Source organism: Talpa occidentalis, unplaced genomic scaffold, assembly GCF_014898055.3.
Source record: "Talpa occidentalis isolate TD23 unplaced genomic scaffold, MPIMG_talOcc4v2.1 talOcc4.2, whole genome shotgun sequence".
NCBI classification, from domain to species: Eukaryota; Metazoa; Chordata; class Mammalia; order Eulipotyphla; family Talpidae; genus Talpa; species Talpa occidentalis.
The window spans coordinates 89,391,193-89,513,742 of record NW_023602073.1 but is presented as its reverse complement, the minus strand read 5'-3'; the positions used below and the strand labels follow the sequence as shown (position 1 = coordinate 89,513,742).

Below are 122,550 nucleotides of genomic sequence, written 5' to 3'. Positions count from 1 at the left end.
TAAACATAGGAATACCTTATCTAGGACCACGTGATGCCTCTGTTGAGAGAAATTTCCTACCCTGTGTGTCAAGGCAGCTCTTTGTTGGAGTCTGGGAACTTCCCACTATTGCCTGAATAATAAGAGTGGCTCCTTGTGCTTGAGAGGTGCAATGTGGTTTTATAAAACATCTGCTTTCCTCCCAGGAATCTAAAATTTTAATATATGCTAGGAAAAGAGTAAGTGCATAGCTAGCCCCCAATAAAAACCCAGGGTGCTGGGTTTTCTAACTTAGCTGATAGGATTGCAAAATGGAAGCCTCATTGGCAGAGAGTCTGGCAGTTTCTTACAAAAGTAAAAATACTCTTCCCATATGATTCAGCATTAATACTCCTTAGCATTTACCCAAAGGAGTTGAAAACTTAACATCCACACAAAAACCTGTATACAAATGTTTATAGCTGCTTTTTTCATAATTGCCAAATTTGGAAGCAACCAAAGTGATCTTCAGTTGGAAAAACTGTGGTATATCCACACAATGGAATATTATTAGATATAAAAATATTAGACTATAGATAAATGAGCTGTCAAGCTATGAAAATACACTGAGGAACCCTGAATGCCAATACTAAGTGAAAGAAGCCAATGTGAAAGGTGACAAACTGTTTAATTTCAGCTATGTGACATGGAAAAGGCAAAACTAGGGAGATAACAAAAAGATCAATGGTTGCCTATAGGCGGGGAATAAAGAAAGGATAAATAGGCAGAGCAGAGAATTTTTAGGGCAGTGAAAACACTCTTTAATAGTATAATGATGCATATATCTCATTGTACATTTGTCCAAACAATGTACACAACCAAGAGTAATTACGATGATGCCTAAGTGCAGCGTTCATTAATTGTAACAAACATACTACTCTGGTGAGGATGTTGATAATAGGGAGGTTATGCATGTGTGGTGGCAATGTTTGCACTTTCCCTCAATTTTGATGTGACTAGAACTTCTAAAAAAAAATCTTAATTTTTATAAGTTTATTAAAATCTTGAAAAAAACTGGGGAAAAGTATAATTATATGATATCTTTGATTAACTTATTAGATTCAGTTCTAAAGATGCTGAGGCTACATTTGTAGTTACCCATTATGAAGTCATACAAGGAGGGCCAGTACTACACAAATTACGCCACAGAATCCAGCATGATACTTTCAATACAAAGAATAATAGATACTACTAAAATTAAAGGGAGAATTAAGAGAGCCAAGTGCAGCCCTAAACTCTGGAATATTTCAGTGCTATAAAGCAATAGGAAATCTATTTTAGCAATCAAATCCTTTAGATTTCTTTTCTCCAATATTCATTCAATAAGTTCTATTTTTATAACCTCCTCTAATACAATTTTTATTAAAAATTTTGCTCCCATATTAACAACACATTTATTTCCTTGAAGAAAATAATTTTACAACACTTTAATGTCATTTTATGCTTTATTTACATAGTTCTTAAGAATATATTTCAGTTGTCCACCCACTATTCCAACTGTGAAATATTAAATAGATTAGATTTGCAGGAAAGCACAAAAAAGAGAAAATAAATCTACAAAGTAATATATACAGTGTCATTAGTGGTTATTATTTTTACAGTTTTCTTTGACGATAATCCACTGAATGTTTCTGAAAATGACATTTCAGAATTAAGTTGTCTTCAAGAGAAGATTTCCATAAGAAGTCAAGAGTGTAATAATCCAATATATTTTACAGGTGGTATTTGACAGTTTATAAGATGATGAAATCATTTTTTTCCCCATTTTTTTTCAAAAGTCTTGGATAATGAGGAGGAATCATGACTTTCACCACTACTATAGTGTTCATATAAAGTCTGAAATTGAAAACATACATGTTTTGTAATTTTTAAACTCTATGTATTAGCAGATTAATATAACTCCAAATATGCTAATGCAATAAGCTGTTCTTTTGTTCTTATAATTAGGAAATATTTTATAAACTATTAGAGATAATAAAGAATATTAAACACCTAACTTAATATTAAATATCTCAGTTATCATGAATGAGGTACAACTCAATTTTTCTGTAAAGAAATGTAACAGAGCTAATAAATGTGCATTTATCTGTACCTTCAAGGTTTTGTGACCTTATCTTAATTTTTCTTAAATAAAGCTGGCCTTAGATAAATGACTAAAAGTAAAATACACTTATCTGGAAATACACATTCAGATGTTATTTAAACTAATGAAAAGAAGACATTTAAAAATCAAATTGTTATATGAATAAGTATAATTAGCTATAATTCACATATTTAAAAAAATTTAAGACTAAGTCAATACCTAAATTATGAATGACATCTTTGCCATCAAGGAACACCTAACTTTAGTGATAAGTATGTAATCCACCTCAATTTTTTAAAAGATTATTTTGTCCAATTTTAATTGCCAAAGCCATTGATTTAGTAACCTTCACTTGAGAAAATTTAAATGACTATATATAGAAAATTCCTCCAGAAATGTAACCAACATCTTAGATTGGCTTAACCACACTCAGAAAATTAACAGTTTTTAGTTTAATTATATTGTAACGTTTCAACTGAAATAAATTATTAACTGCTTGGTACTAAACAAATAGGTCACTAAGTATACTCAGGTTTCTAGAAATGACCAGGTGTTTGATGGCTGTGTGATACAAAAGTAATGGTACAGACATAAATGGGCACTGGGAAGCTGAAAGGTTTAAAACATTTGCTTCGAGAAATGTACTGACTGTTACATACAGCTTCACAGAAGTCAGTACAGTGATAAACGCTATGATTTCTCTAGGCTGGTTAAGAGAAAAATTGGCTAGAAGAAATGAGTTCAAAAACTGTGTTAAGAATGGTGTTAATTGGGGCTTCCCCGGTGGCGCAGCGGTTGAGCGCTGGGCTGCGAAGCTGCCTGCAGCCTCTGCAGCGCCAGTTCAATCCCCGGCCGCCGGGCAAGGGTCCCACATGGCGTGCAGACCTCTCCTGCCGCCCACTGCTCCCCTCAGCAGTGTCTGCCTGCTCTGCTCTCCGCTCTGGCTCTGGTGAATTCTCTCACCCTCCCGCGCTTCTGAATGTACCCAGTGCTTGTATAAATAAATAAATAAATCTTTAAAAAAAAAAAAAAGAATGGTGTTAAGAGATTCCTAATAAAACTTACAATCAAGATCTAACAGCATTCAGATCTTCTGAATGCACTTCATAATTTAATTTTAAATTGTTAATAATAATTTAATTTTAAATATAATTTTAAATTTAATTTAATTTTAATTTTCATTGATCTAATGAGTGAACAACTTTTCTTTAGATTACCTGTTTAAGTGTCTTAACTCACTTAACTATACAAAACAATTAAAATTCATGTCAACGGACAATAGACATACTTACTTTAGCAGCTTTCAAAATGGAGTTAGGAGAATTCAGACCAACAAGTTGGCCCAGAACATGTTTCATTTCTTCAGTGGTTCCCTTAGCCATCTGGTTACCTATAAAATATGAATAAATATACACTCAGTAACACATGGGTAGCAATAAGAAAAATATAGGTGCTTCCGTTTAACAGCACTATAACTGCCATTCTTGTATTCACTGATCATAGCCCTTATTTAGGATAAGAAACAATAACTGCCAACAAGTTTAAAAAAAGATGATTTAATTTATTTTAGTATTTGGCATAAAAGGATTTCCTTAAGGAAGGAGACAAGCTGGAAAAGAGTAGCCAATACAAATTGTTTTTTTTGGTAACAGTTTAGACTTTATTAGTAACCTGGTAATAAACTGATTTTAAAGAAGTACCTGGATGAGCTTGAATTTGAACATATGGATGTGCCAGAAGCTCAGGAATGGATATCCTCTGTTTAGGGTCCCTTATTAAACAGCACTATAAAAATAAATATTATTTTTTTTTAAAGACAAAGCAAATATTCTTATGCAATATTGGTATTTTTCCAGATTGCATCAGATTGCACAAGTTATCTCGATATTCCACTCAGAAATGAAAAGATCATTTCACAAATCATTTTTGCAATACCTGAAACTATCCATAAGCTTTAAAATTTCTTCAGCGTCAACTTCACATGCCTTAAAAAGTTAACTCAGGGGCCTCCTTGGTGGTGCAAGGGTTTAAGATGCAACCTATGAAGCTATCCGCAGCCCCGCAGCACAAGTTCGATCCCTGGCTGGCCAGGGAGCAACCCACATGGTGCAGCAGACCTCTCCTGACTCGCCCGCTGCTCCCCTCAGCAGTGCATTTCAGTCAATGTGCCTGTTCTGTTCCCCACCTTGTCTATGGTGAATCCTCTCACCCCCCACACCTCTGGCTGTACCCTGGCTCTTGTATGCATAAATAAATAAATCTTTAAAAAAAAAAAGTTAACTCAAATAAGGCAGATGGAAAGAGACAAATACTGATGGCATCACTTACATGTGGAATATAACATGGGAAACATAACAAGGGCCAGTCAGAAGCAAATCACTAACAAAATTTTGATATCTGAATGCAAAACTGGGGCAACCAGAGGGAAGGGTAGCGGGGTGGGAATAGGGGAAAGGAGGGGAGGGGCCCAATGGAACAGAGTAGAGGATTACTGGGGCATTGGTGGTGGGCATGGTGTGAAAATATATATTTGTAGACGTTTAAACCTATAACCACCAAAGCAGATACAATGATGTAAAACACTTTACGTCAATAAACATTATCTGGAAAAATAAAAAAGGTAATTCAGTCAGCAATTCCTTTCAATATACAATTGAAAATGACCCTTTTGACTTTAAAAAGAATAAGTCATATATATGTATCCCAGTTACATTTCTAGTTTCAGCTTTCTTTTGAGCAAACAAGTATATGAAATCCTGTTCTATATTCATATGTTATTAATATTACCTTTAATACATCTTGAAGATCTTTCTCTGGAATATCAGGAAATTCGATTTCATGATTAGGATCAATTATGGCATGTAATTTAGAAATCTGATTAATTATATGCTGAAATGGTGTTTTCCCATAAGTCATATAGTACAAAATGCATCCTAAAGACCAGACATCACTTTTGGGGCTGATCTAAAATAAATGAATAAATCACACTTAATTTTTCAACAAATTCATAATTAAAATACTTCAACTGAAACAAATTAATACATTTTGTCAGCTTATGAAAATACAAAACTAAAAATATTAAATTTACCTGTTTTCACCCAAATTACTGGATAATAATATTTTATAAGTTAATAAGTATGTATCAAATTTTAAAAGGTTTTCTGAGCTATCCTTAACCCAAGAAAACAAAGTATAGAGCCAGGCTAGGAGGCTAAATCTTAAGAGAAGACAGAAAGTCACATTGTAGTGATAAAAGATACAATCAAGCAAGAAATGACAGACACGAACTTCTATGCAATGAAACTACATTACATTTGATTATACTAAGCAAACACTATATTAAATTCTTTTGGGGGAATAGATCTTAGCATGCCTTTTAGGAAATGACATAAAATAGATACTAATATCTGAACACAAAGAAAACTGAAAATTGGTAATAATCTTAAAAAATCCATACCATCTACCAGTTTAAACATCTGGAAAGTCAGTCAATTTCTAAATAAATCATGGATTAAAAAGGGTTTGAGATTCTGGGGAAATGGCAGTGGTTGTAGAAGTATAACTTTTCAAACTTTCCATATCGCCAGATAAGGTAAGTAATGTGGTAGCAAAACCATAAACATATGGAAAATATTACAACAAAACCAGGTGAAAAACTATACCCATGAACTCAGAATGCAAGTGGAGTCACACCACCAATAGCCACAAGTCTTCTGTAGAGGCATTTGAAGGATACAGCAGAGGGAAGTAAAGAAGGTGTCTAACAGATCTCACAAAAGAAATCCAAAAAGTCGGAAGAGTCAACAAATAGTGTTCACTAGGTGAAAACAATTTGAGGCTAGATTGAGAGGGGATTTGAGCTCTGTAATAGTGGAGGTATTACCTCACATGGCAGGATAAAAATGCCTTCTATTCAGAATTACCAAGGCCATTCGATAGCTGGAGATTTATCAATACATACTAAATCACTAAGTTGACAATTGAACAACTTTGAGCTCCACATATAATTAAAAATAAGTATCTTAAAGTAAGAGAAAACAAAAAAATTTTAAAACTGAAATTACAAATATTAAGCATTAATAAAAATAAAAAACACTACAGTAAACCTATAAGCTAAAGTAAGCTAAATGCAATTTAAATTATAAGAATACTAAAATTAAATTAGCAATTATTTAAATCCAGAAAATAGAGGAAAAAAATAAAGATAAAGGAAATACAAATAGCAAAAATTAGAGAATAGAAAATATAATTAAGAAATGAAATCAAGGTCTGGTTCTTTAAAATTAATGAAGCCATGCAAGTCTAATGAAGAAAAAGAAAAAAAAAGAGGACAAATCTAAGTATTAGAAATGGGGACGTTAAACCGATAACTATTTGGCATAATTTTAAGCCAGTCATTTGAAATAGAAGTCATATTTTTCTAGGAAGAAATATATAATTTAGTAAATAAAAGCACATTTATCAAGCAATTATTTTGAGCTAGATAAGGTATTATGGGTTTCATATTTTCTCATTTAATGTTCAATTACTTTTAAAATAGGTACTATTTGTTAGCCTAATTTACAGATATAGAAACCGGGCAAGTTAAGTCACAAATGGACAAGATGTTCTCACACCTGCTTGGTTACATTGCCTGGGAGCTGGAAGCAGGCGACATGGCAGGCAAAGTAGACCTAACAAATGGCACCAATGAGGCTAACACAAAGGTCACTTTGAGGTGGTGAAATAAGACAAGTCGCCAGTGGCAGGCCAGGAAAAATTACACATTAAGTTGTGTTTGGAAATACTGAATTCACAACTGAATAAATGTTAAGAAATAAAATGTAAGAGTCAGAGAGAGAACAAAAATAGATTTGAAAAATAGAGAACAAAAATAGATTTATAATCAATAGATTATAAATTCTGTTATTTAAAGGTGTGCAAATCAGAGTCGTTAGATCTTAATTTTTTTAATTTTAAAACTCAAAAAACATCACAGTTGCATTTCTAACACAAATGCTGCCCTGAAAGTCCATTATAGTCCAATTCCTACTGATATCAGATAAATGGAATGTAAATAACTTATAGAGTACCTTTGATTTGGATTTCCCATTTTCTCTTGAGGAAGACATATCTTTGATTGCTTCTGGTGGCATATAATTAACTGTACCAACCTATTTGTCAAGTCACAGAAAACACAAATTAGTGAAAATATTTCATTCAGCATTAGTATTTTTATTTTTTTTTTAATAGAGGCATGCTTATTTATTGTTTGCTGGTTTGTTTGATACATGCACTGGTACAGTCAGAAGCATGAGAGAATTCAACAGAGCCAGAGCGGGGAGCAGACAGGCAGGACAAGTACACTGCTGAAGCAGAGAGGTCTGCGCATGTGGGATCCTCCTTGGCAAGCATCGAACAAATCGCAACATCAATAACCAGCATTAGGTATTTTTTAAACACAAATGCCAGATTCTTGGAAACATGGATAAATTCAATTTCAATAGCCAATTTGAAAAACTCAAATAACTGACAATATTAAGACATAAATTTCTCCACAACTTAAGAGAAATTTGGTTCAAAATCACGAACTTGGACTATTCTAAGAATGCTGAGTTTGGATTATCATGGGCAACCATCATAAAACTGTCCAGGTTAAAATTAATTAAAGCCCGGCCTCCCTGGTGGTGCAAGGGATTAAGCCACAGAACTATAAAGCTGTCCGCAGGCAGCCACTGCAGTACGAGTTCGATCCGTGGCCGGGGAGCTACCCACATGGCGCAGCAGACCTCTCCTGACTTGACCACTGTTCCCCTTAGCAGTGTATTTTAGTCAATCTGCCTGTTCTGTTCCCCACTGTGTCTCTGGTGAATCCTCTCACCCACCACGCCCCACACAACTCTGGCCTGTACCCCAGTTCTTGCATGCATAAATAAATAAATCTTTAAAAAAAATTAATTAATGGCCATAAACTTTGAAGGAATTGATCAAGCACTCATTTCTGTGTTGAAACAGATTCAGAATGCTTTTTAAAAATAAACCAATCATCTAACTTTGTTTCCAAGTATTCCCTGGTGCCCAAAGTGATGGGATGGGTATCTAACTCATGAAAGAGTTTCAACAGAAGGGTTATGCCAACCTTACAATGCATTCATTTTATTCTAAAATAAATAGTTTTGCTTTCAAACACAGAACACATGTACTTAAAGATATTGCCACAGAAGTTATCTTCAAGCTGATTTACAACTAAATTTAAGTTATATTTTTTGACATAAAGAAAAGGGAATGTCAAGGAGAATTGTTAGAAGGGCCCACTTTTCACCAACTCCTCAAAAGTCTAGTTTTATTCCCAGGATAAAGGCAGACTTACATAAGGTATCTGTATACATGGATTACATCATTTTGGTTACTAGCAGGACTTTTAGTTATTTTTTGGTGTCATTACCTCAGATTTTAGGGGACAACTTCATTCAGTTTGCTATCCATATTCTATCATAAAAATGCAAAGATTAAAATCTTTATTATGTGGGCCTACAATATAAAGGGCCAATTAAAAATCTTTTTTTCCAATTTAAGTGGTAGAAAAAGATTTATTTCTCTAAAAGAATGAAATAATATTGCCTCAGAGACAATGAAAAACAATAGCTGCAATTCCCTCTTTACTTGCTATCAGGGAATTATGAGACAAAGTTGCAGGTGAATTTTAGATCATGACCAAGATGATTTCCAAGGCAGGTACTACTGTCTCACTACCTAAGCTATAGGAAAATCACTGAAAATTGTTGGGTATATTTCTACCTAATCTTGGCTTTCTACACTAAATTATTCTAAGTATACTTTGCTGTTTTTGTAATTATAGTAACTATTCTTATAAAAAGGCACTAAATCCTTTAAAAACGTGGTAAGTAAAAATGAAATTCCCAATAGCAAAAAAAGAAAAGGAATTGAACTCTGTGGAAAGAAACCATTCATTAAGTCTTACCTGGGAGTCTTTAACAATACTGGTTGTATCTGGTTGCATTTGGTTTGCAATCCCAAAATCAATTAGCTTTAGCATTCCATCAACTATCAGAAAGTTGGCAGGTTTCAGATCACTGTGAACAATGCCTTCAAAATAAAAGTCCATCATAATATTAACAACATGAAACTGTCTAATTACAAAAAATTTCACAATCTACTGCCAAGTTGATTCCTGTTAATTAGTTGATAAAATTACTCATTTTTAATATATTCTACAAACATAAAGGACTTGCTGTGTGTCAGGCACTATTCTAAATGCCTGTTGTTTGTATTGAATCATTTAATCTTCATACTAGTGCCAAGGTATTATTATTCCCATTTAATGTGAGGATATGAAGGCAAAGAACTTAAGCAATTTATTCAAGTTCATATGGTGTAAGCAACAGTGCCATGAATTCAACCCAGGCAGTCTGGTTGCAGAGCTTATACTCATAACCACTGAGATTCAATACCCACTAAAGTGCACTGTAAATTATACTACCAGATGGTAAGACCCTAATGCTTCTGACACCTACAATCCTACAGCTATGATCTTGGGAGGAAGACATTACAAGACAAATCACAACGATAGAGGTTAAGTTAGTTAAGAATAAGATAAAGGCAGAGAAGTCCTAAAAAGAACACTCCCCACCCCATGTTTAAGTAAAAAACCCACCCAGAAGATAGGGTTCATAGTTAAAAATGTATACCAAACTCCCATACAAGGCACATAATACAAAATAACTAGCAGAATGAATGAAATCAACATCTCAGATTTTAGGATTTGTGAAATACAAAGTCAGATCTGCTATAATGATAAGTATTTGGAGACCCAGGATTAAGGAATATATGTTAATAATGAGAAAGATAAAGTTTGCATTATGGATGTATTATGGATGTGGGGACTTGAGTTCATACCCTATATCCTTGGTTAACAGTGTTATAAAGAAATGGTTTTGTTCCTTCATCTTAAAATAAGCTTCCAAGTATTTAGTTTATTTAGCCTAAAGGTACCAATAACTATTACCTTAAAATTATAAGTGTATTTCTCTAAGATGACACTTAATAAATATTGTAACTTTCATATAAAGACTTTAAAATACCATGCTGATGAATTGTGTAAACTGCCTCCAACATGTTTTTCCAGTAACTCTTACGTTCCCATGGATTGATGGATTTTTTCTTTTTAAGCCAACTATTAAGATCAATATTTCCACACTCCATTACCATGTAGATGTACTGGTCTGTGATTTCACTGCCATTAAAAACAAGTAAAACCAATGGAACAATAAATGGTTAGGTTACTGTTGAGATTTACTAACTATCTAATTAATTATAACAAAAGAAAGGTTTTGTAAATTAAAGAAAAATACTTACTAATCATAAAGTCGGATGATCTTATCACTATGTTGTTGTAGTTTATTCAAATAAGCAATTTCATTTCGGTAACTGTCAATTGTTTGATTATCTGCTTCTTCTAAGTTCACATACTTTATAGCATGTATCTGTTTCTTTTCATTCAAGACCTGATACACCTATAATGGTAAAACAAAGGACAAAGTTTAGAATGCTATATATATTTTCTCTCCCTCTCTCTCTCCACACACACACACACACACACACACAGATTATCACAATACTTCTAATTTATTAGACAAGAGTATTAGGCTAAGGAATACTGTTTTGAATAGTTAAGTATCTGAGTATAGAAGAAAAAAACATACTTTAGAGTATATAGTTCATTTTCAACTACCTATGACAACAGGCATTCAATAACTCAAGGGCATTAAATTTAAAATGTTTCTATGTCAATATATAAGAAAGGTAATTTAAATTTCATGCGCATTCACAGCACTCTGTTGGATGCCTTAACCCGAGAAATACCTAAAGAAAAAGATACTAAAAAGAGTTAAGGAAGACTAAGGGCTGTTAAAAAAAAAAAAAAAAAAAAAAAAGAATTCATTTTACAGATATGTGTTTTTCATATTGCCTGATTCATGTGGTGAAAAATATTTAAAAAAAATGTTCTAATTATAAGCTACCAGTATATTCAGTTGTATCAAGTAGACTAGGTCCAATTTTCAAAGTCAAGTTGATAGCAAGATGTTCCTATAAGCATATTGTCAGGATCTCTATGGTCCAGGTCAAATTATGATAGTTAACTTCTAAGCAATGATAGGGAAAATAATACATACAAAAAAGTGGAAAACACGGCTAATGTATCTAACTTTTAGCAAACATGCAATAGGATAGGGCTTCAAAAATGCAAGATTTCAAAGCCAAATTATATGCACTTATTTTTTTTGACACACTGAAATAAAACACCATTTATTTAAAAGCCATTTGGTCTTGACTACCCAGCAGATACTGGCAAGGAATAAGAAAGAGCCAAGGAGAATGAAAGGTTTATGCATTGCAAATGATCTAAGGAGAATCTATCAGGTTGTTAGGTACAGTATTAGTTACTTTAAAAATTTTATTTTATTTTATTTTATTTTTAAAGATTTATTTATTTATGTATACAAGAGCTGGAGTACAGGCCAGAGGTGTGGGGGGATGAGAAGATTTACCAGAGACAGAGTACAGACAGGCAGACTGACCAAAGTATGCTGCTGTGGGGAGCAGCAGGCGAGTCAGGAAAGGTCTGCTGCGCCATGTGGGTTGCTCCCTGGCCAGGGATCGAACTCATGCTGCAGTGGCTGTGGATAGCCTCATAGGTTGCGTCTTAATTCCTTGCACAACCAGGGAGGCCCTACTTTAAAAATTTTAAATACAAAGCTCTAACAAGGAATTATTGCATTTACTTGTACACACAGCAAATTGGAGGAGGAAGGGTGTAAAATAGTGATAGGGCAGGAGGCAGCAGAAAATATCAAGGAAAGAGACGAAATTTTAATATAGCATAAAACCATTTTATATAAGTGAAAAATACCTTACCAATTTTAGAGAACTGAAAGGATCCACTATTTCATTTTAATACAATTAAAATGTTGTTAGTAGTACCTACCACACAGGGTTGGAAAGATGACTGAGATTGTTTGGAATGCTGAAAACGCTAGCTACTATGCTTAAAGACAATTGGGACAGAATAAGGTATATATCTTCAAACATATTAAAATTCTCAGGCATTTCAGAAAAACGATTTACAGCATATTTAAACAAAATAATACAAACTCAAAACTTCTGAGCAAATGAAAACTTTTAAATCAACTTTTTGCATGTATCTATTTTTACTTCTTATTGTCTCTGCTCTGGGTAATACTCTTGCAGCACATGATGAGCTGCATTAGGCAGCCCTTATTTCCATTTCACACAGTAAGTGTCAGATTCATAATCTCTCAGTTTTAGCATGTTAGTGAAAGAACTAAGAAGATCAGTTTCTTCACCATATCTATTAGCCCCATGACTCTTCTAAATGCTCGAAAAACAGTGTAAGTTAATCATTGTTTAAACACTAGAATAGACAGAATGTAGTGTTAGTTTCATAAAGCATATTACCCTCTGCATTAAGAAAATATAGGTTAGTTCCAGCTTTATCACTTGGCCCTTGACTTAAGTAAGCTTACACCTTCATTACACTCCAAAGAAAAATTGTGTAATTTTTACTCTGTAAGATTTTTCTACATTCAGAGAAAAAGGAACCCTTCTACACTGCTGGTGGGAAGAAAGCAAGCTGGTCTGACCGTTGTGGAAAGCAGTACAAAGATATTTCAAAACATTAAATACGGACCTGCCATTTGACCCAGTAATTCCAATTCTAGGCATCTACCAAAAAAGTTCAAAAACACTAATTTGAAAGGAAACTTGCACTTCCACTATTGTGGCACTACATATTCTATAGCTAAACTATGGAAACAACCTAAGTGCTCCAGTACAAATGAGTGAATGAAGATGATGTGGTTATATACACAGTGGAATACTACTCAGCAAACAAAAAAGATAAACTCGTGCCATTTGCAGCAACATGGATGGAGCTTGAAAGGATAATGCTAAACAAAATAAGTCCAAAATAGAAAGATAAATACTAGATGGTAGAACTAATACGTGGACTATAAAGTAAATTAATAGTCAGTTGATAGCTGACTATAGAACTGAAACATCAAGGGAGGAGGGAGAAAGGAGAGGGAAGAACAAAGAGGGAAGAAAGCACAATAATCTATATTTGGGGAGTATGGTTTTGTTAGTGATGGTGCACTATGATAATCCCTGATAGGGTTACCCCAATATTACCTCAGTTAAAAATAAAGGGAAAAAAAAAAGATTATTTTATATCCACTGAAAATATGCCACTAAATATCTCACCTTAAACTAAATAACTAATAAGCAATACATTTACCAAAAAATTTCTTTTAAGCAATAAAATCAGGTAATTCTTCTAATATATTGATAAAAAATAAATTTATTTTGTCCCCTTATTTCCATGTCTGAAATTTGAAGCAAGAAAAAGAACAAAAATGCATGCAGAAAACAAATTAATAGTATTGAACAACTGCTACACATGGTAAGGTACATAACATATTTATAATAAGTTAACAAGCTAGTCTTAAGAAAGTCTAGTATTTGTTAACTGGTTAAGAAATTGTAATAAAACTTAAAATGAGTCCATCAAGCTTTGCTTCATGTATCACCCTTGACAATATATAATATAGCAAAACAGCTGAGAAGGGACAGTTCATTAATTAACATATATTTCAGTCTTTGTCATGTCCTAGGCACCATTCTAGATAATGCAGCAAAAATCCTGATGGAACTACATTCAGCTGCAGGGGGACACAAACAAGAAATCAAGTAAGTCAATTATAGAACATACTAGAAGGTGAGCAAAGGAGAAAAACAAAGCATGTAAGGTAGACTGGAGTGCATCAGCAAGCAAAAGTGGGAGTTGCAGTTTTAAAGAGTGGTCAAGAAAAAGGCTTGGGCAAAGATGTGAGGCTATCTGGTTGAAAACTAAATATTATGTTAAAGCAGACCAGGAGAGCAAAGATTGAGTCAATGAGACTACTTAGAAGGCTACTGTAATAATCTAGGTGAAAAGAAAATAATGTTTTAACCAAAGTGGTAATAGTGGAGGTGGAGAAATAGTTAAGATTCTGGACAAACTCTGAAGTAGAACCAACAAGATTTGCTGATTAGCTGAATGTGTAGGAGTAAATTGCATCAATGATGACTCCAGGGTTTTTGGGCTAACAACTGGAGAATGGAGCTGCCATTTACTGAAATGGGAAAGACTATAGAGCAAAAAGACACATTTGGCATATAATAAATTTTAAGTATCTGGTAGACACCCAAGAAGAGATGCTGAGCAGTCAAATATGCAAGCCTAAGTATACAAGCCTAAAATTCAAGGAAGAGTTCTGAGCTGGAGCATATGCTTGAACACTGTCAGCATATACATGGTATTTAAAATCATGAGACTGAAAAAAACACTAAGAGTAAGTTCAGAGAGAAAAGGTCAAGTATGAGCCCTGTGGTCTTAAAACAGTGAGGTCAGGGACATATTAGAATACTGAAAAGACAGTTGGATAGTAAAAAATTGAGAAAAGCTAAATGGGGGGGGGGGGGAATTTTTCAATGAAAAAAGGATAATTAAGTGTCCTAAATGCTAAATAACCCAAAATTGAAGCTAAGAATTAGATATTACAAAAACACGGAGGTCACTGGTAATCTTGATAACAATGTTTTGTTGAACAATAAAGGTAAAAATCTGATTTAAGTGGATTAAGAAAACAGAATAGGATTTCTTTTGAGGTATCTTCCATGCAGAAAACGACAACCATTTAAAACTAGACCTTTGCACTCCGCTGTCCCCTCTCAGGGGACATTGCAATTTATTAGTGATTACAGGGAATTGAGTTATTTCAACGCAACTTTTTGAGACATGCATGTTTTCCTGAAGTTTTATCTTGAAATGGCACAAGAAATTAAATCAAAGTATCGTAAAATTACTAAGATATATACAAGAAATGTCAGCGGGTTTTGTGTCGGACGAGAACGTGAGATGCGTGCTCACGACGGTCCGAGCACTTCGCGAGGCCACTTGAAAAGAGCGATAAGGGGAGTTTGTAGAAGAAAGGTCGGTTTTCGAACATAGTGTGCACTGTATAGTGTGATATGTAATTACAAATAAACAAGTCTACATCTGGAGGAAAAGATTTTCAAAGCTGAGCTCATTTTGGTTTGAAGCTTCGAGCAGTGCACATAGATCTAACGAGGAGAAAATCAGGTAAGTGATTCTTTTCTTAGTGAATAAATTGTTTGGTGAAAGCTATTTTGGTAAATATCATCTTGTCAGTCAGTTAGTAATAACAATTAGAAATTTTCAACCCATGCATTTATTCATATTTTTTATTAGAACAATGGCAAAGCGTCCAACAACGAATGAGTCTCATGACACAAGTAGTAGTGAAGATGAGCTCCAGATAGACCTCTATACAGCCATGTCAAACATGCACTAATCAGCCTGCAATGCATATTGGGGAGTGTTACAAAACTTATCATACTGTACAAAATTATAAATAATAAAATATTGGTTTTTTTTTGCAAATATACATTCCTCAATGTCACCCAATTCATTTAAGTCCAATATCATTATAATACGTTACTTGGTTCCAAAATTATACTAACCCTTTGCACTCCGAACCATTTTACGATATTTTGATTTAATTTCTTGTGCCATTTCAAGATAAAACTTCAGGGAAACATGCATGTTTCAAAAAGTTGCGTTGAAATAACCTCAATTCCCCGTAATCACTAATAAATTGCAATGTCCCCTGAGAGGGGACATCCGAGTGATATGCTAGAATTCCAATGTCCTCTGAGAGGGGACAGCAGAGTGCAAAGGGCTAAATAATACGAGGGTCTGTAAATGCACGTTTCCGCCACAAAGTAGCGTCGAGTACCTGGTAGCCAATGTCCAGAATGGTTCGGAGTGCAAAGGGCTAGAATTAGACAAATTTAGGAAATGATTTATTCCAATTCCAAAAATTAACTTATTACTAGGTTTTGAAAAATGCAAACCAAAATCCACTATTCAAAAATTTTGTTGAATCATCCAAAGCATATTAGTTATATTATTTGCATCAGGGTATGACTTTTAGTAACATTCATTTATGGTAATACATGGCTATTATTTGCCACCCTCAAGTCAATGTTAATGTTAGAGAAGAAATCTGGAAAAATAGGAATTTGGAGGGAAGAGGAAGAAACTGGAATTAAGAGACTGGTCTAAAGAGATATGTCCTGGGGCCGTCACCGGTGGCGCAAGGGGTTAAGATGCAGCATTGTGAAACTATCTGCAGCCACTGCAGCATGAGTTCAATTCCTGGCCAGGGAACGACCCACATGGCCCAGCAGACCTCTCCTGACTCGCCCACTGCTCCCCTCAGCAGTGTGTTTCAGTCAATCCTCCTGTTCTGTTCCCTACTGTGTCTCTGGCGAATCCTCTCACCCCTATACCTCTGGCATGTACCCCAGTTGTTGTATGCATTAAAAAAGAGAGAGAGAGAGAGAGAGAGAGAGAGAGAGAGAGAAAGAGAGATGTCATTAGGTGGGAAGAGATGGGAGCAGGGAATGAGAAGGATTTTTCCCTTTACACCCAGTATGGGTCCCTAGAAGTTAAGAAAAAGGACCCTGAAAAGGTAAAAAAACAAAGAGAGAAAAGAGAAAAATATTTCTTTCATATTTTATACACTTACCTTACTTGAACCTCCACTTCCTATCTGCTTCAGTATGGAGTAAATTCTTCCTTTAACTGAAATGCACTCATTTGTTGAAGATGTTGAAATCTAAAATATATAGAAATTCAAAGATTAAAAGAACGTGCCTGAGAAACTAGTATAGTGAAACATTTCTAATTTTGAAATTATCTTAAATCTTTAAATTGTATGCTTTGGTCAAAGAAATAAATTTAATAAATAGATAACCCTTGCAACTCACCTTTACTTAACATATAAATAGAAAATTTAAGGCAAAAAAACCCACTTATGTATACAAACTCATAAGCTATCACTTTTCTCCTTTCTTATTCTTTTTTCTTACACAAACCTCTTTACTTACATACATTAATATATAAACACACAACTATATCTATATTCTTTTTTCTCATTTAGTATTACACTACAAAGAAAAAAGTGTGCTAATGTGCTATGAGCTCCAGAGCCAATTAGACAAATGCTGGATGATGGTCAACAAGTTACTTCAGCATCTTTCATAGCCAATTTTCAAGTGATATACTATGATCCCTTCTTCCTTTCTCTTATGCTGGAGTTTTCTCTAGACTTATAACTCCTTTGAAGATGGAATGCTGTAAGAGGGCTTATCCTGAACTATGAAAGAACCTGAAGACACAAAGAGCACCTGATTACCTAATTAATACCAGGCTGAAACAAGGTCTAACTAAACATCAATTTAAGATCCCAAATGATAGAATCTCTTATGCAATCTTCTACCTTATATAAAAAGGTAAGGATTCTAATTCCTTTAATCTCTAGGTTGAAAGATACTGTTGAGTCATGAAATATATTTTCTGTAAGAAATCACCAGAATTTAAGAACTAACCTCTTAAAATCACAAGGCATCCTTACGATGACATTGAAACAAGAGTTTTGCTTAATAGGACTAAGAATGTACAAGTCCTTAAAATCTTTCCTAGAAAAATAAAATCTTTAAAACTGATAACATATATCATTATAAATATTACAAACCTGTAAATTTTGAAGTGGAGTAGTGAATATTTGCTGCTGCTGCTGGAAATAGGCAAGTTGGCTATAAGGTGTAGATAACTGACAAGCAGGTGGAAACTCATTCTTTACAACAGGAGTTCTAAAACTAGGAAAAGATTATTTTTAACTTAAAACATTAAAATTTAAGAAACAGGAATCTAATTCAGTTTTTATGTGATTTTAAAAGGAGAATAAAAAATGTGTCAAACAGAATCAAAGTTAGTTTTAAGAATATACTGAATTATTTATTCTAGATACGCTATCACAAGAAATTTCATGTGGGGAAAGTGGGGGAATTTTTTCTGAAAATAAACTTTTGTCTCTAGACAATAAGTCCTTAATAAATAAGATGACATTTAATATATGAAGATGGGGTTATTTTATAAGAATTTAGCCAAAGTCAGCTTACAGCTGATTATAATAGATTTTATTAGTACTTTGTACAAATAATGTTCTATGTCAGCATGCTAACAGTATCTGAAAGAAAATTAAATCAGAGGAGTTTGGTTTTTGACCTAAAAGCTATTTAGTCCACATCTGTGCATTGCTTTGTTTATTTCCTATTTTATTCTCAATACCTATCAAGGAGTTTCACAACTGCTTACTGACAATAAATAACCTAATTTCAGAAGAAATAATTACATCACTATTCAGTTAGCAGTCACCCTTTAAACTTTTCTAACTTGGTGGTGCAGGGGTTAAAGTCTCAGCGCTATCAAGCTACCGCTACTGCCAGCCACTGCTGCATAAGTTAGATCCCCAGCCAAACAGCACAGCAGACCTCTCCTGACTTGCCCGTTGCTTCCCTCAGCAGTGCATTTCAGTAAATCCGCCTGTTCTGCTTGCTACCCACTCTGTCTCTAGTGAATTCTCTCATCTCCCCCACCTCCCAACCTCTGGCCCTACATCCCAGTTCTTGTATGCAGAAGTAAAAAAAAATTTTTTTTTTAAACTTTTCTAAGTATAATGAAATGGGATAATATATAGCAAAATTCCATTAATTAGTGGTGAGACTAGATTATACAACCTCTACAGCCAGTTTTAATTAAGATTAAGGCTTACAATTGGGAAAATAAAAAAGCAAAAAATATTATCAACTAAAGTTATCCTGTAAGACAAGAATATACTGAAAATAAATCACTAGCTAAAGAATATGATGTGCCACATCCCTTTATTTCCTTTCTTTGAAATGTCACTAATTTGCTTTTGCAATATCTCCTTTGTTTCCTATCAATCAGCATCAATTAAACAATTTCTTCACTCATCCACTCAAGTCTTAAAAATTCACAGAACTTTGTGACAAGCAATCTTTTTGAAAAATTCTCACTTTCCAATTAACAGCAACTTTGCTATAAAAAGTATCTACACTACATTTGCTCTAAGAATGCTAACCTTTAAAATATCTCTCAATTTCAGAGGTATCCACGTGGCAATGCAAGTTTTACATGCTTACAGTATTTACAGATTATAGGTAGAGATTATAATATGACAGACTTTTACAGTGAGAATATATCGTTGCCTCCTTCTGTTCCTCTTCTACAGATTTAAAAAAAAAAAAGCTTATGCTAAGGAAAATAGTAAGAATTTGGAAAATCTTTAAAGTGACAGAGGCGGATTCATCTTCAGATTTATATAATCCATCACCCCTCCCACCAAAATCCATGTGAACAACTAAAAGTAATTACCAGCTCATGTAATCATCTAAGGCACTGCTGCTGGGTGTCTTACAAATAGATTTTGGGTCAATCCATTTAGGTGCTGTTACTGGTGGTGACTGCTTTGACACTGAAAAGGCAGGTTGCTCAAAAGTGGTTTGTTTTTGCTAAATCAAAATAAAAAACAGCAGTTGCCACTTGATCAATGGTTTACAACAATATAAATTCACCAGACAATAAAGATATGAAATACAAAAACATGTGACAATAAGGCAGAGTATTGCAGACTTTCAATTAACTTATAAGCATAGGTCTTTTACTCTAAATTCTGAAGAGCATTATACTTTGCTCAAAGGATTACAACTAGAGAGAAGGTACACAGGATCTAATGTCCTCTCCCATCAGGGATATTATTACTAATATTGAACTTTTACAATCTAAAGAAGTAATCTGTACTTCTGAAAACTAGTCTTTCTTTAATTAGTAAAATCACATTTCCCATTTTTAAGTTGGGGGAAATGGCTAACTACAAATTATTTAGCAAAATTTAAAATGGCAAATACCTATCCAGTGTTCTCCTTAATGAGAGACACAGAACTCGTAGAATTTATCTCATACAAATGCTAACGAATGATGAAGGAACAGTCTCCTACAGATTATAGCCTGCTGAATGAATCCTGCCTGCTACTTGTTTTTACCTGTAAATAAAGTTTTAATGGAACAAAGCCATGTCCATTTATTTACCTACTGTCTACAGGTGCTTCTATAAATATTGGTAGAGGTGAGTAGTTGCAACAGGGACCATCTGACCTGCAAAGTCCACTAATCTTTTACAGAAAGTTTGCCAACACTTGCTGTGCAGCATCTCAACCAAATAGAGAATCACATTTTGCTTTTTAATTCTGTTAGTTACTGAGCACTCACTATTGTCTAAGGAGGCTTATTTCAATTTGGGGGTAGCTTAAGTCATTAGGAAATATTTGCAGGCTTTCAGGTTTTATCAGTTTCTCTGTTGTAATTTCAACCCACTGGCTCACATTATGCTCTCAAGAACCACAGTGGACAAATCTAATTTCTACATTTCAGTGTTGTAAGTTTTTGAAGACCACTAAGTATTACATCTTGTTTCCTAGATAAATTTTTCATCTTTAAAGATTTCTTCATGTCTAATTTTGGATTAGTGGTCAGGATGGCACTGACAAACTATTGTAGTATGATTATTTTTAAGCAAGAAGAGGGGAAATGGCATGCTTGTATGTGAAATTTGAGAGATCACAACTGACATTGTAGGAATGAGTGGCTAAGGTAAAAAGAAGGAAATAAAGGAGGAAGAAGTTAGGAATTTGGAGAACAGATATAGGACTACTGATATATAGGGGTGTAGAAGTCAACAAAAAAACAGTTGTTGGGTTAAAGTAAAAAGAAGTGATCCAGAGCCTATTATCTTTAAGGAATGATGGGAAATCACTAGGATCTTCTGAGATGATAGCAATGCGCAAGGAACAGAATGATCTATCCATAAAGAATATGTCTTCTCTTTTGTAAGAGAAGAATGGTCTGATTATAGCAATGGGGCCCTTGCAGCTTTAAGGAGAGATATGAGACAAAAACAACCTCCACTTGAGAGAGCTGCTGGAGAAGCAGGGACTTCAGGAAACCACCTAGTTTATTCCTCATTCTGTTTTTCTTAAGCATACTATTCATGGTTTTGGTATATTCCCAAGAGTGCACTACCACTGCCACCAATTAATTACAGAACATTTTCACCATTCTAAAAAGAAATTCTGTGTTCACTCCCTATTCCCCAGTACTTCTAGCTCTGGTAACCACTAAATTACTTTCTGTCTCTGTGTATTTGCTTATTCTGTCATTTCTTAAGAACAGATCACTTTAATACATGGCCTTTTGTGACAGGCTTTTTTTAACTTAACATATTTTCAAGGTTCATTCACATTGTAGCATTCATTAGTACTTTATATTGTTGAGTAATAAAATGAAATAATGAAATTAGTCTACATTTTGTTCACCCAACAGCTGATGGTTATTTGGGTTACGTCTATACTTTGGCAATTATTAATACTTTCCTATGAATATTCTTGTACAAGTTTTTGTGTGGATATATAATTTTCTTTTTTTTCTTTTCTTTTTTTTTTTTTAATAGAGGCATGCTTTATTTATTTGTTTGCTGGTTTGTTTTGTTTGTTTTGTTTATACATGCACTGGGTACAGTCAGAAGCGCGGGAGGGTGAGAGAATTCACCAGAGTCAGAGCGGGGAGCAGAGCAGGCAGAAGGACCGAAGTACACTGCTGAGGGGAGCAGCGGGCTGCAGGAGAGGTCTGCGCGCCATGTGGGACCCTCCTCCGGTGGCCGGGGAGCAGCTGGGGATCGAACCGGCGCCGCAGAGGCCGCGGGCAGCTTCGCAACCTAGCGCTCAACCACTGCGCCACCGGGGAGGCCCTGGATATATAATTTTCTTAAGTATATACCTGGGAAAAGTATTGTTGGATCAGACATTAACTCTATGTTAACTCATGTTCCTTTTAAGGAATTGTCATACATTTTCCAAATGACAGCACCGTTTATGTTCTCACCAAGAGTGTGTTAAAGACTGCAATTTATCCACACCCACACCAACACTTGCTATTGTCTCTTTTTAATTAGGGCCACCTTAGTCGATTTGAAGTGATAGCTCATTACGGTTTGATTTGCATTTTTCCTAATGAAAAAAATACTGAGTCTCCTTATTATCCTATTGGTTTACAGGTTTCAAGAGATGTTGCTTAGTGTGATCCACTATTCAATCTGTCAGGAAATATTCTTCTAACATTTGTTTATCTATTTTACTACTTAGATCAGTGGTTCGCAAAGAAAAATCCAGGAAGAGCAGGGAGACAAGGCTCCCCAAGATACTTTCAGGGAGTCTGAGTGGTCAAAACTATTCATAGACTGAAAAACATTGCCTTTTTTGTTTTCTTTCATGAGTATATAATGGAGTTTCCCTAAGACGTGAAGACACAATGAAATAGACTAAACATAAAAGCAGACCAAAAACAGGGCCTCCCCGGTTGCGCAGGCAGTTGACCGCCGCAATGTGAAGCTGTCCGCAGCCTCTGCAGCACAGGTTCGATTCCTGGCCAGCGGGCAAGGAGCCCACATGGCGCAGCAGCCCCCTCCTGTCTTGCCTGCTGCTCCCCTCAGCAGTGTATTTCATCATTCTGCCTGTTCACCAGCTCTGTCTCTGGTGAATCCTCTCACCCTCCCGTGTATCTGGCCTGTGCCCTGGTTCTTGTATAAATAAATAAATAAATCTTTAACAACAACAGCAAAAAAAAAAAAAAGCAGACCAAAAATAAAATAAAGCACACTTTTCAGTTAAGCCAACCATTAAAGATTTGTAAAATTAAAAATCAATGACAATCTTCTTACTGAAATTATTTTTTTGCAACTTTTTATTCATAGAGAATGCCACTCTCACCACTCTCATTCAACACAGTATTAGAAGTTGTAGCCAGAGCAATCAGCCACAAGAAAAAAATATTAGGCACGCAAAATTGGAAAATAAGAAATAAAACTGTCACTACATGGATTTAACATGATAATATACATGGGAAATCCTAAAGACTTCACTAAATACAAGTTAAAACTAGTAAACAGATTTAGTAATTGCAGGAAACAAAATCAATATACAAAAATTTGGTGTACTTACACACCAAGAATAAACTGCCAAAAAGAAAAATTAAGAAAACATTTATAGTAACAATCACATCAAAAAGAATAGCATACCTAGGAATAAGTTAAGTAAGGTAGTAAAAGAGGTATATACTCACTATAAGACACTGAAAAAGTGAAGACACAAATAGTAGACACAAATGTTTATATACTAGAAAAATGTTGTTAAAATGTCAACAGTACAGAAGAATTTTATAGAAGTAGAAAAAACCTTAAAATTTGCATGGAACATGTAAAAGATAAGAAACAGTTAAACCTGGGGCAGCAGGTTTCATGATTTCAAATTGTATTACAAAAACAACAGTAGTCAAAACAAAATGGTACCAGGAGAAAAACAAAAACATCGCTCAAGAAAACAGAATAGATAAGCCTAGACATATATATTCAATTAATTTAATGACAAAGGAACCAAGAACGGAGGACAGCATCTTCAATAAATGGAATTAATCATTAGCCACATACAAAGTAACCAAATTAGACTACCTTACAATATACACAAAAATAGACTCAAAATGGTTTAAAGAGTTAAAGACTGAAACTACAAATCTCATAGAAGAAAACAGAGGTTTAACTTCTTGATATTTAACTTCGTGAATTTTTTGGATCTGATATCAAAAAATTGATATCAATAGAATCAATTAGCAATGGCAGCAAAAATAAAGGGGGGCTACATCAAACTGAAAAAGATACTGCACATAAGAGACTCACAAAATGAAAAGGCAACCTACTGAATGAAAGATAAATGTACATCCGTACAGAAGACAAAGGGTTAATATTAAAAATTTTATAAAACTTACATAACATTAAAAAGAAAAGTAGATTAAACAATGGGACAAAGGAGAAAAACAAATACTAGATGGTGTCACTTATATGTGGAATATAGAGACACCAAACAAAGGGCCAGACAAAGACAAACATTAAAATCAACCCTTGAAAGCAGGCCACACATCTGAGATATTCAGAGGAGGAGGAAGAGGCAGTTGAGGAGGAGGAGGAGGCCAGGGAACTAGCACAGTGAGCTATGATGGAGGACTATGGGTGCTTTGGTGGTAGGAGTGCTACAGTGACTGCACCTGAGGGTGTACATACTGTCAAAACACTAACAAGAATGTAAAACAATGGTATATTGAAAAGAAATAACTGACAGAAGACCTGAATAAACATTCTTCTAAAGACATACAGATGGCCACCTGGCACATGTAAAGATGCTCTGGGCAATGCAAATCAAAACCACCTGAGATATCACCTCACACCTGTTAGAACTATTATTAAAAAGAAGTGTTGGCAATAATGTAGAGAAAAAAGAACCCTTATGTACCATTGGTGTGTAAATCAGGCAGCCACCATGAAAAACAGTATAGATTTTGCTCAAAAGATTAAAAAATAGAACTACCATATGATCCAGTCTTTCTACTTCCTACCTAAAGAAAACAAAAACACTAACTTAAAAAGACGTATTTACCCCATGTTCAGCATTATTTACAACAGCTGCCATTATTTACAAGAGTTAAAATATAGAAACAACTTGAGTATCCAATGATGTAGAAAATATACATAAATACACAATGGGATAGTATTCAGCCATAAAAAACAAAAATTTTGCCATTTGTTGAATGGATGGACATGAGGAAATAAACCAGATACTGAAAGACAAATACTGCATATTTTCACTTATTTGTGGAATCTTACCAAAAAATCCAGTAAGCTCATAGATACAGAGAATAGACTGGTGGTTACCAAAGACAGGTATGGCAAAATGGATTAAGGGGATATAAACTCCCAGTTACAAAATAAGTAAGTCATGTGGATGAGATGGATAGCATGGTGATTATAGTTAATAATACTATTTTGCATATTTTAAAATTACTAAAAGAGTAGATGTTAAAAGTTCTCACTACAAGAAAATCTTACAGCTATATACACAGATGAATGTTAAGTAGACTTATTGTAGTTATCATTTCACAATATACAGATATTAAATCATGTTGCACACCTGAAACTAATAAAACATGTCAATTACACATCAATTAAACAAAAAATATTTATTTTTATAAGTGTATCTATGTTCATGTTTTAGGTTTATTATTTTTAATAAATTAGTATTTTAAAACATTTCTTGGATTTACTTTCTAATACAGTAAATAGTGATATACTTAACCTACACTGGGGCCTTGGAAATTAAGAATGTAAAAGGTGGGTGGGGTTCCAAGGGGTTAAGACGCAACCTACGAAGCTATCCACAGCCACTGCAGCACAAGTTCCATCCCCGGCCAGGGAGCTACCCACATGGCACAGCAGACCTCTCCTATCTCGCCCGCTGCTCCCCTCAGCAGTGTATTTCAGTCAGTCTGCCTGTTCCGTTCCCCTCTCTGTCTCTGCTGAATCCTCTCATCCCCCACACCTCTGGCCTGTACCCCGGTTCTAGTATGCATAAATAAATAAATCTTTAAAAGTAAAAAAAAAAAAAAAAAAAAGAGAGAGAGAAGAGCTCGGCTATGGACTACACATATATACATATAGGTATGCCGCTTTAGTAGTCTACCAGATTCATTCCTTCTGAAATGGTCCTTAGTCGCAAGGAATAATCATTCAACCAATTATAAATTCATAGCCATGTCTAGCCTACATTTCTTTATTTTATCCATAAGGATGTGAATAGGAAATTATTAAATGATTTGGTACAACATTGCAGTAGCTCAGAGGTGAGCATATTGTTTTCTGTAAAAAGCAAGACAGCAAACATTTAGGGTTTTTAGGCCAGACAGTCTCTGTTGCAACTACTCAACTTTGTTGTTAAACTTAGAAAACGGCCATTGATAATCAATCTAGAAACACAACTGAAAACAGAAAAAAATTCAGCTTGACATTTATTCTTCTGAAGCTATGACACCACTGATCAGTGTTTTGTGAATATTAAAAAACATCACTTAGGTAAACTATTTTAGCACATTATAAACAATGACAGTGTTACATTTGTTACCTCTGAATCAAGTTTTCGGGTTGCCTCTGGAATCTGCCACTGATTTAAAGACGCAGCAGGATTCTGGTTTACACATTCTGACTTCTTCTTAGACTGCCAATGCTTCTGGTTACTTTCTAGAACCTTTGGTTCTTCGTTTTCTTTAGTCTCTGAAATTTTATTTGTTGCTATTACCAAAAGGTAAGGATATTTATTTTATTTATATGGCTCTTGTGACACTCTTTACCTTCTAGCCAGCAATGTATTTATCTGTATATCTCCCATACTGTAAAATCAAATGTTTGATAAAAGAGAATTGTCCATTCTAGAAAGTACTTACCAAGCAAACTAAAAAAAAAAAAAAAAAAAAAAAACCCACAACAACAACAACAAAACTCAGCTTCACTTCACTACAGATTCAATACTTTGCATACATTATGTAATTCAACTGGAATACAAAATAAAGAGGCATAGACAATCTTAATGCAATTCTTAGGTGGCTAGTCGGCTTCACAAGCAACAAAGTGGTATTCAAAATTAAAGAAGTAAATCTCTTTTGTCACTCTTACCTTCTAATTTTGTCATAATTCTTGACTCAGTTTTATTCTTCAGGGTTACTGAATCAGTAATTAATTCAGAACTCTTCTCATCTGACATGAGAGGTTCCTTGGAATGGATATTTTGAACAGTCTACAGGAAAGGAAAAAGAGATCAAGTAAAATAAAATCCCATAAACAGTAAAAGAAATAATTTATTTAGTGTTCAATATGCCAAAGTGTCATCTATGTGAAAAGACTGCTGGGAAAATTATCTGCTATATTATATGTAGACTCACAAACTTCAAGCAAAGATTAACTTCTTGCATTATTGACTGGAACAATGGAAATGGTTAATTTGGCTGATTTGTTTTCAGAGGCCATATTATTCAATTGCTAGAATATTCACTTAAAAAGAGAGGTTAGAAAATTTGAACCCAACATAAAACATGCCTCTACATTTTGTTACTGTGATTGTATTTATCACCAGAAATAACAGCATTAGCCAAAATTAAAATTTTTACAGGTCTAAGACAGCTGTTATTCTAAATCCAGAAAGTGAAAGTAAACTTTTGAAACAACTAAGTGCTATTCTCTTAGTTGAGATTAGTGAAAATTATTATTCTAAAAATTACCATGAAATGGAATTACACAGAATATAAAATTTAAAAGATCCATATTGTAATGTCACTAAAACTGTCAGTATACCAGGGACTAAAACTGTGTCCTATCTTAGAAGTTCAACAAAAGTTGCTCTGCTATGTCAGGACATTGAGATTATCTAAGTTGTCACCTCTGCTCCATAATTTACTCTTTCATTTTTGTCTAAGATGCCCTGACAGATCATATGATTAAACATACCAAGAAAGAAAAGCTCGGGTGGAGGGGAATGGCTCCCCTGGCTACTACCCAGACCAACTAATATATTAAGCACATGCATAGTAATTGCTGCTTCATAGTAATCCCAAGAAATTGTTGGTCTTTGCTCTATCACCACAATCATTGAGAAACAATTTAGCACTTCTCTACCACTTCCCATTTGAGGTCCTCCATCTCTAGGGCTTCAGGAACACTTTTGGAAATACACAAACTTTAGATGCCTTCCCCCAGGAAAAAAATCCATGGACTCTGGATCAGCAACCCTTGCTCCACATAAAGATGTAAAAATTGAAATACCTTTAAATTTCTCAATTCACTGGAATCATTTACACTTGATTTACATCCAGGCACAATTCTATCTCGGCATTCTGATCCAGAGGTCTGTCTATTATCCATAAAACAAAATGATTTTAATGTTTAATTTCTTTTCAATATATTATTTTTGAATAGTCAAAGCAACTCTGACAAAAAATAAATACAGATGTATTAGAATCCCAGACTTGGAATTATACTACAAAAAAATAGTAATCAACAATATGATATTGGAATAGAAAAGACACAGATCAATGGAATAGAATTCAGAACCCAGAAACAAAAGCACACTTACATGGACAGTTAATTTAAAATAAAGGAGTCAAGAAGATAAAATAGAAAAAGAAAGTTTATTTAATAAATGATATTGGGAAAATTGGACAATTACTTGCAAAATAGTAAAACTAGAAAAAGAATAAACCTGGTTTCTACTCAGTGAAAGAAAATGCTATTAAAACAAAAAGACACCCAACCAAATGGGAGAAAATTTTAGCATATATCTAAAGAAGAGCTAATATCCAAGATCGTAAAAGAACTCATGGAATTCAACAAAAAGGGAGGGGGGGGGAAATAATCCAATCAAAAGATGGCCAGAAGAGCTGAAGAGGCACTTCTCCAAAGAAGATATACGGATGGTTAATAGGCAAATGAAAAAATGCTCATCATCATGTATCACTAGGGAAATGCATATCAAAACCACTACAAGATACTACCTCACACCTGTGAGAATGCCCCTTATCACAAAGGCCGGAAACAAGTGCTGGTGAGGGCCTGGAGAATAAGGAACCCTAGTGTGATGTTTGTGGGAAGTTTGACGAATTCAGCCTCTGTGGAAAACAGTATAGACATCACTCAAAACATTAAAAATAAGTCTATAATTTGATTCAGCAATTCCACTCCTAAGTATCTAAAGAATACAAAAACACTACATGCTCTCATATGTCCACTGCAACATCCTTTACAATAGTCAAGTTATGGAAATAACCTAAATGCCCAACAACAGATAAGCAGATTAAAAAGATGTGACCTGTGTACACAATTGAATATGACTAAGCTATTAAAAAAAAAAAAAAAATGAAATCGGGTCTCCCCAGTGGCACAGCGGTTGAGCGCTGGGTTGCGAAGCTGCCCGCAGCCTCTGCAGTGCCGGTTCGATCCCCGGCTGCTCCCCGGCCACCGGAGGAGGGTCCCACATGGCACGCAGACCTCTCCTGCCGCCCACTGCTCCCCTCAGCAGTGTACTTCGGTCCTTCTGCCTGCTCTGCTCCCCGCTCTGGCTCTGGTGAATTCTCTCACCCTCCTGTGCTTCTGACTGTACCCAGTGCTTGTATAAATAAAGAAATAAATCTTAAAAAAAAAAAAAAAGACATTGCATTTAAAAAAAAAAATGAAATCTTGCCATTTGCAATGATACGAATGGAACTGGAGGGAATTATGCAAAGCAAAATAAATTAGAAGCAAAAGACAAATACTGGATGATTTCAGCCACATGCAAACAAATGGACAAAACCAAAATCTTGAAATTTAACTGTAGAACTGAAACATCCAGCAGGTGAAGGGAAAACAGAATGAGGGGACAGGGCACAATGGACTATCATAGAGGATTATCAGGGTATTGGTAGTAGTCAAGGTATACCTTACATTTGAAGGGGTATGAACCTATACCCCTAAAATGTATAGTTACCTTAATAAATATAATTAAAAAAACAAAAACAAAAACCGATTCTAGTACAAATGTGATTAAGGTGCCAGGCAATGACAAAAGTTAAGAGATGAATGGTAATTGCCTACTTTCTTATGTAATTAGTAATGACAGGAGTTAAGGTATAAATGCAGGAAAGAAGAGCAGTGTATAGGTAAAACTTCAGATAGCAAAGAGCTTAAGGATAAGCCCCTTCTGTGGACCTCCGCAGTGCCTACCATATAATCAGTCATAACACAAAAATAAAAATGGCTGAGTTTTATGTTTTTATTTTTCTGGAGTGGGAGAAAATCATCACTCTATAGCTAGGTATTTCAATGAAGATGACAAGATAATAGTTACAAGATTTTGTGTATTAACCAAATCTACTTTCAACATCAATATTTAATCAAGTCTTAAGTATAGTATATATTTAGGGTTAAAAACACCAACTAAAAATAGTCAGTTGTATCTTCAAAGTTTACTTTTAAAATGATTTTCTGGGGGCTTCCCCGGTGGCACAGTGGTTAAGCACTGGGTTGCGAAGCTGCCCGTAGCCTCTGCAGCGCCAGTTCAATCCCAGGCCACCGGGCGAGGGCCCCACATGGCACGCAGACCTCTCCTGCCGCCCGCTGCTCCCCTCAGCAGTGTACTTCCTTGTTCTGTTCCCCGCTCTGGCTCTGGTGAAATCTCTCACCCTCCCGTGCTTCTGATTGTACCCAGTGCTTATATAAATAAATGAATAAATAAATCTTTAAAAAATAATAATAATAAAATGATTTTCTGGAATCTAAAGACTCTTTTCCAATAAATATGTTCTGAAGAGCTGTTAGGTTCCCAATTTTAGGAAATAAATATCCAATTTGAAGGAAGGAGAAAACACTGGATTCATGAACAGTATTTCATCTCTCTCTACCTGCCCTATTTTTGATGTTCTGAGCTCTAAAGAATTAAGTATCATTCAGATAGTGCTCTCTCCTTGAAATAAGTGAGAAAAAAAATCTATTCTCAGACTTCCTTCCATCCTTAGTATAGAAGATTTCCATACACATTAGAAGAGATTTTCGCTAGTGAGGCTACTCATAAATGAGACATGTTCAAACATCAAAAGTTTACAGAATAGGAATGTCTGCATAGTGTTTTAAGTTATGTGTTGACTTAATATTTTTTCCTCTATGTTTCCTAATTTTTTAATAGTTCCTTTAATGAAGGATTCATTCATTTATGCATATAAGAGCTGGGGCACAGGCCAGAGGTGCAGGGGGATGAAAGGATTCACCAGAGACAGAGCGGGAAACAGAACAGGCAGACCAACTGAAATACACAGCTGAGGGGAGCAGTGGGCGAGACAGGAGAGGTCTGCAGCACCACATGGGTTGCTTTTGGCCAGCCAAGGATCGAACTTGTGCTGCAAAGGCTGCAGATAGCCCCACAATGCTGTGCTCAACCCCCTGTGCCACCAGGGAGGCCCCCTTTAATGAATTTTTTAATGAGTGAAAAAGCAAAATAAAGTCATTATCTCCCACTCATTCCTTTATCCCTGATAGCATTTAGAGACCATGATTATTATTTCACAGTTAAAGAATTTTAGTCTTCACGTATGGAAAACAAATTGTAAAATTAAAACCCAAACATACCTTTTTGTAAAAGTTGGTACAACTGAACCCTCTGTCTTCCCATGATAATCCGGGCTACTTAGAAGGTTAACTGGGACTCTTCCAAATGGACATGACTAAAAATGTTTTGAAAGATTATGTAACCAAGTAGGAAATGAACATAGACCTCACTACTATCATTTTAATCAAAATAAATAAAGATAACTTACCCGTTTGCTTGTTTGTTTTAAGGGATTTCGATGAACTATCTCTGAATCTTGTGGAGGCATGTTCTCTCTAAACAGAAAGAAAATACCCCCAATTTTCAAAAGAATATTGACACGTGTTTTCTTTAACTACTAAACATATTATAGCGATAACGAGGAAACATATATAATGTATTAATAATAGATATGTATGATAAGCATTAAAAAATGGATTATTTCCTTACCCGTATAAAAACCTGCCTTTAGTAGTCTGTGCTCTAGAATCACAATTGATGTTTCTATTTTGTAAATGTCCAAATGAATTGGGGAGTGATTCTTGGCCAGTTAATACTGTAAATGCTGTAAAAATTTTGAAACTGTAATTAAATTTATAAAGATAAAAAGAATATACAAAATCTAATCTTACAAATAAGAACATTTAAAAAGTTAATTCATAGCAAATATCTGACATCAAATAAGATATATAGACATTAAGAAGTCATGAAGGTAATTCTTTAACTATATTTCATAATTTTTATAATTCTGTAACTGTTTCCTGACTCAAAGCACATTCCTTATCTCTAAAGGCAAAGCCATTCTCTTGCTTACATGAAGTTGTGTTTACATGTTTTGTGTTACCAATGAGCTTGATTAGGAAAAAAAATTCTCACAGGGTACACTGAAGACCTTTCTGCTTCTAAAATCTTACCTCCTGGGCCTCTCTGGTGGTGCAAGGGGTTAAGACGCAACCTATGAGGCTGTCCGCAGCCAGTGGAGCATGGGTTTGAAACCCGGCCAGGGAGCTACACCCACAGCGCGCAGCAGACCTCTCCTGACTCACCTGCTGCTCCCCTCAGCAGCGTATTTCAGTCAATCTGCCTGTTATGTTCCCCATTCCATCTCTGGTGAATCCTCTCACTTCCCACACCTCTGGCCTGTACCCCAGTTGTTGTATGCATAAATAAATATATCTTTCAATAAAAAAATCTTATCTCCTGTACATCTAAAAATTAACCTTAGAATTTAATCATCCTACATAAGTGTTTTTCTGTAATACATCCTGAATCCATTTTTGCAGGACAATTTACCACAGAAAAGTATTAACACACATCAATACATTTACCAGATAAACTTTTTTCCTCCTCTGAAAGCAGCTGCTTTTTCTGAAGGTTTAAATTTCGAATGGCAATTTCCAGCATTTCTCGTGGCGCTGACCCACATTCTACAGCTTTATGAAGAAGCTGTTTACTTTTTTTGAAATTACCTAACAATATAAAAACATCATTTTAAGTAGTCTTTACTCTCCATATACATATTTATCAGTACCTAGGGAAAAATTAAAAAGGTTTAGGCAAAAATAATTATTCTAAGGCTCATGTACTTTATTTCATAAGCACATATTCTCTCATCTCTGATAACTGATGTTAAATAGTTATTTGTGTAACAGGTAATTAATGTCATTATGCATTAGTTTATTCACCATTGTCCATTTTCAGAAGAGAAGAAATGTAACAAAGCAGTTATAAAGTGCAGACAGCAAAGGTCCACTAAAACAGAAACCTAAGAGAATGTGGGAAAAAGAAAAAACTAAGCCCTACATGTTACAATAGTAATAGCATTAATCTATAATTATCATTTAGAACAGAAGTTAGTAAGAAAAGGTTGATATCTTTTGCTAAAGAACTGTCTATCTCAAGGATTCATGTTAATGAAAAGTAATGGGAGTTTAATTTCTGGCTATCAGACTTAGCTACACCACCCCAAAATTTCAAAATAACGGACAACTTTAGTTACATTTTTGACTACAAATGAAAATAAGAGATTACAGAAAAATTAGCAATTTTCTTACAACTGTAAACTTGCCCAATATATTTACTGTAGAATTTATTGACTATGCACAGTTATAAGAACCACAAACCTGTGCAAATTGGCACTTAGGGACAAGTTAAGAGATGGTCTCTAGCTTCTAACAGTTTGCAAACTTTACAAATATAAACATTCAATAGCGGTTAATATTCAGAATAGTGGCATTTCATGTACTGAACATTATACATATTTCTTGCTAAAGAGAAACTGTCCTGGTTCCATCTAAAAAGTCCAGATTATAAAGAACTAAGTGAACAAGTAATAAAAACTTCTGCAGCAGTATAGTTTTTTTTTTTAATTAAAAAAGACCTAACAATACTATAGCTATGTTCTGTTGTGTATTTTGATGCTATGAAGCCATAACATAAAAAGCTTATCTAAAAAGTCTAGTTTAAGATAGTTATAAACCAGAGACATCCTGCAGGGGAGGAGGAGGGAAAGGGATCAGAGGGAGGGAGGAACACAGGGGACTGTGGTGATGGTGCATGGGTGCATTGGTGAAGGAAATTCTGTGGGGACTACACCTGTGGGGGGTGGGGGGAAGCAAACATTGTTTAAAAATGAACGATGTAAAAAATAAATTAATTAAAAATAAGTAAAAAAAAAAAGTCTAGTTTAAATATCTCATAGCCTTTATTCCACAACTCTCAGTGAAAAAGCCACAGTCCTTCAGATGTTTCTGGAATCTAACAACACAAACACCACGTTCATTTTTATTTTCCTGGATTACTCTCCACAATTGGAAGTTAGAATAAATATTCCCTGCATTTATATTTAGGTGGCATTCTTCCCTCATATTCCCATACAATCAGCTTTCATGTCAATTGCTTCATATTTCTACTTTCATATATGTGGTTTACATATGTGACTTACATCAGGAAGTTACCTTTTACTTAAAATTTGGACTTGAATTTTTCAGATTACCTTGTGATAGTTCAAACTGTGCAAAAGATACATGCACAAAAGCAAATTTCTTGCAGTTTGCCCTGGCCATCTGAAAGTAGTCACGTGCATCATCTGGTTCTTGAATACTGTAATAGAGATTTCAGAGTCAAATTTTAAGGAAAAAAGACACAATGACCTAAGTTTTGTATTTTCCAAAAGATAGGGGTTTTTCTTTTAGTGTAAAATTAAATGCTAGTAAATTGTTTTCTCAAATCATCTTCTATTCAGGAAGACTCAGAATATGTAACTTTTATGGCAATAATGTGCCTAGTAAAGAGAGTCTACCATTATTCACCTAGTAACTATAAACAAAAGTATTAGGTCAAAACGCACTAGTTGTTCAAAGACGGCACACACACACACAAAAAAAAATTACAGGCCAATCTCCCTAATGAACACTGATGCAAAATCCTTGCCAACAGAATCCAACAATGCATCCATAAGATAATTTACCACGACCAAGTAGAATTTATTCCAGGGACACAATGATGGTTCAACATCCAAAAATCAATCAACGTTATCCAACACATCAACAAAAAGAAATATAAAAACCATATGATAATATCCATAGATGTTGAGAAAGCATTCGACAAAGTACAACACCCATTTATGATAAAGGCCCTTGAAATTCTCGGGACACAAGGAACATACCTCAACATCATAAAGGCCATCTATGACAAGCCCATAGCCAATATCATTCTCAATGGTGAAAAGCTGAAAGCATTCCCATTAAGATCGAACAAGACAAGGATGTCCACTCTCACCACTGCTTTTCAACATAATACTGGAAAGTCCTAGCCAGAGCAATAAGACAAGAGAAAGACATACAAGGAATCCAAATAGGCAAGGAAGAAGTCAAACTATCACTATTTGCGGACGATATGATAATATACATAGAGAACCCAAAAAATTCCACAGAAAAACTAATTAAACTAATCAATCAGATTAGTAAAGTGGCAGGATACAAAATCAACACACAAAAATCAGTAGCTTTCCTATACACAAACAATAAATCTGAAGAAGAAATCAAGAAAACCATTCCTTTTACTATTGAAACAAAAAAAATCAAATACTTGGGAATAAACCTAACAAAAGAAGTAAAGGACCTATACAAAGAAAACTATAAAACACTATTAAAAGAAATAAAGACGACACATAGAAATGGAAAGGCATCCCCTGCTCATGGATCAGAAGAATTAACATTATCAAAATGGCCATCCTACCAAAAGCAATCTACAGATTCAACGCTATTCCAATTAAAATTTCAATGTCATTCTTCAAATAAATAGAAAAAATATTGATGAAATTCATATGGAGCCACCAAAACCCCTGAATAGCCAAAACCCTCCTGAAAAAAAAGAAGGGAATGGAGGCATCACTCTCCCAGAATTCAAACAATACTACAAAGCCATAATAATCAAAACTGCATGGTATTGGAACCAGAACAGACACAAGGACCAATGGAACTGAATAGAAAACCCAGAAATAAACCCACAGATTTATGGTCAACTAATCTTTGACAAAGGAGCAAAGAATATGTTGGGAAAACTGGGTCACTACATGCAAAAGAATGAAACTTGACTACTACCTCACACCATGCACAAAAACCAACTCAAAATGGATTAAAGAACTAGACATAAGACTTGAAACCATAGAATATATAGAAGGAAATATAGGCAAAACACTAAATGACATGCACCTCAAAGACATCTTTACAGACACATCACCCAAAGCAGTGATAGTGAAGGCAAAGATAAACAGCTGGGACTACATCAAATTAAAGAGCTTCTGCACAGCAAAAGAGACAATAACAAAAACAAAAGAGAAACCCCACCGACTGGGAGAACATTTTTGCACACAACACTAATGATAAAGGACTGATCACAAAAATCTACAAAGAGCTGATGAGACTCAACAAAAACAAAGAAAATAATCCAGTCAAAAAATGGACTGGAAGAGCTAGAAACTTCTCCAAAGAGGAAATACAAATGGCCAACAGGCATATGAAAAAATGTTCAACATCACTTGCAATCAGGGAAATGCAAATCAAAACTACAATGAGATACCATCTCACATCAGTGAGAAAGGCATATATTAAGAAAACTAGCAACAACAAATGTTGGCGAGGATGTGGAGAAAAAGGAACTCTCCTGCACTGCTGGTAGGAGTGCAAACTGGTCCAACCACTATGGAAAGCTGAGTGGAGATTCCTCAACCTACTAAAGATAAAGCTCCCATATGATCCAGCAATTCCACTCCTAGGTATTTACCCAAAGGACACAGAAACATCAATTCCAAAGAGCACCCGCACCCCTATGTTTATAGCAGCACTATTTACAATAGCTAAGCTTTGGAAACAACCCAAATGCCCAAAAACAGATGACTGGATCAAGAAGATGTGGTACATATACACCATGGAATATTACTCAGCATTCAAAAAAGATAAACACATGCCATTTGCAGCAACATGGATGGAGCTAGAAGGGATCATGCTCAGCGAAATAAGCCAGAAAGAAAAAGAAAAATACCGGATGGTCTCACTCATAGAAGGAATCTAGAAAACCTAAATAAGGGACCAGGAAAAAGAATAACTATAAGAAAGAAAAAATCAAAATCAACAAACAACTATGAACCAGAGACAACACTATGGGGAATGGGGGGCGGGGAAAGGAGGGATTGGGGTCAAAATAAGGGGGTTGCAATTGTATAGGGAATATAAAAATAAAATTTAGATGTTACAACTAAAAAAAAATTTTTAAAAATTAAAAAAAAATTTCTTAAGGAAAAAAAAAATTTAAGAAAAAAAAAAAACGCACTAGTTGTTGTAAATAATCCTGACACGTTTTCATTTTACTTTATGTAATGTAATTAACATATTAGATGAAATTAAGATACTAGTTAGATGAAGTTAACATAGTTAGATGAAGTTAAGATACTAATACTTACGCTTTTAATTCAGCAAATCTCACTTGAATTCGAGCAAAACTCTCATTTTGGCCATATTTATCTGGAGGAAGTGCTTCAATTGCTTGACTGTAACGACCGATCAATTTATTTAAAAGGGCATCATTTAGGGGAACACTGTTTTTCTCTAGTTTGAGCAACAAATTTAACCAGTCTTCTGGGTTGTTTGCCATCATCATAATTTGGTTAACAGTTCCCGAGTTATCTAAACAAGAGGAACAAAATGTAAAGCAGAAGAAAAATAAAATGAGTGCCAAATTGCACTTTTACTTCAAATTACGATCATTTATATTCCCAGCATGAATGTACATTAACTCTTTAAAATATTTTTTAAAAAGCTTAACAATTCATGTAAATATGAGGAACTTATTGCTTATATATCTTTTGTGAGGGTATATTTTACTCCCTAAACTACATTATTTAAAAGGAAAGAGAAAAAATCAGAAAAATTAATACTTTTAAAAACTCTATGTAGCCTAAGAGAATTTTATGCTGTAGTGGAATAATTTTATTCTAGCATACTATATATGCAAAGAAAATGTAAGCCTTTCCCATTACCATTGAGTAATCCAACATTATCTCCATATACTTCAAACTCATTTTTAAGCCGATCAAACAAGATCAATACTGAGAAATTTACATATGTGAACACATAATGTTTAACATTTTATTCCTTTTATGCCTAAAAGTGCACTTCAAAGGGAACTCACCTGTTGTATCAGCAGAGACTTTACTCAAGCTTAGTTCATCAGTAAGGTCTTCATTTTTAAATTTATTTTTAATATCTCTCACTTTGTTCATTATGGAATCAATTGTCAATTCTCTGCCACCTAAATCTTCAGCCTCCATTTCTAAGAAAAAGAAATGAACTGGTCATAATTTCTAATTTTACTATCATTTAAAGAAAAACATGCTGCAACTAGCCTTTCAGAACCCAGAAAGCTAAAGCATCAGTTCTATGTCTAAATACAACTAAATACAGATATAAGTAGTATTTATGAAAATATGTACACAAGAAATCCACAGATCTAACTTATCCAGCAAAATTGCCAATCGACCAAGTACACCAAATGAAGCCACTGCACAAAAGAGAAAATGCTGCTCCTGAATGTCCCTCCCCACCCCCCTTTAAACTTTCCATTTTTCCTCTACACCTCCCTTTCACTCTTTTTCCAGATATCCTTTGGACCATCTGCAAATACAGTGTTTTCTCAAATGCGAAGGAATTGTGCTTGGAATCTGGTAGTGGCATACAGACAAAAAGAATCCTCTGAGTAATGAGAATAACCATTCCTTTATTGACCTGCTTTATGTAAGTAAAAGTACACATTGCAAGTGCTTTCAAACATATGGTCCATTACTGATAACTGGAATATCATCAGGCTTGTTCTCGTACAGATCTAGCAGGATCGTGATTTGCCACAGTAAGCACACTACCGAGAATCAGCTGTATTGCTACTGAATACCTATTCGTCTGCAAGTTGGGATGTTTGATCTGCAGCCTTTCTTCTGTCAACGTCCTTGTGATTTCTCAACCATCTAATTCTACTAGCATTAAAAGAAAAAAAATGCTGCAACTCGCCTTTTAGAAGCCAGAAGACTATAGCATTAGTTGTACGAACACATCTAAACACAGATATTATAAAAATAGTATACTTATGAAACTATGTAGTGTACACACACACACACACACACACACACCCCGCAGGTCTTTTCAATTTGTCCAGCTGAGTTCTGATACCAATGCAATCCCTGACCTGGAGTCCAACAATGAAAAGAAATGATAAAATGGGCAGCCAGAGAGCTTCCCTTGAAGTCAGGTTGGAAAGGTAACTGTTAGAACGCCGCCGCCATCTCCTCTCCTTGTTCTAAAACACCAGCCAAGAAAAAGACGACGATCTTTCGTTCCCCAACTCCCCTCCAGCCCGCAGGAAACCCTCCGGGCCCACTTTCCAGCGAGGACCACACCCACCACCTGCTTCCGGGGTTTTCAACAAAACCTAACGCAACACCCAGGGGACTGGCGGAGGCGAGAGACTTCCCCTCCCCCCCCCAGCTCGTTCAGCCGCGCCCCTCGTCTTCCACCCGGCTTCGAGCCCTCCCTGCTTCTCCCCCACCACTCACCGACCCTAGTAGCCGAGGAGCCCACACACACCGGCCGCGGCCGTCCCTGCGCCAGTCGGCGAGCCGGAAGCAGCGGCCCGAAAACGGAGTTGAGAAAAGACCGAATCCTAGTCCCCTCCGTAAACACGTTCGTTTGAATTGCCCCGCTGCTTTCGCCGTGGCCGCCTATTGGCCGGGGGTAGTCACGTGAAAGCGCCTGCCGTGATTGGATCCTTGCGTAGGCCCCGCCCCATTCCCCGCAACCCGTGACTCCGGCGTGGGGGCGGGTCTTCCGCTCTGAGTCCACCCACGCATTTTGGCGCGCAAGCATTCGGCGGGCGTTGCCACGGCGACGCTCTGCCGGCTTTGTAGAGTGGGCCAGTTTACCCAACCCAAATGTTTGCCCGGGAGGGAGCTGCAGCTGGGCGGGGCTACCTCGCGAGAGGGAAATAAGGGGAGGGATGGAGCTCCCCGCGCCCAGACCCGAAAGGTGCCCTTTTGAGTGGACCCTTCTCCCCGCCCTGCGCCTCCTTCGACCTTCACTGTCAGGCCTCACTCCACTAAGGGAGGATGTGGCAAGAAAGGATCTTGCACAGAGCTACGTTCAGCCCTGCCGGCAGCTCGAGGAGCTCAGAGTTTTTTAGGCCCGAGCGACTACTTAAGAACTTTAACAGAGTCCCTAAGTGACTCCATGGTTGGTCTTCCAGCCAAGCCCTTTCGCCCCTTTGCTGGAGTCTGCGTGAAAGTCAGCTGCTCAGAACGACTGCCAGGCCGGAATTCACCTTCTCACCTCCCGCAAGCCTGCCCCACATAAGAGCTCAAGTACCCTGAAGTCAAATACTGTACAAAAATTAATAAGGATGTGAGAAAAAGAATTTTTTTTTAAAGAGCTCAAGTGCTCTTGCTCTCAGAGAAAAGGGGCCTCCCTGTATATGCTGCGCTGCTGCTCAGCCCAAGACAATGCTCTCTTTTCATCTGCCACATGAAATGTCTGCTGCACAAGCATTATGACCTTCGTCCTATGGTAGCACAGATTGGTTGGTTTTGTGCATGTGTAGGAAACTATTTCTGTCCCTTGTTAACCCCGAAACTGCCCTTAGAACACTCACCTTCCCGGCTCTGGCTAACCCTCGTGAAAGCCCACAATGCATCTTTGAATACCTGCTGGCTACATTTTTGTTTCAGCAGAGCGAAATGATCTGTACATGTCTTACTATACTACCGCCTTTGCAGTGAAGTGTCTAACACTACTTTTGCTTGGAACTTATTTCACCAATTCTGGTTGAGCTCTGTGGCCTGTGCATTTTCCCGAAACTACTGTTAAATAACCTCACCCTAACACTTCTCTCTGTATACTCCTTTGGTGATCTGCAGTTAATTTTTTATTTTTTTCTATTCGTTTTTTAATTAATTTTTTTTTACAATGTTCATTTTTTTTTTAAAGATTTATTTATTTATTTGTTTATACAAGCACTGGGCACAATCACAAGTGCGGGAGGGTGAGAGAATTCACCAGAGCCAGAGCAGGGAGCAGAACAGGCAGAAGTGTTATAGGACAGGGAGAGGGTCAGCCCAAACCCCGCAAACCTGCCTATTCTAAATGGGTTCTGCCATCCGCCGCATCAACAGAAAACATAGGAGACTTTAAGGGGTTAGGAACTTTAATAAAACTAGGAAACAATACAGGTAAGGCAGAGTCCAGTTTCTAAATGAAGCACCCAAAGTTACCCGTCCCCTCGTGGGTAAAAGTCCATCCAAATGGGATTAGCCCAGAGCAAGGCCCCAAAGCCTGCCACAAGTCTAAGGCATCTTCCAGTGGGGACCCTTAGAAAAGGGTCAGAAACAACCAGACAAACCCGGAAGGAAAAGAGCAAAATCAAAATCAAGATAAAAGCTTCCATGGTCACCTCCCCATGGGTCTCACCCACATCTGTGTCACCCAGTCCACGACCAAAAGACAAGCGCAGTTTCTTCACGTGTCTCTAGGCTCCATGCGCCTCCTCCAGGTCTCCTGGCTCCATCCTGCTCCTTCCTTCCTCAGTCTCTTCTGCAGCTTCTCCTCTTCCTGCTCAGCTCCACCCTCCCTTGGGTGGGGCAGGGAACCTCCCCCTTTCCTGGGGACCACCCTGTTACAGAAGGACCGAAGTACACTGCTGAGGGGAGCAGTGGGTGGTAGGAGAGGTCTGTGCGCCATGCCATGTGGGAACCTCGCCCATCTGCCAGGGATTGAACCGGCACTGCAGAGGCTGCAGGCAGCTTCGCAACCCAGAGCTCAACCGCTGCGCCACCGCCACCGGGGAGGCCCTACGACATTGTTCATTTTTAAACAATATTTGCTTCCCCCATGCAGTTAAATTTTTAAATACCATCTATATGTTAATTTATAAATCCAGTTGAGTGCTCTTCTCTGAACGCTAGACACTATATCGATTGCTTACTTCACATTTCCACTTAACTCTCTCAGAGGCATCTTAAACTCAAAATGTCCAAAACTTAGATCCTGATTTTCTGTTACCTCCAAACCTGCTTTTTTTTAAAAATTTTTAAAAAAGATTTATTTATTTTTATAAAAGAGCTGGGGCGCAGGCCAGAGGCACCGGTGGTTGAAAGGATTCACCAGAGACACAGCAGGAAGCAGAACAGGTAGATTGACGAAATACACTGCTGAGGAGAGTAGTGGGTGAGACAGGAGAGGTCTGCTTCGCCCTGTGGGACCCTCACAGGCCGGCCGGGATCGAACCCACGCTGCAGAGGCTGCGTACAGCTTCACAGTGCAGTGCTCAACCGCCTGCGCCACCAGGGAGGCCCCATTATTCCATTTTTTAAAAAGATGTATTTACTTACTTATATGTAGAACTGGGATGTAGACCTGAGGTGGGGGGTGGGTGAGAGAGGATTGACAAGAGACAGTATGGGGAGCAGAACAGGCAGATTTGCTGAAATATACGGCCAGGGAGCAGCAGGGGAGAATCATAGCAAAGCAGTGATAGTTGAGACAACCCCTGTTGCTGGAGGTGATCTTCACCACTCACATTGAATTACTGTAATAACCTCCTGGCTGATTTCCTTGTTTCTGTCCTTGCCACCCCTCAGTTTATTCTCCAGCATAACAAAGTAAGCTTTAATCTGATGAAGTGATTCCTTTGCTCAAAACACAGAGCTCCCTGTCTCAATTGAAATAAAAGCCAAAAGTCCTTACAGTTGTCTAGAGCTGTACTATTCAACACAGTAGCCATTAACCACATATTGCTATTGAATTCTTGAAACATGGCTAGTGCAACCGAAGAAGATAATGTTTAAATCAATTAATTAATTTAAATTAAAAAAACAGTACTCAGTGCAATTATTGGAAGACTTTTACATATATTTGGAATGTGGTGTTTACGTGAATCTACTTATTCAACCATAAATTTTGTGGAGATCTAAATGCAGATCTAACTGCAATAAAAGTATAAGTTTGATCTGTGCTGCAATTTTAAATGCACAGGATTTTGAAGACTTAGCATGAAAAAGTAATGTAAAATGCATTATTGGTCACTTAAAAATATTGATAACAAGTTTTATATACTAAACTGAATAAAATGCATTATTAAAATTAATGTCCCTGTCAGACCAGAAGTAAGGAAAGAAGACAACATGGTATCCTGGGTTGGATCCTAGCACAGAAAATGAACTTTAATAGAAAAATTAGTAAAATCCAAATAACAAATAATTCAGGTTTAGTTAGTACTAATATGTCAGTGCTGGTTTCTTAATTTTGACCACAGTAATATAAAATCTTAATAAGGAAATTTAGTGAAGAGTATACACCAACTCTCTATACTATCTTTGCAATTTCTCTGTGAATCAAAAATTAATCCAAAATAAAAAAAACTACAATACAATTTTATTTTACCTGTTTTTTTTTAATGTGTCTCAAGGGAAAAATTCAAAATAATTCCATTGGGTAAAGTAGTCTATAAAATCCTATGGTTTTACTTATATCACCTATTTATCTTGTTAATAACTCTCCACCCCTTCCGCAATATAATGTGAACTCCTTAAAGCATGAATTTTTGTCTACTTTCTTCAATGTAATATCCTTAGTGATTCAATGGTGCCTGGCTTGTTAATCAAATATTGATATTTACCACCATTAGAATATTTTAAGAGTCCTATTTTTTTCCTAATAGATTTGTATACTTCTTGAGGGCAGAAAAGCTTAACCTTTTATACTTTTTTGTAAATGCTTAAAGAAAATTTGTACAGTAGCCTACACAACTCCAAGCAACTATTTATTGACAGTTTATAATTACAAAGTGTTGAGAAACAAAAGTATGTGCTCCACTTGGTTAAATGCTATGAAGGTTATATATGTGGAAGATATGTAGCCATGTATCATATTGGAAACCATATTGATTCCTTGCAATGTTTACATCTCTACATATGAGACTGGCCATAGCTCTCCTACTTTGCAGAATCAGTGCCTATGACTTTCCTATCCACATAGACTTTGATCCTTCACTTTTGCTCATCTAGGCCACTGCAGTCAGATATTAGTGATGACACACCTCCAAAGATGGATGAAAAAAATGAAGTTGTTCTAGACAAGACATTATACAATTATTCTTTAAAATCATCTTCCTATCAGTTGTTTATTTTCAGAGGTAAGCCTTCCATGAAACAATACCATTCATCAATAGATTGTCTTTATTTTAAAATAGAAAGGTTGGCATAAGTTTCTACATAAATAAGAGTTTGGCCCGTGTAACTTTGTCGTTATCATCATTATCAATCTTTTGCTAATCTGACAATTTTCTGTTGGCACAGTTGCTGACAGAGATTTTTTATAAATTATTTTTATAAAATTTTTATACCATTTTTATACAATTGTATTTTTTATACATTTATTGAAGTCATTGTTACATGAGTTCGCTAAGTCTCAAACTTTGGTTTCAGAGACAGTTACCCATACTCAAATTTACCTTGTACATGTGCAAAGTTAAATTTCTGATCAATAATAAATTCAGATCTCAGAGGGTGTGATCAAATATGCATTGTTTCACCGCTGCCACCCTACCATCACAAGAGTACTGCCTCTCATTGGTCCAGGAAAAGATAAAAATTCAAAGCATGGTCTCTACTGAATGTATATTGTTTTCACACCATCAACATAAAGTTGAAAATCTAAATCCAACCATACTGATGTGGGGACAATCTGTAGTGTGAAGACTGAACTTTTCACTCTTCAGTGAAAAGTCTCTGAGTAGTTCCACTTGATATTTTCTCAGGATCGGTTCTAAATATTTAAATTTCTTGAGAATTGGGGAAGAGTGTTCATTAAAAGTGGTAATGTTATAGAGCAACCCCGATATTAAGCGGGTTCCTGGCTGTGGGTCCTCACCTGTGCGCTTTAAAGGGACTTATGAATACTCTACTACAGACACACGCAAAAGGGTTAATAAAAGGTTTATTTACAAGAGAAAAAGAAATAAGGAAAATGTACAACTCAGGGAGAAAATAGGGAAATAAAGTCTTTAATGCGTCCTACCCGATCCGACGACCTGGAAACCCAAAGTCACTCTCAGAGCTGGCCGGACGCTGCGAGCTGGCTGAGAGCCCAAAAATGGAGAGCCCCCAAAGCCCACATGTCTGCCTTTTGTATCCACCTGGCTGCTTAACCCCACCCTCAGGTCCCAGCCACCTTCCCTTTGGTGGTGATGGAATTTGGAGTTCCCAGTGTCTTTGGCTTTGACCTGGGGTGGGGGTGGAGTCCACAAAGCCTATATGGAATTTGCTTTGGGACATCCTTTTCCCCCTAACAGTAATGACAAATCTCCACATTATTATATCAATAGTTTCTCAGATCAAGACCATATCCTGCAATGAAACTCAGAACTGTCCTAGTAGGAAGCTACGCCCCCCATCAAAGTCTGTCAGGTCCTGTGTGATTTCACCCTTTCTAAAATTCTACAAGCCCATCTCATCACACCCATTCTTCTCTCTCAGAACTATCTCAGTTGCCACCTCTTAGTTCCCTTGAACACACTAAAAACTTCCTAGAACACTCATCTTCAGATCAGATAAGGTTGACTTGGCATATCTTTTAGGTCCCAGTTCAAGTATCACCTCTTCACTGAGGTCTTTTCAACTTCATTCTATCAACATTTATTTCATAGTGTTTGTCACTATCTTTAGCTATCCTAATTAGTTATTGATCTTTGTGTTTATTATCTATCTCCTTCTACCCAGTACACATTTTAAGATGAAGATCCTTCCTTGCTTACTATTTATTCTTATGCCAAAGACACTCAATGATAACTAGCATAAAAACTTTATCTAGGTCCTCCCTGGTGGCGCAAGGGGTTAAGCACCACACTATGAAGCAATCTGTAGCCTCTGTAGCACAAATTTGATCCCTACCGGTCAGGGGGCAGCCCACATGGCGCAGCAGACCTCTCCTGACTCGCCCGCTGCTCCCCTCAGCAGTGTATTTCAGTCAGTCTGCCTGTTCTGTTCCTCACTCTGTCTCTGATGAATCCTTTCACCCCCCATCTCTGTCCTGTACCCCAGTTCTTGTATGCATAAACAAGTAAATCTTAAAAAAAAATTATATCCAGTTCATAAAAATTGTTGAATGAATAAATGAATGAATTTCTTTGTCTGTCTTGCTTACCAGGTTATGAGGTCTACAAGAACTGCATCAAAATACTTTTCTTCTACTATATTTCGCACACAAAATTTAATATACTTAATGAATATGTACTGAATAAAAATGAAAGAAATAATAAGTTAAAGGGTGCCATTAACAACCTAAGAAGCTAAATCAGGGGCCCCTCTGGTGGTGCAAGGGGTTAAGATGCAGCACAATGAAGCTATTCACAGCCTCTGTAGCATGAATTTGATCCCCAGCCAGGGAGGTGACAGACTCTGTCTCTGGGCAATCCTCTCACCCCCACACCTCTGGCCTTACCCCAGTTCTTATATGCCTAAATAAATAAACCTTAAAAAAAAAAAAAAACTAAGAAGCTAAATCATCTTACCAGAAGGTAGCTAACTGTAACTGTACCCTCCATTTTTATCCATGCAAAGGCTTGCAACTGAGCCTGCCTTAGCTCTGAAGGCGCCATGAAAATGCTAGTGGAATGCAAATTCTCCAAGACCTCACTAGCCTGCAGGTATTCAGGGTCACCTGAAGACTTTTCAGATTTCAGGGCTTATATCACCTATTTGCATAATGCTGATCTTCAGCCCCTTGTTCTCTTTCACATTTCTAAGAGTCACAGGGGGTGTCTAACTTGTGATCAGAAACAAGTTTAGCCTTACTGGATACCACATTTCTCCACCCTGCATTACCACTGCTCTCCCAGACCCTGTTCCTCCGAGTGCCTCTCCCCAGCAAATCTTTTTGGCACTCTGTGGTTCTTAAAAGTTTGCAGCATCAAAACTTGCTGATTTGTGGCAAATTGCAGCTACTTGTCTGTCCTTTGTAACATTTAATCTGAGGTATCAAAAACAGTGCTGGGTGTGCAACAGGGTGGTCCCCAGGAAAGGGGGAGGTTCCCTGCCCCACTCAAGGGAGGGTGGAGCTGAGCAGGAAGAGGAGAAGCTGCAGAAGAGACTGAGGAAGGAAGCAGGATGGAGCCAGGAGACCTGGAGGAGGCTCATGGAGCCTAGAGACACGTGAAGAAACTGCGCTTGTCTTTTGGTCGTGGACTTGTTATAGTACAGGGAGAGGGGCAGCCCAAACCCCGCAAACCTGCCTATTCTACATGGGTTCTGCCATCCACCGCATCAACACAAAACACATGAGACTAATGGGAAGGATCTTTAATAAAACTAGGAAACAATACAGGTAAGGCAAAGAGTCTAGTTTCTAAATGAAGCACCCAAAGTTACCCGTCCCCTCGTGGGTAAAAGTCCATCCATATGGGATCGGCCCAGAACAAGGCCCCAAAGCCTGCCACAAGTCTAAAGCATTTTCCAGTGGGGACCCACAGAAAAGGGTCACAAACAACCGGACAAGCCCGGAAGGAAAAGAGCAAAATCAACATCAAGATAAAAGCTGCCACTGTCACCTCCCCACAGGTCTCACCCACATCTGTGTCACCCAGTCCACGACCAAAAGACAAGCGCAGTTTCTTCACGTGTCTCTAGGCAAAATGCGCCTCCTCCAGGTCTCCTGGCTCCATCCTGCTTCCTACCTCAGTCTCTTCTGCAGCTTCTCCTCTTCCTGCTCAGCTCCACCCTCCCTTGGGTGGGGCAGGGAACCTCTCCCTTTCCTGGGGACCACCCTGTTACAGACTGGGTGACACAGATGTGGGTGAGACCCATAGGGAGGTGACAATGGCAGCTTTTATCTTGATGTTGATTTTGCTCTTTTCCTTCCGGGCTTGTCCGGTTGTTTGTGACCCTTTTCTGTGGGTCCCCACTGGAAGATGCTTTAGACTTGTGGCAGGCCTTGGGGCCTTGCTCTGGGCCAATCCCATTTGGATGGACTTTTACCCACGAGGGGATGGGTAACTTTGGGTGCTTGATTTAGAAACTAGATTCTTTGCCTTACCTGTATTGTTTCCTAGTTTTATTAAAGTTCCTTTTCATTAAAGTCTCCTATGTTTTGTGTTGATGCGGCGGATGGCAGAACCCATTTAAAATAGGCAGGTTTGCGGGGTTTGGGCTGCCCCTCTCCCTGTCCTATAACAGATTTAGGTATGTGTGACCTAATGGTTTATGGTGTGTTCAGCAAACGTTCTTCCAGTTTTTAGTTATAGCCTCAAGTAATCTAACACCCAGACAGATTGTTAGGACTGGGCCAGAACAGATGTGACAGCTGAAAGGTTCGGTGCGGTAAAGAAAAGGAGAGCCAGGCTACATTTCTCAAAGGGAGGGAAAGTTTATTGCGCCCCGGGCGGACCTCACAGACCCAAGGCGGGGGTCAGTGGAGTCGCGCGCGTTGTTAGGGGGAAGCAGGGTTTTATAGGGTGAGGAGAGGTCAGGTGGGTAGTTGGGCTCGTATGGCGGGAAAAGTTTGTAGGGCGCGAAAAGGTTCATGTGGCAGGTAGAGGTTCTTTGTCTGAGAAGAGACTGGTAGGGGGAGAGGGGAGGCTCACTGCCTGAATCCTCCAGGCAGGTATCCGCATTCCTGCCCCCCCAGGTGGGCTTCCTGGTTGGCTCCTGCATTCCGGCCTCCTGCATGGACCTTTCAACAGCCACAAAGCCATCCTCATAATCTGTCTTCTCAGATGACTAACTTCTTGTGCCTCTCTCATTTCACCCTTAGGATGAATTCTTTTCCCAGAGACTCTATTTCCCCTTCAGCCTGATTTCTTCTACAGTATCTCACAATTTACCCACATATTTAGTATTGCAAGCAGGAGATGAAATTCAAGCATTTCCCCATAGACTCTTAAGGCTCCTGGAAAACAGTTTGGTTTAACAAATTCCTCCAGCATGCTCATACTGGCCTAAGCCTGCGGGAGCCACACCCCAGGTTCAAGCTGGAACTGTGCTATCCTGATGTACAAGAAAATCTTCAACTGAACTCAGCAGGGACAAACCTTAAAATCACACAGAGACACCTCACACCGTGGCAATAAAGGCAGCCAGAAGCAACAGAAGACATGAGATGGCAGTAAGAGCAATTCCAAGGCTCCCAAAGGGAAAGCAGAAGCCAGTCACCTCACAGGATATTCTACCTATAATGGGAAGGAATTTGGACTTTCAATACTTCTACTGAAATTCCTCCATGATACTCCTCAAACTGGGGACACAGGTTACTTGTTACAGTTATACATGTATAACTGTATATGTAACATATAGACTAGAATATACACAGCATTAAAATAGTTGCTCTATTTGGATGATGAAATAATCACAGTTTTTCAAAAGAAAATTTAGTTTTTATATTTCATTAGTTTCACAATTTAAAGGACAAGGAATAAAAATGAATACTGTCATGTTGTTATAGAGCAACCCCGATATTAAACGGGTTCCTGGCTGTGGGTCCTCACCCGCGCGCTTTAAAGGGACTTATGAATACTCTACTACAGACACACGCAAAAGGGTTAATAAAAGGTTTATTTACAAGAGAAAAAGAAATAAGGAAAATGTACAACTCAGGGAAAAAATAGGGAAATAAAGTCTTTAATGCGTCCTACCCGATCCGACGACCTGGAAACCCCAAAGTCACTCTCAGAGCTAGACGGACGCCGCGAGCTGGCCGAGGGCCCCAAAATGTAGAGAGAGCCCCCAAAGCCCACGTGTCTGCCTTTTGTATCCACCTGGCTGCTTAACCCCACCCTCAGGTCCCAGCCACCTTCCCTTTGGTGGTGATGGAATTTGGAGTTCCCAGTGTCTTTGGCTTTGACCTGGGGTGGGGGTGGAGTCCACAAAGCCTGTATGGAATTTGCTTTGGGACTGCCTTTTCCCCCTAACAATGTATCTGTGGACTTAACTACTCTAAGATCATCGGCATAACAGCAACCTTTTTCAAACCAAGATTAATAGTTCTCTTTAATCCATTGTTCAGTTTGTGATGGTGTACGTTAAAAGCCGTGACACAAGAATAGCAGAAACTCAGTTCATAAATTCAAAAGTGCAAGAACTATATCTGTTTATAATTTACAATTTACTTGAAATCCAACTCCATGACCCATTCTTATAGGTTGATGGGAAATTCAGTTATAATTGGGGATCCATCCTCTCATGATGTACCTGTGTCTTCTGTAACGCTAAAACTTTTGAGGGCCCCTGTCACTGATTATTTGCTCATAGTGGTTACTGCTGAAGCTTGAGGGGAGCTGTGGCTTTAGTTTGCATTCAGGGCCCTGGAATAATCAGCAAGGTAGACAGCATCTGTGTTGTAGGTATGGCCTTCTGAGTAACCCCAGGAAGAAGCCAGTATCTCTTAAGAGTCTTGCTAATTCTTACCTCTGAGGCAAGGAATTACTAAGGAACTGGTCAGCTTTTTAAATGAATAACTCCAAAAACACCACTAATGTGAATTCCTAGAGACTATTTATAACAACTAAAGCATCTATAAGTAACTTTGCAACACAGCATCTTGATAATGAACATAACTGGATTCTGAAATTCTAAAACAATTTCTTCAGATTAAATATAAGGCATAGACTAATTAGTCTTACCTATTAGTTCACCTACCTATCTATCCTTCTATCCGTGCATCCATCCAATTTAAAATTATCTTCTACTTGTGTCACCTCTGAGAAACCTGAATTAACTACTTAATAATTATCTGAATATATGTTAGTTCCAGAATTTTCTCAGTTAAGAAAAAAATTAATGCATTATATTATTCTAATATTTTGGCTTGCTTCTTACACGATTAAATGTGCATCTTTTAGAGCAATGTATTGACATTTTCCTATTCTCTTTTATATCAAATTTCCTAAAGGATTTCACTCACTCTGAGCCGGCAGATATGGCAGTGCATTTATCTGGGGTGAGGATAAAGTCACCCGCCCACAGCTTCTTGCACAAGTAAGTGTGGTCTGGCTAGAAAGCCACCTGTACCACGGTCTCCAGGATAGTGACAGCGTACCTCTTCACTCCCTGCTTCATCAGGGCAAGGTTGCACAGGACATGTTTAGCATGTTTAAAAGAATACACAGATACACTTTGCCTCAGGAGAAAGAAGAAAACAACAAGGGTCCCTTTCCTCTAAAAACAATCCAGATGAGAAAACCAAGAGGAATCTTCCCCATATAGGTGGGTGCAGGAAAATAGCCATTAATTTCCAAAACGGAGTAAAGTTTCTTCCCCATATAGGTGGGTGCAGGAAAATAGCCATTAATTTCCAAAACGGAGTAAAGTTTCTTCCCCATATAGGTGGGTGCAGGAAAATAGCCATTAATTTCCAAAACGGAGTAAAGTTTGTCCACGGGTAGGTATAATTTATAGTATACTTAACCACACGGAATTGATACATTTCCTGGTTGTCTCTTCTCATGTATGTACCGTTAAAATAATATGTGAATCGACATCATAAAAAACTCAGCTCATAACTTTCCTATGGGTTTTCCAAGAGCCTTACTCCTCAATCATAGTTTAGTTGGCAAATGGCTAAGTGTGCCACTTGAAAAGCATCATTTCTACCCACTCCACCCATTGACCCAGTTTCTGTCAAAAGTTGGAACCAACTTGTATATATTACAGGAGCTTTGAATTTGCTTTAAATCTGTCTCACTTAGATTTAACACTTGAAAGGGCAGAAGTAGGAATTCAACATATTGAAATACTTTCTAACATGTAATCAATATAATAATGATTAATGAGATCCTTCACATTCTTCTTTTCATATGAGTGCTCAGAATATTTATGTTATGTTATACTTACAGCACTTAATTCAACACTGTTACAAATACTGTATCAATTGATTAGGGTCTTCACAAATTAAGGCACAGAGAGAAGCAAGAAGACCAATGTTCTACACTACTGGGAATAATGTTAAGGAAAAAATTGACGTTGGTCTTTTTGTTGCCTAAGCATTTCTACCACTCTGAACCTCTGAAGCAGTTTCCATCTGGTGTCAGCAGTGGCAAAACCCACACACTTTCATGGGTGCTGGTGCCTTTTGTCTCAAAGGTCATAGAATAGGAGGTTTGATGAAACAGTTCCTTGGGGCCTGAATGGGGTTAGGAATGAGGATGGCTGTTTTGGGTTATGGATCACACGGGGGTAGTTCTGAGCTTTAGATGAGTAACAGAGATCCAGTGTGTTTGCTGATAAATTTATTTGTTGGTATGTCTGGGGCCTAAAGGAGGGACTGCTCTTGTCCCGGTATAAGGGAGGTGCTGAATCAGGGTAGTCCTACAGCTAATGAGGTTTTCTAGGACCACACAAGAATAGGAAGGAATAAAGACAGGTCAGGTCTCTAGGACTCTGTTAGACCAGGGACTGTGCATCTGGAATCACACTAATTTCTCAGAGTGTTGAGTGTTAGTGAAGTGCTCAGCGTGAGGGTATTTCGCCGGCACAGATTTCCCCCTGTGTTGTATTTCTTGAGACTGGCTTTGATATCAGGATTACATTTGAAAAAGAAAGAATGGAAGAGAGGGAGTCACCTTTACACAGACATATAAATAATGACTCCACTTGAAATCCCTCACCAACTCGCAATCTCTCTCACACACACATAAACACCCTTTAGTACTCATACATATCTATAAGTGACTCCAGAGGAAAATACTACATTGTTTGCTTTTTATGCATTTGTTCTAAGAAACATATGGTAAGATATGAATGACAAGTAAAAGTTACAATTTTGAGGACAGAGTTTTCAGACATCAGGAAACTTAAAACTTCTCAGTGCATAAGGATTCACTCAGGTTCCAGGTCTTGCGTTAAGTTATCACCAAAAAAAAGAGAAAATTGGCTCCAGTGTACAAACATTTATCAAACTGCTGTTTGTATATTTAGCATTTGTGTTTAATGCTATTCTTTCTGTTTTTAAAAAACATTTATTTTATTTATTTATGCAAATAAGAGTTGGGGTACAGGTCAGAGTTGCAGGGTGGGGGTGACAGGATTCACCAGAGACAGAGTGGGGAGCAGAACAAGTAGATTGACTGAAATACACTGCTGAGGGGAGACAGAAGAGGTCTGCTGCGCCATGTGGTTTAGCTCCCTGGCACTGGGATCAAACTCGTGCTACAGTGGCAGCCTATAGCTTCATAGTGCTGAGACTTAACTTCTTGTGTCACCAGAGAGGGGTTTTTATCAATATTATTTTGTCAATATTATTCTTTTTTTTTTTTAAGATTTATTTTTTTATTTACACAAGAGCTGGGGCATAGGCCAGATGTGCAGGAGGGCGAGAGGATTCACCAGAGACAGAACGGGAAACAGAACAGGCAGACTGACGAAATACACTGCTTAGGGGAGCAGTGGGCAAGACAAGAGAGGTCTGTTCACCATGTGGGTTGCTCCAAGGCTGGCGGGGATCGAACTGACACTGCAGAGGCCGCGGACAGCCTCACAGCACTGCGCTCAACTGCCTGCACCACCAGGGAGGCCCCAATATTATTCTATTTTTATCAATATTATTTTGTGTTTCATTGAATGAATAGTGTTTTAAAATAGCATTATCTTTTTTCTTACATTGGTCTTCTGGATTTCACTGAACGTAAGCAACTGATTTACCAATGCAATCATAACAATTACATAGTGAGTCAAATGCTTTAATTTTAAAATTCAAATTTTTTTCTTTAGTAAAGAAAGTTAAGCATGTCAAGGGATCGGGGAAAGGATAATTTTTTAAAACTATTTTTAAACTATTACCTCAATGTTTAAGCTATTACCTCAAGTCAAAACCAAACAATCACATGTATGTGCCTCATAAAACATAACCATAGACTGCAATGGCCCAAGAGCTATTCATTTGCAAGCTGGTTCACAGTAAAATTTAGTGCTACAATTAGTATTTTAGCATAAGTCTAATTTTTGTTCCTTGTTAAGTGGTCCAGATAGGTCTTAAGGAAATTTAGAATGTTAATATTTTCCACCATCTGCCATTTTCAAAATGAAATCCTCAATTTAATTTGGTAGAAAGATTAGCCATAGAGCAGACTATTATTACAGGATCATACATATATTCATCAGCAATAAACATAAAATTGGTTTAATTTAATTATAGTTAAAATGCTATTTAAGAAAATTTGAATGTAAGTCTTTTAGTCAGAGTGATTTTAATTCAGTACCAATTGATACAAGTCAGTTGCATCAGCCGTTTTATGATTACTGATAATCACTTTGTTTGTAGAGGCAGAAATAGAATATGTTAACACCCTGACTCTCAAAAGTATGGTCTGCAGACCAACAACATCAGCATTACCTAGGAACTTGTTAGAAATGCAAAATTGGACCTCCCTGGTGGCAGAAGAGGTTAAGCACAGCACTGTGAAGCTAGCCACAGCCACTGCAGCCACTGCAGCACGAGTTCGATCCCCAGCTGGCCAGGGAGCTACCCACATGATGCAGCAGACCTCTCCTGTCTTGCCCTTTGATCCCCTCAGCAGGGTCTTTAGTCAGTCTGCCTGTTCTGTTCCCCACTCTGTTTCTGGTGAATCCTCTCACCGCCCCTCTCTCCACCCCCACACCTCTGGCCTGTAGCCCAGTTCTTGTATGCATAATAAATAAATCTTTAAAAAAAAAAGAAATGCAAAATTATGGGCAGCATGCTAGACATACTGAATTAGAATCTTCAATTTTAACAAGATCTCCAGGGGCTGGTGTACATATTAAAGTTCGAGAAGCACTGGCTTTGTATATGTGTCTCGGTTTAAAGGTGCCTTATTCAAAGCAGTGGTAGGGACATTATCACTAAGCTCTTGATTGCAAATGTGAAGACTATGCAATTGGAGCATCTGACTCTGGCCTGAGAGAACAGAGATGCTTGAATTGGCTCTAGAGCCTGTGGAAAATTTTACTATGGACCCCATACAAGTGTGTTATGCCTCTGCTCCTCAAGCAGTAAGAACTAGTTCCATATGAATGTCAGCTTTCTGAGAGAATACAGAATTTCCTAGAAATACTTTTACATTTTGCTGAAACTTAATTCCAAAACTTTCACCAGCATTTCTAATTCAACCCAATAGTTTCACTGAAAGCCTTGTGAAGAGGAGCAGAGCAGCAGTCTTCTGTTTACCTTTTTATGGACATGTGGTCTCCTGTGCTGTGCCTCACTTCATGAGGCATATGGCATCAGTTTGACCCATTATTGGTCATATTAACTTGATCATTTCATGAAGGTATTCTCTGCCAATTTTCCATTGCACAAGTTCCTTTTCCCTTTGCTTCATGTAATTAATGTGATCTATGAAATGACATGTCAGACTATGTGATTATCCTGTTCTTTAACAATCCTGCATTCAATACTTTGAGCATTTACTGATAATTCTAGTGAGAATCAATTATTAGTATTTGTGGAATCACTGCTGTCATTCCTTCTGCAGCTCTGGGTAAGAATTGTGTTAAAAGATACAAAGATGTCACTCACTTAAATTACTTCTATGGGACTTGTAGGAATTTTATTTTTCTATATCTAACGTAAGCTACTTCAACTCATACCCTATCATTGTATAATAATTTTATTTACAGCCTGTGGAATAGAAAGCAATGCACTGGAAATACAGAATAGTAGGTGTAGTGGCATTAGTGTTTTCTTTTCTTACTACACCTTCAGTTTTCCAGGATACAAGCCATTTCTCCTGCACCATATCATGCAGAACAGACACTGTAATATTCACAATCAGTCAGACATATAAAGAGTATTCATAGATTTCAAGCAGTCATTTCTTAGTTCTAGTTGATTCGTTGTCACAATGTTTTATTTTTTTGCCTTCTTATTCTTTTTGACTAACTTTGTCCAGTTGTACCCTTTTGTGCCCATTTTCCTACTCAGAGGAAATGTCTTTTCACTTTCATGTGTAATGCTACAAAATTTGAATAAAATACTTAAGCATCAATTAGGCTGAATAAATTTTATAAATATGCACCCCATAATATAATCTACCTCCACCCACAATTCTGCCATGTTAAGAGGCTTGAAGGAGATGGTGATACATGCCTAGTTTATATTTTCTATACAAATTTACTATACCTACTCTTCTATCAATTTACTATACCTGCTCTCAATCCTTCCTCAAGGTTTTATCTCTTTTCTTTCCCTGCTGTTTCCTCTACAACGTGAGCACCTGCTTATGCTTTCCTCCTCAACGCTGTTGCAGTTCAGGCTCCTTGTGAGGGCTATGATCCATGCCTGCTTCTTCCAGGAAGCTGAAAACTGCTGTGCAATGACTCAAGGAGTCTTCTTTTGAGACTTGTTAGAGGAATTGTGTATTTTTCTCGCCTGTTGGAAAACATGACATAGTAGATAGGAGAGAAATATTTTTTGTGAGGAGACAGATGAAAATTCTAAAGAAAACCTGTATTTTCCTTTCCCAGTAAATGTCTTTTAAATTTTTTTTTTATTTTTTACATAATTGTTCATTTTTAAGCAATATTTGCTTTTCTCTACCCCATCTGGTATAGTCCCCATAGAATTCCTAGTAGATGTCTTAACAACCCTGAAAGCGAAAGTATTGTGCAGTATTAATAAAAAAATTAGAAAATATAGCTTATATTAATCTTTATAAGATTATATAAAATATAATCTTATATAAGATCTTATATATGATTATATAATATATGTTACTATATATATGTATATAATTGTATATACATAAAATAAAAAATAATTAAGAATTCCAAGTTATCTAAATTACATTTGTGGTGACCAAACCCCTACAACCCTTTTAAATTATCCTGGTATTGTGCAAGGTTTCAACATGAGAGTATATTGTACAATACTGAGAGGGTTATAATTTTTCCCATAGGAAAGAAATTCCCATAGCTATCAATAATTTTTCTTTTTGTACTTACAAAGTAAATTTTAGAACATTATATATAGCTACTTAATTCAATTACTAATGAACAACAATATTTCACATTATTTTTTTGAATTTTTTAATATATTGATAACAATGCCAGTGATAAAAGTGCCATGTTTTAAAGGCATTTAAAAATGCCTTAACAGGGCCTCCCCGGTGGCGCAGTGGTTGAGCGCTGGGTTGCGAAGCTGCCAGCGGCCTCTGCGGCACCAGTTCGATCCCCGGCTGCTCCCCGGCCACCGGAGGAGGGTCCCACATGGCGCGCAGACCTCTCCTGCCGCCCGCTGCTCCCCTCAGCAGTGTACTTCGGTCCTTCTGCCTGCTCTGCTCCCCGCTCTGGCTCTGGTGAATTCTCTCACCCTCCCGCGCTTCTGACTGTACCCAGTGCATGTGTAAACAAAACAAACAAATAAATAAATAAAAAAAAATGCCTCTATTAAAAAAATAATAATAAAAATGCCTTAACATCCATTATCCCATTTGACCGACATTACAATTATATGAAGTAGATAGGTAATGCATTATCTTCACTTATCAGACAAGAAGCACATTAAAGAGACTAATGACTTGCCCATGCCCACACACCTTAAGGCCAGAGATCAAAATAAACTGAAGCTACCTGATTCCTGGTCTAGGTTGCTTTCCATTATAATATACTATCTTCCTAGTTGCTCTTAAAATCCATGATCTGTAGCAGACAAATTCCCAAAGGAAAATCCTATTCATAAAAGAAATAGGATCTAATAGAATGTGTTCAAAATATACTGCCTTCCTTTAGTCTTGTCCTTATTTCTTCTAGATCAAAAGAAAGTAAATAAATGCATACCACCAGTAATTTACCAAAATCCCAATTATTTTGTAATTTTGTGGACTTTGTATGCAGTGGTAATTCACATGTGAACCTTAATTTGGAACTCTTTTGCATTGTTCCAGGACAAATCTTATTGGTACTATAAAAAATATTACTGAATCTAATTCATCAATGACAACTAAAATTTGCAAGTTTGCTTATTAATTAAGTTAGCCCTACCAATGTTCTCAGTAAGGCATGAAGGCATAAATTTCTCTCACTTCTTATTTTGACTTTATAACTAAGGAGAATTTTATGATTATTTAAGCATTATTCAAAGTAAGACCTCTTCAACTTAATAGGCTCTGAACAGGACATCACTTTCCAGTTTACAAAATTTTTCTTTAAAAAATACTCATTGGTGGGCCTCCCCAGTGGTGCAGCGGTTGAGCGCTGGTTTGCGAAGCTGCCCGCAGCCTCTGCAGCGCCGGTTCTATCCCCAGCTGCTCCCCGGCACCGGAGGAGGGTCCCACATGGCACGCAGACCTTTCCTGCTGCCCGCTGCTCCCCTCAGCAGTGTACTTCAGTCCTTCTGCCTGCTCTGCTCCCCGCTCTGGCTCTGGTGAATTCTCTCACCCTCCCCACGCTTCTGACTGTACCCAGTGCTTGTATAAATAAATATATAAATCTTTTTTTTTTTTAAAAAAAAAGAAAGACTCCAGGACTAGGTCATGGGTCCCTTATAAAATGCCCTCAGAGTCATTTAAAAAAATAAAAAATACTCATTGGGCCTCCCAGGTGGCACAGGCAGTTGAGCACAGCGCTATAAAGCTGTCTGCAGCCTCTGCAGTGCCAGTTCAATCCCCGCCTCGGAGCAACCCACACGGCGAGCAGACCTCTCCTGTCTCGCCCTCTGCTCCCCTCAGCAGTGTATTTCGTCAGTCTGCCTGTTTTGTTCCCCACTCTGTCTCTGGTGAATCCTCTCACCCTCCCGCACATCTAGCCTGTACCCCAGCTCCTGTCTAAATAAAATAAATCTTTAAAAATAAATAAATAAATAATAACAAATACCCATTGACCCCAGATATGAAAATTACTGATGTCAAGTATTTTAAAGAAAAGATAAAGGTCATCATAGGCAGTAATGTGATGGGGAAATCACCTTTGAGTTGATCCTCAAAAGGGAGTAGTGCCTAACATATATGGTAGAAACTCAATGAATGTTTGAGAATGAACACATGAATTAGTTAATATTCATTCATGGCATATATCTTAGCTATTACTTCTAGCAAACTACTGACATCCCCAGTCTAAATGAGTGATACATATTTCCTGTTACTCCATCATACTCCTGCTTTAATTTGTCATTAATATTTTTGTTGAGCTTAATCTCATCTTTATTGGGTGCCAGAATTTGAGCCAACAAAGTTAGCTATTTGCCAAGGTCACATAGCAAGGCAAGAGTTATTTTCATCACTCATTATACTTTTTATACTCATCTTTTTTACTTACCTCTGTGCAACATTCTTTGAGGATTGATTGTACCTGAGCCAGAGTCAGTTTTTAATAACAAGAACAAAAGCAACCAGCATTTACTGAGTACTCAATAGTACTTTATATGGCTAACCTCTTTTTAGCTTCCCAAATTGCTTATGCTGTAAGTACTATTATTAAGCATATTTTACCATAAGATTCATGATAGTTATTTCTCTAAGATAGATTCCTAGAATAGAAACTACTGCAAAAAGTATAACCATTTTTACTTTTTTTTTTAATTTTAAAATAAACAGGATTTAAGTGAAAATTGCAGTGTACATAGTTCCCATATACTCTATACCATTTCCCTTATCAATAACATCTTACCTTAGTATAGTACATTTTGTCACAACTATTGAACCAATATTGAGTCTATTCTTTATCTAGATCTCCTTAGTTTTTAATCTAATGTTCTTTCTCTATACCAAAATCCTATTTAGGCGTCTACATTACTTTTAGGTTTTCATGTCTCATTTTTTTTTTTAAAGATTTATTTATGCATATAAGAGCTGGGCTACAGGCCAGAGGTTAGGGGCGGGGTGAGAGGATTCACCAGAGACAGTGGGGAACAGAACAGGCAGATTGATCGAAGTACGTTGCTGAGTGGAGCAGGGGCGAGTCAGAAGAGGTCTGCTGTGCCATGTGGGTTGCTCCCTGGCCAGCTGGGGATCAAACTCATGCTGCAGAGGCTGCGGATTGCTTCATAGTGTGGAGCTTAACCCCTTGTGCCACCAAGGAGGCTCACTATCAACATTTCTTACCACTGATGATCTTGATCTTGATCACCTGGTTAAAGTGGTCCTTGTCTGATTTACCTATTGTAAAGTTAACCCTCCCCCCATCACACACACACACACACACACACACACACACACACACTCATACACAGAGCTGCTTTTCCATATGGAAATCTTTGGAAGGAAGTTACTATGTTCAGCTCTTACTTAAGGGATGAAGTGTTATGCTTAAGGGATGAAGTGTTATGCTCCACTTTCTTTTTTTTTTTAAAGATTTATTTATTTATTTATTTATTTATTTATTTATTTATTTATTTATTTATTTATACAAGCACTGGGTACAGTCAGAATTGTGGGAGGATGAGAGAATTCAGCAGAGCCAGAGCGGGAAGCAGAGCAGGCAGAAGGACCAAGATACACTGCTGAGGGGAGCAGCGGGCGGCAGGAGAGGTTTGCGCGCCATGTGGGACCCTCCTCCGGTGGCCGGGGAGCGAAAGGGCGCTGCAGAGGCTGCGGGCAGCCTCGCAACCCAGCACTCAACCGCTGCGCCACCAGGGAGGCCCTATGCTCCACTTTCTTGAGGGTAGAGTAGCTACATAATTATTTGGAATTATTCTGCAAGGGATATTTATCTTTTTCCTAATTAATTTATTTCTCCAATCCCTTATTTACATCAGCATGAACTCATGTGTATTTATTTTATACTTTGGGTTATAATACAATACTACTTTATCTATTGTATTGCTCAGAGTGTCCCAGTTTTGAATAATGAGAGCTCTTCTGGTTGTCTGTGTCCCTTTGCCATGCTCACATCAATTTGAGATTTTTTTCTTTAAATACTTCTTTATTTTTTGTTACTAAAAGATGTTCTGTGACCGTCTTATACAATTTCTCACCCAGAATCAGTCACCTTCCAAGGATCCAAGAATTAGTTATATTTCCAAGGATCCCTGGTTACTCTAATGGGAAAGAGTATTAGAAACCAAAATCTGGGTACTAAGTGTGCTTGTTACTTAGTCCAATTCTTCTAAGCCCTCTCAGCTGACGGAGAAAGAATATATATGTGTATATTCTACCCTGCATGTACATGCATCTATAAATATATCAGTATGTAACCATCTATATTATACAGGTTATTCTAGTATCTACAATTCTAATCTATTACCACAGGGATCATTCTAGCCTCCTTTTCCTGCTGATTTATAAACTTCCAATCCAACAATGAGAAACCTGGCTCACACCATTTCCATCCATTTTCTTAATTGTTCAATTCCAATATATATAGTAACAATCAGAATTGTTGACTTGTGACTCTGACCCTTTTTAGTGAAGTTTGCATTTCATAATACAATTGGATTCTTTTATTACAACCTGTACATATTCCATTCTGGGGTTCCCAAACCTCCTAAATGATTTAATTCTTTTCATATGTTAAGGTTCTTTTGCTGTAAAGTCTATGAATTGTCAGAAATGCATAGTGTTATTTATTTACCACTGCAGTATTATATAGAATAGTTTCACTGCCCTACAAAAATCTTATGTTTTAGACACATTCAACTTCCTCCCAACTCACTGAGCCCCTGGGAACCACATATCTTTTACTGTCTCTATATTCTGCCTTTTTAGAAGTGTCAAATAATTGGAATCATATAGTAGAAAAGATTTTTCACTCATAAGTATTTACTTAGCAACATGTAAGTTTCATTCATCTCTTTCATGGCTTGATAGCTTATTTCTTTATTTCCGGATAATATTCCATTGTATGGGTGTACCACAGTTTGTGTACCCATTCATCAGTGAAAGAGCAGTTTACCTGCTTTCAGTTTGGGGAATTATGAATAAAGCTTCATACATATTGAAGCTTTTTGTGTGAACACAGTTTTCAAATTAGTTGGGTAATACCCAGGAGCAAAATATGTCTTTTAAAGTGGCTGTACCATTCTGTTTTTCTGCTGTCAGTGAATGAGAGCATCTGTTGCTCTGTAATCTCACCAGAAATTGGTATTACCAGGTTTTCATTTTGAAATTTAACCATTTTATTAGGCAAGGAGTGAGATCTCATTGCTGTTTTAATTTGCAGTTCTCTGCTGATGAATAACATTGAACATCTCACACGTTTACTTGCCACCCTATATATTTTCTTTGATGACGTATCTAGATCACTTGTTTATTTTTAAACTGAGTTTATTTTAAATAGAATTGTTTTATTGTTGTTGAGTTTCAGAAGTTCTTTGTACAACTCAGATGCAAGTCCTTTATCAAGCGTGTTTTGCAAATATTTTCTCCAAGTCAATGGCTTATTTTTCCATTCTCTGAGCAGTCTTTCACAGAACAGTTTTTATTAATTTTATTGATATTAATTTTTTTCTTTCATGGATTATACCTTTGGTGTTACATCTAAAAATTTATCACCAAAACCAAGACTACCTAAATTTTATCCCATGTTTTTACCTAGAAATTTTATGATTAGGCATTTTGCATTTAGGTCTAGGATATAATTTGAGTTAATTTTGATAATAGCTATCTGATTTGTTTTTTGCTTTTTTCTTTTGTCTTGCATAAAGACATATAATTTTTCCATACCATTTGTTGAAAAGACTAGTCTTTGTTAATGTGTCAAAGCTGCATTACTTACAAACGTGTGAGTCTATTTCTGGCTCCATTGTTCCTCACCATTCTATATTCTTTGTTCTATGTTCTTTCCCCAACACCAAATGATCTCATCTCAATTACTGAAGTTCTAGAGCAAATCTTAAAATAAGGTCGTGTAAGTCCTTAAATTTTTGTTTTCCAGTATTGTGTTATTATCCTAGGTCTTTGAATGTCATAAAAACTTTACAATAAATCTGTTAATATTTTCAAAATAGTTTACTGGGATTTTGATTGGTATTGGATTGACTATGTAGATCAATACATAGTCATAGTCCTTCCTAGTTGGGAAGGACTAAGATCTTTTTTTTATTATTTTTTATTTTTACTATTTTTTTTAAGATCGATTTATTTATTCAGACAAGATCCAGGGCATAGGCCAGATGTGCGGGAGGGTGAGAGGATTCACCAGAGACCTAATATCATTCTTTTTTTTTTTTTTTTTTTAAATAAGGGACTAACATCTTAATAATGTTTACTCTTTCAATAAATAAAATGGGGCCTCCCCGGTGGCGCAGCGGTTGAGCGCTGGGTTGAGAAGCTGCCCGCGGCCTCTGTGGCGCCGGTTCGATCCCCGGCTGCTCCCCGGCCACGGGAGGAGGGTCCCACATGGCGTGCAGACCTCTCCTGCCGCCCGCTGCTCCCCTCAGCAGTGTACTTTGGTCCTTCTGCCTGCTCTGCTCCCCGCTCTGGCTCTGGTGAATTCTCTCACCCTCCCGCGCTTCTGACTGTACCCAGTGCATGTATAAACAAAACAAACAAACAAACCAGCAAACAAATAAATAAAGCATGCCTCTAAAAAAAAAAAAAAAAAAAAAAAAAAAAAAAAAAAATAAAATGAAGTATCATTTATCTCCATTTGTTTATATATTTTTGATTTATTTCATTTTAGGGATTTGTAGTATCCAATTATAGATCTTGTGCATAATTTAGATAACCTAAGTGTTTTTACCTATGTATTTCATTTTCTTAGATGCCACACAGATAATAATGTATAAAGAGAGTATTATTTCTTTTTTTCCAATCTGCAAGAAGGATATTCCCTTTATTCCTTGTTTGTTTTTATTGTGAATGGATGATACAGATTGTTCATAAGCCTTTTCTATATCAGTTGATAAGACTGATATGATTGTCCTCCTGTGTTGACGTCATGATTTTTGAACATTGACATAGCTTTGTAATGCTAGAATAAACACTGCTAGATTTTGGTGTCTAATTATTTTTATATACCAATGGATTCAATTTGTCGATATTATGTTGAAAGAATTTTACATCTATGTTTATGAGAGATTTTCATCCAAAGCTTTCCTTTATTATACTGTCAAAACCAGATAAAAGAGGTAATGATGATCACATAGACTGAGTTAGAAAGTATTCCTTCTAGTTTTATTTTCTGGAGAAGACTGTAAAGAATGTTTAGTAAAATTTACAAATGAAACCAACTACAACTGGGTGCTTTCTTTTTTGGAAGGATATTATTATTGATTCAATTTTTTAAAATAGATATAGTTCTATTCAAATTTTCTATTTCTCTTTCTATGAATTTTAGTTGCTTATGTCTTTTAAGAAATTGGTACATTTTATCTAAGTTATCAAATTTGGGGGCATAAATTTATTCAGAGTATTCACTAATTATCCTTTTAGTATCCATGAAACCAGCAGTGATGACTATTCTTTCATTTCTGATGTTAATTGGCAGAAGTACCATAACTTGGCATTTCTATCACTATGCCTATGAATAAAAGACTTGATGTGTGGCCACATAGTATTAAAGTATAGCTAACTGATGAGAGAGTATACCAATGACTTTGACCTATACAAGACAAGAACTATAGGCTAGGTATATGAACTGGATGACCCCAAAACAGTGAATAACCAATGCAAGCTATTCTTGGAAAGGGAATAGCACATGTTCCTAGAATTGTGGATTAGAACTATTGGAGGTTACATAATTTGAAAAAGACCATGAGGCATTCGGATATATAATTCTGGTGTTGATGGATGAATCAAACTTACCTCCAGCCTCCAATATGCCCAGTTAAAAATTATTATAATAAATCCAATAAAAGACAAAGTGGGGGCCTCCCCGGTGGCGCAGCAGTTGAGCGCTTGGTTACGAAGCTGCCCGCAGCCTCTGCCGCGGGGGCTCAATGCCCGGCTGCTCCCCGGCCACCACCGGAGGAGGGTCCCACATGGCGCGCAGACCTCTCCTGCCCCGCCCGCTGCTCCCCTCAGCAGTGTGCTTGGGTCCTTCTGCCTGCTCTGCTCCCCGCTCTGGCTCTGGTGAATTCTCTCACCCTCCCGCGCTTTTTTTTTTTTTTTTTTTTAAAAAAAAAAAGACAAAGTGGGGCTATGCATTTACACCGTATGTCATAAGCTGTTAATAACTTTTTTTTTTAAAGATTTATTTATTTATTTATACAAGCACTGGGTACAGCCAGAAGCGCGGGAGGGTGAGAGAATTCACCAGAGCCAGAGCGGGGAGCAGAGCAGGCAGAAGAACCGAAGTACGCTGCTGAGGGGAGCAGCGGGCGGCGGGAGAGGTCTGCACACCATGTGGGACCCTCCTCCGGTGGCCGGGGAGCAGCCAGGGATCGAACCGGCGCTGCAGAGGCTGCGGGCAGCTTCGTAACCCAGCGCTCAACCGTTGCGCCACCGGGGAGGTCCTTAATAACTTTTTTACATAAAATCTCTTATACATTAATAAGAAAAACAGGCACAACGAATACAAAGTGTACAAGAAAATAGGCAATTCTCAAAAGAAAGAAGCTAAAATGTCAACAAACATGATTAAGCAATATGAATCATCATTTGCCTATCATCATAATTTGCCTAAAGCAAAATTAAATTTAGTAAGGAGAATAACATGTAGGTAAATGAGCATACTTCCACAGATTTTGGTGGAATCGTGAACTGATACATTTCTTGAGGGTAATCAGGCATCATGTACTATAAACATTTAATTAAAGCTCACTGACTCCTTGTAGAAATTTAAGCTAAGAAAATTAGACAAGTTCACAAAATGGCATATATGGGGATAATAATAGTCAAACAGATAAAATAACTGAAATTGGAAACAATCTAAATGCTCATATATATTGTAGTGACTAAATAAATAATGATGTATCCATAGAGTGGAATATCAACTAGTCAGTATTTTTTATTGAAATGTGCTCCTAATCTAGTAAGTTTTTTTTTAAGAAAATTATTGAAAAGCATTATAATAAACCATTTATGAAAAGAAAAAAGAGGTTATAAAAGAATGTATAAATCCAGAAAAGTGATCTCTGTTAAGAGTGAGAGATGAGATGGGGGATTTTCACATTGTTTTATTGCTTGTTACCTATTCAATATTCATGAATTATCATGAGAATCTTTATCTTTTATATGTATTTTATTTTTTTAAAAGATTTATTTATTTATGCATACAAGAGCTGGGGTGCAGGCCAGATATGCTGGGGGAGGGGTGAGAGGATTCATCAGAGACAGAGTGGGGAACAGAACAAGCAGACTGACTGAAATACACTGCTGAGGGGAGCAGCAGGCAAGACAGGAGAGGTCTGCTGCGCCATGTGGGTTGCTCCGTGGCCGGGGATCGAACTCATGCTGCAGAGGCTGTGGATTGTTTCATAGTGTGGTGTTTAACCCCTTGCACCACCAGGGAGGCCCTAATATGTATTTTAATATAACAAAAATAATCATATGCCAATGGTCCCTAACCTACAACGATTTACATTTTTTTGACTTTTTTGATGGTGTGAAAGCAACACACGTACAATAGAAATTGCTATACACTACTCTGTTTTGATGCCAGGCAGCGGCAGGGAGCCTCAGGGTTGGGGAGTACAGCTTCCTGTCAACATTTTTGACTTACAATATTTTCAATTTAGGATGGGTTATTGCTATGTAACTCCATCACATGTTGAGGAAGATCTGTACTAAGTAAAGGAAAAATGTAAACATCTTAAAAAATTTTAAACAAAGAATGCTTTAAGTCAAAGATTATATTTCCAAATTAGTTTTAAAATTGTGTTATATTATGGACACTACATTTTAAAAAGCTATATGGAAAGAGGAGTGGTTTACAGAATAAAACAAAAGACAGAAACTAGTAAGAAGCCACTAGTATTACCAGTATTTTTTTCTATTTTTGATAAAATATTGTTCACTTAGCAAAATTTACTTCTCTATGATTCAGGATCTTCCTACAGCTCTTTCATCAGTCTACTTCATTTGACTCCTGATTCATCAGATTCCTCAGTTCACTTTTCTTTGAAATCAGAAGTTGGTAACAATTTTGACAGTGTGAGAAGGTGGAAATGGCAGGGGAAAAAATGGTATGATTTATGTTAACTCTGTATGAACTGTAACACATTTAAAATGATTTTATGATTTTATATATAATCATTCCTATTAGAATAACGTACTTTTCCTTAGTTTTTGGTAGAAAGCTGTTTTTTTCATTGGTTTTCAAACCACAACAGAGAACTGTCCTCAAAATTTTGCAAATACCATGGATGCTTGTATTTGGTTGTGTCTAGACAAGATGCCCCCCAAATCTTGGTTAAATGGTGGTCACTCTAGGAGAGTGGACTTGTAGGTCTCCTTTTCTTCGCACACTCTAGGTAGGATTCAGTTTTAGTCAGTCACTGGCATTTGTAAACCCCACTTGTGAATTAAGTATTGGACTCATGTTAGGTACTAGGATTCCAGCCTGGGTAAATTCTAGGCTCTGTTCTCGTGTATGTTTGCACAACTCATAAATGCAAATATTCAAAGTACTCTTCTAGGTAACTGTGGAAGCGGTGTGTCACTTCTGACTTACTGTCATCACCTGTCTGGGATTTTCTTGCATGTGATAGGCGCCCTCTAGTGAATAGAAGGACTTACTTTGGCCTTCACTATAAAAGAGACTGGAAATCATCTGAAGTAGTTTTAACAGTTTCACATCGTATTAAAGGAATAAAGATGCTGAGGTTTTGTATGTGACAATGGAGATGAGGGTGGAGATCTGTTTTCTTACAAAGCATCCACAATTTCACTATATAGAAGTAGTAATCAAATTTCTAATTGAAGGTCAAACTAATCTGAATTTTTGATAGAGTATCAAAGTATATGAGTAGATCTTTGATCTTTATTCATTTCCAAATGTAGAGAATTGATTGAACTTTTTAAAATGTAGCTACTGGAATCTATTTGATATACATATATTGGGGTTGAGACTTGAGAAGCCATAATTTTAGTCAAAAACTTTAATCTGTTAAATATAGTTGATAAATTATATTTTATTAGGCTAATATCAAGAATAGACCATTTAACCCAGGTTGCTTGAGTGAAACAAAAAATTACTTTTAATTACCTTTTCTCTCCCCAAGGTCCCTGTCACACATAGTCTTTATTATGTCCTGAAAGATGCTATAATTTTGATATCATCATAAATATTTATTAATTATTATTTACAGTACTGGGTTAGGTCTGCAACAAGGAACCAAAAAATAGCTCTTATCCTTTAGGATGCTCCCAGTACAAAATATAGTTAAATAATATATATCTGGGTCATTGGAAAATAAACCAAATAAATATAAGGTGGTATTCACATTACTTTAACAGTGTCAAAGAGCAGAATCAATCACTCATTTGACTCAGTGGCCTTTAAATAAATCATTCTAAATCAACAATTGGAGAAAAGGTTGAACAGAAAGTAGGTTGCATGCTTAAATAACAAGTAGGTAAAAAGGTTATTGGAATATCCCCAAAGGCCAAAGGTCTCGTTTATATTAGAAACTATCAAAGTATTGACTGTATGTAGTGTGTTTATGCTACTGTTTAGGGGGGTCACCTTTTAGGGCTATATTGTAGTCTCCCACTTCTTACTGTCGAAACACTTTTTTAAAATAAAAAATTACTTCTTCCTCTTTCACTTAGTCTGTCTCCTGAGCAAATGAGTCTTTCATTTTTAAAAAATTGCATCAATGTTTATTGAGATAACATTGGTTTACAAAATACTTCGTGTGATTCAGAGCCACTTCAACTCCTTCAAGGTCGAAGCTGTCTTCTCTAACTAGATCCTCCCTCTTCTCTGAACTCCTCACGACCCCATCTAACACGATTCCATTGCTCTGATTATTCCATGTAAAGGGTTTCCAGAACACATACAAGTATTCATTCAAATTATGTTAACTTGTTACTGAGTAGCCCCCAAAGTCTATTCTTCATCACAGTTGCATGGAATACGAATCGCCCTCATTTAGAGAAACAACTTCTGCACCTCCCTTCGTCAAACACGTTCTGGTGGAGGTGATGGAAACAATCCAAGAGCGACAGAAATGAATGACAGCAGGTCGCCTACCTCATGCTGCCCACAAAATGCCCATTCTTCTCCGTCCTGTTTCCTAAGCTGTATCCAGGCGGATGCGAGGTCACCCGCGAAGGCGGCGCACACCTCCGCAGAGCCTGCTGCTGGGGAGAGAGGCGGGGAAGGCGCAATGGGGAGACTTAGGGAGAAGAGAGGGTGGCGAGGAATGGCCAGGTGTCCGGCTCCAGGTGCGACCTGGACAGGGGTGAGAGACTCGGGGCGCTGGGCTGCGCGCGCCTGCGCGGCCCTGCGCCCCGCCACCCCGCGACCGCTGCATCCCTGCGCAAGAGCCGGGGCGCGCGGGCGGGAGGAGGGGCGTGCCGGTCCCCCCGCCCCGCGCGCGCCCACGTGACGCGGGCCGAGGAGATTGGAGTCGCCGCAGCTCCAAGGCGGCAGAGTGGTGCAGCGCACGGCGCTCACAGCGGGATCTCCTCCTCCTCCAGGGATCCTTGACGTGCCTTCTCCTCGGTCCGGCTCGTCGCCGCCGCAGACGCAGCCGCAGCATCCCTGTGGCCGCTGCGCCCCGAGGAGGAAAGGAAGGCGCAGCTGGGCCGCCGCTGTTGGAGGGTCCCCAGCTGCCCATCGCTCCCTCGATCTTCGCCTCCGAGGTCGACCCTCCCCGGGGTCTCCACTTTTTCCTCCCTCCGCTGCCAGCGCTCGCTCACTATCGCGATGGGGCTTCTGGACTCTGAGCCGGGCAGTGTCCTGAATGTGGTGTCCAATGCGCTTAACGAAACCGTGGAGCTCTACCGCTGGACCTGGTCCATCAGAGGTAAGCCGCTGGGGTCCCCATCCGCGCCCGGCCCCGTGACCTCCGAGCGCCCGGTGCCCGGCCCTGCAGCCCGGTGCTCTCGCTGCGGCTGTTGGGGTGCTGCGGATCAGAGGAGGTGCGGGGGCACCCGGACCGCGGACAGGCGCTGGTTAATCTCATTCGAACGTTGAGGCCTCCCCCTCCCCCTGACGCTCGCACAGTTTTCCTCTGAGCTGCCACCATCTCTCAGCAGCTTCTAGGATGCAGGAGCTGACATATCAGATGGAGTCTGTGCTGCTAAGAGCTCCTCGCAGGAAACGCCCCACCCTGTACTCCCACATTTCCCGATCTCATCTGACAGTTCTAACTTATGCACCGGGTTGCTTTTTAACATTTAGTAATATTTCGTATGGAGAGATGGCTGGGGGAGGGGAGAGGGTGCCAATGTAGCTGTCTTTTTGCTTCTTGGGCCTCTCGATTACTTGGATGCAAACTGCTGATCTAATATTTTTTTTTTATACAGCCCATCCATAGATTGTGTAATTTGAAATGAAATTTTGACTCCTTGAACTTTGAAGAATGTTAGTGTCTGAGGCTTTTCCAACAGCAAATGTGTTTGAAGGGATTGTCTACAAAGGCTTTGCGCAGTGCAGTCAGGGGGAGGCGGAGGCTAAAACACCGAGAAAGAATTAAAGTCTTTAGGAAGGGGGTCTCTATAGCAGCACCTAGAGGTTGTCCCAGAAGCCTACATATGTGCAGTTTTCTTAAATCAGCAAACTTTTCCCTTTAGCAGTTGCGGCTCCTTTGACAGGGGTCATCATTTAGTTGATTTATAAAGCCTGAAATTTTCAGAGGAAGCAGTTGTGATGTGCTATTTTTACATCTTATAATTTATTTTCTTTATTTACTTCAGTTGCTTTTGGTTTTAAAACATTTAGACTTTTTTAGATAAAAAATTAGGCTAACACAATTTTAGATATGATCTTATGATTTAAAATATCCTAGTTGTTTTGCAGTATTCTACCCTGCATCTCAGCAGTGGCAGAGATTAATATCACATCTTAGGACTCTGTCTTCCTTCCCTAGAAATGAAAATATATTTCTATAGTTTCGTGATTGTTGTTAGAGTAAATGGGACAGTGGTTGTAGCATGAATGCAGTACAATACATAGGATATATGTTGTGGACAAAATGTGTCCTGGAATTTTTTTTGTGAGACAAAATTATTCTTTGACGTTGATGTGATTTTTAACTTCTTTATAAAATTGTGTTCTTTTTCAGAAGACCTCAAGTTAAACACAGAAATTAGCTATTTGATTAGATACCACAACTGAAAATACTTAAAAGGCAGTTTTTAATGGAGTCTTTTCTTTTGAAATCTTCTCTGTACTGTTAAACTGAATTTATGCTTTACCTATTAAAAAAAAAGTAGGCAAGATGTGTCCTTCCCTCCATTTCTGTGATTTTGGTTATTTAAGCATTGCATCAGGGTTTCCCTTTACACAATTGTGCAGAACTGAACATTAGACAAGCTCTCTGGCAGGTAGTTGCACTTTGCATACTTTACAGTTCAGACATTGTCAAGATCCTGCCATCTCCATATAGCCATAGCCGCACCCAGGAGTTCTCATTCCTGTCTGTCCTTCCCTTCCTATCAGTGCTTTCCCACCTCTTGAGTCTCACAAAGAATAATTGAGAGCAAAGGTAAAATACACCTGCCTTTAGTTAATTCTTTCCTAATGATGATTGTGCAAAAGGTGTCATAAATGAAATAGGAGCCTGTGCATTTGCCCCCGGTGAAAACTTGTTACTAGCCTGTGAAGAGCATATAAAATAATATTTATAATATCGTGGGCCAACCGAGAGAAGTGAGTGTAGCCACTGGAACTCAGGTGACCTCTCACGGGCAGGTAGAGAAGGTATTCACTGATGCTCTGGCTATCCTATCCACTTGCGAAACCTGAGACTGCTTTCTTGTTTCTGTCATGAGCTACCTGGTGTAGGTAGACAGTGTTTCTTAACCAACTTAGAGGTTTAGTGGGAAGTAGTCTATTCTGTTTTAATGCTGCATAAGAAGTAATATTTTTCAGATTTAGGCTGAATAGATCTGAACCCTATGTTGTCCTGTTCCCTCCTCCCACCACCCTATGTTCCTTTTCTTTGACTAATTCACACTGCTCGAATTCCAAAAGAATCCCCTTTCCATAGAATTTCATGAAAAACTAAGTGAAGAAAATTACCTTATTAGATGAAGCTGAAGAAAAATTTGATGAGTCAGATATTTGGAAAGGGGGAAATAGAAATGGGCGGAGAGAAAGAAGTCTTGAGAAATAGTGATGAGTGTGATAAAAGGATGTAAATTACTTGGAGAGAGAAAGAAATGGGTTCTATGGCCTTGAGTGCCTTGATTCCCAGGATAGTAGTTATATGCTTCTTTCTTTTTTATTAGTTCATTAAATATTTCTCTCCGCTGAGGTTTCTACCTGTCATAAATAAACTATATCTACTTTGGACTGTCATAATAGGAATAGTCATAGATTTGTAGAGTATAATTAATGATTCAAGAGTCTTTGCCCTAGGGCAAACAGTATGGAAAATATCCTTTTATTTTCATATCAAATATTACTATTTAATAAAACATACTTATAACAATGTGTAAAATCTAGGCTTTTCAAAAGGCACATATTTATTTATTTTATAGGTTAATTTTTATTTATACATACAAGAACTGGGGTGTAGGTCAGAGGTTTGGGGGGGGTGAGGGTATTCACCAGAGGCAGAGTGGGTAGCAGAACAGGAGGATCTACTGAAATACACTGCTGAGGGGACAGCAGGTGAGACAGGAGAGGTCTGTTGAGCCATGTGGGTTAGCTCCCTGGCCAGGGATCAAACTTGTGCTGCAGTGGCTGGCGATAGCGATAGCTTGATAGCACTGAGATTTTAACCTGAGCTACCAGGAAGACCCCAAAAGGCACATATTTAGCGAATACTGCATGGAGCCCATAGAGTAGTAATATTGAAAATTTTACTTTTATTATATGATTAACACTTTGTACATTGGAGTTGAAACTTGAAAGAGCTGTACTTTTAGAAAAATAGCAAAAATAATTTTTCACTTCCCTAATTTTTGATATTTCAAACAAGTGAATTAATCCTGATTTGTATTATGTAGGAAAGTATAGACTGACGTAGGACTTTGTACACACTGGTAGAATGGGGATAGGTAGTCAATGCCATTGTGGGTTTTTCTTTGTTTTTACTTTATGACTATGTTAAAATTATTGTGACTGGGATCCTAGTTTCAAAGTGTGTATCTAATGAAGAAAATTTGTATGTGAATTGTTAAAACTGATGAATCTTACTATTCTCTAATCTATAAATACCCAAATTATCCACATTACCCATTGCATTTATTTTAATAAATGTTTTTAATAAATGCTTATTAGTGTCCTTTGTGTCACTGACATTTAGTATAGAAACATGCTGGATAGTTAATAGCCAGCACACCCCCGTCTCCCAAAACCACATTCTTCCTTTGCCACCATATTTCTTTTTGACCTCATGTTTTTAAACAACCACTCTTCATGGAATATGTATCCACATGCACATGGGGGTAGGGCTTGACATTGCTCTGTTCACAAATATGGTAATTCATATTTTGGTGAAAAATTAGTATCTATTTAGGAGTTGAAGTTAGAGCATTGAAGCCAGCCTATCCAGGCTTAAGTTCACTTTGAAGTGTAGGTGTTCATAGTCTGAAGGTAGAATGATCTGTCAGAGTCAGATCTAGTTGGAGCTCAGGCAAGGTCAGAAGAGTCCTTGTCTATGCATCTCATATCTACTTTTACCTGTACTACAGTCTTGAATTGGGATAGGAATGTACAAGTTCTATTTTTAAAATATTTAATTGTTCCATCATATAAAATTGATGTGGATACTTTTGGAAACTATTTGGATTGGTAGGTAGGAAAATGGTTGTCAAAGAGTAAAAGTCAAATCCATGGAAATTTTTTTTGGGAATGTGTTTATAGGTCTTTGACACATCCTGGGACTTGTGGAAGGGCATTTTAACTTCGTTCAAGTAAACGGAGGTAAAAACATATCTGTCCAGGGGCAGAGGAGCATATGTCTTAGTGTGGTCTAGAATATTTACATTATTTTTATTATTTGTTATAGTTGGTATATGGTTTTCACTTGTTATTTCATAAGATGGGTTGAATTTGGCCTAGCCAGGAAACCCAGTTACCATTGTTAATGTCCCTATGAGAAAAGACTTTCTAAGTTCTAGGCAGCTACCCAGCTTCTAAGAGGGAGCCTGCTAAGAGCCTAGAGTTTTCCTTCTCTTGTAACTTTCCTAAAACACTTAGGAGGTACAGGCCATGTGTGGGTTTTGTTTGTTTGTTTCATTTGACTTGTTTGATTCTTGTTTTTTCCTTCACTACTAGTTTTTGGTGATAGATTTATGAACTTTAGTCTCTGATGTTCTTGTTCAATCTCCAAAAACATGTAGTAAAATATCCAATCACTGATGGAACTCCAGGAGGGTAAACAATACAAGTTCTAAAACTGGTGTCAGGACAGTTTTATACAGTTAGATTCTTTGGCTTAAGAAGAGAAGGTTTTAAGAATTATGCAGATCAATCTATCAGATAGTGGGGTTTTTTTTGGTGACTTTTAGAACTGTAAAGATTTTGATCATCCTTTTAAGATTCAATTTATTTTTTTCTCAAGTTACATGATAATGCCATTAGCAAATGATGTAATACTATTTTGGATTGAGTCATTTGTTATTTCAAATTAGACAGATATTAACACCTGGGGAAGAGTTGTGTAACAAAATCTGTCTTTTCTCTTTTTAGATGGCTCCTTTTTTTCCTTTCTATTATCAGGAAATTTCTCTGTTAAATCGCAGGGCTATTGTTTTATTTTCCTTTAAAAATGAGGATATATTAGAATATATTCTTTACTATGTGAAGGTTTTGACTTAGAAAAGGGAGGAAATAATGAGAAATGACCCTTCAAAGACAGCATCCAAATGTCCTTTCTAGCCTCATCAGTCAGTACTTCCCTGCCCACACACCTGAAACTCTAGTGAACTTGGCTAACTCCCCCTTGAATAAATGTGCACATGTTTATATGATTTGTTTGATTCTTGTTTTTTCCCTTGCCAGTAGTTTTTGGTAGATTTCTTGATTTTAACCTCTCATCACACTGTTCTTTTGCTTTTACTGGAATTTCCCCTGTCTACCTGTCCAGGTATGCTTCACCAGAACCCCATGCTCTTTCCCTCCTTCTAAAAGTCTTTTTTTGACCAGAATCCCAACCCCGTTGATATTTCCTTTCTTCCTCAGATCCCATGGCCTTCAGTCATTACTCAAATACTTCCAGGTATCATTTCTCCTGTGACTATTGTGTTGAAGTGTTTAATTTTCACTGTTGTTTACCTTTTCACTTTGTGTGTTTTCTTCACCATGAGGAAATGCCACATATATTTGTAGAGCTGATGTGCATCAAGAGATGACCCCTTTAATCTAACATAATTTTAAACAATGATATATGCTAGTTGCTAAACACTAATAAGACTTTGAGTAATACTAGATCATAGAAAGCTTTTTTTAAAAATAATATATTTATCATAAGTTAGTCATGTTCGATTGATGTTGCATAAAAATTTTTTTTAAAGATTTCTTTTTTTAAATTTATTTTATGCATGCAAGAGCTGGGGTGTAAACCAGAGGTGTGGGGATGGGATGGGGTGAGAAGATTCACCAGAGACAGAGTGGGGAGCAGAACAGGCGGATTGACTGAAATACACTGCTGAGGGAAGAAGTGGGCAAGACAGGAGAGGCCTGCTGTGCCACGTGGGTAGCTCCCTGACTGGGGATCGAATTCATGCTGCAGTTGCTGCTGATAGCTTCGTAGTGCTGAGACTTAACGCCTTGTGTCACCAGGGAGGCCCCTGATGTTAAGTAACATTAATGAAAAAAATCAAACCAAATTATTAATTATTAATCAAACCAAAAAAATCAAAGTAAATTATTTACTAACAGAAAACAATTACTTTAAGGAGATACAAAATCTCTTCCTCCTGCAGAAGCATTGTAATGTGAATAGAATCAGGGAGGGCATCATGATATAGAGAATGGAAGGAACACTGATAGAATTTAGATGACTGAGACTTTGGTCTTGGGTCTCTGCTAAGTAGCTATAGAGTTCCTTTCTTTTCTAGTCTCAATTTTTTTTCATGTATATATTGAGATTGTTGAATTAAGCACTGTCTGAGATCTCACTTAACTCTTACATTCTGGATATAAATGCAACTTTTAAAAATTCTTCAAATAAGTAAAACAATTTCAAATAAACAGATATAGGTCAGTAATTCAAAACCTCATCTTGTGCAGTATTCCAGTCTTTTTCCAATAAACTGTTAGGTGTTGTCCCAGTAGTCAAAAATAACAGGTACACTTATTTAGTCCTTTTTATTTTTTTTATATGTTCCATAACAAATGGGTAAATGAATAGAAAAACAAAAGGGTACAGATATTTAATCCCCTGTTTTGGCATAACACTGTTTATTGCTATAAAACTGTACTCATTTAACAATTTAGATACTTCTTAATTAACCAAGAGTTAAATATTTTGTCAAAAGTGATAGGAATAACATTAAAGAATAAATTTATTATACAAAATATATGTGTACATCCAATTATTATGTTATATAATGTGCAACTTCTCAAAATGACTTGTTATCAGGTCTTGGGCAAGCTATTCAAGATTCTCTGGATCTCATATTTCTGCCTGTACTAGAGACTGTGGACACTACATGATATCTTAAGACAACCTTGAATCCATCTAAGATCTTCTAAAGCAATGGTTTACATAGTCTAAATTTACTCTTTATATTTTTTCTATAAGAATTGTAAATTTTTATTGTACATCATTACAAAAGATTTTCAATTACAGATAGTCTATCTTTAAGCATTTCAAAATTAAATTTGGAGGAATGGTTTAAAATTTTTTGTGAAATCACTACAAATAAGTAGATCTTTGAATACAAGGGAAACAAAAGAAATTAAATATTTTGTGTTTAAGTTTATTCTTTAATTTTACATATAATTTTATCACATATTTTTCTTCATGGAATATCATCATTCTGAAAAAAATACCTTACCATTATGTTTTACTTATGTTTACATTTAATTAGAATATAAGCCCTGGAGTTTGAAAGGTAAATGTATTAATGCACTGAAGAAATTCGTTACTGTTAGGTGTAATTGTATAAAGGCATTTGTGTTTTTGAATTGGAGATTTCAAATGAGTAAATTTCTCTGTTTTTACTTTTGTTTATCAAATAAAAACTTAGACACAGACATGCATCATTAGCAAATTTCATATATTTTTGCACACCCCTGTTCATAGCAGCAGTGGTCACAATAGCCAAATGGTAGAAGTAATCCAAATATCCATTGATGGATGAATGGATAAACAAAATGACTGGATGAATATATAGTGGACTATTATTCAGCCTTAAAAAGGAAAGAAATGTTGACAAATGTTACTGTGTGGCTGAACCTTGAGGACTTTACACTAAGTAAAATAAGCTAGTCACAAAAAGGCAGATACTGTTACTCCTTTTATATGAGGTCTGTAAAGTACTTAAAATCAAAGAATCAGAAAGTAGAGTGGTGGATGCCAGGGTCTTGAAGGAGACAGAGATAGGGAGTTGTTTAGTAGGTACAAAGTTTCAGTTTTGTAAAATGGAAAGACCCGAGATTGGTTAAGCACCAGTGTGCACATATACTTAACACTATTGAATTATACACTTAAAAGTGGTTATTAAGATGATAAATTTTGCATGTTTTTTATTAGCGTTAACAGAATTTCCTATATTACAAAATTTAAATGATGGCACATGTAGAAATAATTTTTTTCAGTGTTTTATGGTATAGCAGTCGAGCTTTTATTCTATTGTTTCTAGTTTATAGTAAAATAACCTTATGATGAGAATGCATAGCTGCTGCCTTATCAACAGCCACCCAAGTGGCCAGAAATTAGCAAATAACAAGGAAAAGAACCTTGCCTGTGTATTTTGTTTTATAGTTTGCTAAGAGTTAGGCCTGACAAGTATTGTTTCCATATGTTCGGAAGTCCCTGTGCAGCACACAAGTTAAATAACTTGTAGATGAGCACTATATTGTAATGGTCTGAGTAGGTTGTTTTATCACTTAGCCCAGTGCCCTTGTCTCTTCATCATACCAGCTAAGTAGGAGACCAATGATTGGTCCTCTGACCTGTGAATCTTCTCCTATTTTAGTTTACTGCTATCCTATTTACATAGTATCACTACTTAGATTATTAAAGCTGAACAAAGTTCATAATACTACCATAAGTAATGTAAAGAAAAATGTCTTAAATACTCAAAGGTACTTTAAGGGCTATTGTATGAGATTAAATTAAAAGTGATATTCATTTATATAAATTTATATATCTATATCTATGGTGGTATTTAGCCTGAGAAGATGAAGTTGATTTCCTTCCATATGATAGAGTAGCCGAGACCATAAAACAGTATGTTCAAAGTGAATTATGAAAATTTCTGCCAAGTTTCATAATACTAGGGCTCAAAACTTGTAAATTAGTGAAAAGGAATAAATTCAAAATCAATGGTATTTTACCCAGAAGCTAATCAATTTATAGAACTGTTAGCAAGAGACCAAAATTCTCTAAAATACATGCACAGTCTAATAGTATCTTCAGTTTTTCTGTTTTGTTTGTTGCTAAAGGGAAATATTACTACCATTTTCTTGAAGGTCTTATGATCTTTGCTGGCACTGAAAGGGATGTTTGGATTTTGAACACCAATATTTGCACAGGGAAGATTTTTGTAACTGTTGTTTCTGAGAAGTCTACTAGGGAACAAATAATCTGTCCCAAATCACTTAGGCCAGGAGAGGTGGAAGGTCTGAATTGAAAGACTGTTCTATCTATCTGTCCGCCATGCTGTGTGATTCTGTGATACAAGTCAGGTTTAGAATAAAACCTTTTGGTGGAGGGTATTCACGAGGAGCCCCAATTCAGATGGACTGTTTTTCTCTCCCACTTTTCATAAAGGCATGATTTACACATGATGAAAATTAGCTCTTTTTTAGTGAAGAGTTTGTGAGTTTTAACCAACATACAGTTTGTCAACCACTCCATATTCTTTAATACTGATAAAATTTTATAATTGCTGACCAAAGTAATGTTTGTAAATTAGTTCTATGGGGCATGAACTTTATGAAACAGTCAAAATGTTCTAAATGGAAATTAGTTCCTGGAGATTTGGAACGGGTAAGGTATAATGCATTCTAGTAATTCTTATTTAAATAAAGTCTCTAGCTCCTGAACTTGATTAGCAATAATATTTAGCTTCAGGTTTGCTTAAATTTAACCAGGAGTGCGAACTCATTACCAAAGGAGGTAGTTCCTTCTACTTAGAGAAAGACCAACCCTATGCTTAGAAATTTTCTAATTTTAGATGTAATTTATCTCCCTTATAAATATCTCGTTGGTTCTAATTCTGCATTCTAGAAAGAGGAAAGAAATCTGCTCTCTCTAGGTTTTTAGTATTTGATGAGGCTTCTTTCCTTTTTCCAGGCTAGACATCCTTAGTCCTTTCCCATCACTCTGTCATGTTATGGCTTTAAGAGCATTTATGATCCTACACCAGGTTTGCCAGATGCAGCCCCTTAGAAAGTGTGAGACTTGGTTTGAGTATATCTGTTGTTCTTCTTTCTGCTGAGGGGAGTTTTGTAGGTTTTTCCTATTTCCCTTCCCTTGAAGGAAAAGAATATCATTTATACTCATAATTGAGGAAGAAACTAATGGGAAATTTTCTCCCCCCAATCAATGGACTTGATGCCTGAGTGGTACTAGAATAGCTGCTGGGAGATATGTGGCTCTTGTTCCACCTTTTTTATCAATTCTCTTGCCCCCCTTCAGTTGCGTTTTAAGATAAAGGCATCATTTCTATTCTAAAATTATATGATTCTAGATAAAGGTATGCATGCCATATAAAACCTTAACAAATGTGATAGGCTCAAAAAAAGACCAAAATCAATGACATAACACAAACATTAATAGTATAAAATATAAATTAAGATAATTTGACAAATAGACTAGAGTCAATCTACATTTTGCCATATTAACACCCCTCTCCCCAAAGCTTTTAAAATAGAGAATTTTCAATAGTGTTAAATCAAACCCATTTGACCTTGGTATTCCTCAGACCAGAAATTTGTCTTCAGTGGTAGCAGTAGGGATAGGTTTCAATAGACTTTTTCTCTCTCATTTTTTCCCCTAATAAATTCATGTTATGGAACCCTGTCCATAACTGTAGGGTTAGAATATTGACAACCTACTATAAATATATCTTCTTTTACTCTAATATGCACCATCTACATATGGATTCAGTATAGCTCAAATGAGTAGAGGATTTAATTTATCTTTAAAATGTTACTTAAAAAAAAAAAACTCATAGAAAAAGAGACCAGACTTGAGGTTACCAGAGCCAGAGGGTTGGGGTGCGGGGAGGGAAAATTTGAGGAGGGTAATCAAAAGGTACAAATTTGCAGTTGTAAGTAAATAAGACACAACATGATGACTATAGCTAACACTGCTGTATAATATATAGGAAAGTTGTTACAAGAGTAATCACAAGAATTTTTTTCTTTTTTCTTTTCTTTCTATTGTATCTGCATGAGAAGGTGAATGTTAGCTTGAATCTATTATAATAATTTCACAATATATGTAAATCAATCATTATGCCCATACCTTAAACTTTGACATTGAAGTATGTCAATTATTTTTAAATAAAACTGGGGGAAAAAATAAGCAAATTGCACACATCTCTCTTAGAAGATAGCAGACTAAAAGATATTATTTAAACATTTGAGTTAATGAAAAGCTAGATAATTCATTATTTTAAGGTTGTATAAAATACTTAAATTTTCAGTATTTATGATTATCCTTTACTGTTCAGTTTTCACATACATACATACATACATACATACATACATACATACATATTTGTTGTTGTTTGTTTCAAGACTCGGGGGACTTGTTGGCAGTGGTGAATTTTCATATCATTGCATAACAATATTGTGATGCAATCAAGCCTTTTTAATGGAAAAGCAAACATAAAAGCATGGCATATTTGAATCTTGTTAGAAATACTAAAAGAAATATTAATGCAAACAAATTCAGGAAGACATAACTGCAAAGCCATGGAGAAATTTCAGGCAAATATTACCATAAGATGAGAGTTGTTATCCTGTGATGCAGGTTGTTGGCAATTAGTGCTATTCCATAATAATAATTGGAGGTGGAATTTTCAAGAGTTATTTGAGCCTTGTGAACTAGAAAGTCTAATTTGAGAAGGATAGGTTGAAGACAGGACTTTGTTAGGTGGTTGCTAAATGAGTACATCACTTAAATTGTTGGCCACAGAAGTGAGGGCGTTGCCATTTTTCGTGGAGAAAGTGAACATTGAGCCTTATAGAGCGCACCTGTACTCCCTAAATACTCTCCTCAAGTGTTGTTAACTTCAGGCTGAAGTTGTATGTTAACATAATGGAGTAAAGGAGGATCCAGAAGAACCATAGGACCCTGAAGGAGCAATAAATGTACTGTTGGATTTCAGTGAAGGGATAAAGAATAAAAGACAAACATGGGAAAAAAAAATCATCCACTCATTTGTTCATCAGATAACTATTTAGGCACCTTGATAGACCTTGCAATACAAACGAATGCCCAGCCCCTGCCTTACATTTGCTCCTGTGTTTTAGAGGAAGGTCCTAGGACGATGTGATGAGGAATGCTGTAATGAAATAGACATGTTGAGGTCCTCTAAGTCTCCAGATCACTGAAACTTCCCTATTTTTATGATCTCATTTTCCTCATCTTCAATTCCATTCTTCCTCTTAGATATTGTTTGAAAAGTACTAATTTTAAGAAGTAAAAAAAAAAAAAAAAACCAAACTAAGCGATCACCTAGTTTCTTGCTGCTCAAAAGGTCATCTATGAAATATTGGCATAATTCGTGTCCTAGAAAATGTAAATGTTTCTTAGCTGGGCAGCATCCCAGCTACTGAGAAAGATCCTGCGTTTTGACTGTGCCTCCCAGATGCTTCGTTTTCTCATTAAAGTTGTAAAAACACTAATGTAGTGCCCCTTCTCTCTTTCATACATAAAGGGAATGAATTCATATTGTGCACTAAAGCTCCTAGGTTCAGTGGCGAGCTGGTATTAAAACTCAGCCTATCTGTTTACTGGTAGAGTGTAGCATGTGTGCTCTGGTATTTCTCTTACCTCCATCCTTTTACTCTCACATTGACCTCTGTTAGTATTTGATATTGTCAGATCTCCAGCTGCTTCTCTCTCTTTTTCTTTCTGTCTTCAGTACTTCTCTCTATAATGAGAGAATGGTGCAGGATACCCACATTATATATCAAAAAGAATGAGCTTTTTTATTTAATATTAATTTGGAGTAAATTTTTACACTTTTTTTCATTTTTTTCCCTCTTTGTTGCTCAGAATTTCCTTTGAAGTCAGTAGCAATTTTGTGTATTATTAAGAGTGAGAAATATATCATGTTAGAAACTAAAATCTCCTTGCACTTGAATTTTTTTTCTTTGTTACATGAAGGAATAATAAATACATTGCTCTTTGTATCAATCTCGTGGAAAAGAATTGTGGGTAGGAATAGGATACCTTAGCATCTCCATGACCTGAAGTGGGGCTGTTAGGTTTTAGAAATATGAAAATGAATTTCAATATCTTTGTATAATGTATTAGAAAATTAAATTTTTAATCCCACTTTTCTTGATCACACTTCTCTTAGAAATGTTCTGTTTGTGGTGAAACGCTAATAAAATTGACACAGAGGTGCATATTCTAGTAAGGACAGTTGACTCATTTTAAGTGAAATAAAGTGTTGCATTCTGTGTGTATTTACACTTGTAAGGTAAATGATTTGTCGCTTTAGAGAAAAGCACATAGATTGGTTATACTAATGGATAATAAAAATGAACTTATGTTCTCAATGAGTAAGTTGGAAAAAATGTCTTGAATATGGTGATTGCCATTTAAATAAATTGTAAAACGATAATGATCACTCACTTAATGCTTCAAACATAAATGTACTCTTGTCTTCACTGACTGGAAACATTCCAGGGAATGACTTCCTTACCCCGCACCCCTTAGTTAACTACTTCTTTTATGCATTGAAGGGAGCAGCTTCCTAACGGCACTGATAAATTTGATATGTTGAGTGTAGATGACGAGTTTCTAAAATTTCTTCTCCTTGAAATCTTTCATTAACTTTTCATCTCAAACTTGTTCTATATTTTTAGTGAGCTTCATTTCCTGCCTTTGTTCTCTACAAAACATTATGTGCTCCCTGTGTAATGAAACTTCATAGTGAAAAGTCACTTACAGGAATCAGTCTCATTTCTTTGGTCTTTATGTTGGGACTCAAAAAATAGTGGTCTGTAGTTCATCCACTACAGATTAGGAACCTAGGAAAACTATAGTGGAGACATTATAATTCATAATAAATTCATTTTATAAAATATTCATCGTTTAGGGCCTCCCCTGGTGGCGCAGGCAGTTGAGCGCAGCGCTGTGAAGCTGTCCGCAGCCTCTGCAGCGCTGGTTCGATCCTGGCTTGCCGGCGAGGGTCCCACATGACGCGGCAGACCTCTCCTGTCTAGCTCGCTGCTCCCCTCAGCAGTGTGTTTCGTCAGTCTGCCTGTTCTGCTCCCTGCTCTGTCTCTGGTGAATCCTCACCCGCCTGCGAATCTGGCCTGTACCCCGGATCTTGTATAAATAAATGAATAAATCTTTAAAAAAAATTCATCATTTAATGAATTTTATGTTATTGTGTTTTCTCTCTAGATAAACGGGTGGAGGATTGGCCTCTGATGAAGTCTCCCTGGCCCACACTTTGCATAAGTACGCTTTATCTCCTGTTTGTGTGGCTGGGTCCAAAATGGATGAAGGACCGAGAACCTTTTCAGATGCGCTTAGTGCTGATCGCCTATAATTTTGGAATGGTTTTGCTTAACTTTTTTATCTTCAAAGAGGTAACTTTCTTAAAGTCTTTCAATTATGATTCCCAGGGTTATTAGAAATTTTAAGATGAGAATGTGTAAAACCATCATTGTAATATTGTACCTCAAGATAACTTAGCTTCTCTAGCAGTAAATTTTACATGATTGGCATTTTTTGGTTTTGGATTAAAAAAAAAGTGAAGTATACATGAAGTATACATGGAATTTTAAAATCAAGTGGATTCTAAAATATCCCTTATTAGCTTTTGGGACATTGGAAATGATTTAACTTCTCTGAGTCTGTAAAATGGGAATATATCAATACTTAGCTCTTAGGGTATCAGAGATAAGTGAGATCATTTTGGCATTGTGGTTGGCACTCTTAACCATTCAGGAGATAGTTACAGCTATTTATGTATAATTCTTGTTCTGCGATCTCAGGTATGTAACGGATCAAATATGTAGATGTAGACTACTGCTTTCAAGTTAAATCCTGTTACATGTCATTGTATTTTCGGTTGGGACTAAAATGGGTTAACTCTTATACAAATGTTCTTATTAATTATAGTGTATTTTTCTAGGTACCAGCAAAGTTCCATGACACTTTGAAAGGAAATTCTAAAGGCTAGATTGACATGGCTATTTTTTAAGTAGTAAGAATATAAGAATTTGGTTACTAAGAGATTCCTCGCTAAAATTCTGTATGATCCCAGAGAACTGGACTATTGATGCTGGGAATATAAACAGTTTTCCCCTTTAAGTTTTTTTATCCTAAATTTGCATCTTAGACTATAGAATCTCAACTTCATAGAAACTTTAATTTTTGTGGATACTTTTTACCTAATTTGTCAGATACAAACTATACTAGATCAAGACAGGAAATCACTGCAACTCTTAGAACTATTTTGTGGTAATCAAAATTTCTCTTAATATTATAAAGGATATAAAATTAACTTCAGTCAAAAACTTTTATTTTTTATTTCAATTTCAAGTTTAGAATGAGTTGACATTAAATTTTTAAAAATCGAACACACTAAATGTTTAATACATTTGAAGTTTTTTAGCCAATATTGCTTTTTAAGATCATTGAAAGTTTGCGTGTTATATTTAATATTTTAATACTGTAGGTACCAAACTTGACTCTAAATGTTGTTCCTTTTTCTCCCCAGTTATTCATGGGATCTTATAATGCAGGATATAGCTATATTTGCCAGGGTGTGGATTATTCTAATGATGTTAATGAAGTCAGGGTAAGTACATTAAAAATACTGTAAAATCGGTAGAAGTAGGTTTAATTTTATAAGCCACAGTTTGTGAAAAACTTACTTTAATATAGTAGTAGAAGTATACTGGATTGTTCTGAGTCAACAAAGCTATTCTTTTCTTTTAAAGTATGCAATTGAGAATCTGTTTTCATACTTCACTAACTTCTTTAATTTAATGGTAAAAGTGACTGTTGGATTACTAGAATGCAGTACTTAAAAAAGTTCAATGCTTATTGCAAAGGTAACGTATTAGATTTTTGTTGTAATTGGTCAAAAAAAGAAATTCATAAAGAGTAATTCCTTTGTTAAGAAAGTTTAAGGAAAAAAGTTTTATAAACTATGAAATGTTTGGTAAGTTAAGTATAGCATTATTTGTGTAGGTATAAACTCAGTTTTTATCAAGTAAGTTTATTTTTGCACAAAAATAAACTTCCAGTAATATTATATTATCATATTTTATTTTTCAATCACCTACATTTGTAAAATTACCATTTTACTCAAGTGGAAGAAATAACAAGTATTTTTTTAAGTATTTATTGAAATCCTCTTGTGTACTATGGTTCTTATTAAAAATTACATATATTACACAAAACATATAATACATGGCTTATGTCATGTACATACATATATAAAACTTATAGAAGTATGTATGTGTTTTATGTTATATGTGATAAATATAGTAATGACATAATATGTGGAGCTTCCTTTGGGAAAAAAAAGTTATGACATTGGGGTTGAACAGTATAAATACCAGTATTAATCAAGACTCAAGACCAAATTTCTTTAATGTGCTTGCCATTTTGTGTCCATGTCTTCATTTCCCTATTAGATTTATGAGCTGATGAAAAATCACCTCTTTTATTGACATTTGTTTTTATTTAGTTCACAAATATGTATTGAACACCAACGATAAGCAGACAGAGCAAGGGGCATTGGGGAGACAGGTGGGAAGACACGAGATCCCTGCCTTTCTGGAGCTGACGTCTAGTAAGGGAGGGATCATGTGAAATGAAAGGCTAACAAGAAGATGAAGTCTGTGATGTCAGTGAAAGAAAATGAGGGCAGCTACTTTTTTAAAGATTTGCTGGCTAGAAAAGCGTTGTCTTCTGGTAACCATGTTGCCAAGCGGAGCTCCTCTGTTAGGAACTGATTTCCTGTGGTCCGGCTTGGTTTGGGAAAAGGGGCAGGGAAAAGCATTATATTTACTTTCTTTTAGGAGTGTGCTTAGAAAATCAGATTATGTGAAATAACTTAGTATTTTTAGGCTAAGGGTTTAAAAACATGCAGTCTGGTAATTTTGAACCTACCCTCCTGACTTGTATAAATCATCAGTTCTTGGAAAAATTAGCTATTGTGGAACTATAATCTAGGAGAAAGAACTAAAGATTCACAACATGTTGAATCTATTTGAAAATATGAAATTTTCCTTTTTTTTCTAATATTACATGTAAAAGAATTAGTGTTTCACTACGACACTCTTTTTTGCACTCATTGTTATGTAGCCAGGAGTATCACTTTTCACTTTGATGTAGCCTATTCAAAGATATCCAATGCAGTTTAAGGACTTAAGAGAGGGGCTTATTATTTTTTGTGAATGGTGTATAATTTAGAGACCTAGATGGAGGGGGAGGGAGATAAGATAATAAATCTTACCTTCTAGCTATGCCAAAATGGTTTTAGTTATTTTATATTAAAGTACTGGCATAGTAGTGAAGATTAAAGATGGTGTTGCTGTGAATAGTTGACTATTTCAAAACTATTTTCAACCATATTGATCATCTCAATAGTACTAAAGCAAATTCAGTAAATAAATATCAACTTATGAATACAAGACATCATTTTCTCTCTCCTCTTTGCCCACACTTTAAAATTGTAATTTTGTTTTTCATAAGCAAAAAATAAATCCAGAGTAAACAAACCCATGACATCTAACAGATGCAGATATAAAATGAGAGGATCGATCAACTCTAAAACACTTAAGCCTGTCTTGGGATGAAACTATCAAACACTGCCACACAAAAGTTTATAAACAGATTTTAGTTATTCACTGCCTTCTTTGTTATTTGTACCTAGGATGCATAGAAAATACTCAACTTAAGAGTTGAGTTTAGGTTACTGTTATAGTAGGATTCTTGTAAAATATTTTATTTTTTAAAAATTTATTTATTTATACAAGCACTGGGTACAGTCAGAAGCGAGGTAGGGTAAGAGAATTCACCAGAGTCAGAGCGGAGAGCAGAGCAGGCAGACTGACGAAGTACACTGCTGAGGGGAGCAGCGGGCGGCAGGAGAGGTCTGCGCGCCATGTGGGACCCTCTCCCGGTGGCTGGGGATCGAACTGGTGCTGCAGAGGCTGCGGGCAGCTTCGCAACCCAGTGCTCAACCGCTGCGCCACTGGGGAGGCCCTCTTGTAAAATATTTTAAACATACATGAAGAGGTCACCTCTCACTAGATCCTTGGATCCCTAATCTCAGCATGTATTATAATCTTTGTATACCATCTGGTGTCTTAATTAGAGCCCAGGAAGAGAAAAGAATTATTCATATAAGCAGGATTATATTTATGACCTAGGAAATATTTGCTGTTTTGGTTTCAATTTATCATTTTAAATATTTTACTGCCTAATACAAACTATTGAGATTGGGTCTGTTAAAATGAGAGAGGCCAACACTAATGGAGACCAGTTGCTAGACAGCATACTTCTAAGAATACCCAAGATAGGCAATCTGTAAGCCTGAAGAGTTGACATATCTTCCCAAAGTAAGTATCTCAATTTCTATACCTAATTGAAAAACACAGTGAGATGGATGTATTTTTAGCTCTGTATTCAGCAGTTTGGTGCTCCCTGATATTCAGCTACATTAACAGATGGGAAATTTTCTTTAAAATGTTGGCACTGTGTAAATGTAGTTTTGACTCTACCTTTTCCATTTTCCCTCTGAATAGATACCTAGGCTTCACACCTACTTAGACAAAAATTATTCCTTGCCATATACATTTTGTATGGTGAAGATTATTTAGGGTTTATGTATATATGAGTAGAAAGCCATATGATTGTGTCATTCTAGTGTTTTTAGCTTGTTTTTCCTTTTTTTATTTTTTACAGATAGCTGCAGCTCTGTGGTGGTACTTTATTTCTAAAGGAGTTGAATATTTGGACACAGTGTTTTTTATTCTGAGGAAGAAAAACAACCAAGTCTCATTCCTTCATGTGTATCATCACTGTACAATGTTTACCTTGTGGTGGATTGGAATTAAGTGGGTTGCAGGGGGACAAGGTGAGCATTTTCAGGAGCCTGCCTATTTGCATTTAATTGTGTCAGTGTGTTGGGTGAGAAGTAATTGTGTCAATGTGTTGTGTCCTGGAAATTTGACTTGGTTTATACTTTAACTTGCTTTCATGGTTAATTATTTCTGTTAGTACCATTTTAAGGAAATTGGAAGAAAGTTTTATTTGTGACTACATTAACACCTAAGCATTTGTCCTAGAGATAAGCATAAAGTGACCCTAAATATAGTGAGTAATATTTTGATGGGGAGCACTTCTACTGATTCTGAGCCAAAGGGCAAGATACAACATCTCAGTTTGAAGGCTCCATTTTCACCGCAAACCCAGAGCTCTCTTCCATCCTATGATAGGCCTTAAATGAACCTGCTGGTTCTCAGTCAAAGGAAATTGTATACAACCTGGTTAATATTAAAGGAGATCAGAATTCCCATTTTGGCTCAAGATATGCCTCTAGCTTTTCAGATGCCTATAGACTGAAAATGATTCATATCATTGAGCTGGAAACAGACCATTCCTCTGATGGAGACCTAGAGTATAAGTCACAGTACAGTTCACATTATAAGTACTGTTTTGCTGTAGATGTGTATTGGCATTTTAAAGACAGTAATAATTGCAAGTCTAATTGAGCACTTTTATGTACCATTATCTTTCTCCCCCAAGAATAGCAGAATGAAAAGTATTGTAGGCAATTCTTTATTGGGGCCAACTTAAGCCATTGGAGCCCCACATTTGAAAACCTGCCACTTTGAAAGTTCTTTGTATTTGAAGAACACTGATACTTAAATGACAAAACTTGAGTCTAAAAATACTTAGCATAATTGGAAAAGAAGGCTTTTCCTTTCCATTAGTACTACTTAACTTTTATTCCTGATGTATACTCAAGGTTGAAAGTTAGAAAATAATGTGGATTTATTTACGTTACATCCAAATGGTTTCTTGCTTAGTAAATTTTCTGTATCTTATAATTAATTGCCTCTTATTTTTCCTAAAGCATTTTTCGGAGCCCAGATGAATTCCTTCATCCATGTGATTATGTACTCGTACTATGGGTTAACTGCCCTTGGCCCATGGATTCAGAAGTATCTTTGGTGGAAACGATACCTGACCATGTTGCAGCTGGTGAGTTGTGTCTGAAGTTTCTTCTTGTAAAACACTGAATATATTTGAATCTGTTAATTGTGATGTGAGAATACATCTTTGACAATTTTCTGTTCCAAAATTGACTTTCTCTGTGTTCTAGCTATGGGAGGTGAGGCTGCTTGGCTCTGAGTTCTCTGTTCATAGACCTGGTAGCCACAACCACTTTCTAAATATTTTTTAAAAGGTTGAGCACAACTTTTGCTTCTCTAAGGGAAATATTCTTTTGAAACATCTATGAAATACAAGATTAGAGGTCTAAGCACACCACAGAGTCCCTCATGTGTGACTAGGAAAATTGGAATTTTTTTCCTCAGCTGTTTTTTTTTTGTTTGTTTATTGAAAGAAAAAGTTTATTAAGGAGAAAAAGATTAGAAATCCTTAACTGTTTTTTTAACTTAAGCAAATTTTATTACCTCTCTTCACTCTGTTTTCCCTTTAATTTTGATTTTTATTTCTTTTTTTGTACTTGCTAAGAGATACCATACATTTAACATGTAAAAGTGGTATAAAAGGCACCAGCCCAAAGAAGGGGTGGATAAATGAAGGAAATGCAGACCAGAGAACATCTCTTCCTACTCTAATACATAGCCCTGAGAGAGCAGAACTATGTATTTTCATATGCTAGTCTTTAGACAGTTTTCATCACTTACCCTCATAGGACTTCTGTGGCACCTGGGTGCATGGATGTCACTTTCAGAAATAGGTACTACTCCAGTTATCAAACTGGAAATCCAAAACCAACCTGGTAACTACTCTTCAACACTTGGAATTTATGATAATTCGCTGTAATAATGGCTTGTACACAGTTTTATCAGTGGCATCACATGTGGAAATACATCCATCTCTGCTTTAAGTTGCTAAACAGCTGGCCGACCAAACGGGAAACACAACTTTTGGGGGAATGCGGGGTGTGAAAGATTGTGTAACTAACATGCTACTGGAATGTGTAACTAACATGCTACTGGAATCTTCCTCCAGTTTTCCTGTAAGCTGTTTTATACAATTTGTGTAATTTATTTCTCTCAGTAACTTGTACATGGTCCCGAGAAAATGAACAGGTGACAAGAATCACATGAACTCTTTCTGTCTGGTTTTTGGAGTCTGTACCCACACTCTCCTTGAGTGATGCCACCCTCGGTCACACCTGTCGACACACCCTTTTTCGGTGATGCAGGTTCAAAGAACCATTGTGAAATCAAACGTCCTTAGAATCTGAATTTTGCCATAGAAGGTTCTCAATACATTTTGGGCTTATGTAGAATAAATTATTTTAGTAATATTTACTAATTAATATTGATTATGCTATCCTTTGAAGACGAGCCATAATTGCCCATTCCAAATAGGATGTAAATTTTGTAAAGGGTTATCTATTTCCAAGCCACAAATTCTCATAAAAGTTAGTCATGTAAGTTGATCTTATAAAAAGTTAATCCTTGTAAAAATACCACAGAATTCATAATTCTTATATCTAAAACCATTCACTTACTGATTTGCCAGAATTTAAGACTATTTGTTTATCTTAAGCATTTTAATTTTGGCTTTTCTTTTAAAATATCTTCAGGTTGAGTGTGATTCTCTCTCTCTCTCTTTTTTTTTTCGCATTTATTCTCAAATATCCACTAAGTTTTACCAAAAGATTTAGGTTTCAAAGGATAGTGTGAATTCAAGTGCTTATTTACCTGCTGTTCTCAAAGAAATTTAACAAGCCATTATGATAAGTTCATTAAAAAAAAAACAAACATGCACCAAATGCCAATAATTTTCTGGAAAGAAACCAGTCTAAAATGTAGGAGGAAACAAAAATTGAAGGGCCTACCGTACCATTACTTTACTCTTTTGGACCATTGATATTCCCTGTCATCAGTTAACATTTTTCAGCAGTAATTCATTGAGTCCAGGCGCTGCTAAAGACTCAAGAATCTTAGGCAACACATAGCCCTGCCCCCTGCAATTATATACTAATGGAAGTCAGCAAATACAGAAGACAATTTCAGATACTTATAATTCTTATAAAGAACAAAACCTACACCAAAGAAAAAAGCTCCTTTGGCTAATGGGACTGAGGTCCAGTTGAGTGGAGAGTACTTTAGTTCTGGCCATCAGGAAGCTTTTGTTGAGGGGGATGGCATTTGAGAAGTGACCTGAATGAGGAACCGGGCATGGGAGCCAGAGAACCATTACATTTGGATGATTTGGCAGCGTTTGGGTGTATCTTCGATAGATGATTCTGATGATATTGAAGGTTAATGTATCTTGCCTTTTGTTTTTCAGGTTCAGTTCCATGTGACCATCGGGCACACCGCACTGTCCCTTTACACTGATTGCCCCTTCCCAAAATGGATGCACTGGGCTCTAATTGCCTATGCAGTCAGCTTCATATGTCTGTTTCTTAACTTCTATATTCGGACATACAATCAGCCAAAGAAATCAAAAACTGGAAAAACAGCTGTGAATGGTGTTTCAGCAAATGGTGTGAACAAATCAGAAAAGCAACTTGTGGTAGAAAATGGAAAAAAGCAGAAAGATGGAAAAGCAAAAGGAGAGTAAATTGAACTGGGCCTTAACTGTTGTTGACAGTGAGGATACTCCCATTTCATATAAAATTTCAGGGAAAACAAGCAAATGAGGGTTTAGGGTGGAGAGAAAAAGGCAAATGTGCTCCATGTATTAGTAACCTTTAGACTGAGTAAAGTGTTAAATATAATACCCAGATGTTTTATTTATGAAGTTTGTATTTTAAACATTTTTTTATTAGCCTTGACGTTGTCCAGACCAAAGTAATCACTATGTGACTTTGGAGACTCTCCCTCCGTCCACATCTGTTTGTCTAATGCATGAGATTTTTCATGTATCATATAGATGGTCATTCCTCAGTCTGATGATCACAGAAACACACTCTATGAATTTTGTGGCTAAATTACTAATTCCCGACTGATTAAAATCAGTTACCTTATATTTTTTGGTCCAAAGCTAGAAATGTGGGTACTTTGGAAATTTGCACATTTGAATCCATTTGCTGAATGAAGTAGTCAAATCTCTCCACCTCTAGTTTGAATATACCCTTTGGGTTTTAATTAAATTAAAAAATTTGCTGATCTCTGTAGACTCTTAGAGGCTTGATGATGATGGTGTTGGTGAAAATAGGAAAGAATTGCAGTAAAGTCCTGTCTGGGGACCCAAAGGTCACCTTGACTCGTGTCACAAATCACTGTGGGAAACAATTTTTGTGATGAAAAGGCAGCCTTTCAATATTCCTAATACTATCGGAAATAAATTATGAGAATTAAGATTGTTGTCTGACTGGAACATGAAACAATTCATGTCTTTATTAGTATCATCATAAAATAACTACATTTATGTGCGATTAGAAGAGAATATGTTGATTTTTATCAGGCTTTCCTTGTTTTGATTTGTGGCTGTTACTGATTTTTTCATATGTGGAAATAATACCTACCTCTTCTGTTGGAAAGAACATTGAAAATTAAATAAATTTTAATTAAAAAATCAAGGAGTCTTCTAATATAAATTTTAATATTAACTTTCGAATCCACTAGCATTTTTTTTTTTTGCTTTTTTACAAATAGCATACACCGAACTTTTCTGTGAAACTATTCTCTTCAATGTGTTTTTGAAGTGATGTTTTCTTTGTGACAAAGTTACAAGATCTTATTTATTAACTAGATATGAAGTGTAAACCCATTTTGGTGCAATATTCCTGACTCCTTGGTGCTAAATATGGTCAAATCAGTGCTTGATTGTTACAAGGTATTACTTTTTAAGACACAAAGTGAATAAAAGTGAGATTAGTTAGAATATAAAATGAAAATTACTATTTACAAATGAAGTATTTCGTGTAATATAAATGAACAACTGGAAATAACACTAGGAGAGAGACTTTGTGTAGTGTCTTATTACATAGGTTAAATGGCTCGGGCATATGCACAGGGATCATTATAGAAAGAGGAAAAATGTGACCAAAAAGCATGACTATTTCTAAGTATCCCAACATGTCAAAACTGTATGTGCAGGATGTATGCTGTTTGTGCAAACTCTTTCAGGATATTTTGTAAAATATTTATTGTGCATTAAAATTACATATCCCCACCCAACCCCCAAAGGCATGCAGTCATGAGAATTATAGAAAAGTTTGCAACACATATAAAAGTTTGGATGAACAGGATTCAACACCTTTGTTTTTGCTGCTCAGTGTGTAATGACTAGCGAATTGTAAATCTTTGTGAACATTCTGTACTGGTTCCCTGGGGCTATTCATTCCCTGCTACCTGATTTCAGCACAATAAATATACTATTGCTATGGGAAAAAATGAATTTTTTGTTAATCAATTTATTATCATGTAAATTATCTATTAGATGTTTATTTGATTCACTTGTTAATATTTGAAATTCTTTTCCACTGAGTCTTTCTTTGGAGAAAAGAAACTGGAACTTGAGTGTCTCAAATTTCTAGTAAAAAGCTCATTTTTTATGATGGCATAATTTTTGCCTTAAAAATTAGTTGCCTTTGGAAGAGCTTTGGACCCAGACATAAAACACACCGTTTTTTTCTAAGTTGCTCTTACAATGTCATTTCAAACGTAGGCTTTAATACTTTTTTTTAATCCTATGCTTTCTTTTGTTCCAAAAATAAAATGGGGGATTTACTTGTATTATATTTAAAGCATTCAGTCCTTACTAAGTTTCTTTACCAAAGATGATTTTAAGATACGATAAACATAGCTTTACTATTATCTTTCATAATTTCTCTATCATCACGCTAAGTTGCATGACTCATAACTAAAAATCAATGAATCAAGATTGCATCCTTTTTTTTTTTTTTTAGGAAATCTTTGTCATTAACCAAAATAACATTTTCTTACATAGAAGACAAGGATTTTCGACCATGTAACAGTGTTCCAATAGAATCAATGACAAATTTTTCTTTTTCTACTTTTTTGTATTACTCTTGACTCTGTTTTGCTATTTTTCCCTGCCTGAAGACTAGTTTCACTATCTAGGCATTCAAAAATATATGAATCATTCACAGTTTAAAACATGAAATCTAGTGGTATTTTGCAGTTTATTAGGAATGTTCTAATTTACAGTTTTGCTTCATATCAGCAACTCAGTTACCCCATAAGTAACAAAGAGAACCTAGAGATGGAAGTGATTTCTGCTGCATAACCATTGGATAATACTTCAGGTGTTATTTGTTGATTGTTGGGGCACAACTTTTGAATTTCATCTTCATTAGGATATGACATACTAAACTATTCACACTCTCGGCTTTCTCCTTACTGTAGCTGTATAGCAGCCGACTGTATGCATAACACCATCTTTACTGAGAAAAAGACAGCTCCAGATGTATGGATGTACAGCTCAGTACAGATTTAGGTGACTTAGATGTAGGATCCTGTTGAGGGCAAATAAGGCTGCAGAGTGGAGAGGCAATGTGAAGCCAAACTACATACAAAGGAGCATGTAAGCAGTAACTAAAACATGCTTGGTGAGACTGGTCACCTACCACTTAGTGTGCCAGCAATATTCATGAGTTATCTTGGAAAACAAGTCCTTCATACTGATGTAGAATCATGCTTATCTTATCTAATCTTAGGCACTTTAGGCGGATGACATTGAAATCAGAATAATAGTTGTGAAAAGAAAAGAAGTACAAACAAAATCTTTTTCAAAACATTACAAATTTTACAAATATTCAAAGTTGATTGTCGTGGAAGCTTCCACTATGAGTTGAAAGGTACAGCCTTTTTTTTTTTTTTTTGAAATTTTTAGAAAGGAAAATGTAGTATAGCTACATTCTTAAAGGATATTCAGAGGTCTGTACTAAAACTTAAAACTGACATCCAGAACCTCTACCAAATGAAGACTGAGATTCTAGAATACATAACTAAAAGAGAATTGTGACCTGTGGAGAAAGTGGTCAATAGCTGACTTTAAATGATTAATAGGGCTTTTAGGACAAGGGCTGATCTGAATTATCCCTTCTTGTTATTTTAGATTTGAAGGTCTAGGGAAACTAAACTGTTTCTAATTGTTAGAAAAAGTTCAGAACTTAGTTTTATTCTTTGTCTTTTCATCTTACCATGTAAAGTCATGTTTCCATGCCCACATGTGAGCATATATTACTTCATACTTTTGTACTTTGAAGATCTGGTCTTAAATATAAACTAACTTGGATTTTTACATTATCATAGATGATGTTTTGTCAGGGAATTTGTCCTTAATGTAGTATCTCCTTTGAGAATAAGTGCATGTTGAAACACATCACTTGATTTCTATCTACCTGATTATAATAATCTAATGCAACTACTAGAAGGTCACATTGAAACTGAACATCTATGCAGAAAATGTGTCCAAATGAAAAGCCATTTTAAAACTAAGTATCTTGGAAGGTTTAAATAATACAGCCATTTCTAAAAAGATAGAGTCTTAGAATTATTTCCAAATTTAAATAGGAAACATGAATTTCAAAGACTATTTTGCTAGTCCAGAGGGATATTCCTTGTACTGTCAGCCGCTAGGTGTCCCTGAATCTTTTTACTGTAATTTTAGAGACGTCAGTTAAAAAAAAAAAAAAATTGTTGTTGTTTGCCATGAAGAAAAAGAAAAGCATCAGTTGGAATTCCTTCTTTGTCATCCCTGATACATTATATTTAAACTGAGTTTCTCCTCCCTGTCAGGTAGCTATCCTAAGAACCAGTCTTTCGAGAATGATTGCCTAGCTATTTGGTAATGAGAGGTTGGGTAGCTTACAAGTCTTGCATGGTATGTAACTTCATGTTAGTGACAATTTCACCTCAACTTTGAAGGTGACTCATGTTCTCTTTTTTCAATAAATCTGGAATCAGGTACAACACTTACATTTTTATATGAAGACTATATAATTAGGGTATACATACAGTTAGATTTCAAATACTTTTTGAGTTCACTTTTAATAAAGACGTTATATGGTCACAAAAGAAAAATTACTTTTCAAAGCTATACTCACCATTTGAGTGTTCTTATTATGTTAGAAATATTGAGAATTGCAACTGAAATCATAGCCTCAATAGTTTCCCAAGTGAAAGTTGTGGCACTGATTGGGAAAGAGGCAAGACCCAAAGAATTAGAATGGGAAGTTGTAGTTTGAGTTGGATGACTTTGAGAACCTGAATCTCTAAATCCCATTTATTACCCCTGATCAAGATAAGCAGCCCCTCTTTCCTTGCCAGATGACATTTGTCTTGTTGCCTAGCTTGTGTAATGACCACAACCAGTTAGTTTTCAAGGGGATGCTGATAATCCTTATGTCTGCTTTTACCCTTTCAATGCTAGCCCATCTGTAAGGAGAATTTCAATGTTAACACATCTGTAAGTTAACAGCATGCCACAGAGGGATAAATACAAAATCTATGCTGGAAAGTGAGAGCTTAAAATGATAGGATTTGGCTCATTTTTACCCACATAAATGTGTAGGACTAGATCTGAAGTGTGCTAAGCAATGACTGCAGGAAGAAACATTTTTAGGTTGAACTGAATGTATTGATATAGGTACACTTACCAGAAATTCTTAACTTGGAAATATAGTTTAGGAATATAGTGAGGAAGAGCTTTAATCATTTGGCAGCTGTTTAAAACCTGGATTCATTGGTGGCCTACATTAAAATAAAGTATGTTAGAAGTTCATTTTAATAATACAGAGGAGAAAAATCTAAAGTCCTGGGATTTAGGAATGCTGGAGAAGATTTATCATGTGCAGCCCACTTGGTACTTCAATATGTTTGAGAAATACATTGGTAAATATACATTGGCAATGCATCTTTGAAAAATTCTGTATTGGTTCTTTTCTGTAGACTGGGGATTACAGAAAGAAAAACTTTCCTCTGCCCGCTTAGGTTGTGAATGAGACCTGAAAATTAAACTTGACCACAGAGATGAATAGGAGAAAAAGCTTACAACTTTTATTGATATTAATACTTTAAATGTTATGTGCACAGGGGCTTCACAGAGAATGGAAAAGCCTAAAGAAATAGTTAGATTCAGCGGAGTACATACCACCTTAACAAAAGGCAATATCATGGAGAAATGCCTAGACAAAGGAGAGGGAGTCTGGGCTTTTTTGGATGATAAGTTGGGGAAAGTGACTAGGAAGCTTAGGGGAGAAGCTCCTGGGAGATGAGAGTATTTCCCAGCATTTGTTTATGCAGCATCTTCTCGGTGCTGTATTGATTTCCAGCTAGAAGGGCAGTTTTCCTTTTACTGATACAGGAGAGGGGACAACTTCACCAGGGAAATTTATGTCCTCCTCTTAGGTAGATGGAGGGTAGAAAGGTCTTTTTATGTTCCCCTCCGCCCCCGCCTTTTTTGAAGACAATTGCTTTCACTTAAAAATAATCATTCTGTCAAAGTAGCATATTTGGGGCTGGCATATCTGAAACTTTCAGGATCACGAGCAAAGGAAGATGCTGTTTTTGAAATCAGTTCCTTGACTTCAATAGGGATGATGGTATTACATATTGCTAGAGACCAACTGGTAGCACTTAAATGCCAGAGACAAGGCAGATAGGATAAAGTAGTGTGTGGAAGAGCCAGAGTGGTTATTAACATGGCTTAGTTCATGAATACCTATAGTGCTGGCTATCTTGTTCCTAGGAAAAAGACATCCTACTGATGTCCTACTTCATCTGTATACCTGATTTTAACATTAGAGAACACAAACCTGGCTTAAGTTATTCCAGTAGAGAGATAAACCCCTCCCCAATTGCCATACCTGAGTAAGTTCATAAACTCAGAGCTTCTTAAAGGAAGATAATACTGGCATCCCTTGAGGAACTTCCTTGTGATGAGGTCAAAAGGATACAGTACAAATTCTTCTAACTTTCACCAACTGGGAAGGGATATAAGCTGACTTTAAGGGGATTATGTGACACTGAGTCTTGAGATGATGCTAATTACTGGACACCCAAATTAATAACAATCAAAATGGGGGCTTATGGAAGTAGGTGATAAAAGCACTTTTGGCCTGAGTTCATCTTACAGTGGAGTCAATGGGTCACTAAGCCTATTCTTTTCAGTTCCTGAATATGTGATTGGACTAGACAGGCTGAACCTCTGGCAGAATCTCCACCCTGGTTCTCTGTCTGATGAAATGAGATTCTATGTCAATAGGCCTATTCCTTTGTTTCTGAAACAGTGAACCAAAAGTAATGCCACATTTCTGGGTAGAATATCTGAGGTTCATACCACCATCAAATGCATGAAAGTTTCAGGGGTAATTTTTTTTTTTTATCATACCCCCAGTTAATTCTCCAGTTTGACCTAAGCAGAAATTGGAGAGTCTTAGGAAATGGTAGTGGATTACCATAAACTTAAACATATAAGTACAAGTTCAATGATTATTCCAGATGTTGTCATTTAACTGATGCAAACCAACAGAATTTTAAAATCTGAATTTTGGTGATATTTTCTTATCACCCTGTTGAATGTTTTTTTCCCCTTTCCAATAAAGAGATTATAGAAGTAGTTTATTTTGCCTGTATGGCTTTGCCTGAGGACAGTGTCAATTATCCAGTGTTCTGTAACAGTCAAGGAACGTTGTCTCATCCTGTCATACGACATGGCTTTGGTCCATCTTTCTGATTGGATGGGATGAGTGGGAGGCAAGTACCGTAGATTCCTTGGTAAGGAACATGTGTGCCAGAGGTTGGGAAGAGAAAAAATCTATTTAAATTCAAGGGCTATGACATCAATGAAGTTTTTGACAGTCCGGAAACCTATAGCAGGCTGAGATTTTTTTCTCCTCAGTGAAAGACAACTTTGTCACGTATTGCTATTAAAGTTCCTTAAAATCTTGTGGGAATTTTGAAATAAGATACAGTATATACATTTCATGGTGTTATTTTGACCCACTTATTTAGGAATCCATAAGTTTGCAAGTTCTGAATGGGATCAGAGGAAGAGAGGACTGCTACCACCATGGGCTGCAGTGCAGGCTATTCTGCTATTTGAGGTTTAAGGTCCAACAGATTAACTGGTGCTTAAAGTGTCTGGCAGAAAGCAATCCTCTCTGACAAGCTTTGACTTAGAATTATAGTGCAGTCCTCTCTGGTTTTAGAGCAAAGCCAAGACCCAGTCTTTAAATGACTATCCTCTTAAGAAACATATCCTGAATTGCTTCTGGGCTATGGGAGAAATTTGTGGGATATCAAATGATCATGAAAGCTGAGTGTCTGTCATGGACTGGGTGTTATCTGGTATACCATGTCATCAACTAGGGTGTGCACTGCAGCACTCTTTACCAAATGCAAGGTTATGAAGACACAAGTAAGTGGCATGAGCAGTGCCTCAGACGATTGCATCACTCCTTCTGCATTACCACTTCGCCCCCAACCCACATGTTTGACCTTTTGAAAGTGCCTATGAAATGTTCGCTGATTGTGTGCGCACATCTCACAACCATTTTGTCTTGTTTTGTATCCCAGGATGCTGACCCTTATGGACGCTGCTTCACTTTGGCTCCCACGCCAGCGGGCCTCCATCTGGTCCAAACAATAGGAGACCAACAGGTGGCTGGACGGAGTAGGTAGGACATCCCTTGTGTGCTCTCTCACTGCTTTAGTGTTGCATCTTTGAGCCTAGCAACCTCCTTCTATACTCACAGCTCCTGCTGGAGCAGATTCTCTGTGGTTTTAACCCCCAACAAGCTCCAGAAACATTGTTTTTTCCCCTTGCTTCTCCAATTCTAGGAATGATAGTAGCGCTATGCTCCTAAAATATCTGAGTGCCTCACTATGTTATTATCATAATTAAGTTTGTATATTTTGTTTTCAAAACTACTCTGAAGTTGAAACATCAATAAAAGGAATTTACTTTATTTAGACTATGTAAATTCTATGACCGTCATAGATGTCTGGATCTGTGTTTCTTAGATTTTAGATTGCCATTTTATTTTTTTAGAATTTCTGTTTTCCAGTGTCTCAAGTATACTGTAAAAACTTATGGAGTCTCCTCTGTCCCTAGATCGCTCACACCTTGAGGCACACAGAATATGCTAATATTCTCTAGACCTTTTGTGTAGCTGCCATTCTAGTAATTCCTTTGTTGTTCTCAGGGGTTGAAACCACTGCTTCTAGGCAAGAGTCCCTTCTGGATTATGTCCTTTCCCAAGACAAGTTACATGGATGGTATATTTTCTCAGTACTTGTATTGCTCAAGTTGTTTTCTCTGCCTTGACATGTGCGTAATAACTTGACTGAGTACAGAATTCCAAGTTGAACATCAACATTTTTCCTTAGAAATTTGGGAAGAGATTTGTCCATTGTTCTTACATGACTGTTGCTGTTGGGAAAAAATTAAATGCCAGTCTGATTTTTATTCCTTTCCTAGTGATGTCTTTTCTCTTGTCTGGCAGGATTTTTTTATCCTTAGGTTTCTGAAATTTTACAACGATTTGTCTAGGTGAAGTTGTATTTCTCATATATTTTGCTACACACCTGGACATTCTTTTTTAATTTGAAAAACTTGTTTTTCTTTGACTAAGAAAGATTCTCTTCTATTATTCTTATAATTCCTTCCCCATTCTTTCTGATTTCTCTAAAAACACTTTGACATGGATATTAAAGCACCCAAATTGACTTCCTGAATCCTTTATGTTTCACTGTTGTGTATCTCAACGTTTTACTAACACTATAAGTAAAATAGAGTCTTGAAAGGGATAGAAAATAAATAGGTGAGCTCATATTTCCACAATCTCAGAGGACTTTTTAATGTTTCTAAAGAGGAAACCATTCTTGAAACCATCCTTTTTTTTTTTTTTTAAAGATTTATTTATTTATGCATACAAGAACTGGGGTATAGGCCAGAAGTGCTGAGGGGTGTGTGAGAGGATTCACTGGAGAAAGAGTAGGGAACAGAATAGGCAGATTGACTGAAATACACTGCTGAGGGGAGCAGGGGTTGAGTCAGGAGAGGTCTGCTGTGCCATGTGGGTAACTCCCTGGCAGGGATCGAGCTTGTGCTGCAGTGGCTGCAGACAGCTTCATAGGTTGTGTCTTAACCCCTTGCACCACCAGGAAGTCCCTGTAAAGTCTTCCTTATGAATTGATTGTATTAAATATTTTTAAGATAACCCAATACACTATATATATTAACTGCTTAGGATTATTTGTAGAGCATCTTTACTGTAATATGATTTATTATAAACCTGTTACAATGATGCTCTAATTTGAGGCCTGGGAAAGTATAATGAAATACAAATAACAGAATCTTCAGGGCAGAGGGAACCCTTAAATCAAAGAGTTATTAGAGTATTAATTGTACATCTTCTCTCCTAATATTGTTGATTATGAATTAATATACTAAAATTGGAATTCAGGCCAAAAAATTACTAAACAAAGTAGTGTAATTTCTTATTCAAGCACTGAGGCACTTCAAAGTTTATTTACTAGCATGATACATTTAAAGAACTGCTATATATTAGTTTTTATTGTTTTATATTAGGAATTAATTTGTACTTGTTGTAAAACAGTGTTGGAATAGCTCTGGTTAAAAGAAGAAGAGAAATAATCATATTAAGGGCTCATGGTCAGACACAGTGACAATAATAGAAATTAATGACTTTAAATCCAGAGAGGCCTGCATGGATCCCTGGATTAAGGAATATTGCTAATACCATGACTATCTCTCTGAACGCCAATAATCTCTACAGTTCAAATATAAGTACAAGTGTAAGTAAAGCTGCTATAACTGTTCACGGGTAGGTTCTTGTTTGGACACAAGTTTATAACTCACTTGGGGAAATACCCAGGAGTGAAACTGCTAGAATATGTGGTAGGACCATGTTTGCTTCTATATGAACCCTCTAAACTGTCTCCCAAGTGGCTGGACCATTTTGCATTCCCTCCAGCAACAAATAAGAGTTCCTGTTGCTCCACATTCTTACCAGAATTTGGTGTTGTCAGTGTTTCAGATTTTGGCCATAATAGGTGTGTAGTGATATCTCATTGTTTTAATTTGCAGTTCCCTAATGACATGATGTGGGGCATCTGTTCATGTTCTTATTTGCTATCTGTTTATCTTCTCTGGTGAGCTGTCTGTTTAGTCTTGCCCACTTAAAAATTTAATGTAAGTTTTACTTTATGTAGAAGCCTTCATTAAGAAAATGAAGACCCAAAGAAGTAGTTTGAACTAGAGCTTATATATTAAGTTGGCCAAGTAGTGATAATTTATGAAAATACGGCAAGCCAAAGGGACTTAGACAAGGGCAGTTAATCATGGAGAAATGACTAAGAACATATGAGTTAATTTGACAAGGTTTGTTTGTATAGATTTCTCTTCACCTCAGCTTCAGTGATACCATCTCACTCACTCAAGGTGTGGGTGGGGTGTCATCCTCTGACAAAGTCTTTCTTCCTCCAGGTGCACAGAGGACACATTTTATAGAGAGTCCTATCATCTCATGCTTTTAGGTGGGTCAGTGTACCCATTATGCATCCATTGTTGTTTTGTTTTGCTTATAAATTTCTTTTATTGAGGTACATTGGGTTACAATATCATATAAACTTGATTTACAATGTTATAATTTGACATCTATATACACCACATTATGATCACCACCAAAAGTCTATTTTCTATCCACTATGTCAACATTAAAATCTTTACCTAACATACCCATTCCCCATCCCCATTTTTGATTTGAAAAATTTGCAAATTAAGATGTTTATTTGCAAATATGTTTATTTGCAATTCACACATCCAACAAGGGGTTAATAATCCAAAATATATAAAGAACTTATAAAACCCAACAACAAAAAACAAACAACCCAATTAAAAATGGGCAGAGGATCTGAATAAATATTTCATCAAAGAAGACACACAGTTGATCAATAGGCATGTGAAAAAATGCTAAACATCACTAATCATGAGGGAAATGAAAATCAAAATTACAATGAGATATTAACTTACATCTGTTAGAATGGCTATTAGCAAAAGAAAAGAAACAACAAGTATTGATAAGAATGTTGGGAAACAACCTCACATACTGTGGTGGGAAAGTAAATTAGTACAGAAACCGTGAAAAACAATATGGGCATTCCTGAAAAAATTGAGACTAGAAATACCATGTGATCCACCTATTCAGTTTCTGGGATTTTGTTCAAACAATACAAAATCACTCAATTGAAAAGATATGAGCACGTTCATGTTCTTTTGCCCATTTAAAAACTGAGTGTTCAGTTTTTTATTGTTGTTTTAAGAATTCATTGTATATTTTGGATAACAGTTCTTTGCCAGATATGCCCTTAGCAATTATTTTTTTCTCAGTCTGTGGCTTGTCTTTTTACTTGATAAATCATATTTTTTGGATTTAAGTAATTTATCATTCTTTTGGGTATGCAAATTGGAGCAAGTATATTCCAAGATAGTTTCATTCTTGCTTGTTAGAGATAAATTGTGAGTTTATAAATATATTGTCATAACAATAGTAGGCTATTATTAAATCAATACCGCTTGCTTCTTGGAACAATCAGTTACAGACTAATGTTTCTCGGTTATACAGTTAGTTCATTTAGATAATCTTGATTAAATCATAATTTTTATGCCATTAGTGTGCCATATGGACAGGGAAAGTGCAAGGAAGTGTTCTTTTTTTCCCAAAGAGAAATTGGGGTTGCTTTATGCCGTCCATATTTCATTTTTGTATTTAAACGTCATGTGACTATGAAAACTTCCCTATCATAATTTAATGGTGAAGGTATGGTGAGGATTCAATGAGATACCAGTTGGAAAGCTTTTAGGCTATAGCTTCAAACAAATTAAATGTGCAGTGAATAGAAAACATTATCACAGTGTTTCCATAATATTATTGCCACGAGTGTAATTATTATTGCTGTTGTATAATTGTAACCTTGTATAATAATTGTCTTGACTTACAATTTTTTTTTAAGATTTATTCATGTGTATGAGAACCAGAGTATAGGCCAAATGTGCGGGAGGGTGAGAGGATTCACCAGAGAAAGAGCGGGGACCAGAACAGGCAGATCGACTGAAATACACTGCTGAGGAGAGTAGCGGGCAAGACAGGAGAGGTCTGCCGTGCCATGTGGGTATCTCCCTGGCCGGCCGGCAATGTACCCGTGCTGCAAAAGCTCCAGACAGCTTCACAGTGCTGCGCTCAACCTGCTGCACCACAGGGGAGGCACACAATTTGTTTATTTTGATTTACACTTATCAACACTCTTGGGAAGCTGTGCTCACCTGCTGTGGGGTTCACAGAGCCACAAGGCTAGTTCAGCTCAGGAAAGGGATTGCCTGCACTATACACTGGACTAGAAGCCTATTTTAGGTGGTAGCCTCAGGGACAATTAATAAGCATATCATATGCAACTAGAAGAGAGGTCTGGTTTTCCTATTTATGGAATTATAGAAAGTGGGTCACAATACCCTAGTGGGACTTTGTACTATTGTGGGTGTGGAGTAATGAGTATTTTCTAGTAAGGGGGAAGGGACAAGAGTGATATTGAGAGGAATAAAAAAATGAGGGTGATATGAAGGTCCATTAATATTTTTCCTCACACATTTACTAAATATTTAGCATAAATTAATCCATTGCTTTAATCATGATTAAAATTTTGTTATATATAAAGAAATCTTGGTCTGAAAGCTTCACTTATTTTCATAATGATATAAGTGCTTCTTAAGATAACTAGAGCTAAGGAATTATACTATATCCTGAAATTAAATATCTTTCAAAGACTTTTTTTCAAACATTCTCAGTGATAATTAAAATTGCAACTTATAAAAGTTGTGAAAAGATTACAACTGCAAGAATTTTAGCAAATGCTGTCCTTCAATATTAAGATTTTAAATCAGAGGTTTCCAATTTGTTACCGTAAGTTATTTGGTGGACAGTAGTATTATTGTAGGAATAAGACATTTCTTTGTCATCAAGTGTTTATGTGAGAACCCAAATAATATAAAGGGAGCCATACCTACAATTTTTAATGGTAATTAAAAATTGATGTTGAATATATTTGAAAAATATACAGTGAACTATATTTACATACCAATTATTGCTATAACCTCAGAAAAAGAATAATATATATCCCAAACTTTTGAATAAGTCATTGACTCGAGAAGATAGACAAAGAAACAAATAATTATACCTGGTCCAGACAAAGATGAGAGCTTTTACTCTATAAAATCTTTCTTTTAATTTGTAAACAGTTTTTGGTATATTTTTCTGCCTAGACACACACAGATTTGTATTTAACTTTTATGATAGCCGGTGCAGTCTTAAATATGACACTGTTTTGAAAACTGGTTTGAGTTTTGAGAACTCTTGATGCAATATTAGTGGAACATACTACTTCTTTATAAATTGATTAAAGGATATATTGGATGGAAATATGCTTATGAAAACATGAGTTTGGGAAGATCTTTAATTTAAAATTCGCCTTATTTTGACTATGTTTGTAAAAAATAACAACGATGCAAACTAGAAAAACTTGACCAAGTTCCTCCAGCGAGCCTGGGCCTGAACTAGAATCCATGTTTCCTCGTTCCTGCTCTGTACTGTCATCTTTAACAATTAGAAGTCATTAGTGTGTGTGTGTGAAAGAGGTAGGTTAAATAATAATAAGCTCAAAGAAGTAGGTAATTTGTCAGCTTGTTTCATGGCTATTGGAAATGAGGTTATGGCTTAAAGTAAGGACATGGTACAATTTTAAAAAACATTAAAGTGTAGTGGATTTTTACTATGTGTTACAAACTTCTAGAGTTAGTGTTGCAGATATAAGATGGTCATTAAGGTGGTAGAGAGTGCACTAAATTTTAATCCGTTTCTTTAATATGTAGTTGTGGTTAAATGACCAAATAGCAACCTGTCACTAGAAGAGAGTGTGTAGTCAATCTTCATGGACATTAAGGAAAAATATAAATGTGTTAAAAATAAGAGTTACCCGAGACCAAATTGAGCCAAGTCATGATGTAATTATTAATTTATGCAACAGTAACTCACTAGGTGTTTGCTATCCATAAATGATGATGACAGTTTGCCTTGCTAAGCAAGTCTGAATTCATTTCTACAAGTTTAAGTTGATACTATGGGAATGACCCCTAGGCGTAGTGATATTACACAATGGACTAAACGTCTCTATCAGTAGTGTTTCAGTGATTGTTGGGTTGTGTTTCATACATTTTTTTGATCATTCATTTAACCCACCAGGTAAAACAATGTCATACATAGGTATTACACCTCAGACCTACTCAGAGGGTCTATCGCACTGAGAATTCATTTGAAATAGAAAAAAAAAATTGTACTTGAAACATAGCCATTAAGTGAATCAATGGCATTTATCTGGTAAAAGGTTTTCAATATTCTAACTTGAGGTACCCATTCCGCACTTGATATCCTCCCCACAATGGAAGCAGGAACCCACTGAGCTCCTAGACATTGGACTAACAACTTAGAATTGGACCTGACTTCATAGGTGAAACAGAAAGGAAACAGGTCAGTGAGAGAGAAATACCTCATGGGCTTATATGCCTTCTATTGAATGGCAAATTATTTGAGGATTGGTGCACCACCCTATCTTTTTTTTAATTATTTTTCAAAGATTTATTTATTTATTTATTTATACAAGAACCAGGGTACAGGTCAGATGTGTGGGAGGGTGAGAGGATTCACCAGAGACAGAGCGGGGAACAGAACAGGCAGACTGATGAAATACACTGCTGAGGGGAGCAGTGGGCGAGACAGGAGAGGTCTGCCATGCCATGTGGGACCCTCGCCCGCTGGCCAGTGCAGCAGAGGCTGCTGACAGCTTCACAGCGTTGCGCTCAACCTCCTGCGACACCAGGGGAGGCCCTATCCTATCTTTTTTTGAATACATGTTTAAGTCCGCAGAGTTTGACAACGGCATTTAAAAATGACTGTGGTGATTTATAGTAGTGGCTAAAATCCTTATTATATAAATTCAGTGGTAAACTGGTAAACTTGGACTGCATCGATGGTCTAAAAGAAAAATATCTATCGCAGAATAAAGCTTCAGATTTGAAAACTATATCTATATTTCCTGAAAATGATGAATAGTTGGCAAATACTAATTGCTATTTCACTTCTATTGATTGAATACCTCAGTGACCTTTTCAAAACTGTCTCTCTGTCTATACCTGCAATATCAAATTATTCCCATAATTGATCAGCATTTTTGTTTATAAATATCCTCAATTAAATAAAAATTTCTTTCAGGTCAATACGTATTTATTGTGCATGTCCTTGGTATTAGATGCTGTTCTAGGGATTGGGCATGTGCAGTCAGTAAGACTCAAAACTACAGATCCAGGTAGGAATGTGTTTGAATGCAAGTAACAAAAAATACAATAGTTTCAGTGAATATCTTAATTTTTTTCTTACATAGAAATTTGGAAGCACAGAATGCAGATTCTGTGCAATAATCATTTTTAGCAGGTTAAGAAATAGAACTCATATAGTTCTTCAAATAATCTTTATTTTTTTCTCCACAGATTCTATCTTTATTTTTTGATGTTTTCATCATCCAGAGTTTTTTGCATTTATTATGATTTTTATTTCATTAAGATATTCGTCTTGATTACTGATTTTTTTTTTTTAGCCTGCTATTAAATTTTGGGCTTGAAGCAAATCTCACTTGCCTCACCACTCTTGGTCTTGTTTATTTCAATTAGTATAACAATCCCTGCTAAACATACCTACATTGATTATTTTTCAATCTAGCCTCTGAATTATTTTTAGGTGTTCTGAAACTTCAAAACTAGGAAAGATAGAAACAACAAGCAAACCCAGAATTAGTGTTTTTAACTATTGGAAAAGAGAGTAGAAGGGCCCAACATCCTTTAAGCTACCATGTACTGGAAGGTCATAAAATGTAGCTGCAAAGTATAAGGGACTATTTATTGAAAGAACAGCTGTTGGTCCTGCTTCACCCTTGAGAAGCTGTGAGTCAATGAGCAAGTTTCAAATGCTCTGGCCTCGGTTTCTTCAACCCTAAAATGAAGGTAACACAACTTTCCTGACTTATACCTCAGAGTTGCTATAGAGATCTAATGAGAGTGGGAAAAGGATTTTTTAAAACTGTAAAGGCTTGAATGAGCTCTGTAATCCATAAAGTACCTGCTGAGGATGTCAGCTGGAAATGGTGTAAAGTGAACACCTGAAGAATCAGTCATAGAAAGTTGGCTGTAATTCCGACCAGTCGTAATTCTGCCAGTGAGGATTATGAAGATGCATTGCTCACCTCTCACTTACCTCACACAGGTAAATGGTGGTGGAAATGGAGCAGGACACAGGCCTCATGAACCTGGACCAGTGCCTGGGTTCCTCCTCGTACTCCAATTTTGATGTTAAAAAATCAGATTCAGGGTAGATTTAGCACAAGTCTTTCTAAAAGAGAAGTATCTTTGTGCCCTTCATGAAAGAGGAAAGTCATAAATATTCTTAGGCAGAGAGGAAAGAGATAGGAAATGGAGAGGATCTGCTTCTGAGGTATGGATAATTTTGACTGGGACTTGCAAAACTGGCATTTCCAGGCTCCCACTATTGGGTGTGGCCAAACAGACAAACCACAATGAACTGGACTGATGAGGTTTTTCAATTCTGGTTGGTTTTGCCTGTGATACATAGATATTAGTTTAACAAAGAGGTGAAGATTAAAACAGGAAAGCCCTGATGTAAGAATTAGTCATTCATGTTTACAAATAAACAAAATAACTTTGAAAAAGATATTGACAATAAAATAAGACTCATAATAGGAATTTACTTGTGTTACTAAAGAGAAAATCCTTTTCTTTTTTTTTTGGTAATAAAATTCCTTGTTGAAATTTCTTCATTCGTGTGAAACTAAAATTTTTGCTAAGCTCCACCCAATTCCTTATTGCTATCCTTGACTCATCAACCTAATTGTTAGTTTTTACATATGCTCTACTGGCATACCAAGAGAGTTTTCATTGAGTCTTAGATGGAAAAAAAATTATGAACAATAAGTATAAAAGAACTGAAGTTTGGTTTAATAACCATGGCCTATAGCACACAAAGAAATAGCTCAAGAATTAAAGATTTTACTGCTGTGAGCAATGATTTTTAAGGGAACAAAGTTAGATGCATCTTCTTTAAGTCATTCCTAAAATCTCATTGTTCCTTGCAAGTATTTATAACATTGCTTAAAATCCTTCAAATTGTTTTCTGTTTAAGTAAACACTTAGATTGTTTCTGTTGCACTCCACCCAAAAGACCAATGAAATCCTTGTGACCTGTTTGAAGCAATTATGCCAAGCCTCTAGCAAAATGACTACATCATCTGTGCAATGTCAAATTTCCTGAAACCTGGATACTCGTCATGAAAATATTAGGAATCCTACATGAATTGGTCTATCACAGATTAGTAGGTACTACTCATTCCTGGAAAGGGTGGATTCCATTCTATTTGTAGGGAAGTGTTAGGATCTGTTCTCCTACATGGAAATCTCATATTCTATCCACAATTTATTTTTTTTAAATATTCATTTATTTATTTTTGTAGAAGAACTGGGGTATAGGCCAGAAGTACGGGAGCAGGGGTAAGAGTATTCACCAGAGACAGAGTAGGGAACAGAACAGGCAGGTCTACTGAAATACACTGCTAAGGGGAGCAGCAGGAGAGAAAGGAGAAGTCTGCTGCACCATGTGGGTCAGCTCCCTGTTGGGTTAGAACTCAGGCTGCAGCAAATAGCGCTGAGACTTAATCTCTAGGCCACCACAATTTAAAAGAAGGGATGTGTGCTCTTTTTACTGACTGGAATGCTTACAAGTGATAATGCAGCAGCAAACATACTCAGACAAGACTATTTTAACATGCTGAGAAAAGAAGGTGGGTTCACATGTCTGCTATGGTCCTAGAGAAAGCAAGAATAAAGGATCCTATGTGTAATGGACAACTCTTTTCTCTTCCTCGGAGCTTAGGAGGAATGTAATAAAATTGCCATTCTGTGGAAAAAAACATTCAAGCCACAATACAAAGTTGTTGATGGAAGCAATCTTTAGATGCCAGAATGAGGAAGAAAGGAGCAAGGGAAGATCAAATAAACTAGAAGATAAATGATTACCTGAGATTCTCCCCTTTACCTAGTTACCAAGTCTGATATTGGATTTAAATTATGTTTATAAAAAATCTTTAGTTTCTCCATTCACATGAAACAGGGAGTATAAGTGTTCTCTTGGAAAGATTCACACCTCTTGTGACCTCTATCCTGTTCCTCCCTACCTCTACCTTTCCTGTTCTGTGTCTAAAATTCACACCTGTTGTTTATCTAAAGGGAACATTGGTCCTGTTCTTGGAAAACCATCCTACCCAGGAATTAAATAAAGTTGAGTTATAAAGGAATGTATGGTTAGAGCAATGGTTTGCATGTGTAAGAGTTACTTGGTGAGATTGTTAAACACATATATTGGCCTCCACCTCCAGAGAGTGATTTAGTAGGTCTGGGTGGGCCCACGAATTTGCATTTGCAAGTGATGTTGACTCTACCAGTCAGTAAACTACACTTTAAGTAGTGGTGGTTACAGAATCATCTTCATGACTGAGACTTGCATGTAACTTACAAAGAATTGGGCGTTTCTACTGTCCTTTTTTTTTTTTTTTTTTTTTTTTCTATTAATCCACCATTACCTTCAATACTGTTCGGGGAAACCAATTACTTAGTTTTCATGGGGAGGGGGCAAAATGGACTGTGTCAGAGGACTTTTGGTACGTTGGTGGTAGGTGCGGTGTGGTGACATACACCTGATGGGTGTAATCCTATAGCTCAAAATCATATACAGTGTTGTAAACCTATGTTACCTCAATAAAAAAATTTGAAAAAATTTTTATTGATGTAACATTGGTTCAAAATGTTATGTAGGTTTTAGATGTACAGCATTATAAATCAACATCTATGTATACAGAATTATGTTCACCACTAAAAATCTAGTTTCCATCTTTCAGCGTATAATTGACCATTTTTACCAATTACTCATTTTCCTTTAGGGGAAACCAGTTCTGATTTAAAGGATTAAGTATTCCATAGAGAATGCTGGGTTGCTACTGAGGATGCAAATCAAAAAGAAGAAAGGGATCATAAGCCAGATCAAATCTGACTATATACCTGGTCTAAGGGTGTTGGAGAAAAGCTGATTTAATTATTTTAGCATATGTATGTATATATGTGTATATATATATATATATATATATAGAGAGAGAGAGAGAGAGAGAGAGAGAGATAATGCTTAGTATCATCAGTGCAACTTCCTTTTATTAATTCTTTTTTTTTTCTTTAAAGATTTATTTATTTATTTAGTTAGTTAGTTATACAAGCACTGGGTACAGTCAGAAGCGCAGGAGGCTGAGAGAATTCACCAGAGCCAGAGTGGGGAACAGAACAGGCATACTGACGAAATACACTGCTGAGGGGAGCAGCAGGTGGCAGGAGAGGTCTGCGCGCTATGTGGGACACTCGCCGGTGGCCAGGGATCGAACCAGAGCTGCAGAGGCTGTGGGCAGCTTTGCAGCCCAGTGCTCAACTGCTGCACCACCAGGGGAGGCCCCCTCTTATTAATTCTTTAAAAATCATTGTTTCCTTTTTTCTTGTTTATCTTGTTATCTTGTAAATTATGGTATTCAGGGTTTTTAAAATTACATCCATATTCTAAGCAAGATGTATTTGTAGTGGCAATTTCTATTTTGACCTAAAATTTATTTCAAGGAGTTTAAATCTCTATGACTGACTGCTTTTCTATTATTGTTAAATGTTTTGTTATAATTTATGAATTTTTGTGCTGTAGTCAGAGAATGTAGTCTGAGCAATTTCTATGTGTTGGAATTATTTTGCAAAATTGCCTTGAAGTTCCAAAATTATGTATTTTCTCTAGAGTTTAAAATTCAATATCTAATCAGACTTTCAATTATGTTAGTCACATTTGAAAATCCTCACTTATCTCTTTTTTAATACCTCTTGATTCTGTTTGTGTTTGTAGCATTGAATCCTATTTTATCTCCTACTTGACCTCACAGATCATTTGATATCACTGCCCATCACCTTTCTTCTCTTTCTTCTGTCATGTCAGAAAACACTCATTCCTCCTTCAGCCTCTCTGACTCCCTCTGTTTTCTCTAGTTGTAGTTCCTCATTTGGTCCATGGTTTCCCTTTTCTCTACACACCTTTTTATTTTATTTTGCTTTTGTAGAGGTAGCATTAGCTTCCTACACAGTAAATGATGTAGAGAAGTGTAGGATCACACATTTCAGGTATATGTTACCACATTACTTCACCACAAAGGGACCATAGTCCTCCACCATGATCCACTGTGCCTCCTCCCCACTTTGCTCTCTCCCTTCCTCTCTCCTTCTCACGGCCTCAATTCTACAATTGATTTCTAGGATTTGTTATTTCCTTGGTTCTGCCTGACCCTTTGTTTTGTTTCCCTTTATTCTATAAATAAGTGATCGTATCTGGTATTTGGTTTTGTATTGATTTATTTATAAATAAAGTTTATACATTTTCACCTCCTTCATTTGTTTCACCTACCTATCTTCTACCTCTCTCAACAACCAATCAGTTCTCTGTACCTGTGAATTCAGTTCTTTTTTAGATAACACATATAAATGAGCTCATATAGGGGTAAGGGGTTAAGCACCGCACGATGATGCTATCCTCAGCCACTGTGGCACAAGTTCAATCCCTGGCCAGGGAGTTACCCACATGGTGCAGCAGACCTCTCCTGCCTTGCCCGCTGCTCCCCTCAGAGTATTTCAGTAGGTCTGCCTGTTCTGCTCCCCACTCTGTCTCTGATGAATCTCTCATCCCCCACACCTCTGGCCTGTACCCCAGCTCTTGTATGTATAAATAAATAAATCTTAAAAAAAATGAGCTCATATAGTATTTTCTTTACTCTGACTTACTTCAGTTGAAAATGGCAAGATTTCACTCTTTTTGTAATGACTTAAAAATATTCCATTTAAAAAATAAAGCTGTATTTTATTTTTTCATTCATTGATTTATTTTGCACACATTTTAAGAATGTCTACTCTACTATGCACTGGGCACTACATTGAACACAGAAGATAAAGAACTGAATAAGACATGATTTCTTTTCTCAAAAATTTCACAGTACTGTTCTGAACTTTCTTCAATTTGTTTCCCAAGCTCTGATCTATTTCCTAAGATCTAGATAGGTTAAATTGCCAACTGTATAATTTGTTAGCTTTTCAAAAATCAGCATATCAAAAAGAATTGAACTTTGTTTCTTTGCCACTCCTGTCCACTTTTTTCCCCACCACTTTTGTTGTTCCCTCAAAACCCCAGCATCAAATTACTTTTCTTTATTCTCTACCATCTCAGTCCTAATTCCTATTTCTTTCCTACACATACCTTATGTTTTAGTCAATAGTTATGCCCTGGGCCCATCCAAAGTCTTCCTAGCCCCCCTAATATAAAAATGCTTTACTTTAAGAAATGTTTCCTTTAATTATTCTTGTATAAGTTGGGCTGCACATTGTAACAATATTAACTTTCATTGGCAATTTCTACTCTCAGCTAACGTGTAATTTTGTAATGAATCTTCTATCTATGACTAGCTAGGGAGGATGTGTTATTATTTCATTTTGAATGAGGAGAAATTGAATGACTTGCCCAAGATTATACTATTGGTAAGGATCAGGATGGAAAAAAATGGTTTGCCTGGTTGCACAAGTATGGATCTTTTCACTGCTTCATAACTGTGAGTTAAATATTTTTTAGCTTTTCTTAGCAGCACTTTCCAGTGGATATTTCTTGAGATGTTAATTAATATTCAAAAAAGAAGTCTATACAGAAATGAGATTTGAGAAATTATAGGAAATTTAAATTGATTCCTTTCCTGTTAGTGTTCTCTGGACTCTAATGTGTATTGTGAATACACAACGAACAATCTATTTTATGTAGCATTTTCCAAAGGTGTATGACAAAAGGATCATAGTTTCACAGACTCTCAAGATTTTTTTCTCCAGAAAAAAATTGCAGGAAATATTTAAGATAAAAGGAGATCTGGATCAAAGCACTAGTTCTTATCCTGTTAATTTCCCTTGCTAGGGGAAACCTTAACTTTCATGTTCCCCTAGTTGAATACTCAATGACAGTCCAGTTAGGAATTGAGTTACATGCTATTTTCAACTATATCAAAAGCTTTTCTTAAGCTCAGCCCAACTTATAGTTCAAGGAATCCCTCAACTTCTGCACAGAACCAGTTGAATCTATGTGTACATGTCTGAAAACCACATTCTTATTATTTTTTATTTTTATTTTTATTTATTTATTTATTTTTAATTAATAAATTTTATTTTTATATTCCCCATACAATTGCAATCCCCCCATTCTGACCCCAATCCCTCCCCTCCCGCCCCCCACTCCCCAAAAAGTGTCTCTGGTTCATAGTTTTTGTTGATTTTGATTTTCACTTTCTTATAGTTATTCATTTTCCTGGTCCCTTATTTAAGTATTCTAGATTCCTGCTATGAGCAGCACTGTTTACAATAGCTAAGCTTTGGAAACAGCCCAAATGCCCAAAAATAGATGACTGGATCAAGAAGATGTGGTACATATATACCATGGAATATTACTCAGCATTCAAAAAAGATAAACACATGCAATTTGCAGCAACATGGATGGCGCTGGAAGGGATCATGCTCAGTGAAATAAGCCAAAAAGAAAAAGAAAAATACCGGATGGTCTTATTATTTTTTAAAGATTTATTTATTTGTTTATACAAGCACTGGGTACAGTCAGGAGTGTGGGAGGGTGAGAGAATTTACCAGAGCTAGAGTAGGGAAGAGAACAGGCAGACCGATGAAATACACTGCTGAGGGGAGCAGTGGGCATGGCAGGAGAGGTCTGAGCGCCATGTGGGACCCTCACTGGCGGCGGGGGATCGAACCGGCTCTGCCAAGGCTGCGGGCAGCTTCGCAGCCCAGTGCTCAACTGCTGGCCAGGGATCGAACCGGCGCTGCAGAGGCTGCGAGCAGCTTCGTAGCCCAGCACTCAACCACTGCGCTACCAGGGGAGGCCCTGAAAACCACATTATTAATAAGAGCTTTGACTTTTTAAGCACGTGTTAAATTCAAGGCAATGGGTCAAGTAGTTTTATAAGCATTTTCTTACTTAATTCTCAGACTTACTCTGTGGAAAGTGACCTCTCTTTTACAAATGGGAAATGAAGGCTCCATTGTACAAGCACATTCATGACCACACAGGTAACAGTGACAAGACTGAATAGATGAATATAACAGAAGAGACAAGTGTCTGTGTCCATGTAATGATATTCATAACCATACTCCCAACTCCTAACAGTGTCAAGCATGTTAAAAGGAATTAAGAAATAGTTGTTGAGAGAATCAACAACTCTGCTCCCCAGAGGATAATTCTAAGTTAACCAGTAGAGAATTACACCCAGAGAGTTCCGTGGCTTGTGACAAAACTGTAACACTTCTTGGACATCAGCAACCCAAAAGTCTGCACTAAAGAGGCATGGAGGATATTCATGCTTCAGTGATCAAGAGGTGAGTGGAGAGAGAAGCTTGGAGGCTGGGCTGGGAAGCTGCTGTTCAAACTGTGATGACAATCTTGGGGAGAGGAGATCTGAACAGGGTAGACACAAACACCCTTTGCTGAGGGGAGATACATGTGGAGAAGTTGGGTTGTGCCCAGCAGGCCAGGTACCCAGTGAAAGGAACAAGAACAATGTGCTGGGCTGCACTGTCCATGTCCCATCCCTCTGGATTGATACTGACTTAGTAAGGCTCACTGAGAATGCAGAGACATGGCAGTGCCTCAGATCTGGAACCCCACAGAGGAGGGCTATTTGGTGGTGCCATAAATATGAGCCTGCTCCCCCCAATCCCCCACCCAGAGCATTCACACCAGAGGCTTGACCCCTCCAAGCCTCCGCCCCCAACAAAGCAGCTATAAGATCAGGTCTCAGGTTTGTGGAGCCCAGGAAGGCCAAAATTCCAAAATTGTATAACAATTACAGTGCCACCTGCTGAGATGGTAGAAGTAGTTTAAGTCTCTAAGATTTTAAACAGCAAATGGGCAGACCAAAAAACCACAACACATCGCAACTTGAGATCTCAAGGGAATATTACACCACAAGGAAAGAACAATGCTCCAGAATCCAACCACAAAAGATATGGAAGATTTTTATCTTCATATCAGAGACTTCAACATTGCCATGATAAAGAAATTCAAAGAAATGGAAGGAAATGAAGGAAAGCAAGTCAAAGTGATACAAGAGAACTCTGAAAAGCCAATCAAAGAGATACAACAAAATTCAGAAAAATAAATAAATGTCATGAGAAATACAATCAATGGAGAGGAAATAGAATTAGAATATAGAAAACAAGGTAGCTGCAGAATGTAAAAAGATGAATAGAGAAGATTAAAAAATTCTGCAGAAAGCTCTGGAAGCAGGTAGACCAAATGGATAGTCAAATTAGTGACCTTGAGAATAATAAAGCACAAAGGATCCAAGTTGAAGAAGAAAGAGAAATACAAAGGGAAACAAAATGAGGAGATACTTTGAGTACTATATGCCTCTCTATTAGGAGAGGCAGCATGAGAAGGGGAAGAACTTATAGAGAAGGAAACAAAGAACTTATTAAAAAATAATGGAGGGCCTCCCCTGGTGGCGCAGCGGTTGAGCGCTGGGCTGCGAGGCTGCCCGCAGCCTCTGCAGTGCTGGTTCATTCCCTGGCCGCCGGCGAGGGTCCCACAAAATAAATAAATAAATAAATAAATAAATAAATAAATAAATAAATAAAATAAAATAAAATAAAAAATAATGGAGGAAAACTTTCCTAAACTAGGGAAGGAATTAAATATACAAGTTCATGAAACTAAAAGGACACCTGGTATCTAATTGTAATGAGACCACACAGAGACATAGCAGTGAAAATAGCAAGAATTCAGTAAAAAGAAAGAATATTGAAGGTGGCTAAAGAAAAAGACCAGGTAACCTATCAAGGAAAACTCATTAGGCTTACATTAGTCTTCTCTGAGAAAATCCTACAGGCAAGGAGAAAATGGAATAATGTTTTAAAAACACTTAAAGGTAAAAATTGCCAACTAGGTATGCAATAGTCTGAAGACTCCTTCAGATATAAGGGAGAAATAAAGCTCTTTCAGGCAAACAGAAGCTGAAGGAGTTTGTCAATAGGAGACCTTCACTAAAAGAAATATTGAAAGGAGTTCTCTTATCTAATTATAGGAAAGAAAAATCCACATAAATTAGAACAAGGATATAGGCAGAAACAGAAAGCTAAAGACAAGATGGCAGTAGCAGTCATATAATAATAATCACCTTAAGAGCAAAAGGACTGAAATCACTAATCAAAAGGCACAGAGTGGTTGGCTGGATCAGAAAACAAAATCCAAATTTCTGTTGTCTCTGGGACACCCACCTGAGCTCCAAAGATAAACATAGGTCAAAGTAAATGGTTGGACAATAATCATACAAACAAATGGGACCCCCAAAACTGCAGGAACAGCCATATTTATATCTGATAAAATACATTTCGGGAACAATACATCAGGAAGACCTAACACTCATTGATATATATACACCAAACCTAGGACCATCAAAATTTGTAAGACAACTCTTAATCAAATCTGAAAGTAGACATTGGCAATAATGTAACAGTAGGGGACTTCAACACCCTATTTTCACTAATGGGCACATCAGACAGAAAACCAACAAAAAAACCAATAGCCCAAAATGAGGAATTAGACCCTATGGGCCAAATAGGCACTGAACTCCAAAAAAACTGAATAAATATTCTTCTGAAGCACATGTGGGACAGTCTCCAGAATTGACTATATATATTGTGTCACAAAACAAGTAATAAATTCATGAACATTGAAAACACATCAAGTATATTCTCTGATCACAAAGCATAGGGTGTAAAATTGAGTATTAAATTGAGGCTACCAGAGGGGGAGGGAAAGGTAAAAGCAAAGTAGGGAGGGGGCACAATGCACTATGGTAAAGAGCCATGGTAGCCTGGGCAGTGGGTGCAGTGCGGAAACATACACTTGAAATCTGTGATTCTATACCTCTAAATCATATACACTGTTGTAAACTAATGTTATCTCAATTAAAAATAAATTTAGAAAAAAATTCATGGCCTTAAGATGGCTTGTGTAAAAAATTTTGTGGAGACATAAACCATTTAAACATTTTATGCATTCAAAAAAGGGACATTTGAATAGAAAAATGAGCCATAATGGTTTTTAAATGATGGTTAGATCAAATCAGATGCACCCTTTCTGTGCATTAATCAATGAGACTAACACAGAGGACCTATATATTCTTATGACCATCAGTTGGTTATTGATCAGAAATTAACTTGAACATTTCAATTTAGAATGCAAGAGCATAGGCATATTGCAAAATTATAAAGAGGGTACTGGCACTAAAATTTAATATATTAAAGTTAGTTTATTTTTTTTAAGATTTATTTTTATTTATGGGGTGAGACAGAGTGGGGGAGCAGAACAGGCAGATGTACTGAAATACAATGCTGAGGGGAGCAGAGGATGAGATAGGAGAGGTCTGCTGCACCATGTAGGTTATCTCCCTGGCTGGGGATCGAACTCAGGCCATAGTGGCTGGTTATAGCTTGATAGCACTGAGAATTTAACCCCTGTGCCACCAGGGAGGCTCTAATGCATTAAAGTTAAACAAATGATGAACACAGAAAGGAAAAATCATTGTTGAACAGAAACTGAATTGAATGACAGTGAAGAGTCTTAGGAGGGAAATAAAGAAACAAAGGAATTAACTGAAGATAAGGAGTAATTAATCAACCTAAGCTCTTCACTGAAAACATGTGAAGAAAAATCACATCACTCCTTGGAATTTCTGGAATGATTTTGAGAGCTATTTGTTTTACCAGGTCATAATTTCCCTGTTGGCTTATTGAGTTAGAGAACCAGTCGCCAGGTTTGGGTTTTCATCATCTCCACTCTTTATGGCTGCTCTATTATTACGCATTGCAGCAGCAGGTATGAATCAGGCATACTTACGCATCTTGAGTTTCCTGAAGGAGAAATTGCCTGTTAGTCAAATCAACTACTCACCTGCCCAACCAGTGAAGATTTAATCTTAGATATTTGAGCAGGTGACACGTCAGCAATATAGACAAAGATTTTATAAGAGAAGAAATTTTAAAAAGGTGAGAAAATCATGTTCTAGGTAACTTATTCAATTATAAAAGAGAGAAATTACCAATGTTCTGAAGTCTACTTCTAAGGAAGTACATAGGTGTATTTAGATGAGTTTCTTACACCCAGATAAGATAAAGATAATTAAGTATTTGTACTGTGGGTTGATAACTAAAGAAGGAAACAGTAATTATCTAAGATTATGAACCATACAAAATAGCCAAGGAGGGACAGAATAGAGTGACCCATGAATTAAAAGATTAGGAAAACAGAAGTTGGTAAGAAGGGGAGGAAGGTAAATTTAATAAAAAAACTTAACTATACTTTTTTGGCTCTAATAATTGTAAGCCTATGTGATTCAACAAAATGGGCCTTGAAGGTTACTTCAAGTTGAAGGTATAACAGCCTCTTTAACGTCTTCATTTTTTTTTAAGATTTATTTATTTATTTATTTATTTATTTATTTATTTATTTATCTATTTATCTATTTATTTATTTATTTATACAAGAACCGGGGTACAGGCCAGATGCATGGGAGGGTGAGAGGATTCACCAAAGACAGAGCAGGGAACAGAACAGGCAGACTGATGAAATACACAGCTGAGGGGAGCAGCTGGTGAGACAGGAGAGGTCTGCCATGCCCATGTGGGACACTCGCCGGCCGGCCGGGATGGAACCAATGCTGCAGAGGCTGCGAAGAGCTTCACAGTGCGGCACTCAATCGCCTGTGCCAACAGGGGAGGCCCTTTTTAACTTCTTTTCAAAGAGTTTTGGACTTCTCAGACTCTGGATATTCAAAAGAGTGTGTTGCTAAACCATCCCCATCTATGTGTCCATTACTGCAAACACCAGTGTGCGCAGTGTAGCTGTTCATAGTGGAAATATCTGAAAATCATTGCATTTTTCTTATAAACTTTATTTCACCCAAATTTTCTTAACAGGACTTGAGAAGTGTGATACACACTAAGGTTAATGAAATCAAGCTACTCTTATTAATCCTATTCACAGCTTCTAGCATAACCTGAAGCACAAGTAAGAACTTTGAAAGTACATGTTCAAGGAATGAATAAAGGATCTAAATGACTGAAGGAAAATCTGGGTAAAACCACCATTGTGATATCTTAGTTCCAAAATCGTTCTTTTCATGAGATTAACTGTTCTGTGGAAGGTTCGCAATTTCTACACCAGATGATTTTTATAATATAACATAAAGTGGAATTACTGATTTAAGGAGTTTATGTATCAATTGAGGCTATTTTAGAACCGTCCAAATGCCACTGAAATGCATAGAAGACACCATTGAAACATCTGCATATCCATATTGTTTTCTGGAATTACGGTAGTTAATCACTAAGTGTTACTTAACTTTTCCTTTCGTGAAATGATTATATAAAATTAATTTTATAATAATATAATATTATTACATGATTATTATAAATATAGTATATATATATAATAATCATATAATACTAGTCAATGCTAGAAGAGTCTCTAAAAACAGTTGCCAAAGTGTTGGTTTGCAGAATATAGATTGTTAATGAATATTAGAGAACATCAAATTCCATGAATTTCAAATTTTCCTTGCTTAGAGAAAATGCAGATTCATGGGCCCCTCCCTAGATCTACTAGATCAGAATACTCAGGAGGTGATGTGTGAAAATACACCCCTATTTAAAACTAAGAAAGGTTTTTGAACCTCTCCTTAGAAGAATGGTAGGCAGTGAAGGACGAGTTGATGAGATCCAGACCTCAGAGCTTATTCTCTTGCGGAGAGTGGACAAGGCAATTTGTCTGTCTGCTATCTATCACTTTTTACTCTTCTACATCTTGCTTTGATGCTTGCTTGTTGATTTATTTTTTTTTAAGATTCATTTATTTATTTATACAAGAACTGGGGTACAGGCCAGATGTGCAGAGGGGGTGTGAGAGGATTCACCAGAGACAGAGTGGGGAACAGAACAGGCAGACTGATGAAATACACTGCTGAGGGGAGCAGAAGAGGTCTGCCACACCATGTGGGACCCTGGCCGGCCAGCAGGGATTGAATCAGCGCTGCAGAGACTGTGGACAGCTTCACAGGGTGGCGCTCAACCTCCTGTGCCACCAGGGGAGGCCCTGCTTGTTGATTTCTAACATAAATTCCCTAGCTACTGGATCCTTTGAGGAAGCATACAAATGGCCTTCTTAGGTACTCAAATATCCACACTGTGGTTGGGAATTGATGAACAAGAAGGCAGAAATGGATTTGCACTTTAGCATTCTTTGTATGACCTTCTTTGGCCACGTTACCTCACTTCTTTAATCTGCCATTTCCACCCCCATAAAAATGTAGGCAATAATGACAACCTCACTGTGTTATTGTTGTTCTATGGAATGAATGTTTGTGTGCACCCAAATCCATATGGTGAAGCCCTAACTCACAGTGTGATAGTAATCAGAGCCAGGCGCTTCAGGAGGTTATTTGGTTTACACGAAATTGTGAGAGTATAGCCCCCATGACGTGATTTGTCCCCTTCCAAAGGGATGACGAATATAGAATTCTTTCTTTTTCTTCCATGAAGATACAGTGAGAAGAGGCTATCTATATAGGCCAGGGAGAAGACTATTACCAAGGACCCAACCATGCTGGCATGCAGATCTCAGACTTGCACCCTCCAAGACTGAGAAATAAATGTCTGTTATTTAATCTATGGACTTTTTGTTGTAGCTGCCTGAGTGAATAATACACTGTGAAGAGCACATGAGATAATGAGAGATAGTGTCTGGCCATATTAGATGCTCAGTAATTATTATTTCCTTCCTAATGTGTTGTTCTTAAAAGGGTGAGTACCCGATGTTGCAATTTCCTGTGCAAACACCTACCACCCTGCTCTGTGAGATAAAGGCTCAGGACTAACATGGGTATCAGGTAGTAGAGGTTTGGCATGTCTATGTCAAAGGTCATCAAGAAAGGTAATCTGGTGAAAAGCAGCAACTTCTAGGGGATTTATCTTGAAAATTCAAAGTGAGATTATTGCTTAGATTCTGGGCTTTTGCTTAGATTCTGGGCTCTTTAAGTG

At 36.7% G+C, this 122,550-nt stretch overlaps 2 protein-coding genes across 8 annotated transcripts; one reads left to right on the top strand and one right to left on the bottom strand.

Moving 5' to 3' along the window:
* Nucleotides 1–1,315: 1,315 nt before the first annotated feature.
* TTK (TTK protein kinase) lies at nt 1,316–68,909 on the bottom strand. Of its 6 annotated transcripts, XM_054698982.1 has the most exons (23): nt 68,718–68,909; nt 55,922–56,076; nt 37,838–37,978; nt 37,110–37,332; nt 34,143–34,249; nt 32,476–32,616; nt 31,598–31,712; nt 31,377–31,443; nt 31,189–31,283; nt 27,856–27,943; nt 26,713–26,833; nt 26,165–26,331; nt 19,485–19,621; nt 17,782–17,905; nt 16,774–16,863; nt 10,457–10,614; nt 10,183–10,334; nt 9,063–9,187; nt 7,174–7,254; nt 4,889–5,065; nt 3,802–3,886; nt 3,394–3,491; nt 1,316–1,854 (listed from the first exon to the last, which is right to left on the bottom strand). In XM_054698982.1, the coding sequence occupies exons 3-23, from the start codon at nt 37,974–37,976 to the stop codon at nt 1,768–1,770; spliced, it is 2,577 nt and encodes an 858-aa protein (XP_054554957.1). In that variant the 5' UTR covers nt 37,977–37,978; nt 55,922–56,076; nt 68,718–68,909; the 3' UTR covers nt 1,316–1,767. The 6 variants fall into 6 exon arrangements, with proteins under 6 accessions (XP_054554957.1, XP_054554958.1, XP_054554955.1 ...); XM_054698983.1 differs by lacking the exon at nt 55,922–56,076; XM_054698980.1 differs by lacking the exons at nt 55,922–56,076; nt 68,718–68,909 and adding an exon at nt 39,252–39,403.
* ELOVL4 (ELOVL fatty acid elongase 4) lies at nt 50,670–93,584 on the top strand. 2 transcript variants are annotated; one of them, XM_054698985.1, is made up of 7 exons: nt 50,670–50,708; nt 69,167–69,495; nt 83,410–83,597; nt 84,734–84,814; nt 87,937–88,108; nt 89,111–89,238; nt 91,531–93,584. In XM_054698985.1, the coding sequence occupies exons 2-7, from the start codon at nt 69,396–69,398 to the stop codon at nt 91,804–91,806; spliced, it is 945 nt and encodes a 314-aa protein (XP_054554960.1). In that variant the 5' UTR covers nt 50,670–50,708; nt 69,167–69,395; the 3' UTR covers nt 91,807–93,584. The 2 variants fall into 2 exon arrangements, with proteins under 2 accessions (XP_054554960.1, XP_037375896.1); XM_037519999.2 differs by lacking the exon at nt 50,670–50,708 and having other exon boundaries at nt 69,136–69,495.
* Nucleotides 93,585–122,550: the final 28,966 nt, after the last annotated feature.

Excerpts from the sequence above, each read along its gene's own strand:
- TTK (XM_054698982.1), bottom strand. The coding sequence starts at position 37,976 with ATGGAGGCTGAAGATTTAGGTGGCAGAGAATTGACAATTGATTCCATA. Across the intron at positions 10,615-16,773 it reads GAAGTGGAGGTTCAAGTAAG|GTGTATCAGGTCTTGAATGA; the intron begins GTAAGTGTATAA and ends TTACCATTATAG. Across the intron at positions 10,335-10,456 it reads ATCATCCGACTTTATGATTA|TGAAATCACAGACCAGTACA; the intron begins GTAAGTATTTTT and ends TTTTAATGGCAG.
- ELOVL4 (XM_054698985.1), top strand. The coding sequence starts at position 69,396 with ATGGGGCTTCTGGACTCTGAGCCGGGCAGTGTCCTGAATGTGGTGTCC. Across the intron at positions 84,815-87,936 it reads ATGATGTTAATGAAGTCAGG|ATAGCTGCAGCTCTGTGGTG; the intron begins GTAAGTACATTA and ends TATTTTTTACAG. Across the intron at positions 88,109-89,110 it reads GTGGGTTGCAGGGGGACAAG|CATTTTTCGGAGCCCAGATG; the intron begins GTGAGCATTTTC and ends TTTTTCCTAAAG.